General features: G+C 49.7%; 2 protein-coding genes across 6 annotated transcripts; one reads left to right on the top strand and one right to left on the bottom strand.

Annotated features, from left to right (window-relative positions):
- Window positions 1-2,420: 2,420 nt before the first annotated feature.
- On the top strand, window positions 2,421-38,107 carry TPPP (tubulin polymerization promoting protein). Its single transcript, XM_087443082.1, has 4 exons — window positions 2,421-2,491; window positions 23,370-23,690; window positions 32,515-32,668; window positions 32,975-38,107. Exons 2-4 carry the CDS (start codon window positions 23,374-23,376, stop codon window positions 33,167-33,169), a joined length of 666 nt encoding a protein of 221 aa, XP_087299208.1. The 5' UTR covers window positions 2,421-2,491; window positions 23,370-23,373; the 3' UTR covers window positions 33,170-38,107.
- Window positions 38,108-38,776: 669 nt separating this feature from the next.
- On the bottom strand, window positions 38,777-88,787 carry CEP72 (centrosomal protein 72). 5 transcript variants are annotated; one of them, XM_087443079.1, is made up of 13 exons: window positions 87,318-88,098; window positions 84,879-84,944; window positions 82,551-82,678; window positions 81,295-81,487; window positions 77,522-77,630; window positions 69,354-69,532; window positions 67,590-67,802; window positions 64,760-65,064; window positions 56,643-56,781; window positions 55,234-55,430; window positions 48,407-48,533; window positions 45,393-45,504; window positions 38,777-39,486 (listed from the first exon to the last, which is right to left on the bottom strand). In XM_087443079.1, the coding sequence occupies exons 1-13, from the start codon at window positions 87,427-87,429 to the stop codon at window positions 39,447-39,449; spliced, it is 1,920 nt and encodes a 639-aa protein (XP_087299205.1). In that variant the 5' UTR covers window positions 87,430-88,098; the 3' UTR covers window positions 38,777-39,446. The 5 variants fall into 5 exon arrangements, with proteins under 5 accessions (XP_087299205.1, XP_087299204.1, XP_004440088.1 ...); XM_087443078.1 differs by lacking the exon at window positions 38,777-39,486 and adding an exon at window positions 42,515-43,046 and having other exon boundaries at window positions 87,318-88,097; XM_004440031.3 differs by lacking the exons at window positions 38,777-39,486; window positions 84,879-84,944; window positions 87,318-88,098 and adding exons at window positions 42,515-43,046; window positions 88,685-88,787.
- Between the last annotated feature and the right edge of the window lie 26,870 nt (window positions 88,788-115,657).

Raw genomic sequence — 115,657 nt, 5'->3', positions numbered from 1 at the left:
GCTCCACCTTCGTGTCTTGAGGCAGGTGTGCTGGGGTTCACTAGGTGCCCGCGCCGGGCCCTCCACCTCCCCTAGCCACCCCATGCCTCCCCTCGTCTCCCCTCCACTGCCCTAGGCCTCCCCTCGCCTCTCCACACCTCCCCTCGCCTCCCCTCGCCTCCCCTATGCCTCCCCTCGCCTCCCCACGCCTCCCCTCGCCACCCCAGGCCTCCCCCCTACCTTCCCGGGCCTCCCCCCTACCTTCCCGGGCCTCCCTCCGCCTCCCCTCGCCTCCCCTTGTCTCCCCTCCACTGCCCTAGGCCTCCCCTCGCCTCCCCACGCCTCCTCGCCTCCCTCGCCTCCCCTATGCCTCCCCTCGCCTCCCCACGCCTCCCTGGCCACCCCAGGCCTCCCCCCCGCCTTCCCGGGCCTCCCCTCCGCCTCCCCTCGCCTCCCCACACCTCCCCACGCCTCCCCTCGCCTCCCCAGGCCTCGCCTCTGCTGCCCAATGACCAGGTTCCTTGGACATTCCTGCTTCTGCAGCAGGGTGCTCACCTCCTTCTACAATTTCACTGTTGGCAAAATCACCGCGTTGATGTCAGGTTTTGAAAGATGGCCTAAACGGTCACCTTTTGACTAATACAATGACGGGAACATGACAGTGAGTAACATTTTTCACGATCTCATTTGCACTGTTGGTAACAACTTCCGGGCACCCACAGCAGCGCTTGGGGCCGTGTGGGACACAGAAGGCGCAGCCCAGCTCCTGCCTAACAAAACAGGCCCGTGAGTGACCAAAGCGGGCCTCAGGATGACCCCAAGAGCCTCCCTATTCTTCCCACTCCAAGTTCCTGGGCCTGCCTGGTCTCTGGAGTGTGGAACTTCTCAGGGGAATGAAAATGAGACAGAAGCCCGTCTTCCGCCAGTTTTAAGCGGAAGCAGAAACCAGAGGGCTGAGACCCAGGACCCCTGTGGGGATGGGGTGCCATCAGGCTGCCTGTCCCTGGCTCCCACGCGTCAGAACCCACGTCCTCTCACTTGTGAGCTGGCGGTCTGGTGGACGGCCAGCACCCATCGCCCCTTCTCTGGTGCAGCACGCCAACTTCCTCTGCTGCCTTTGCGGGGCTCCCTGACCTGGCTGGGATCTGAGGTGACGCCCGACGCTGCGCTTCCGCACACGGACTCCTGCTGGCACTTCTGATCCAGATGAGATGCTGAGAGCAGGACAGAGCCTGGAAGTATGTTTACCGGGGTGGGGGTGGGGCAGCTGTAGCCTGGAGGGTCAGGACAGAGCCTGGGGGGATGGGGGCGGGTCTGTGGCCAGGAGGGTGAGGACAGAGATGGGGGGATGTTCTGCAGCTCCAAGGGGAAGACAGAGCCTGGGGGGTGGTCCTTGGCCAGCTCCAAGGGAACCACAGCAATGAAGCTGGAAGTGACCTAAAGGCCACCGTCCCTCCTGGAGGCTGGGCCTCTCAACAGCCTGAGGAGGCCTCCTCCACGGAGGGGTCCTGGAGGGTGCAGCGGCAGACCCCTGCGCCCCAAGTCCCAGCACTCAGCACGTAGTACTTCCCGGTCACCCTGACCCCAGAACCTCCTGCTGAGCAACCTGCTGATGGCGGGGACCCACCCTGCCTCCGATCACAACCCTCCCCACCGCAGAGCCGGCCTGGTGGGGACGGACAGCAGGTGTCCCCGAGAAGAGAGAAAGAAGAGAAGGAGAAACTGGAGAGGCTCTCAGGACTTAGGCTTCTCACATAGGTGACCAGGGGAGGCCGCGCCATCCGCAGGAAGAACCAAGTCCTCCAGCCGGAGTGGGGCCGGGCGGGGGCGCAGCCACTGCTTGTCCCCCGGGAAGGAGGCCCAGCTGAGCATGGTGCCTGGTGCCGGCCCGGACCCGCCTCCCCGCCTCGGCTGACCTCGGGACCCAGGCGCCCGCCGCGCGCTCCCGTGCCCCCCAGACTCTCGGGGCGCTGCCCCCCCTCCGTGGGGCCCGAGCCGCCTGCCACCCCGGTCCCCTCGTTGGCCCGAGAGTCTCTGGGGGGCTTCCCCGGCCGCCCCACCCGCGGGCCCATCTTCGCCCGTTCTTCCCCCGCCGCCGCCGCCCACGCCGCCACCCGCGCCCACCCGCGCCCCGCGGCCACCGCGCCGGCCTTGCGGGGACTGGAGAGCCAGGTGCGGCCGCACAGGCGCCGCCCCCGGGGTTCCCACGCCCCTGCGCGCGGAGCCCGCGGCCGCAGGGCCTGCGCAGAGCCGGCCTTGTAAGGCAGAGGCGGCGCTCCGACCGGCCTCCGTGCGCCCCGCGCGCTCCCGAGAGGGAGAGGCCGGGGCGGGGCCGCCAGCGAGCGCGCGGGGCGGGCCGACGGGGGCCGGGGCGGGGTCGGGGGTGGGGCCGGGCGTCCGGAGGGTGGGGCCGGGCCGGGCCGGGGGCGGCGGCGGGAGCGCACCGCTGGGCACCGGGTCGCGCGCGGCGGAGTCGCGGAGGCGCCACCGCTGCAGTCGCTGCATCTTCGAGGTAAGCGGCCGCAGGGCTGGTCCGGGCGCCGCGCGGAGGGCACCCCCGGGGAGCAGGGCCCCCAGCCCCCGCCTGCCTGCCACCTGCGCCCGAGGCCGGGGACGCGCGACCCCGCTCCCGGCGCCCGCCAGCCGCTGCCTGGACCAGCCCCCGCGCGTCCGTGCGCCCCGCGCCCCGGGGCTGCCAGGCGGTCGGCGCTGCGCTCGCGGCCCGGCCGGCTGGGTCGGGGCGCGGGTCTGGGGACGCGGGGCCCGGGCGAGGGGGAGGCGATGCAAAGGAGCGTTTTATAATTGGGCCCCAGACGAGGCGCTGTGGCCTTTCTTCGCGTCGGTGCTTAACGCGCCAGAGGGCGACCCGTGCAGCCCGTTCCCTCCGGGCGCTGCACCCCGGCCCTCTCCACGTCCAGCTACATAAACACTGTCTACCGACGCCCGGGCCTGGGGTGGCGGCCGCCAGCGACACGGTGGGAAATGAGGGTTTAGAGGGTTTGAAATGAAGCCGCTGTCCCACAGCACGAATTTCAGGAGAGCCACGGCCACAGAAAGGGCCGTTTCTGCATCCTGCAGAATGCGCGTGATCCTTCGATAGGGACTCGCCGCCCCCTCGGGGTCCCAAGCCCTCTAGGTCCGTCATAAACGTCACGTTGTCATCCCAGGTGAGAGTCAGGCCTCCGGTATGCAAATCCAGAAGCTTCCCTGGAGCGGTGTTATGTTTTCTTATCACATGTGAGCATATAACCCAGCGATCAAGATAAAGAGGTTGGCTGCCAATCTATTTTTTTCCCACACACCTCTGGGGAGCAGTACCCGCCTTTGAAGGAGGACCCAGAGAAACGCTTTATTCTGCGGTTTCAGTTATGTAAACGAAGCCTTGAAATGGGGTGGGAAGGAAGTCCATTCGCCTGCCTTCCCAGTGGCTGCTGTTTTGACAGGCGTCTGTGTGCTCTGAAGATGAGACACCGTTCAGGATAAGCTGACTGTGCTGTCATCCATCTGCGTATTTATTGGTTAATTCGCCTGACGGGTATTAGACACTTGCATGGTCCCTGGGGGACGCTGATACAAGGACTCCCACAGCCTGCCTCCCGGGACTCCCCATGGCTGACCTCTCAGGGAGGGCAAGCTGGGGGTGGGGTGCTCCCCAGAGCCCGGCCAGCCCCTGGCCCCTGACCTGAACTGTGCTTGCACTGGGACCACATCCGGGGATAGAGTGATGCGGCTGGGGAGAGCTGGGAACAGGCAGGAAATGGGGGGTGAGGGGGACGGTGAGAGACAGCTTGCCAGATGCCTTGAACTGGATTCCAAGACTCCGTCTCCGGTACCAGCCCCTGTTCCCATCACAGGGTCTGCATCACAGGGCTCCGGGGTGGGGGGTGGGGGAGGGCGTGCTGGTGAATTTCCTGGGAGCATCTGCAAAATGCATGCCATGTGAGGGTATGTACGTTTTCCTGGGGAAAGGGTCTATGGCTTTCAAGATTTCCAAAGGGATCTATGAGTCAGAAAGGTGCCATCATTTAAATGCTACATTAAAAAATTCCTCTCCGTCCTGATGGATGACAAAGCGATGGAGACTAGAGGAAGCTGTTTTGGCGTGTTCTTATCTCCCTGGCGCTGTCTCGCTGACCTTCCTGAATCCTTTGAAGTTGCGATAAATAACTTTACTATATACAATGCTCCTTGTGGGAAATGTGCAAATCATGGGAGAATTTCATGAAGAAAATTAAAATCACTCATCACTGATTGAGGTTTAAGAGAAATCTGTGAGCAGCCAAACTGTCCTCAGGGGCAGCGTCCACGTGGTTTTCCCTCCCGGTGGGCAGCGGGGCCATTCCCTGCAGAAGAGGCTGAGAATTAAAAGCTTCCTCAGGGAATGGCAGTGCCGACTGCGAGCCAGACCTATTTATAGCCAGTGATGTTGCTGGTGAGGCGGGAGCAGCATGTACAAGAGATGCCATCTGGGGATCTTGGGGCTGAGGCAAGGGACCCTACTGCACCTTGAAGTATCAGGTCTTTCTCGGGCCGTGGGGTCAGTGCCCTGAGCCCAGCCTGGCGCCATCAGGAAACCACTCTGGAACTAGGGTGCTGGGCATGGGGCCAAGTCCACCTGAGCCCACAAACCCTGCACCAGACAGACACTGGATTGGGCAGAAGAATCGACACACACTCAACTCCTACTGCTTAAACAACAGGTGTTTACTAGAAAGGACAGAGTGAGCTGCCTGGGTGGGGCCCAGCCGCATCTGGGGCTGACGAGATCTCCAGCTCCCCATGTGGGCTCTCTCCACTGTTCAGCCCCTCCCAGGGAGAATAGCTTTCTCTTTGAATGGGGAGGAAGCCACGATGTCACATCCCACGGCATCACCCATCCACGGCATCCCTAACCCACAGCATCCCCGACCCACGGCATCCCTAACCCACAGCATCCCCGACCCACAGCATCCCCGACCATCCCTGACCCACAGCATCCCTGACCCACAGCATCCCTGACCCACAGCATCCCTGACCCACAACATCCCTGACCCACAGCATCCCCGACCCACAGCATCCCCGACCATTCCTGACCCACAGCATCCCTGATCCACAGCATCCCCGACCCACAGCATCCCCGACCATCCCTGACCCACAGCATCACTGAGCCACAACATCCCTGACCCACAGCATCCCCGACCATCCCTGACCCACAGCATCTCGGACCATCCCTGACCCACAGCATCCCTGACCCACGGCATCACTGAGCCACAACATCCCTGACCCACAGCATCCCTGACCCACGGCATCCCTGAGCCACAGCATCCCCGACCCACAGCATCCCCGACCCACAGCATCCCCGACCATTCCTGACCCACAGCATCCCTGATCCCCACATCCCCCACCCACAGCATCCCAGTTCAGCAGCACCGCTTCAGAGAGGGAAACTCCTCCATAGTGTCTGCACGTCAGTTCCTGGGAATGGCTTTGACTGGCCCTGCTGGGGTCACGGGGGGATGCAGGTGCTGTGATCAGCAGCCTCCACGAATCGCATATGGGGGAAGGGCAGCTCCCACAGGAATGTGGCTCCAAATCTCGTCTCCTGATGTGGGAATGAAGGCTGTTTCCAGGTCCCGTGGTTGCCCTTTAACTGTGCAGTGGCACGCAACGACAGCTCAATTGTGAGTTGTCGTTTAATGTCTAAACCTCCAGATGCAGGACCTTCTTTGGCGAAGAAATGCAAGAAGCCTTTCACAGAGCACCAGGGAACGGCCATGTCTTGACTTAGCATCCCGCTCAGATGTCTCGTCACGCCCCCATGCGCTTGCTGGGAAGCCTGAGCGTCTCTCCCTGGCCAGGGGGAGTGTGAGCTCGTCCTCGGAAGAGCACGTTCACACTGGCTTTTTCTTTTTTTAATTAGATTTGTGAAAGGGAAGGATGGGTCCTTGCCTTTTTTCAAGCCCAAAAGTTAAAACACCTGCAGCCTTTTCTCACTCCTCCACCGTCCTCTCCTGCGGTGGCGCAGCTTCTCTCTGTGTCCCCAGGTTGTCCTGAGTCTCTGATTTTCTTGGCATGATAAGTGGGGCATCCCGAGTGGGCTCCACGTGACCCCTCCCCGGGCCTCATTTCCCGAGATCCCATCCTGTAACCCTGTCCCACCCGTTTGTTCAACAAATGTCTGTTGAGCAGCTGCCAGGTGCCAGGTGAGCCGGCATGGCCTCCAGCCTGGAAAGCTCTCACTCCAGCAGAAATGTCACAAAACAGCCGGTTCCTCCCAGTGACCTCGGTCAGGACTCACACCCCCCACTGTCTCGGCTTTGCTTGGGGAGGGGTCAGCCAGGCGGGCGAGTTGAGCTCCACTGGGGGTGGGATGTAGGTCTGGCCCCAGAGCCACGTCTACTCAGATGCCCCTCATGTCTGACTCCAGCGAGCTCCCAGTTCTGGTGGCGAGGTGCCTGTAGCAAGCATGTTCCACACCCTCCTTACCAGTCGAGGGGGCACACTGTGCGTGTCTCAGGGTCCTCACCACTGTCTGCTCGCTGACCCTCAGCCCCCGCTGGTCATCTAATGCTGTGCCACAGACCAGCCCAAAACCGGCGGGTCGAGACAGTGACAGCGTTGGCTTTGCTCACGAATCTGCCATCCAGCGCAGTGTGGCAGGGACAGCGGTCTCTGGTCCCCTGGCCTTGGCTGGGCAGGACCCTCTGAGGCTCCTCTTGTCCGTCACGTGTCTGAGTTGATGACTGGCCGGCTCCTCTGTCTCTGTGTGGGGTCTCTCCAGAATGCCCCTTCTGAACGGAAACACTTGCCTTTCAGTTCAGAGATCCCCCGTTACAGGTCCCAAGAGAGAACCAGGTGAGAGAAGTGTCACCTCTGTGCCGTGACCTCAGGGGTCAGCAGCTCCCTCCTGCTGCGTCCTGGGTGGAGGCAGTTACAGAAGTGCCCCAGCTTCACGGGGAGGAGGCACGTGGAGGGAGATAAGTCAGGGCAGTCATTGCCCAGAAGTACAGTGCGCCCCTTCTCTGGATGCTTCCCAGGACCCCACGTGGCAGACTCCGTGGTCTCCCGTGCCCTGGACCTTCCGCCTTTGGTGGTCGCTGGTGGCCTGCTTACCCCTGCATCTTGAGCCCTCGAGTCATGTCCTCTCCTCACGCCCCACCCCCGTGGTCAGGCGTCCCCCCGTCCCTCCTGTCCCCGCTCTTCCCTGGACCTTCTCTCTGTGGCCGACTGCTCTTGTTTCCTGCTGGCAGGGACCACTTCTTCGGGGAGATGGCCCCATCGGCTGCCCTCCACACTGCACCCTGGTCCTGGCTCACCGTCGCCAGCCAGGCTGCTCCATTTGGTACCCTCCTGCTCCAAGGCAGTGTTCTCCCTGGAGTGACATCAGCACCCTGAGTGTCAGGCTCTCCTCTGCTGGGGGCTTCCCCACCCCCGGCCTTGTCTCTTTGAGCCACCTTTGCTTTCTGCTTGAATTGCTGCACAGCCGTCTCTCTCCTCCCCACCCAGGACCCCCCATCCTGCCCTACACATGGCGATGGGTTCATCTTCTGGGAGTTTTCTCCAAGTGGTCCTACCCCTACTCCAGGCCCCAGGGCCTGACCAGCCCTCCTCACACGCGTCCCACCTCGGGCACCACAGTTTGGCCCGCTGAGTTCTCACAGGTGAGCGGTGGTGTGTGCTTCTCCTTCTTGGGGGTCCACGCATCCTCTGTGCACACCTGGTTCCCCTTCTCCATAGCCCACCACATGTGCCTGTTCCCTGTCCCTCGGCGCCTCTGCCATGTCCACTCCCCTTCTGTCTGTGACACTGGCACTCTCGGTGCACCTGCCTCTGTGCCCACGTGAGGAGCTGGCTGTGGACAGAGCCTGTGTGGGAGGATGGCGTTTCTGGAAGCTCACTTCAGCCTCATCTCCCACTGCCAGGCTTGTCCCATCCTGGCCTTCTCTGGACCACTCGGCCCCCAGATGTCCCTAGGCTGTTCCTTCTCGTCCCTTTAGACGTCAACACAGAGGTCACCTCCCCATGGGGCCGTGCCTGCCCACCCATCTCAGCCCAGATGTTCTGGCTGCGCTTCCCCCGTTCCTGGGGGAGGGATCTGCTTTCATTGTGGTCCTACCGCCCAAGCGAATTTCCCTGAACTGTGGTTTAGTGTGTCAGCCTCACATCTGTGAAGTCACAGCACACGTGTTCTGTTGTGCTGGCTCATTCCGGTCAGTGCTGTGTCTGAGCGGTCATCCATGCTGCCTTGAGTAGCCGGTCTGTCTGTCCATTCTGGAACCCAGCACCGTCTGTTTATCCACTGGGGGCATTGAGTTGGTGGGCGTTGGGGTCACTTCCTTTCTCTGGCTGTGGGGAACCACTGCCTTGTCTTCCCGTGATGCTCTTTGGGGACCTCGTGTAGCCTTTCTGTTGGGTGAAGGCAGAAGTGGCACCCTTGGTCCTCGGTGCTCCACATCTTCAGTCGTCGATGACGCCAGCCAGTTTTCCAAAGTGGTGGAAGCCGTGAGTCCCTCGGCATTCTCTGTGCTCCTCGGGCCTTGGGCGGCGCAGGCCTTCATTCGGTGGCGAGCCTTCTGGAGGGCGTGGAAGGGTCAGCCTCAGGGTTTTCTTTGCACGTCCGATTACGCATTCCCAGCACTCGGATGTGCTCTTCCCAAAGTGCCTGCTCAGGCCTCCTGCCCATTTTCTGGAGCCGTGTTTCTCTTCCCGGTTGATCTGCGGGTTCCCTGTAGACTCGAGCCGGGCCAGTATTTGTTACATGTCACTGGGGTCTCCCCCTACCCCGTGGCTTGCCTTTTCACTCCCTTAAGATTTTTTGATGAACAGTGGTTCTTAATTTTAATCTGGTGCCATTTAAGAGTCTTTTTCTTTAGGGATAGAAATTTTTGTGTCCTGTGTAAAGAATCTTTCTCTGTCCCAAGGACATCAGATACTCTCGTACATTATCTTCCCGAGGCTTAATTATTTTGTGTTTCCTTCTTCAATCTACCACGTACCTGAATTGACGGTGTTAAGAGTCAATTTTTTTTTCCGTGTGTCTGTTCAGTCGGCCCATCTCCATTTATTGAACACATCTTCCTCTTTTTTCTGCTGGGCCGCCTCTGTCGTGCATGCTGTGTCTATATGTGCTGGGTCTGTGTGGGGCTCTAGTCTTCCCGCTGGCTTATTTCTCTCCTCACGCCACACCATCTTCCTTCCGCGAGCTTTGCCTCAAGTCTCCGTATCCAGCGGAGCAAATCTTCTTTCCAGATCGCTTGGTTATTCTCGGCCCTTTGCCTCCTTTACATGTTTATTGTAGATTCGGCTTGTCTAGATACCCAGATATAAAAATTGTTGGAATTTTTATTGGGATTAAATGAACACTGTGGATGAATTTACGGATAATTGGTGTCTTTGCATATTTGGATTTCACTCCGTGTTTATAATATCATCACTTAGGCTTTTCCTTTCAGTAATGTGTCAGTTTTCTGTGTTGATGGTCTTACACATCTTTTGTTAGATTTATTCCTAGGTAATTGATATTTCTTCATGATATTTTAAATGTTATATTTCTAAATGCCTTGTATTGTCTCTTTTTGCTGCTACATGGAAATAAAATAGATTTTTGTATGCTGACCATGTACCCAGAAGCCTTGCTAAACTCACTTATTGATTCTGATAATTTTCCTGGGATTTCTTTGGATTTTGTATATACACAATCAGAGAAACTGCAAAGAAGGAGTGTTTCATTTCTTCCTTCCCAGTTTTTACGTCCTTGCTTCCTCTTGTCTTTCTGCACTGACACCATGACCAGAGGTGAGGCGTGCAGGCCGGTGTCCCCGTCTTATTCCAATTTGAAAAGAAAAGCTTTCCATATTTCAGGGTTGGAGATTTGTCTTTTTTGTGTAGAAACCCTTTATCAAATTAAGGCATTTCCTTCTTTTTCTAATTTGCTAAGAATTCTTATGCTGAATTCTGTCAAATGCTTCTCCTGCATTGATTAAGATGATAAGATGGTTTCTGTCCTCTAGTTTTTAGTGTGGTGAATTATATTGGTTAATTTTCATGTTAAACCAACCTTGCATTCCTGAGATAAACCCAACTTAATTGTAAAGTGTTGATCCTATTTATCTATTACTGGATTCATTTGTTAATATTTTGTTTAGAATTTTTTTTAGAATTGTTGCATCTGTCTTCAGTCCCGCAGCCCCAGCCTGCCCGGGTGGAGTGAACTCCCAGTTCTCTCTCAGGCTCAGGACGTGCCCTTGGCTGCTCTCCTTGTCGCTTTGGTCTCGGGTATCTCCAGAGCGTGAGGGGAGAGTGGAGAGTGGAGCTGCACTCCTAGGCTGCTCCAGCCTCATCCGCCTCGCCCTAGAACAGGGCTGTGCAGGCTCATCTCTGTGACCCAGCCACCCCAACAGTGGAGCGGCCCCCATCTGGAAGAGGCCACGTAGCATGTGCGTGCAGTTTGACCTTTCCCTGAATTAACAGATTTCCTGTCGAGGGTCTCGTGTGCTTCACCTGGTATATCTTTTTCTCTGCCCAGATACTTCCAACTTGAGGCCAGAATGCGTATCTTAGAGGACAGGTGTCCTATGGCAGTCCCCTACTTAGAGCCCGTCCTAGCTTAGGGTGACCTCCAGCGTCCTCCGGAATCCGGCCCCACGGGGCCCTCTGCCCTCTTGCCTCCGTGCCACCCAATGGCCTCGCTCCTCTGGGCCTTTTCATAGGCGGTTCTCTGGGAGGGATGCTTCTCCTTCTGGTCTTGCCTGCTGTGTGAGTGTCCTCACGCTGCTGTAACAAGGACACAAATTGGTGTCTTAACACACAGACATCCATCCTCTCCCAGTTCTGGGGCCAGAGTCTGAAATCAAGGTGTCAGCAGGGCCACGCCACCTCCAGGGGCTCCAGGGGAAGGTCCCTCCTGCCTCTCCCAGCTGCTGGGGGCTCTGGGTGCTCCTGGGCTGGTGGCCGCATCCCTCCAGTCTCTGCCTCTGTCGTCACATGGCCTTCTCCTGTGTCTATGTCTCTCCTCTTCTGTCTCTTACAAGGACACTTGTCATTGGATTCAGGGCCCACCTGGATAATCCAGGATGATCTCCCCTCAAGATTCTTGGCTTGATTACATCTGCAAAGACCCTTTTTCCAAACAAGGTCACATTCACAGGTCTGAGGGTTTAGATCTGGACGTTCCTTTTTCGGGGCCACCATTCGCCCCACTACTCTTGCCCCCCTGCATAGGGAGCCCACTTGACCCCCCAGTTGGCACCTGTGCTGAATGACTGAAGGAGGGATCAGCCACTAGGAGGTTCCACCTGTGTTGTCATCTAACCACTGGGCGTCTCCCTCGAGAGGGTGGACGTCAGACTCCGGCATGATGGATGTCCATCTGTTAGCGCAAGTTTCTCCATCTGTCTGAGCGACCAGATCATAAGACGTGGATACTGGATCTGTGTTCCCTGCATCTTCATCGTTGTCCGCTCTGTGGCCTGGGCTCACTGGGCACTCTGCTGGTGGAACGTCTTGTGAGATGTTTTAGAGAAAGTGGCCCAGATGGTGAGCAGCAGGGATTCGAGTTAATTCTGAGGACCTTCCGGGTCCCTGAGTGTGGCCGCGGCCTGTGAGCCGGCAGGCGGTGGCCGAGCCCCTTGCTCCTGTCAATGCTCCCACGTCCCCAACAGCGCTCCGCCATCCTTGGTTTGGTTCGGAGTCTCCTCTCGGGAAAGGGGTGCCATTCACCCTGGAGGGCCTCCCTCGGCCTCCACCTCACAGTGCTCATGTCCTAGATCCATGGGCAGACACACTCCCCTCGGCACTCCCGGCCGGTGGTGTTCTCGCATTTCATACGGAACCTGCTGAGGGAAACCGGGGTGGCAACCGAGGGGCCCCAACCAAGTCGGTCCCCTGAAATCCCTGGCTTCACAGTGACCCGTAGAGGTTCCTGCTATTGACAGCAATTCTTCCAAGGGGCAGGGAGGGTGACCCTCGGGTCCTCATGGGTGGGTGGCGGTTAAAGATGCCCCCACCCCACTGCAGCCCCTGCCTTCCTCAGTTTTCCTTACTGGAAAGGCTCCGGGCCCACGAAGCCATCTTCTGGAGACCGCAAAGCCTGTCCTGGGCCTGTTCCTGGCCTGGCCGCCTGGCACCCCTTCCTTGGCCCATCCCAGCCAGCTGGGCAACAGTTCCCCAGGTCCAGGGGAAGGGTGTCCCACAGTGAGCTCGCAGCAGGAGGTGGGGGGACGGGACGCCCTAGGACATGCGGAGAAGACGCATCGCCCTCTGCTCCTCCTTCCCTCACATCTGAGAGAAACTGAGTCTGACCTGCGGTCGGGAGCAGCGTGGGGTGGGATCCTCGTCCTCAGGCTGCTCCGTGGGGTGGCGATGGCCTGGGGCCCTCAGGGATGGCCTGGCCTCGGGGCCGGAGTTCCAATCCCTGGGACCTTTCTAGGCTGCGGCCTCAGGCTGTGGGACCAGGCCCTGAGTGGCGTGACAGCTGCCCCTCCCCGGGATTGTGAGAGGCGGCTGAGGTGACAGGTGCGCCACATGCGCGGGGAGACTCCAGAGACCGTGCTTCGAGGAGCAAAGGCCGCTTTGTCTGGCTCTGGAGGCTCTCGCCGCCTGGGACGGCCCTCAGCCGGGACGAGTGGTCATTCACATCGAGTGTCGGGGGCAGCCGCGGAGCGTGGGCCGTGTTATGATTAAAAATGTGAACAATTGCCAAAGGGCCGAGTTGTACTCAAATGGAGTCTGAGGTACAGAGCTGAAGACGCAGGGTCGGGGAGAGCACTGCCAGGCCCACCCAGTGGGGTCCAAGGCCTCATGATGGCCTTTGTTCCCTGGGGCTGTTTACACAGGGGGCTGTGTCCTCTCAGGGACAATGCCAAGGGCCAGACACTCCTGGACCCCCACGCTGGGCCTGAGCCTGGTAGGGCGGGTGAGGAGGGGGAGGGGAGCAGGGAGACGAGTCCATGCCCCTGGGTGCCAGGCTGCCGTGGTCCTTTGAATTTACTGTCCCACCCTGACCTTGCCTGAGCTACGAATGTCTTACGCACTGGAATGGCCTCGGCAAATGTCAAGGTGGGGTGGCGGGGGTCAGGGCCCCGGGACCAGTGACTGGGCGGCTGGGGGCAGTCGAGCTTGGGGTTCATTTGGGGGCTGTTGCCATTATTCCCCTGATGCCGTCGGCCTCCTGAGTCTGAGTCCTGGGACCAGGCCCTAGCAGAGCCCCGTGGACCATTCTAGAGGGGCCGTCCCAGGGCCCGCCTGCTGTGGGGGCCTCGAGGGGCTGCGAGGCGCATGGCTCCTCTCCCTCCTCTGTCGTCTCTCCCCTGCACACTTGGTGCACAGGCTCTGGGTTGCCTTTGAGAGTCTGCCGTCGTCTGGTAAGGGGACTCCTGCAGGCAGGGCTTCCACGCAGCGGGGCCTCCATACGGGTGTCCTCAGCTCCGCTCCCATCGCCAGAGGTGCTCCTTGGCCACCGGGTCAGCCCTGTGGCGTCAGGCACCCCGTCAAGGTCTGGGCAGCCGCCAGCTCTGTCAGATCTCAGGAGTGCACGCATTTCCAGGCCCCAGAGGTTTCTTGTGCAGAAGCAGGGTCTCAGGGCAGACACTGGGCCTCAGGCTCACATCAGTGGGCCCAGCTACGGCCCATGGGCTCTGGCTCCCAGCCCTAGTGGAGGGCGCTATTCCTGGAACCCACTTGGGTGTAAAGATTCAGAGGACACAGGCAGCACCACACCCACCCCTGAGAAGCCCTGCTGAGGCCTGCAGGTTGGGACGCGGGGTGGGGTGTGGGGTGAGGAGTGAGGACCAGGGATGCCTGAGCAGGAGCTCAGGAGAGCCGGAGCAACTCCCACCCCTAGGCTTGCGTCTCCCAGAAGCTTCCTTCTGATGCCCTCTCTCCCGGGAGCCCTTTCTCGCCTGCAGGGCCTGTGTGGAAGTCTGTCGCTTGCCCCGGAGGCACCTCGTGGAGCACAGCGGGCAGCCCGCCGTTTCCCAGTCCAGCTTGCACACGTCCCCCGGGACGCCAGGGAACCTGGGGCTTTGGTGCTTTGTCTTTAGAGGGGAAGGTTAAGGACGGGAGGCCAGCAGAGATCTTGCCTGTCATCAGCAGAGGCCCTGCCCAAGCGCCTGCGGTCGCAGCGCACGCGGAGGCCGGGCAGCCTCCAGGAGCTCAGGCTGGAGCAGCTCCCCACCCAGCCCCACAGCCTCTGAGTCACCACCGTTCTCCACCAGGGACTTCTCCAGCGGGGTTTCTGCGTCACCTCAGTCACCAGAAGGCTCAGGAGTTATGGCTGCAATGCCAGTCAGACCCCCAATCTGGTTATTTGGCAGAGAACATTGTGCCTCTCGGGTTCACAGTGGAGTCCAGGCGGCCGTGGCTGCAGAGCGTCCTCTGCAGAAAACCGGTTCCCCTCACTGGCACGCAGGCTTCCAAGGGTGGCGCGTTCCACCCCGTGATGCCTGTGAACCCAGGTTGCTTGGGTGTGGCGGGCAACAGGTGGTGCCCCCTGGAGGAGAAGGACTGAGTGTCGGGAGGTTTGGAGTCACCGGGTGGATGGAGCCAGAGGCCCGAGCAGCCGCCCCACCGCAGGTGTCTGCCTGGGACTGAGACCTGGGACTCCGGGGGTTTCTCGCTCGCGGGCCCCTCTCCTGAGGATCTGAGCAGGGCCCAGGGCAGGGGGTCGTGGCAGAGGAAGTTCCCGGGGCAGGAGAGGCTGGTGGGCCCAGCGTTCTCCAGAGGGGGGTTCCAGGGTGGCTGGTCTGTACTCTTGTGCTGGGCAGAGGTTCCCAGGGAGAGCGAGTCGGAGGTGGGGGTCACGCCGCCCCCAAGGAGGGCGATGGTGGGACTAGGTGCGGTGGGGGCCCCTGTGTGAGCCCTGGCTTCACCTGCCGCAGGTGCCAGCTCCCAGACACGTGAGCCCTGCTGGCCGCCACCCTGCTCCACTCTGCACGCCATCCCGGGCCCCCCACCCCAGTGTTAGCGCAGCTTGTCCACGGGACCCCCTCCAGCACAGCTCAGCCATCCCGGTGCACCTGGCGCCCACCCGGGGAGGGTGTGCTGCGGGCAGTGGCACCACAGGATTCGGGTGAGGTCAGAGGGAGGACATGAGGGGCCTTGGAGGCTGGGGGACAGATGTGGGTCCACTGGCCTGGTCAGGTTTCAGGACGCGCCTGCAGGTGGGGGTGTAGTTTGGGGGTAGGAGGAGGGAGCTGGTGTGGCATGTGAACAAGGTGCTGAGGCCACATTCCGAGTGGGCCTGGAGGAGCCCGAGAGTGGAGGTGCATTCACACCTGCAAAAGCAGGTGCACACCCATCTTTACATTCAGGGCTCACCCATGTCCTGCCCCAGGAAGGGGGACCAGGAGAGCACAGGGCTGCTGTTGCCGCTGCCTTTAAAACAACACCAGCCCTGCTCACAGACATAGCTGGCTCTGCTCACAGACACACCTGCCTTGCTCACAGACACACCTGGCTCTGCTCACAGACACACCTGCCCTGCTCACAGACACACCTAGCTCTGCTCACAGACACACCTGCCTTGCTCACAGACACACCTGGCTCTGCTCACAGACACACCAGCCCTGCTCACAGACACACCTGGCTCTGCTCACACACGTGCCCTGCTCACAGATACACCTGGCTCTGCTCACAGACACACCTGCCCTGCTCACAGACACACCTGGATCTTCTTACAGGCACACATGGCTCTGCTCACAGATATACCTGGCTCTGCTCACAGACACACCTGCCCTGCTCACAGACGCACCTGACTCTGCTCACAGACACACCTGTCCTGCTCACAGACATACCTGGCTCTGTTCACAGAAACACCTGCCTTGCTCACAGACACACCTGGCTCTGCTCACAGACACACCGGCCCTGCTCACAGACACACCTGGCTCTGCTCACAGACACACCGGCCCTGCTCACAGACACACCTGGCTCTGCTCACACACGTGCCCTGCTCACAGATACACCGGCCCTGCTCACAGACACACCTGGCTCTGCTCACACACGTGCCCTGCTCACAGATACACCTGGCTCTGCTCACAGACACACCTGCCCTGCTCACAGACACACCTGGATCTTCTTACAGGCACACATGGCTCTGCTCACAGATACACCTGGCTCTGCTCACAGACACACCTGGCTCTGCTCACAGACACACCTGCCCTGCTCACAGATGCACCTGACTCTGCTCACAGGCACACCTGGCCCTGTTGCAGGCACACTGCTAACATGGATTTCCATTCCTCCTGGTCAGGGCCCTGTGTGCTGATGTAATGTGGCAGCTGTGACTGTGGCATGTCAGGATCTGTCCCATGTCATCCTCTCTGTAGGTTTTGCTTCAGGTAGTCAAGTCTTGAGGAAGTTGCCAGGGAGAGTCCTTCTGACGTGGGGCCCATTCACTCTGGAAATACGGGCGTCGTCATGGCCCCTCTTTGGAGCCCATGAGAGAATGATGGTCCAGGGACACCAGCACCACCTGGTGTCTGAGAGCCAGCCCCACCTCACCGTGGACACTCACAGGGCAGATGTCCCAGGTGTTCATGGTGTCCCCCAGCAGGGCTTCTGTTTCCCGGCACTGCCCACGAGCACTGAGCCCTGCCCTGCATCTCCTCCCACTCTGGTCTGTAATTCCACCTTCCACCTGCCCCGGCTCTGCAAGCCCAATGTGAATACTGTATATCTTCCCTCCTTCTGACCGTGAGGGGTCAGCACGTGCCACCTCAGGCAGGACCCGGCCACGGGCGATGGCACCTGCTCCAGCTCACTCCACTTCGCAGCCTCCCCTGGCTCTGGTTCCACACCTTCTGAGCCCAAAACAGCTGAGGTGCTGGGCGATGGGTCGGAGAGGAGGGGGCCTGTGGTGGGCTGTTGTGTCCGAGGTGGCCCAGGAATGGGGATGGGCGCATCACTCATCCCTCCTGCCTGAGGACCCCTAAGGCCAGCAGGAGAGGGGGTCCCAAGGGAGCCCAGCTCTGGGCTGGAAGGCAGGTCCTGCCTCCTCTGTCTGCCGCAGGCCTGCTGCTGGGATTACCCAGTGCATTTCACAGGTACGTCCCTCGCACGCCAAGGACCCCACCACTCTGTGCATTCCTGCTCCTCCCGCTCTCCGCCCCCCCCCCCAAACTTACACACATCCCAAAGAGTCTGGGGTCTTTCCAGGGAAGCAAATGAGTGAGGGTCAGGAGAGAGACTGGGTTTTCTGGGGAACGGGGTTCCTGGGCCTTGGGAATTCCTGGACCCTAAAATACATCTGAACTTGAGTCTTCTGGGGCTTTCCAGAACTGTTGAAAATCCTCACCTTGCAGGAGTGGAGACAGCCTGCTGGCGAGGTACACCTGATTGTACCTGATTGGCCTCTACTCCCACCGTACATTAACCTATGTTCGGTAGAGGGGTCTTAGCCAAGGAAGAGTCGGCTCTCTTGGGAATGCTGGGCACACCTGAGGTGCAGGGCACACGCCTGGGGTGCAGGGACACCCTGGGGTGCAGGGCCCACACCTGGGGTTCAGGGCCGACACCTGGGGTGCAGGGACACCTTGGAGTGCAGGGCCCACACCTGGGGTGCAGGGCCCACATCTGGGGTTCAGGGACACCCTGAGGTGCAGGGCCCACACCTGGGGTACAGGGACACCCTGAGGTGCCGGGCGCACACCTAGGGTGCAGGGCCCACACCTGGGGTGCAGGGCCCACACTTGGGGTGCACGGACACCCTGAGGTACAGGGCCACCCTGGGGTGCAGGACCACCCTGAGGCGCTGGGACGCCCTGGGGTGCAGGGCCTACACCTGAGATGCAAGGACACCCTGAGGTACAGCGACACCCTGAGGTGCAGGGCCCACACCTGGGGTGCAGGGCCTACACCTGAGGTGCAAGGACACCATGAGGTACAGGGACACCCTGGGGTGCAGGGCCTACACCTGAGATGCAAGGACACCCTGAGGTACAGCGACACCCTGAGGTGCAGGGCCCACACCTGGGGTGCAGGGCCTACACCTGAGGTGCAAGGACACCATGAGGTACAGGGACACCCTGGGGTGCAGGGACCACACCTGGGGTGCATGGCACACACTTGGGGTGCACGGACACCCTGAGGTACAGGGCCACTCTGGGGTGCAGGGCCACCCTGAGGCGCAGGGACACCCTGGGGTGCAGGGCCCACACCTGGGGTGCAGGGCCCACAGCTGGGAGGTCCTGCTGTTAACCCTGCATGCTGCGGGTTGGCATACTGTCTTCCTGGCGCCGTCTTCTACTAAGCGAGTTTGTTTTCTTACTGGTGGAGAAGAGGGCAGTACCGGTGGGAAGGGCATGAAGGTCCGCCCCGCGCAGGGTTCAGACTCAGCGCAGCCCGAGACAAGCGGGGGCAGAAAAGCAGAGGGGAGCCACAGCCTCCACGGGGGAGAGAAGCCGGGCAGGTGGGGGCCCCGTGCAGGCTATCACTGCTGGTACGGAAGGGGTGCTCTGGACACCTCCATATCCCAGCACATCGCTGGAGCCCTCGGCCCCACGTTAAATGTGTCATTACCCATCATTTTGGAAGTAGCGCATGGGTTTAATGAGGCAATTCAAACAACAGGGAGCACGAGGAGCAGGCGACCCTGCGCCTCAGCCCCTGGCCTGCAGAGGGTTTTGTCCTCTCTTCCCGACAGCTCCAGCCTGTGTGGTCTTCCCGCCCTTTTGCTGTCTCCCAGAGCGGGGTGTGTACTTCTGCTGCTCCACGTCCTGCTTCTCCACAGAACAGATGATGGTCTTGGGGATCTTTCCACGGTGGCACACCTGGCTGGCAGCAGGGTCTAATTCCTTCTGTGATTTTTGTTAAAATAATTTTTAAAAATGTTTTATTAAGACAATACATCTTCATAGAAAATCCCAGAAGAGAGAGTGTGGGTATCCCCTGTGGACTGGGGATGCGGACCCTCCTCCCAGCCCGGCCTGGGTCTGTGGCTGTGTCTCCTCTGTGACAAGGCCCAGAGACAGGGCACAGTCTCAGGGGCAGCCACCCTCCCGTCGCAGTCTTTACCCCACACCCAGAAAGATGTCAAGGACAGAGCCACACTGCGCTGAGGGCCGGGTCCCAGAAGGAAACGCTGAATGCCGCAGCCGCCCTGCCCTGCTGCTTGGTGGGAAAGTTGCCAGGACTGTGGCCCCAGGGTTGAGTTGAAGGCGACTCTGCTTTTCCACACTTGAGGATCTCCTGTGTCGTCCCCAGCACTGCGGGCTCCGTGGTCAACTCCTGTGTCCCGCCCTTTCCTCCCAGCTGCGGATCCCTGCAGGAACACTGGCGGGGAGTGGGGCAGAGCCACAGCTACTGCCAGAACCATCCTCGTCCCCTCAGCCTGGGGCAGTGGTGGGTGCACAGAAGTCCCCGGGGAAGCGTTTTTGCTCAGAACAGTTAAAGCCGGGGCCGCTCTCCCTGGGACCAAGACGGCGACCCGAAGCCGGCTTGACCCATGTCCTTTCTGCTCCTTCCCATGCGGACCTTCACAGCACCCTCTCCACCTGCTTGCCCTCTTGGTGGGGTTTTGGGGCTGGGAGGAACCTGAACTGCCCTGTGGGCTTCAGGGCAGCGTTGGTGTCCGACGTGAGGGCCGAAACGTCCCCTGGCCCAGTCACCCGCACGCGGCCCGTCCTGTTGCCTGGGTCTCTGCTTCCTCTTCCGTCCAGTCCACCTCCTTCCCTGCCTTCGTCTCTCCTCGGGGTGTTTCCTGTCACCTGATGTTACAGCATTTTCTTGTTTATTTTCTGTGTCCAGCTAGAAGGTCAGCCTCAGAGGGCAGAACCCTTTTATCTCATTCAGTCCTTCTCGCTTTTTGACTTACGTGGAGGCAGATCTCCAAGCTTGTTAAAACCGTGTCGAGCACGAAGGGTGCTGACGGCTTCTGCTGTGCATGGGGTGGTTGTTGCCCCCTGCAATCCCTTGTCTCCTTCATCCTCAGTGGGTCCCTGCTGAGGTTCCCAGATGAGCTGCTCTGCATGCTGAGTCAATGTGTCCCTGTTCTCCAGTGTCCAGAACACTCCATGGGGATTCTTTTCATCCATGGCATCTGGGGGGCACGGCCCGCCACACGCAGGCAGGCTTGCTGGGGGCTCCCTGAGCGCTGGCTCGGCTCAGACCCCGAGCAGCCCTCCCCAACGCAGGCCAGGCCCACCCAGGCCTAACTGTAAAATAGTGCTTGTAGGAAATCTGCAATATACAGAAAAGCATGAGAGGACATTACACGTAATCCCAGCACCAGCGACGGCTGACCCTGGCCGTCACTTTGGCGCCGTCTCTTCTCACAACATGACGTTCCTGCACCGAGAACGTGTGGGAGTTTCAAGTCGTGAGAGGTTTCTTGCTCTTTGACCAAGTTGAATATACGTGTTCCCACAAGTGGTTTGCACGTTCTTACTAAACCGACTAACGCTTCTAGCAATTTCTTAGCAGCTTTCCCTTCTTGGGCTTCAAAGGCTGAGAGACTCCGGGGTAACCACTCGGCCAGGCCCATAAGCGGCTCCTATTTCAGACAAAGACACGGTGTCAGCGATAACACTGGAGCAATTCCTCCCGACACCCGACCCGCCCACCTCGCCTTTGCCATCGATCCTCTGTGATGATCCTTCGAGAGAGAGTGCCGCCCACACCGGGCTCCCTGCACAGGCGAGGGGTGGGCGCCCGAGGGTGGTGCCTTCGGGAATGCAGGAAGCCTGGAAGTTCTGATCTGACTTTTTCCCTCTCAGGCATCTCGTTCACTCCCTCCCACCCCTTGAGCGGTGCTCCCTGGTTGCGTGTCCTAGATTTTTCTCACCAGCGATTGTACTTCTTGCTCCATCCTAGGGAAGAGAGGGCCAACAGGTGGGGGACCATGGTCCTTGAGAACATTCAGGCCAGTGGTTGAGCTTCACTTGACTCTCTCACTCTTGGGGGAGCCTGTATGGTCTCGAGGTCACCTGTAGGGTGTCGAGTTCACCTGTATTGTCTTGAATTCACCTGTAGGGTCTTGAGTTCACCTGTACAGTTCTTGAGTTCACCTGTAGGGTCTCGAGTTCACGTGTAGGGTCTTAAGTTCATCTGTACGGTCTTGAATTCACCTGTACAGTCTCAAGTTCAGCTCTAGGCACCTGTACGGTCTCAAGTTCATCTGTGGGGTCTTGAGTTCATCTGTACAATCTTGAGTTCACCTGTATAGTCTCAAGTTCACCTATATGGTCTCGAGTTCACCTGTAGGATCTCGAGTTCACCTGTAGGGTCTCAAGTTCATCTGTAGGGTCTTGAGTTCACCTGTACGATCTTGAGTTCACCTGTACGGTCTTGAGTTCACCTGTATGGTCTTAAGTTCACCTGTATGGTCTCGAGTTCACCTGTACTGTCTCAAGTTCATCTGTAGGGTCTTGAGTTCACCTGTGAGGTCTTGAGTTCACCTGTATGGTCTCGAGTTCATCTGTAGGGTCTTGAGTTCATCTGTACGATCTTGAGTTCACCTGTATGGTCTCCAGTTCACCTGTATGGTCTTGAGTTCCCCTGTAGCATCTCGAGTTCATCTATAGGGTCTCAAGTTCATCTGTAGGGTCTTGAGTTCACCTGTATGGTCTCGAGTTCCCCTGTAGGATCTCGAGTTCATCTATAGGGTCTCAAGTTCATCTGTAGAGTCTTGAGTTCATCTGTACGATCTTGAGTTCACCTGTACGGTCTTGAGTTCACCTGTATGGTTCTTGAGTTCACCTGTAGGGTCTCGAGTACATCTGTACGGTCTTGAGTTCATCTGTACGGTCTCAAGTTCACCTCTATGGTCTTGTTCACCTGTAGGATCTCAAGTTCACCTGTATGGTCTTGAGATCATCTGTACGGTCTCGAGTTCACCTGTATGGTCTCGGGTTCACCTGTAGGGTCTCGGGTTCACCTGCAGGGTCTGGAGTTCACCTGTAGGGTCTTGAGTTCACCTGTATGGTCTTGAGTTCACCTGTAGGGTCTCGAGTTCACCTGTATGGTCTTGAGTTCACCTGTAGGGTCTTGAGTTCACCTGTGCAGTTCTTCAGTTCATCTGTACAGTCTCGAGTTCACCTCTATGGTCTTGAGTTCACCTGTAGGGTCTCGATTTCACCTGTATTGCCTTGAGTTCACCTGTACAGTTCTTGAACTCACCTGTATGGTCTCGAGTTCACCTGTATTGTCTTGAATTCACCTGTATGGTCTTGAGTTCACCTGTACAGTTCTTGAGTTCACCTGTAGGGTCTCGAGTTCACCTGTAGGGTCTCTCATTCAGCTGGGCCACACTCAGGATCCTCCATGGTGCCAGCTTGCCATCTTCCTCTGGTCATAACTGGTGTTGAGGACTCGGGTTTGAGGGAGATTCTCAGTGACATGCAGAGTCGTGGACCAGCTTGCTGTTAATGGCGCTGACCATCCACCTGGATTTTGTGTTTGAGCTCTCATCTTGAGTCCTTCTCCTCTCACTGAATCCTGGTGTTGGTTCTTGGTGAGGCATAGACGAGCCCCCGGCCCACTGCTCCTCTGGGAAGCTGCTCCGAGGGACCCACTGCGGATCTTCGCCTGGGGTTGGGCATTTCTGGTCCTGCCTTGGCCACCAGCCGTGATGCGGGGAGAGGCGTCGGTGCTTAGCCCCGTGCTCCCAAAGCCTGCCGGAGGCAGCACGGGCCCCTGTCTTCTCAGCCCCATGGGGCCCAGGCCTGGTTTTGAGGATCGGGCGCCTCATGAAGGCAGAGACTCATTGACAGGTTCGAGCAGGCTTTGCTGAGCTCCCGACATGAAGCCCCCACCAGCCAGCGGCCTCCCCTCTCCACACGTTGTACCCCCTGCCTGGGCCTGGGGTGCAGCTGCGCTCAGCCCTCAGGGCTCCTGGGCAGACCCTCGCACACGTCCCCGGCGTCTCGCTCTCCCACCTGCACTAGGTCAGCAGGCTTAGCCCTGAGGGGGGGGCAGTGGCGTGAGCGATTCTGGATCCCCCTCCCCAAGGACGGCATCACCACAGACGCCGGAGGGGTGTCGTTCTGGGGAGTCCCAGAGCAGGTATGGTCCAGGGTGGAGGCTGTAGTGGGGGAGTGGTGGGGAAGGGGACTCCGAGCACCCCAGGTGGCTAGGCTGGGTGCTCCCCCTGCGGGCCTGCCATTGCTGAGGGCTTCGACTGTTTGGGGAGGTGTCTTGGACCCACCGACTCCATGGCCCGCAGGGTGCTGGCTGGGGCCAGTGCCATGTCCAGCAGCAGATGAGTGCTCACCATCCTGCAGTCACCACCTGGGCAGCGGCTCTGCTCCCTCATGCCCAGGGCTCGGCTCCTAGGGGTCCAAGGGGCCCTGCTGCATCCTGGGTGCCTGCAGTGAGATATGCAGCCAGCCTCCTGTCCCGTGAGCGGGCCAGTGGAAGGGCCTTGGGCAGCAGCCCTGATAAAGCAGGACGACCTCTTTCTTCTCTCCTTCCTCCTCCAGAAACATGGCCGACAGCAAGGCCAAGCCCGCCAAGGCTGCCAACAAGACACCCCCCAAGTCCCCAGGGGACCCCGCTAAGGACAAGGCAGCCAAGAGGCTGTCACTGGAGTCGGAAGGTGCCAACGAGGGGGCGGCCGCCGCGGCACCAGAGCTCAGCGCCCTGGAGGAGGCCTTCCGGCGGTTTGCCGTGCACGGGGACACCAGGGCCTCGGGGAAGGAGATGCACGGCAAGAACTGGTCAAAACTGTGCAAGGACTGCCAGGTGATTGACGGGAAGAGTGTGACCGTCACCGACGTGGACATCGTCTTCAGCAAAATCAAGTAAGTGCCACCTGGGGCTCGCTCACAGCAGAGCTGGCCGCCCTGAGGTCTGCGGTTGGCCAGGCCTTGTGTTCCAGATCCTCTGGTGGGTTTTGTGTTTCAGCAGCCGTGAGGAAGTGTGATAATAACGCTTGCAGAGACAGACGCCTGTGTCAGGGCAGGCTGGGGAGTCCTGGTCTGGGACACTGGCCCCTGGCCGACAGGAGCCTGGAGGGGCCAGCGGCCTGGGGGGCAGAACTGGCCCACGCAGGCTGGCTCCGAGGGGCTGAGTGCGAGGCAGGCAGTGGTGGCCCAGCCGGGAAGCCTGTCCCCGACCCTCTTCGGCCAGCCCCTCCTGAGCGGCTCCTCCAGCTTTTGGGAAGTGTTCCCATGTGAGGAGAATGCCTGCATCTCCACCCATGGACTCAGTGAGCTGTGTGCCTCATCTATGCGCGTGTGCACATGTGTGTGTGTGTGTACAAGCGCTCATGCACACGTCCTTTCTCCTGTTGTCGGGAAGCACGTCCAGGCATCATTTTGCAACCCCCACCCCCTGCCTCCCACTCCACCAGGCGTCTCTGAAGCATGAGGGTGCAGCTCAGATGCCCCAGCGCTCCCTGTGAGCAGCCTGGCTCCTCTGTCCATCAGACTCTGGCCCAGTGGCAGTGGACAGTTTCCTCTCTTTGCATCCCCAGAGGCTATGACTTCATGTCACCACTTTGCTCCGTGGAAATAGTGTCGGGGTGTCTCCGTCGTGGTGAGGTCTCCCCTACTCCCTGGGCTGACTGTTGCTGCCTGTCCCGACAGTGACCCGAGGCCAAAGGCGTCATTGTCTCCACCAGAGCCAGGAGGTTGCCTGGGGCGGCCTGGCTGGGGTGGGTGGAGGCAGCCTCCAAGAGCCAGCCGTCAGGACCAGTAACAGGGCACAGGAGACAGGCATCTGCCAGGTGGAGAGGACTTGGCCTTTCTGCTCGCATGGGAAGAGGTGGGACCCATCAGAATTTACTACAGTTGGACCAGAGCCCCAATTACACCACAGCTGCAGGATCTGGGTTCCTGGTGGGCTCTTCATTCCGCCTGAGCCCATCCCTTCTCAAGGCCCAGAGTTAGAGGAGGAGAAGATCGGGTGCAGGTGAGAAGATGGGGTGCAGGTGGAGGGAAGGTGGGGTGCAGGTGAGGAGGGAAGGTGGGTTGCAGGTGAAGAGAAAAGGTGGGGTGCAGGTGAGGAGGGAAGGTGGGGTGCAGGTGAGGAGGGAAGGTGGGGTGCAGGTGAAGAGAGGAGGTGGGATGCAGGTGAAGAGAGAAGGTGGGGTGCAGGTGAAGAGAGAAGGTGGGGTGCAGGTGAAGAGAGAAGGTGGGATGCAGGTAAAGAGAGAAGGTGGGGTACAGGTGAGAGAAGGTGGGGTGCAGATGAGAAGGTGGGTGCAGGAGAGAATGTGGGGTGCAGGTGAAGAGAGAAGGTGGGGTGCAGGTGAAGAGAGAAGGTGGGGTGCAGGTGAAGAGAGAAGGTGGGGTGCAGATGAGGAGAGAACGTGGGGTGCAGGTGAAGAGAGAATGTGGGGTGCAGATGAGGAGAGAACGTGGGGTGCAGGTGAAGAGAGAAGGTGGGGTGCAGGTGGTAAGGTGAGTGCAGGAGAGAAGATGGAGTGCAGATGAAGAGAGAAGGTGGGGTGCAGGTGAGGAGGGAAGGAGGGCAGCAAGTAAGGAGAAGGTAGGGTGCCGGTGAGACAGAGGGACAGGCCCAGGAGCAAAAGAACCCCAAGAGCTGTGTTGGTTGGCAAAGGTTCCAGAAAGGCTGGGAGGGAGGTGGGAAGAAGTGGTGTGTCCGGGGGCAGGTCACCCCACCAGGGAGTGCCACAGGTCCCCACACCCTCGGTGCTGGCCCAGACGTGCTGGGTGTTGGGAACAGGCGATGGGCAGGTCGTCTTTCTCTCACTCTTAATTCCTTCTGCAGAAAGTTGCCTTCAAGCTACTGCATGGGGGCATGTGCACATGTATGCACAAATAAGCTCACAGCCCCCACATGTGTGCACAGCCATGCATTCACATACACATGCGTGCACACGCACACGAGCTCACAATGCACACATGCAGGCACACACGGGTAGAACTCAGGCTCTCTACACTCTTGCTGGTGGGGAGGTAGCAGGTGTGGTCTTGTCTCATTTGGAGGATGGGCGCTCTGGACAGGCCCCGTGTACAGAAGGCATGGGCACCTGCTGTCTGGGTGGAGGGAAACAAGTCCTTCCTGCCCACCTTCCCATCACACGAGCAAGTGAGCACTAGGAAGGGAGCCCCATCTGGTCCCAGTCCCTGTCCAGGAAGGCAGGAAGTCAGCTGCTTGGACACTTAGGGGCTGAGGCTTGGCCTCCAGCTCCTGGACATGGTGGGCTACACATTGTGGAGCCCAGGGCTGCTTGGGGACTCCTGGCATCTCTGCCTCAGCTCACTGTGGGGGGACGTGGCCTGGGGAAGCAGGCAGCTGTGGCCCCAGTCCAGCAAGGGGCCATGGTCACAACACAGTCAAGACCAGCCTGAGGCAGCCACAGGGGCCCAGGCTAGTTAGCACCGTGGCCCCTAGAAGGGAGCAGGCTCAAGGCCCCGTGCCTGGCTGGGCTTGCTGGTCACCTTGCGGGTACGGTGGGGAGGACTCACACCCTTGACTCTGGGAAGGGAGAGGTGGTCGGTGCCCCAGGCGGGGTTGTGGGGTCCTGCAGATCAGTCTGGGGATGGGCAGGGGGACCACCGGAGGCCCTGCAGGGCAGGTTGAGGAGGCCATTCAGAATGATTTTATTTGGCATTGTGAGGAGCATGGTGCTGTTTGGGGACATGCACGTCCTGGTTTATGGGGTCTCTGGGCCACGGCTGCTCCACGTGGCAGCCACGGCAGAAGCACCTCACCTCGTGGGAGCCGTGGACGAGGAACGGCAGAGTCGCTGACCCAGAGGACCGACCGGTGGAGAAGCCCACTATTTCTGTTTGCGGGCGGTTGCCATGGCTCTGCGGGCGGTGACGCCAGCCCGGGTATCTGCAGCCTCTGTTTGGATCCTGTCGCCATGGCAGCGCTTGTTTGTTTTGATGTTACTATGTGTTAAATTTTAAACAAATTACTTGCAGCTCTGTCCCAGGTCTGGAGTGAAGACTATTGTTACCTAGACAGACTCCTGCACCCTCCCCGCACCACAGACCCGACATGCTCAGCCTGAAGTGTTAATTCATCAAGGCTTCGTCTGCACAGCAGGAGTGCCACCCTGACAGCCCTGTTTGGGGGCCGTGGACAGTGACGTCCCCTTCCATTCTGCCCGTGTGCGCCTGCGTGTGCCTGCATGTGTCAGGCACTGGGGTCCCCACTGCACAGGTGGAGAGGCCCAGCCTGCAGGGCAGAGGAAGGCGCCATGTTGGCTGCAGCCTCTCCTGGGCATGCACACGCCTGTTTTCTGGAGGCTATGTGTTTGCAGAGTAAACAAGTTTCCTGTGACACCTGTGCAGGGAGATGGCTCAGCACCGGTGCTGGGCGTCTGGGTCACAGGTTAGGAGGAAGCAGGCCTGTGGGGCTCCCTGGGGTCTGTCAGTCACCGGCCTGAAAAGCTGCTGTTCTTGCCAAACACGCCGTGGCCACGGCCCAGAGATGGTGGGAATTGTGTGAAGCAGGGAGCAAAGAGTCGGCAGACAGACTCCCAGGCTCTGGAATAACAGACCTGAGCCATCGGAGTGTGCCACGGAAACTCAGCACAGAAACATGGACCTAGAGCCCAGACACCATCCAGCGCCCATGCAAGCCCAGGAGCAGGCCCGAGCTCGCAGGAGAGAGCCCCCATGAAAGCATAACTGTGGGGTGGGGGCGCACAGGCCCCTGCGGGAGGGGCTGATGGAGTGGGCAGAGCTCTGCGTTGATGTGACTTCCCAGAAAGGCTGGCCGGCGACACAGTGACCCTGATGGGGCCGGGAGCCCTGGTGGCAGGGTCTTCTCAGTGCCCCAGTGTGCCCCCCACCCCCGGCTCTGCTCCTGGGTCTCACGGCTGACACAGCCAAGCTCCTGGTGCCCGCAGCATGGCTCAGGCCCCAGTGGAAGGGTTACCCATGCTCCCCACACTGGGCCTCTCCTGTCCCGGCCCCTCCCTCCGGCCTGGTGGGTGAGGGCGGGGCATTCGGGATCCGTGGACCCAGACCCCAGCACGTGCTTTCAGCTGTGGCGTTGGGGTCTCCTGTGGGGTCAAGGTGGCGGCAGTGGAGAAGCCCTTCTCTGCCCTCTTGTGGCCACCTGCGGCAGTGCAGGCTGTCCCATGGCTTCTGCCCTGGCCTCCGTGGTGGGCTGGTGGGCCTCCTGGTGCGGCTGAGGGTGAAGGCCTGGCAGGGCAGGAATTGGGCTCGCACGCCGGCTCCTCATCGAGTTGATGTGGGCGCTGGATGCCAGTGCATGCAGGTCTTTTAAGAGGATGACCTTTCCAAAACACCCAGAAATGGTTTCAGTGACGTCAGGTGTGTCCATCCCCTCACCGAGGCCACGACAGTGATTACGGGTGGACGGGGGTGCCCCTGAGTCTCTAGGGCCCCCGCCCTTCTCAGGGTAGGAATCCAGCCTATGGCGCCCCTGTCCCCACGTGCACACCACTGTGCAGAGGCAAACACGAAGTTAGAAGGAATGTAACGATCGAGGAACAAAAGCTGGGGTCACAGCTGCCCCTTCAGGCAGGTTGGGGCCCGTCGACAGCCCAAGCCTAGGATCTGAGCAGCCGGTTCCAGGTTCTCAGCTTCATCATCGTCCGTGGGGCCAAGTCTGCACTCTGGGTTCTCAGCCTGCTGGGGCCCAGGTGGGCAAGGGCGGTCAGCTGAAGGAGAGAGCTCTGGGCAGGAGTAAGGGGCCAGTGTTTGCCAGGAGAGCCTGACCACACAGCCAGGCCCTCCCCGAGCACAGCAAGAAACCAGAGCCCTTGGTCCCATTCTGGGCTGCTCCCAGGTCTGGGACCAGACATGCAGCCAGCTCCTGTGTTGCGTCCCCGTTGAAGCTCCCCTGGAGGCCCTGTACCCACCAGGCAGGGCTCTCCCAGAAGCCCCCAAGCCCTCGCTGACCCAGGGGCTGATGGGAGTATCCCAGAGGGATGTTCTCTGACCCTTGTCAGTCCTTAGGTGGCCCCTCGACACCCTACTTCTTGCCCACACTGGGCAAGACAGGTCACGTGGGGTCCCAGCCTCTGCTGGTCGGGGGGGTCGGGGAGAGCCAGCAGCTTTCTCTGACCCCCCGAGTGGCAAGCTAACTGTGATGATCCAGCATGGTGGCCGCCCCTCTCAGAGAGGTGCCCCTGAGACTGCCACCATTCACTCTGATTCACAAAGGGGCCAGTGAGGAGGTGGGGGCCCCGTGCTCCGTCCTGGGACTCGTCAGCCCAAAGCCCGGGAGCCTTTGTGGTGTTGGCCCTGGAAGCACAGATGTCTGTCCTCAGAGAGCTGCGTTGGCCCTGCGTCCGGCTCCTGGACGCCCCTGGCCAGCCCACGGTGTCCCCGGATGACCTTTGGAATTGCACAGGCCCAGCCCTCTGCCTGCCCTAGAAGCCCAGGGGATGCAGGGCCTGGGAAGCAAAGTGAAACCCCAGCTCACAGGGCCTTGTGTGTAACCAGTGACCCCATTACTGCTGGGCCAGTTTTCCAGCAGAACAACAGCCTTCTGAGCAGGGTGCCTGCTGGCCCTGGCGTGGAGCTGGGAGAAGAGGGGTTTCAGTGTGGGGACACTCTCCTGTTCTGTGGAGTCAAGAACAGGCTCGCTCTGTGTCCAGGGAGCAGCGTAATGAGATCAAGTGTCTCCAGGGAAGAGACCAGCATTGTCATTCTAGAACTCGCCAGGGGCTGCTCTCAGCAGTAGGGCGCCGGGTCCCCTGGGGAGAGCTCCCCGCCAGCCCAGACTGGGCTCTGAGACCCCTGCCAGTGGTCACAGTGGGGACACTAGGGGACATGCAGCCCAGCCAGGTGGAGCAGGCAAGTTGGGGCCCTGGGCCTGTGCGTCCACCCAGATCTGAATCTAGCTTCTGAGGAGAGCCCCCATTGGCCGTACCCCCACCCCCAGCCTGAGTGACTCACACTGGTGGCGCCTGGTGCCACGGCACCCAGAGAGGGCTGCGTGTTCCAGTGGCCAGTCACTGGGCTGGCCGTCAGGCCTGGCGTCCGCACGCCAGCCCAGGCAGGCGGGGTGTGGATGGGAGACAGGAGCGCCTTTGACAGCCCAGGACAAACAAACAGGGCCCCAGGGGCCGTAGAGGCCCACAGGCCAAGAGGAAGATCAGAGGCCTTGTTTACCCGGCCCAGGCACCACGAGCTGCAGGGCATGGCGGGGTTCTCCGCACATGGCCAATGCCCGAACCAGGCCACCCGGATGGCCCAGCCTCAGGATCCAACTGACTCACCCAGCCCAGCACCAAGGGCCTCAGAGAGGTTGTGGGTGTCGAGGCTGAGAGCTTCAAGGGGCAGCATCCGCCGACCCACACAGTAGATCTGATGAAGCCCTGCGGACACCAAGTCATGGGGCGTGTGGTCGTTGTCGGGATAGACACCCCTCAGGACAGATGGTCTGAATGTGCTGGGGCGGCCGTGCTCAGCTGTCCAGCCCCACAGGGGCTCTGGCTCCCCAGTTCTTCCTCCCTGAGTTGTGAGGTCCTGACATGGGGTCGCCGGTCAACATGTCCCGTGTCTGCAGACCCACATGTCAAGTGCCCTCAGAGCCCCGCATGTGCTGTGGACATGCCCAGGCGTGTTTATCCGTTCACCACTGAGGGACACCGGGGCTGTTTCTGGGTTTTGGTGACGAGGAGAACGGTGGTGACAAACATTCACATACAGGTTTACATGTGAGCTCAAGTTCTCACTTCTCTTGAGCAAGAGCCCAGGAGCGGGACCTCGGGGCTGTGCTGTGGGCGTGACCTTTATGAGAAACTGCTGAACTGCCTTCCAAAGTGGACGCCACGTTGCATCCACCAGCTGCCCCACATCCTCCCAGCCCTCAGTGCTGTCATTTCATTTACCGTAATCTCTTCAGTGACCCGGTGGGTGTGCGCTGGGACCTCATTGGGGTTTTAATCTGCATTTCCTGGATGGCTGATGATTCGAGCATCTCTTCTCATGCTTGTTTGCATCCACAGATCTTCTTTGATGAAGTGTCTAGTTCAAATATTTTGCCCAATTTTTTACATTGAAGTTTTTCTTATTGTTGAGTTTTAAGAGTTCTTTTTCTATTTCTGATAGAAGTCTGTTATCAGATATGTGTTTTGCAAGTATTTTCTCCCCGTCTGTGGCTTGCCTTTTAGTTCTCTTAACAGTGTCTTTTGAAGAGCACGGTTTTTACAATTTTGGTGAAGTCTAATTCATCCTTTTTATTTTCTTTTAAGGACTGTTTTTCAGTGTAGTTTCTAAGAAATCTTTGCTTAACTCAAGGTCACAAAGATTTTCTCTTAGGTATTCTTACAGAATTTTTATAGTTTTTGGTGTTATAATAAATTTGGGACTATGATCCATTTTGAGTTAATTTTTGCATATGGTGCAAGGTACAAAGGTCTTCTTTGCATACAGGTCACCAGCTGTGCCAGCTCTATTTGTTCAAAGGATGATCCTTTCTCTACTGAATTGCCTTTGCAGCGTTGTCGGAAATCCTTCTGTGTGGCCTGCTTGCGGCTCTGTGGCCTGTCCATCTGTGGGGCCGCCCCTGCATCTTGTCCCTATGGCTTTGTAGTAAGTCTTGAAGTTGGGTGGTATCAGAGCTCCTACTGTGTTCCTGTTTTTCAAAATTGTCTGCCGTTCTAGATTTTCTGCTCGGGGACTTCTGCGGGACACCCGGCGGGTGCTGTCGGGTTGGTTGTCTCTTGAGTCGCTGAAGCTCAGGATTCTGCAGCAGGAATGACCGTGACGAGGCAGCCTTTCTGCAGCTGTTCCAATAGGGTGTCCCTGTGGAGTGTGGGAGCCTCCTCCACACCATTTTTTATTTTAAAACACTGAAAACTCACTGAATAGATTTGTTGGGGAAGATCCAGTCAAAGGGCAAAAAAGTTCTTTAGTTAAAATTATAAAGGATGAAGAGCCAGTTTAGAACCTTCTCTACCGTGGGGGAATTCTGCGTTTGGGTGAGGAAGTGCTGCACTGCGGCTCACTGCTGCACCCCTGGCCAGGCCCAGGCAGGACCTGCCCCAGCCCACCTTGCACTGCTCATGTGGGCCAGCCCAGGTCAGGCCCAGGTGGGTTTCAGGCAGGGGCAGCAGGGGGTCCCAGGGAGGGGTGGGGCACCTTTCCAAGAGCCTGTGGGTCCTAGGTTGTGGACCTCATGTGCAGGACCTGGGCCCACTTTGCCAGGCATTCTGGGGAGGCGCCCCCCCGAGTCCTGTCCCTGTGTGCTAATCGTGACCCCAACCCCCCCACGACCTGACACAGACCGTGGCCTCCTCCGTGTGGTTTGAGTTGGACAAGCTTCTTGCCCTAACTTTCCCTCTGAAAGTCCTTCCAGTGGAGGCCACACACATGCCCCGTTTTAGAACCAGACAACGGCTTTGTTTTAATGTCCAGTTGTTCATAAAGGATGTGCTTCCTTTAAGCTTTTTTCCAAGACAATTTATATTTGCTGCCGTTGCCGATGGCAACCGACTGTTGGGTGTACACAGTGCAGACCAGGGCGGGGGAGGGGCATGGTCTGTATTTTAATGTTAGACTCACTTTTGGCTGTGGGAGAGAGGTGGGGTGGGTGTCGCAGGACGGGGTTGGGGTCCCCAATGTCATCAAGTCCCCAGGTCCCGGCCCAGCGATTGCTCTCAGCAGTCCTTCACCATGGAGGTGAGTGGCCCCAGCCTGTGCCCTGAGTTCTCTCTCCCTGCAGAGGGAAGTCCTGCCGGACCATCACGTTTGAGCAGTTCAAGGAGGCGCTGGAGGAGCTCTCCAAGAAGAGGTTCAGAGACAAGAGTAGCGAGGAGGCCATCCGAGAGGTGCACAGGCTCATCGAGGGCAAGGCCCCCATCATCTCAGGGGTGACGGTGAGCATGGCAGCGGGCAGGTCCCTTGGGAGGCACAGCCGGGGGGCGGGGTAGGGGAAGGATGGCGGCATCAAGACTAGGCAGAAGCATTAACCCCCGGGCGTGGGCTGACCCAGGCCACCTCCCCAGCCAGGTGCCAGCAGGCGGAGTCCAGGACTATTAGCGCCCGCCATCCCCCAGGCCCTGCCACGTTGGTTGGAGTCTCCCCCTTCCCAGCTCACCTGGACACCCCTTCTTTCTCCTGCCGGACTGGCAGTTAACCCCTTCACCCCCACCCTCCCTGCATGCCCTGCTCTCCTCCTGCAGAAAGCCATCTCGTCGCCCACCGTGTCGCGGCTCACGGACACAACCAAGTTCACCGGCTCCCACAAGGAGCGCTTCGACCCGTCGGGCAGGGGCAAGGGCAGGGCAGGCCGTGTGGACCTCGTGGACGAGTCGGGCTACGTTCCGGGCTACAAGCACGCAGGCACCTACGACCAGAAGGTGCAGGGAGGCAAGTAGCCGGTCCCCACGCGGGGCCTTCCTGCTGTCACCGAGACCCCGCATCCTCGCACATCCTTACATTCCTGTGCTCACTTGGGCTGAACTCAGACGCTGGGCTGGGGCGGCTGTGGGGTGATGCCCGGGCTCCGGCGTGCTTCTCTCCAACCCCAGGTTTGACCCCTGACCTCACTGACCTTTTCTAACACACCTGCCTCGTCCAGTGCTGGGAAGTTGACAAATGACTGTTTCCAGTGTCTCCCAGGACCAGACTATACCTGCCACCTGGTTTGCAGGCGAAAGGGGAGTTTTAAAGGAGCTGGTGGGCCTTGGGGATGAGAGCAACAGACCCTGTGAGAGGTGGCGCTGACCTCCTGACCCGCAGACCCTCCCAGGATCCGTGAGGGCAGCATGCGCTAATGCACTAACAAGCAGCACCAATAAAACAGAGTGAACCCCAAAAGGACGCAGCGGTGTCTACAAGGGCACCGTGCAGGTGTGCAGATGGGACACGTGGGGACACGCTTGCACACTCATGCTCATGCGCGCACACGCTTACACACGTGCAGCCACGCACGCACACACACTCATACTTGCTCACATATGTTCATACACACATATGCGCACACACACACACGCCTACAGACCAGGTCTGTGCTAAGGGCAGTCGTGTAACCGAAGGCTGATGTGCAAAGGAAGGTGAGCCAGTGAAAGAAGGTTCCTCAGTCGACCAAAGGAAAGTGATCTGAAGTGTGAAGTTAGAAGTGTTTATAATGGAAACTAAAGACATTTCATTTTGCTTTTCTAAGAAGAAATAAGAAATGGTGACAGTACCGTAGGCATGTGCATGTATGTGAGTATGAGTGTGTGTGCACGCATGTGTGACTGCGCACGAGCACGTGTAAGGGAAGATTCCGAATCTCCTGTTTCTGCTGTCCAGAGTCTCCAGGTCAGGAAGACCCTGCTCGCTTTGAGGCCCTCCCAGGTGGGGGGCAGGCAGAGCCCACGCAGCCCCTTTGCCAGCACGGGACTGGGCGTCTTCTGCCCGGGGCCCCTCTGGACTCGGGGCCTCGAGGCTGCAGGTCAAGGCGGCTGCTCCCTCTTTGCTCACAGCGCAGCACAAACCTCCCCGGCTTCGGCCTCTCGGGAGCCTTTTGTCAGCGGCTTCCCCTCACCTCTCCAGACCCTCAGGAGTGCAGGAAACCTCACAAAGCCAAGCCAGAGGAGGCCCTGCAGGCCTGCAGCCTTTGCAGGGGTTTGGTTTCTCTGCCAGGCCAAAAGCAGGGCAGGGTGGTGGGGGCCTCCTGCTGTCACAGCGGCCCAGCTTCGAGGCATGCCGTCCCTTTGCAGAAATGCAGCCACAGCCTGGCATGTTGACCTGCTGGGCCGTGTGGTCTCAGAGTCAGTCCTGTGAAAAACCCATGGCCACCTCAAGGAAATGCTTCCTGAAGCCTGTCTGCCCTGGCCACTGTCTGTTGTGTGTCCAGGGCAGCGGGCTGTTTGGGGGGCACCCGCTTCCTGGACACTCAGCCTGGCCCGTAGCACAGCCAGCCAAGATAAAGACTGCCACTGCCGTGGCATGCACAGCCCCGCCTCCCTGAGCCCGGAGGGCTCACTGGTCATTGCTGGAGCCAGGGCAGCCCCCCCCCCCAACCCATGCAGAGAGGGGCTGTGGGCCAGCGATCCCAGCCGACCTGGCCCCTTGCACATGGGCCTCCCCTCACCCCTGCAGGGAGGCCTCAACTCATGGATGGCGGTGGCCTCCGCAGGCAGCTTCATTCTGAGGTTCTGGGACTTCAGTGTGTGGCATTAAAACCGAGGAAATGATGGATGGCAGGCTTCGAGAGTCACTTTTAGGACCTAATCTCACTATTGTCTCAGAAGTTTCTAACTTGGGATCCTAAGCTGCCTGGCCTGGCTTCCACTCCACAGCAGGGAAACCGAGGACTGAGGGCTGGAGATAGGCAGGCAGGACGCCGGACCCCCGCCCTGTGCGCCTCTCTCCTCCCCCAGGCTGGACCTTCGTGTGACACCCGGAGGCCAGAGTAATACGTGGGAACGGGTCTGAAGACAACTCTGAACCTGCAGTGTTTCTTGACCAGAAGCTGATCATAAACCAGAAAGCCCTGTGATCCAATGCCAGCAAGTTTTTCATTCGTGGTCACAGAACAGGGTTCCTCCTCAGGGCCCCGAGCCATCTGCTCTGCCCCAGACCCTGAGAGGACCCACTGTGGAGGAACACCCAACACTGGAGGCCTCAGGTCTCCTGGTCTGAGGCTGCTTTGCTCCTTCTCCTGCCTGTGAACAGCCCAGTCCCCACTGTTACAGCTGAGTCACATAGCACAGACACTGGAATCCACCAGGACCTCAGCCATGAGAGTGTGCACTCTCAGCAAGGGCAGAGGAACAGGGTCCCCATGCTGCAGCCCGTAGAGGGACGGATGTCACCTGGGCCCGCCATGGTTGGAGAGGACGCAGGCCATTCTCAGCCATTCCTCGCCTGCAAGACACTCGAGAGAGAGGTGTCCTGTCCCAGAGCGTCGTCTTCAGGCCAGAGTGGCCTCCACAGGAGGGTTCCGACTCCAGTCAAGGGCTGGCCTGCCCGGGAGCACACTGGGGAAATGGGGACTGAGCAGAAGAAACAGCACCAGTGCCTGTCCTCAGACACCCTGCCACGCGCCTGTGGTGAGCACCCTTCTCACATGGCGCCTCCCCAGAACTGGAGACCCCATCTTCCCGTGAGGCAGACCTGGCCTGTGGAGGCTCATGGAGATGAGCTCCTTGATAAACTATCAATTCCCTCCTGATGAAAATTTCAAAGTGCATTCATTGTAAGAGCACTTGCTCTTTGGGTTTGTGAATGAAAATCAAGTGCACACAGCTGCTCCCCCTTGGTGGTCCTCCCCTCCCCAGCCCAGCACCTGCAGGCTCCTGGAGGGATGACCCCATGTCCTGGGCCCAGCCTCCCCCACGCGCTGGGGCCAGGGCGTCGGGGTCCCAGGGGCGTCCCCTCCCCGTCCTCGGTCAGTCTCAAGGCTTCCTCAGGCACACATGAGGGCCAGAACGGACTCCTTCCCCAAAGTGGGGGCTTTGAAAAAACCCCCTCCCCTCTCATCTCTTTCCGGGAAGCGGGAGGAGGTGCTAACATTCAGTCATGAGGACTTAGTGGTCACCATTCTGTCAGCTTAAAATCATCTGGGGAATTCATCATTGTATCTGTGTGTAGCCTTTGACCAACACAGAACACTTGTTTGGACTCCAACTTCACTGCACAAAACAGACACACACGTGCACGCTCCTCCAGCGGGTCCTGGGTGTTGTGAATATACAGGCAGGTGTGTGTCCTCGTTGTGTGTTTTATACAATGCCAATTCGCTTCTGCTCACCATGGTTAAAGAGAAAGTCAGTGTCTATCTGTGATAGAAGAGACTGCACAGCATGGACCCAAGGAGACAGGACACGTCTGTCAGGGGAGGACAGCGCTGATGGTGTCTGAGCGTCAGGAAAGAACAGGAGAGGATTTGAGAACACTGATCATACCAGAACACTTAATTTATTTCTATTTAATGCTATAGGATAAGCAACTAGGCAGTGGTCAGTAACCCAGAGCTAACTTTACCAAAATTGACGTTCAAATTATATAAGTTTAAAATATTATAGCAAAAGATATATATTTATACTGGAGTATTTTTACACCTTTAATATCCTCAGTCTTAAGTTTTGAGGCAGATGAAAATAGTAGCAGAAGCCGATCAGTTGGGAAAAGGCATGTGGAGGCGCTTCATGGGCATCATTTCTTGTCTGTGCAGCTCCGTCCCATGTCCCAGCGGCTGAGAGCTCAGGGCAGGCCATGGGTGTCCCCGGGGCAGAGGCCCACACCCTGGGCCTGCTACAGCCGCCTGTTTTTGTGAATAAAGTTTTAATGGCACACAGCCACGCCCATGTGCTTACGCACCGTCTTTGGTGCTTTTGTGCTACATTGGCGGTGGGGAGGAACTGAGACACAAAGGCCACGGGCCTGTGAAACCTAAAATATTCTCATCTGGCCCTTTAACGGGAAAGTGTGCTGGCCCTGCCCTTGAGGCCCAGCGCAGCTCATCCCCTCCTGCGGGTATTCACTCACACACACACACACACACACACACACACACCACCCACCCACAGGCTGGCCACGCCCCGCCCTGCAGCACTGTGAAGTTATCAATAGGCTACAATGTCCTCAAAACACTGACCCTGAATAGCTTCCCTCCACTGATTTACTACTGAACACTTCGTGAAATCCGGTGGTTCAGGGGCGTGGGCATATGGAGAGCATGGCCTAGGGGGGTAGCCCCAGGCAGTGCTGGGAAGTAGTCACCCTGTGCTTTGAGATGCTTTAGTTAACTCTCTCTTACTTTAGACTCTTGAAAAACCAAATCAAGCCAAACAACAAAAGAAACCCGCACAACTTAAAAGAAACTTGAAAGGGATCACATACTACTAGTTTGTACTAAGTTCTTTTCAGGAAAGGGAAATAAATTTATATATATATGCAATATATTTTTACACTGTTTATTAATGTTAGGGAGTACTGAGTATATCACTTTATCAGTGTGATGGGTAAAGCAATGTTGATGTCATGGGTGTTCTGACTCAGAAGGGCACTTCTGCTGATGTCCACACCGCACTCACCGGGAACATCTGTGGGGTCAGGGCGGCCTGCTCTCCCTCCCGCAGAGCGCGAGGCGCGGTGTCACCTCTCAGACTCGCTGTCAAGGCCTGGCTTGCAAACCTTTAGGGAAAGAGCTCATGTGTGTCTGCATATCGCTCCTCATGTGTTCGCTGTTGTTAACACTGTGTGTCCAATTGGTAAAGTGATAAATAAAGGTGTTAAATCGTGGATCTCGGTATCCTCAAAGTGCGCTATCTGCACCAGCAGTCGCCCACGGGCGCTAACACTGCACACAGGACAGACCCTGGGAGGGGCAGCAGGGCAGAGTTAGAGCCACAGCTCACGGGGCTGAGAGCCTCAGGTCACCTCCTCACTTAGATGGGACAACTACTGACCCAGCCCCGTGAGGCGCAGGGTTTGAGACCTGGTCAAGTTCTTAGTTCTGGTGCCGCCCTTGGGTGGGGTCTAGATCAGGGGGACTGGGCATAAACTGCAGTACAGACAATCAGAGCAGCCCCAAAGACAGAAATGACATCATCAAATAAATGCCAATCTGAAATCCTACCCCAGGGAAATCGTTTCCAGAAATAAAGATAAAATAAAGGCATTTTTCAGACTATAATGGGAATTTCCACCATTATTAAAAGAAATTCTAAATGTAGAAGCAAAGTGATCACAGATGGAATGTCTGTGATGTGAAGAAGTAAAGTGGAACAAAGAATAAACAGTAAATAGCTTACAAACAGTGACTATGTAATACTTTCTGTGGGATTGAAAACATTTCATTAAAATACTTGAAAACCATCACATGTGAGCCAGAAAGTGCACAGGGATTTATGTGCTTATGGCTCTTGCATGATATCAGAGGAGGGAAGAAGTACTGATTAAATAAACCAACATGTTGTAATAATACATCAGAGACAGAGTACACAGCTTCCAAACTAGCAGAGGTGCAAATGTTGAATGATAAAAAGTAGTCTAAAAACAGCAACAGTAGAGAAGGAAAAAAATCATAGAAGAAATAGAACAAACAGCACAAAATGAGATGGCAGATTTAAGCCAAAATATATCAATCACATTAAATGATAAAGCAAGAGAAAGAAACACAGAACAGGAAAATTGATAAGATAACATTTCTAAGCCAAACCTATCAGTAATTTCAGCATGGCTAAAAACAGAACAGAAATTGAAATGAAGAAAAGGAAACGAAGACCAAGGTTAGTTCTCTGGAAGGGCAATCAACTTGACAGACTTCTGGTGAAATTAATGAAAGAGAAACTTCCAACAACCCATAAGAAGAATGACCAGGGGATGAGAGCCACTCCAGGAAGCAGACACTGAGGCAGAGTCAGCTGTGTTACTAGTGAGTAACACCTGTGAAGGACAGGGGACAACGAAGAGCAGGGAGGCCTCCAGACCACGATGCGACCTGACAAAGTCTCAGCGACGGCCTGTTAGAGGAATTCCTGGCAGGAGGGCCAGGCCCCGGGGCCCTGCCTGCTCGGTCACTGTCCAAGGCTGCCTGGATGAGTGTCCTTGACTCGAAAGCTGAGGCAGAGCCTGATGCCACGAGCAGCTGGTGGTCGTCTCTTACCTGCATCCCCTCCCTTGAACAGCAAGGTCTTGCTTGAAGAGACTCAACTGCCCCTACATCTCTGCCACAGGGACACAACCTCGAATGCTAAACCTATTAAAATGCCATTAAAAGATTGAGTGTTATGCCAAAAAAATTGAAAATTAGGCAATATGAACAAATTCCTAGAGATATATAACTTATGAAACTAACTCCAGAAGAAATGGAAAGCCTGCAGATCCTGTGATTTCGGTAGCTACCAACTACAGTGGGAAACCCCTGAGACACAGTGACTGGACACAACGCAACTTATTTCTCACTCACACAAAGTCCAGCTGGGGTGGAGGAGGCATCTCTTCCAACACAGCAAGGCTTCCAGAGGCTGTGACGGGGCTGGCAAGGTCAGAGGGAAGGGAAGCCACCAGAGCGGCCCACCAGCTCTTCTCTGCCCTGACCCTGCAACGGCACCCCTCAGCTCCACTCTCAGACTGTTGCTCAGAATTAGTCACATGACCCCAAACCAACTGTAGGGAGGCTGGTGAATGCAGAGGGGCATTTGGGTGGTCTGTAAGAACAGGCTCTGCCACAGCCTGTAACCATTAATTAAACTGAATCAATAGTCAAAAGTCTCCCCACAAAGAAAATTCCAGGCCCAAGTGACTTCATCAGCAAGTTCCACCAAACACTTGGAAAAACTAATTACAATTTTATATAAATCTTCCTAGAGAATAGAGAAGAAATGCAAAACCAAACTCTTAAGAGGAAAGCGTAATGACGCAAATCCTGACAAGAGCAGCATTATACAAGCAGATCCCAGCCCATAACACCCATGAAGAAAGAGCTAATTATTCTTATTAGAGCATACAATCCCACAGTGCTGGGTCAGATGCTATCCTGAGACTTTATTTGTAATAACTCAATTAATCTTCACCACAACACTATGAGGCAAGGCACTGTTATTACCCCGTTTTACAAATGAGGAAATGGAGGCCCAGAGAATTTAAATAATTGCCCCAAGTTAGACATTAAGTGGTGTACCTGGAATATAAAATCCTAAACAAAATATTAACAAACCAAATACAACAATATGTATGTAAAGGAAAATCCACCCTTACTAAGTTGTGCTTACCCCAGAAATTTAAGGTTGTTTTTACATTAGCAAATTATTGCAATTAACCACATTAACAGAATAAAGGAGAAAAGTCATATGCTCATCCCAATAGTTACAGAAAAAGTGTTTGATAAAATTTATCCATTCATGATGAAAAATTCTTGGTAAATTAACAATTGAGGAGCTTCTTTAACATGAGAAAGGCCATGTACAAAAAACCCCTCACAAATTTTGTTGTGAAATGATGAAAGTCCCCTCTTATTTAAAATCCAGAATAAGACAAAGATGCCCCCCCCCCACCCCCACCACTTATAATCAACACTGTACTAGAGGTGTGAGCCAGCATGGAAAAGCAAAACGCAAAACAAAATGAAAAACATAAAGCTAAAACCCAGAGTGAAGGAATGGAAAAGAAAACAAGAAAACCCATTACTCACAGGGAACATGACTGCGTGGAGAGGCTAAAATCACTATAGGTAAATTATTAAAGTTAATAATAGTTTAACAAGATTGCAGGATACAAAATTAATATATAAAAATCAATTGGGTTTCCATATAACAGCAACAAATAATTAGAAAAATGAAATCCAAACACATTTTTTAATATATCTTTTAGAAATGGCATCACAAAATAAGAAAAACCTCGGAATAAATATAAGATGCGTAAAACTTCTATGGAAAAAATTATAAAACTATAATAATGTACATTAAAGGAGATCTAATAAATGGAGATATTATATTCATGGTCTGTAAGACCCAATATTACCTATATGTCAATCCTTCCCAAATTGACCAATGCAATCTCAAACAAAATCCCAATTTAACCAGCTAATTCTAAAATTTATGAAATGCAAAGGGTCAAAAATAGCCAAAACCTCCTGAACGTGAGATGGGAGGTCTTGCCCTACAGAGGGTGGTTCAGCACAGAGATGGGGAGCGAGCCCAGTGGGAAGAACAGAGACGCAAAGACAGACACACAAATCACTGATGACAGAGGAATCTTGTCAACAAACAATGCTGGGTAACTGGTCTTACAGACGAAACTGATGACATTGGATCCTTAACCATTGCAACATGCACAAAAGTCAGTTCCAGGTAGAATATTTATCTGAAACCCAAAACAGACAAAACTGTAAAATCTTTTGGAAGTTAACATAGCAGAGTATCTTCAGGACCACAGAGAAAGATTTTTAAAAATTAGGATCTAAAATTCTTTAATCAGAATGAAGAATGATAAATTGGACCATATTAAAGTTTAAAATTTCTCTTCATCAAAGCACACTATTAAGAAGTGAAAAGACAGGAAAAAGCCATTTGCAAATGTGATCCACAAAGTACTACTATCTAGAATTATAAATAACTCCTACAAAGAAATATGAGACAGACTATCCAATAGAAAAATAGCGAAAAGAATAGGCACTTTACGAAAAGGCAATCCAGATGGCCATAACTGTGAAACGGTGCTCAGCCCCCCTGACAACTGGGGAGAGGCCAATACAAACCGCAGGAGGTATGTTACACACTCTCTAGAAAGAAGACATGAAACACAGTGACAGTAAGTGCTGAAAACAGGGACCAACAGACATCCCCACAGACTAACAGGAGTGTGAGTCGTCAGCCACTTGGGAACAGTTTGAGATCTACTATAGTAAAGCTATGAAGAATATAGTTAAGGAGTTAAATGAAACATGAACATAATGGGAAATAAAACCTTAATCAAAAAGAACCAAATGGAATTTTAGAACTAAAAATATATATAATTTCTGAAACTAAAATTCACTATACAGGCTTAACGGCAGATTACGCACGCAGACGGACAGATCAGTCAACTTTGTGGCGGAACCAATCAGATGGAAACCCTGAGAGAACAGGGTGAAGAAAAGGACCTGCGTTAGTGACCTCTGGGACAATGTCAGGTGCTGTACCACGAGTGTACCTGGATCCCCAGGAGGGGAGAGAGAAAGACTGGGTCAAATAGGAAATTTGAAGACATGGTAGCCAAAACTCTTCCAAATTTATAATGAGCCACTCTTTAGAACAATGTATTCGTTTATTAAATAAGAATTGCTTGTTACACAGAAAGTTTTCTTTAATCAGCAGGAAAAATACTGCATTTCCTTTATCTCCAGATAATTGATGAAAAATTAATGATTTGTTTGTCTCAAAATATGTCAATGTGTTTTGTCTCAAAACATGTGAAGGGCTTGGATTAATCCTGTCTTTTTAGGATGTTTTAGAAAACCGAGCTATAGGCCCCGAATACATCTCAAAACTGACAAGATATTACAAACAGAACAGACAACTCTCACCAACAAATACACCGGGTAAAGAAATACAAATGTGAGCCACACAGCTCAAAAGCATAGGTTTAAGAGAAGTAAGGCTTCTTGGCAGGCGTCCAGAGGACTAGCAGCCGCCCAGGCCGGCGCTGCCATGCGGAAACAGGGCCATGGTCTTCTTGAGCTCCTTGTAGCTCCAGTGCAGCTGCTCCACCTCTGCCTTGTGCTGCGCCCGCACCTGGCGAAGCTCCTGCAGGAGGTGCTCGTTGGTGCTGACCAGGGAACTGGAGGGCACAGGGAAGCAGCGCCTCAGCTCTTCCCGCATCCCAGCTCTGCCACTGTCTCCTACAGCAGCATCCTCCCTCTCCTGGCCAAGCCTGCCCATTGGCACAAAGCCAGCCCTGACTCCCCACAGAGGCCAGGCTCTGGCCCGCACACCAGTCTCTGCAGCAAATCCCCTCCTGCTTCCCACTGGCTACTGCCCATCTGCCCCTCGCCTCCAGAGTGGGTGGGCTGAGTGTGACTCAACCCCTTGGCCTGTCATGCCGCCCTGCAGGCACTGCTCAGCACCCAAGGACTGGATGGATGAACTGGACAAGTGAATGAACAGTTCCCTCAATACTCCAGCCATGCATGGTTTTTTGAGAAAACCATCATAATAATCTTGATCCCTAGCAAAACAATGTTCTAATTCTAGAAAAGATCCCAAGACTGAAGTATTTCTAATTCCTGGTCAAATATAAAGGAACCTCTTAGTAATTCTCACATAGTAACAGTATACTATAATTCAAAGTCCTGATTTTCTAATGTTGTTAACTATCTTTAATTTAGAAAGTGGTATTGTATTTTGCCAACTTTGTCATCTCCAAATTGCCCTGCTCACCCAGTCAGCAATGACTCATGGCCACTTGTGGCATCACAAGAAATAGACGAAATCAGGGCTGTTCTCTCCACAAAGATGGGTCACCCCACTGACAAATGTCCTGTGTGGGTGCCAGCCCCATTTGCTTGGACCACTGAAAGAGCCACTGGCCAGGCGAGGCTCAGAGTGGACAAAGTCAGTGTGAACCCCACCCCACTGCATCTGGAGGCTCTGCACCCCTGCCTTGTCCATATTAAGCCCATGGTGCCAACACATGTGATGACCTGCCAGAGATGGGGCCCCATCAGGTTCTGGGGAGTGCCTCGCTTGCTACTTCCCTACAGCCGTGACTGTCCCATTTTCCTTCCTTCTGCTCTCCACCATCCAGTCTCAGCTCACTCTCATCTCTCAGGAGCCCCTTCCCCTCTGTAACTTGTGCCTGTGATGGGCCCATGGGGTCTGTGGCCTTTAATTCCTGAAAGGTCATAGCCTGGCACCACCTGTGACCAGAGTGCACCCAAACCCAAGGGTGCAGAGGAGAAGGGAAGGGTGAGGGACAGGGACAAGAGGAGGTGAGAGTGCTGGCCACAGGCCTGGCTTCCCCGCTGAGGCCATAGGAACTGGGGCTCACACAACGGCACAAAGTCCAGACGAACCTGTCCTCACCTCACCCAGCAGCCCACCTCCTCCCCAAGGCTGACTTCCTCTCTGTGCCAGCCTCCACCCACTTTCCAGCACACAATTCTTTGAATAAAAACTGAGGTTCTGCCCGACCATTCTCTACACTCCTACTTTCCATCTCACACCCACCACACAGCCAGGGAGTAAAGGTGGAATCTCTATGTTTCTATGTGAACAGACATGAACCATGCTGAGGAGGAAAGAACAGGCCACAAGAACCACAGCCCTCGGGGACTAGCAAGCCACATCATCTCTCACCATCCCTCACATGCCCTTCACCCCTCATCTCCTCTGGTCACACCTCACAGTCTCACCTCGCAGTTCACACCTCACAGCCGTACCTCACAGTCACACCTCTCGGTTCACACCTCACAGCCATACCTCACAGTCTCACCTCTTGGTTCACACCTCACAGTCTCACCTCTCAGTTCACATCTCACAGCCATATCTCACAGTCTCACCTCCTGGTGCACACCTCACAGGTGTACCTCACAGTCTCACCTCTCGGTTCACACCTCACAGCCATACCTCACAGTCACACCTCACAGCCATACCTCACAGTCTCACCTCTCAGTTCACACCTCACAGCCATATCTCACAGTCTCACCTCGTGGTGCACACCTCACAGGTGTACCTCACAGTCTCACCTCTCGGTTCACACCTCACAGCCGTACCTCACAGTCACACCTCTCAGGTCACACCTCACAGCCATACCTCACAGTCTCACCTCTTGGTTCACACCTCACAGTCTCACCTCTCAGTTCACACCTCACAGCCATATCTCACAGTCTCACCTCGCAGTGCACACCTCACAGGTGTACCTCACGGTCTCACCTCTCAGTTCACACCTCACAGCCGTACCTCACAGTCACACCTCTCAGGTCACACCTCACAGAACGCGCCAACAGGAAAATACTTGCTTTTCATTAAGACAGGGAAGCTAATGGAAGTCCTAAGTCAATGTGACGACACATGTGGGTCCAGAAGGGTGACGGCTGGGACACCCCAGCTGCTCCTCTGTGCCCTCCCTGTGCCTCGATCCTCCCCACAGCCCCTCCCACCACCATGCCTCCTGGGAGAGCCGTACCTGTGGCTCTCCTGCAGCATCTGGGTGAGCTCCTGGATCTTGTCATAGTGCTCTAGATGCTGCTTTAGTTCCACAATCTCACCAGAGAGCCTCTTCACACTTGTTTGAAGTCCTGAAAGAGAAAAGAAGTAGCATTAGTGAAATTCAATAATACATTTTGAAAACTAAAATAACTCTCAAGTTTAAACTGGATCTGAGACATAAGAAAAAGAATATAGCTTGGGAAAGGTCAGTTTCTGCAAGCAACTCAAAGACAGGTGAACAAAGAAGGTCCCACTCTATACACCCAACTCGCTTCTGCTCCAGGGCCCACGTCTGGCTCCCTTCCCTGGGGTTGAAGCCTCAGGAATCTGCCCTCCAGACACCCCTGAGGAACCACACCCCTGCATGGAGGGCAGAGAATGTTGACAGAGGAGGCCTGGCACCAGCTGGAGGCTCCCTCTACTGGACCTGCCTCCTGGCAGGGAAGGGCCTTCAGGGCTTCTCTTCCAACAAGCAGTGAGCTCTGCCCCTGAGGGGAGGGGCTGCAGCTCTGGGGAGAAGCCATAAGAAGCCTGTGGTGGCCACATGTCTCTGATGTGCCCTCTGGTCCTATGTCCATCAGTGACAGAGCATGTGTTTGGATTCCATCTACATGACTCCTGTCTCTCTCTGGGTTTCCAACTCGAGAGGGGAAGAAATATATTATTGACTGGCTCCCAAATCCAAAACTGGGATCCAGATAAATCCACATGTAGACACACCACTGCAAAACCACACAACACCAGAGACAATGAGAAGCCAGGGTGGGAAGGTAATGGGCAAAGGGGTGACAATGACACTGACAGCAGGCCCTTCTCACAACAGCAATGGAGGAGCGCCCTCAAAGCGCTAAGATGGGAAAACACTGCTCAGAATCTACGTCCACCTAAAATTCCCTGGAGGGCGTGAGTGAAAGGAATTCTGGGGAGAGGGCAGTGGCGGCGTGGTTTCAGGATCTCCCAGAATCCCCACCTTAGTCAAACACCAAGAGTAACTAGATGACAAAACCAGAACCCCACAGACAACATTACAGCACCTGGTGATAAGGTAGCCTCAAGGCCCCAAACCTAAGACAGCCGCAAGCCCTACATGGTGTCCACACCTGTGAGGGTGAAGCAGCAGTCAGCAGTGGGGCAGCTGACAGACCTGAGGATGGGAGAGCCCCCAAGTGTCCCCATTTTCACAGGAAACCCCAGAGGGCCAACTACATAACCACGGCTGAAACAAGGGAGGATTAGCCTCCTCTAATGAGGTGAGACTGGGGACTCTGCAGTCTGAAGGGGCTAGAGCAACCCCATGACCCTTCGAGGCTCACCTACCCAAACCCTTCAAAACTGCAGAGAAATGGCTGGTGAGGGGTTCAGGTCAAGCAGGACAAGACAGCAGAGAGAAGCGGGGGAGGGAACAGGGCCTGAAACCCCCAGAGGAAGCCACCACATTTATCAGTTAAGTTAGAAAAGCCGCCTGACCTGCTGCTAAAAATTCAGAACGAATTTCATGTGAAAACGAACAACAGAAAAGTAGTGAGGTCACATGCCACACAGAGTTACTGTAAGAGCACAACAGCATCCCTTCGGACAACAAAAACCCCGTCCCAGAACAGACCACAACCATCACCGAGTATTTCAAAAGGAGCTAAAGACAAAAAGGAAATGATACAAGAAATGAAAGAACCATGTAAGTCAGAATCCAGAACGTCAGAGAGGAGGGGGCTGAACTCAGGCAAGATTCGCAAGAAAAACTTGATGAGAAATGAAGGCTAAGCTAGAAGGAACCCAAGAGCAAGTAAACGTGACAATGACGTCTCAAAGAAACAGAGGGTGAAAAGGGGAAAGTTTTTAAATGAAAACAAAAAAAGAAGACTATAGGGCCCACTCGGTGGCATAGTGGTTAAGTTCGCACCCTCTGCTTCAACCGCCTGGGGTTCACGGGTTCGGATCCCAGGCACAGACCTATGCATCGCTCATCAAGCCATGCTGTGGAGGCATCCCACATACAAAATATAGGAAGACTGGCACTGATGTTAGCTCAGGGCCAGTCTTCCTCAAGCAAAAAGAGGAAGGTTGGCAACAGACGTTAGCTCAGGGTCAATCTTCCTCACCAAAAAAGAAAAAAGAAGACTATAAAGAACTCTTACCACTCAATAAAATAGACCAATAAGCACAATGGGCAAAGATCTGAGGAGATGCTTCACAAAGACAAACCAGGACGACTTGTCCATGGCTGCGTTCACATGAAAAAGGCCACAACGAGTACTTGGGACAGAGGCCATAAGGCCTTGAAATATTTACTATCTGGCCCTTTAAGAAAAAGTTTTTGGACCCCTGAGAAGCGTAGGAAAAGATGCTCAACCTGTTCGTCCTCCGCGAAATTCAAACCTTCAAGAGCCCCCATGTCACCCCCAGAGAAGGTGGTAGCATGGAACACAGACACCCCAACACCTCCTCATGCAAAATCCCAGTATCTGAACTTGAAATACCAAGGGTACTTCTGCAACAATGGCAAAACAAAATCAAAGACAGTGAAGAGAGGGAATGAACGTTACCTGGGTCTGGAAGGAGCAGTGACCAAAGAGGATACCAGGCCTCCTTGGCAGAGACAGGCTGAGCAGAGGTGTGATCAGAGTCTGCACCCTCAGAGGCAGACAGGCTAGTTCCCCACAGTCCAGGCGCCAGGACCACAGACAATACCTGAGGTTTCTATGGAGTCAAAGAAATCCAAGCAGGGAGGGTGGACCTGTCTGGAGCTCATGTAGGAGGCTGCCTCTTCCCTCCGTCTCAGCTCTCCTTCCACACACACCACCCGCCGGGCTTGCTCCAGGCAAACAGGAGTATCAACCATGAGCCAAGATGACTCTCACAACAACCAGGAAGTGGGGGCTCCGACCCTCAGTTTATAGTACTTGCTGGTTCTGAATTCTGTGAATAATTTAAAACAAAAGTCTATATATGAATGTTCAGCAAGTAATAGTACCAAATAAACTATAAACTCACCAGTGACCTGCAAATTTAACGTAGCTGAAGCATCTGCATTTTTTACTTCTTTCTTCATGCTGAACAAGAGAGACTTTAAGCTACTGTTCTCCTCCAAAGATTTGTCTAAATGTTGCCGCAGGTCATCCTAAGGACACAGAATATAATTAAAATAGGAAAGTCAAATTCAGTAAAATGTATGTAGAAAATTAAATGAAACCTTCTGAAATCACCAGATATTAGTCTCCTTTTACATATCATAATTGCTGAATCATAATGTGAAAAGCAGTAATCACATTTCACAGCGCATCACCCTGCCAGCAGGCCACCCCATGCTGAGCAGCACAGTGACCCTCAGAGGGGACAGGGAAAGCTGTGGCCCAGCTGACAAGGGAGCACCTACCTTCCACGTCCCCTGCTGAGGGGCATGCTTCAGCAGGAGCCCTGATGCTGAGGGGAGATGTGGTGGCTATTCAAGCCCTGCCTCCGCCAGGAAGGCCCCGTGGTTGCCATAGCCTGGTGCCTTCTCCCTTCCTGAGGAGCAGGAACAAGGGCCAGGCAGCATGCTAGCACCAAGCAGCCCCTCCAGACTCGCTTCCCAGGCAAGAGCACAGGCAGATCCCAGGCCTTCCTGGTCGCTGCAGGAACCCTCCCTGTTCTTGCTCCTCCATCTGTAAGCGCACGGGAATCACACCGGCCACCTGGCATCCCAGGCAGAAGCAGTGGCATAGGCTCCTTACCTATCCTCGAAGAACAGAGGAAACACCCAGCACGCTGATGGGACAGTAAAGTGGAGGGAAGGGAGACCGAGGCCACGATCAGAGCCCACAACACACGCAGCCTCTGCCTGAGGCTCTTCGAGCGCCTCCCACAGGCCACCCCATGCCTAGGACTCTGGTGGCACATGGGCCATCAAAGTGGCCTGCTGCCAGGAGCAGGGACCCCATAGATCCACAGGGTCTCACCCATCAGCCAAGGAACCTGACAGGTACATACCCAGCAGTGGGGCCAAGGACTTCCACCAGGAGAAAGAGTGTCTCTGTCTCAAGCCAACAGGAGCCCTAGTTTTCAGAACACTGTTATGCTCATTCTCCACTCCAGCATCACCCCAGCTCGCCGACCCCTCTGGGTGCACATGTGCACTGGGCTGTACGAAACCTCTGCGTGGCCAGTGATGTCTGATGGTTTTTCTCCCAAGGACATGGTGAGTTGCAAAAGGGCAGGGGCAGGGCCCCAAGTCTTGATGAACGTCTCAGCCGAGGCAGGTGGAGGTAAAGTAGACTGACCACACTCAGACACAGCACAACACTTCTGCTCAGAGCCACACCAGAAAGCCTTGGGGACAGGGCCACCACCTTCAGTTTCCTGGGCATCAGTGTCTCACTCACACCATTGCCCGTGCCACACAACACAGTCTACACACACACGGCCAAGCAATCAGTCTCACTCACACAACCACATAGGCCATACAACACAATGTACACACACACAACTGTGGAATCACATGTCTTTGCAACGGGGAATAAACCAGGCTTGGCGATGGACCCTTCAGGACTAAGTGACTTTCCACGAAAAGCAGCACCTGCCATCCACGCATCCAAGCTCCTAGCTCTCTCCGGTGGGCTGATCCACTGCAGGCCTCCTGACCATGCTCCACTGACCACCCCTCCCTCCCCTGGGCCCGGGTCATCTAGGGGTAGATCTGAGAAGGCACCAAGCAGGGCTCTGGGGCTGCCAGATGGTTGCAGATTGCTCACCCAGACAGGGCCTCTCAGCTGCCCGTCCTGTGGCCCAAGGCCACCCTGTGGGACAGGGTCAGTCAGACTGTCCACAGAGGCGAAGGAGCGGGCACCCACCACAGCCACACTTCTATGCACATCTATGCTAGACTGCATCGGTACAGAGTTGACATCTGGGGCCCGTCTGTCTCGACTCAACTGGTCCCAAACGCAGCAGTGTAAGGGGAAGGGGTGCTACCTACTCATCTGCACCAAACCCCAAAAGCCGCGGTCCTGCTTCCATGTTAACAGGCTGTGCCATGTCCCACAGGGTTGACACTGTCTCACAGAAACAACATTCTGCATGGTGACTACAGTCCAGGCTTGGTGGGGGCTCCATGCCCTTTCTGGATGTAGAAGCTATTTGTATGTGCAGATATCCACAGTGTTTAAATACCAGAGGTTGCTAATACCATTTCACTATTTTTCATTTTTTCTCTAAAAATGAAGCTTTGTATGGGATCTCTGAAACAGCAGGTTCTTATACAATAAAGACAGTAAGTATCAGACATTTCAGATACTTGTTTCCCAGCAATCCTCTGGCTACTTTCACTCCCATTTTACAAATGAGATGACTGATGCAGAGAGGGTGTGGCAGGCGGCTGCTGAGATGGCTCAAGGGTGTTCCCTGACTCGTGTGGTACCCTCCCCTCTCATGGGCTGGACCCAGTGACTGGCTCCTAACCAACATAATTCGCAGAAGTGACAACACGTCACTCTCAAGAGTGGGTTACAAAAGACAGCCTTCCATCTGGGTGCTTCTCTGGCTCTCTCATCAGCAGCAGCCATGTTGTAAGGACTCCCAGTGGCCTGTGCAGAGGCCCATGTGGCATGGAGCTGAGGCCTGTAGGTGAGCCTGGAAGAGGATCCCTACCCTTCAGAGGAGACTGCAGCCCTGATCAATAGCTTGATGACAACCTCACAAGACCCCGAGTCAGACGCACCCAGCTCAGCTATGCTGGGATTCTGACCTGCAGAAGCCAAAGATAATAAAGGTTTGTTGTTTAAAGGTGCTACGTTTTAGGGCAATTTGTTATGTAGCAATAAATCACTAACACAGAGGGGTTAAGTAACTTGCTCAAACAACCCACAGCCACAGCCACCCTCTCAACCACATGACATACTGACTTTTTAAAAGGAGAGCACCCTAAAGAGATTCCATACAATAAAATCCAAACATAATGATTAATGAGCTTAAAATTTCAATGTGCCAAATGCACAATGGTCTTTTTTTTTAAGTAAAAATTGTATATATTTAAGGTGTACATTTGATGATTTGACATACACATACACAATGAAATTACTACAGACAATTAACATATCTTCTCACATACTTACCATTTTTTTGAGAGTACCTAAAATCTATTCTCCTAGCAAATTTCCTGATTCAATACAGTATTATTAACTGAAGTCATCACGCTGCACATTGGATCTCTAGACTTATTCATCCTATACGACTGCAGCTTTGTCCCCATCAACCAACATCTCCCATTTCCCCACCGCCCCCAACCCTGTAACCACTGATCTACTTTGTTTCTATGTACTCGACTTTTTTAGATTCCACATTTAACTGAGATCATGTGGTTTTTTTCTTTCTGACTTATTTCACTTAGCATAATGCCCTTGAGGTTCATCCACGTTGTTGCAAATGACACGATTTCCTTCTTTTATGGCTGAATAATATTCCATTGTATACATACCACATGTTCTTTATCCATTCACCTGTCACTGGACACTGAGGCTGTTTCCACGTCTTGGCTGCCTCAATGCTGCAGTGAGCATGGACTGCAGATATCCCTCCACGGTACTGATTTCACTTCCTATGGAGGTGTACCCAGAAGGGGAACTGCTGGATCATGATAGTTCTATTTTTAATTTTTTGAGGAACTTCCACACTGTTTTCTGTAGCGGCTGCACCAGTTTACATCTCTACCAACAATGCACAAGGGTTCCCTTTTCTCCACATCTTCGCCAACACTTCTTATTTCTTGTCTTTTTAATAATAGCCATCCTAACAGGTGTGAGGTGATATTTTTGTGTGACTTTGATTTACATTTCCCTGATGACTAGTGATGTTGAGCATCTTTTCATGTACCTGCTGGCCATCTGTATGTCTTCTTTGGAAAAATGTCTATTCAGACTCTCTGCCCATTTTTTAATTGGGTTGGTTTTTTTGCTATTGAGTTGTATGAGCTCTTTATATATTCTAGATATTAACCCCTTATCAGATGCATGATTTCCAAATATTTTCTCTCATTCCATAGGTTGCCTTTTCATTTTGTTGATAGCTTCCTTTGCTGTGCAGAAGCTTTTTAGTTTGATGTCACCCTACTCGTCTATTTTCACTTCTGTTGCCTTTGCTTTTGGTGTCAAATCCAAAAAATCATTGCCAAGGTCAGGTCAAGGAGCTTTTTCTCTATGTTTTCTTCAAGGAATTTTAAGTTTCAAGACTTTAGCTGTTTAAATCTTTACTCCGTGTTAGGTTGATTTTGTGTATGGTGTATGATAAGGGTCCAGTTCTCCCCAACACCATTTACTGAAGAGACCAGGTCCTCTCCTCATTGTGGATTCTTGGCGGCCTTGTTGGAAATTAGCTGACCATAGATGCTTGGGTTTATTTCTGGGCTCTCTATTCCGCCCCACTGATCTACAGTCTGTTTTTATGCAGTACCACACTGTTTTGATTATTATAGCTTTGTAATATAGTTTGAAATCAGGACATGTGATGCTTAAAACTTTGCTTTTCTTTCTCAAGATTGCTTTGGCTATTCAGGGTCTTGTGGAACTAGAAAAAGAAGAATACAAGTTATAAGAAAAATGATCACACAAATTTTAGAATTGTTTTTTCTATTTCTGTGAAGAATGCCATTGGAACATGTATAGGGATTGCATTGACTCTGTAGACGACTTTGGGCTGTATGGACATTTTAACAACATTAATCTTCCAATCCATGAACATGGGATGTCCTCCCATTCATTTGTGTCTTCTTCAGTTTCTTTCATCAATGTTTTACAGTTTTCAGTGTTAAGATCTTTAACATCCTTGGTTAGATTTATTCCTAACTATTTTATTCTTTTTGATGCTATCATAAATGGGATTGTTTCCATGGTTCCCTTTCTGGATAAATCACTGGTGTAAAGAAACACAACTGATTTTTATTATGTTGATTTTGTACCCTGCAACTTCTGAATTAGAACTAGAACTGAATTTATTAGTTCTACCAGTTTTTTTGTGGAGTCTTGAGGGTTTTCTACAGACATGATGATGTCATCTGCAAACAGAGATACTGTTCTTCTTCCTGTCTGATTTCGATTTCTTGTCTGCTTCCTCTGGCTAGAACTTCCAGACTTCCAACTATGTTGAACAGAAGTTGAGAGAGTGGACATCCTCATTTTGTACTGGATCTCAGAGGAAAAGCTTTCGTTTTCCCCATTGATCACATTAGCTGTGGGCTTTTCATAAACGGCCTTTATTGCATTGAGGAAATTTTCTTTTATATCTATTTTGTTTAGAGTTTTTTAGCAAGAATGGACGTTGAGCTTTTCAAATGCTTTTTCTGAATCTATTGAGATGATCGTGTGGTTTTTATCTTTCAATCTGTTAATGTGGTATATTAATTTGCATATGTTAAACCAACTTTGCATTCCAGGGAAAAATCCCACTTGGTCATGGGATAATCTTTTTGATATGTTGTTGAATTTGGTTTGCTAGCATTTTATTGAGGATTTTTCTATGTTTATGAGGGATACTGGCCTGTGGTTTTCTTCTCTTGTGGTATCTTTGTCAGGCTTTGGTATCAGAGTGATGCTGGCTTCATAAACTAAGTTTGAGAGTATTCCCTCTACTCTTGGGTTCCCTCTATTTTTGGAAGAGTTTAAGAAGAAGTGATATTAATTCTTCTTTGATTGTCTGGTAGAATTCAGCTGTGAAGCCATCTGGTCCTAGGCTTTCTTTGTTGAGATGTTTTGATTACTGCTCAGTCTCCTTATTTGTTACTGGTCTGTTCAGGCGTTATTTCTTCTTGGTACAGTCTTGGTAGGTTGTATGTTTCTAGGAATTTATCCATTTCTTCTCGGTTACCCAATGTATTTGCATATAATCACTCATAATAGTCCCTTATGATTCTTTTTATTTCTGAGGCATCCATTGCAATGTCCTCTCTATCATTTCTGATTTCGAGTCTTCTCTTTTTTTCTTAGGTAGTCTAGCTAAGGGTTTGCTGATTTTGTATATTTTTTCAAAAACTCAACTCAGTTTTGTTGATTTTTTCCACTGTTTTTTTAGTCTCCATTTGATTTATTGATTGATCTTTATTATTTCCTTCCTTCTGCTAACTTTGGGTTTAGTTTGTTCTTTTTCTAGTTCCTTGAGGTGTAAAGTTTGGTTGTTTATTTGAGATCTTTCATCTTTTTTTAACGTAGGCGTTTATGTGTGATAGTCTTATGGCGAGGTTACAAAGAATGAGGGCAGCCCTGTCCAGCCAGGAGTCTTGGGCTCCACTGCCAGATCCAAGCTGTGCTGGCTCTGGTTGCCCTTGGGTGCCACCTGGTGGCAGAAGTTCCCTCAAGTCCAATAGGACATCTCAGGGCCTGTGGCTGGCTGGTGCATCAGTGATCCTAGGATCACTCAGCTAACCACAACCTCTCTCGCCAGTAGTCTGGGAAGCCTTGCCCAGGGAACACTGGGGCCACAAAAATTCCACCTCAAGCCCGGCTTCATCCTCTCTCTGTCTCTCCCACTCAGCCTCTCTCAGAAGAGAAGGCAGCCATCCAGGAGAGGCAGAGCTAGGACAAGCGGCAACACTGCCATCTGCAAATCACTGTTGCCATGGGGGAGCGACACAGTCAGGCAGTGCCCCTGGGGGGCAGGTGGAGTCCCCGGGGATGGGGAAAGCCTGGTGGAGGAGGGGGATTGTGGTCCTGGAAAGGCAGGAAGGAGTCCCACTGCTGTGGCCAAACAGCAGCTAAGGGGAAGTGTGGAGTCGAGAGGCTCCCCTGGTTCTGTGAAGTTGAAATGACATTTTCACCCTATCTGTGAACAAACAGAAATAACACAAGGGGCCGGCTCACCATCTCCTTCCGCGTGCTGCTGAGTTCTGACACCGCCTCACTCATCTTCATGCTATATTGCTGCTGTTGCTCAGCAAGGTGCTTTTGTAAAGATTTATTTTCAAGAGTCAGGTAACTGATTTCTTCATTCACAATTGTTGAATTGTCCTGAGTTGCTGTAAATTCTTGAGCAGATGACAAAATATGTCTTGCCTGAGCTAGGAGTAAAAATCAAATACTATTATACTATTTATGTTGAAAGGATAAAGTATAAACAAAATATGTTCAATCCATTTTGAATAATACAGACTACATGCCTCAAAAACACTGACCACTGAAGTGACCTCACTCAGGTTTCTTTACATCAGTCATGGATGGGAGGTGGAGAGGAGCAGAAAAATAGTTTTATTCTAGAGCAAAGGTGCCCCTTAAGAGAAGGCCACGACTAGGATGGTGTGGCTGCATGTCCTAGCAGACCATCATGTGCTCGTCAACAGCACTGCCTGCTCCTGCTCCTGGCCGGGGGCCTGCAGTGCAGTCTGGCAGCTCCACAACTGGGGACAGCAGCTGGTCTCACAGACCAGTCCCACTACTAGCCCTAACAAGAGGGTGTAGGTCCACGGGGTCAGGATCCCAGGGCTCCAGCTTCTTGGGGCATCCTGACTCCAGAGGAGAAGCTGAAGGGCCACAACACTGAGCAGAGTGCTCAGGAGCCTCTGGGCAGGGCTAAGATGGCAGCTCCAGGCAGGGGCCAGGGTCTGCCAGAAAGGAGAGAGCTGGCAAGTCCCGCTCCCCTGGGACTCTAAAGGCTGCACCCCAGCCTGCGGGAAAAAGAGAAGGCAGCCCCCTGGGAACGCAGCATCTCCTTGCCTCACACCCAACTCTGGATGAAAGGGTCCCCAGTGCGCTCCTGCACCCAGGCAGCAGGCAGAAGAAAACCCAAGTCCTCTCTGGGGAGGGGCCATCCTCCTGGGCCTCACATCATTTCTACCAAAAGCTCAGCAAATCCAAGGCCCTGCACATGATCAAACATTCAGAAGATTCAGAGGAGACAGCAGCAGCTTTTTAATCTCTCCAAATCCCCATATAAAAACAGGGCAAACTGAAGCACACACTCAAGAAAGCACTTCCAACAAAACCAGGTGACAAGGTTCGCTCCACGAACCCCCAGCACTAGCAAGAGGGAAACCAACAGCCACAGGCCCACATGGTGCCTGTGTCTCACACCTCACAAGGGCCCCCGGGCTGCAAAGACTATCAGGATGCTCCCTGCAGCACAGCAAGGACAGTGACAGGTGATGAGGGGGGTCCAACAGCATACAGGGCCCAGCACCCAACAGGAGGACAAGCACCTGCAGGCAGAATGCACCCTGGAGGGCGGGGCCACGCATGGATCTGTGCCGACCGGTGACTGGCCCTTCCTGACTCACCTATGAACACCTCGTTGCCATGCAGGGACTTGCAGCCACTCCAGTACCTGTCCACCAGGTCGAGGAGCGCTTCCAGGAGCACCACCTCCAGGGCGGCCTTCTTCCCAGGCAGCGCAGCGGTGTGGGATTTGGGAGACACCTATGATAGACACAAAATCATGACATTGGTTTTCATGCCTGAAACCAGTGGGTTACTATGTAAACACAAGGCTTCTGACCCCGGCACACTCGTGTACCCACCACACATCATGCTGACGCCCTCGTCCCATGGAGACTTGGCACGAGGGGGCCCTTCACACTTCACAAGTTAAAGGGGTAATAGGTATAGGGTTATGAGTGCATTTTCTCATGTAAATGATGGTTTCACATTAATATGATAAGCATATTTGCCTCATCGTGTTACGATTAATACACAGAGGGAATACAGGGCAGTAGTAATAATAATGTCAATTCCTATTAGGATAATGGTAGTGTCAGATCATGAGAATGATGACATTACTACGAACAGTTCTCTGATTAGGTTAATCATTGTGGGGGTAAGGCTAGATGGGTGAGACTCACTAACAGTCATCAAGCTGCTATCAGTGGGAGGAGTGTTCATAATCTGAAAGGTAGAAGCATAGTTCGGCCATGAATTCATTCGTGCTTTAAATTTGCTAGACAGAATAACATTGAAGAGGTGAGGCCGTGTGCAATTATTGGGGTTTTGGCTCCTCTACACCTTCATGGTGTTCAAATAAGAATCGCTACAGTTACTAGGGCTGTGTGGCTGACAGAGGAGCACAGAAGGACTGATTTTAAGTCTGTTTGATGTAAACAAATGGATCTGGTTATAATCATTCCTCATAAAGACGACATGAGGAATGGATATGCCACAGCATTTGTTTAGGGATTTATATTGTTGTAATTTGTAGTATTCCGTACCACCTAGTTTTAGTAGAACAGCTGCAAGTGCTATGGAGCCGGCAATGGGGCTTCTATGTGTGCTTTTGGTAATCAGAGGCAAAGGCCACAGAGAGGTGTTTTTACTATGAGTGCTATCATGCATGCCAATCATAGGGAAAAGTTGGATCAGGAGTTGGGTGTTATTTAGATTCAGTATTGGATTATTAGGAAACTTAATGAACCTACAAGGTTTTGGATGAAGGTCAGTGCAACAAGAAGTGGAAGTGATCCTACTAATGTATAGAATAGGAAATAGAGTCATGCATTTAGTCGTTCTGTTTGATTTCCTCAGCAAGTAATAATAATTAGCGTTGGGACTAACGTTGCTTCAAATAGAATGCAGAAGAGAATTAGTTCTGAGGCAGTGAAAGTTATAAATACAAATGTTTATAATATAATTAGTACTGTACTATATAATTATTTCCAGATTAAAGGTTCTTTGGATAGGTGACAGTGACTAGCCATAAGTATTAGTGGAAGAAGTCATGTTGTTCATGCCAGTAGGAGTGCTGATAGGGAACTGGAGAAGAATATCAGTGAAGAACTAAGGCTGTTCTCATTAAGTTGATTTAGAAGAGATAGGCTAACAAGGCTAATAGACTATAAGTTGTGGTAGTAATTCAGATTATGTTATTTTTTGTGTGTGTGTGTGAGGAAGATCAGCCCTGAGCTAACATCTATTGCCAATCCTCCTCCTTTTTTTCTTCCCCCAAAGCCCCAGTAGATAGTTGTATGTCATAGTTGCACATCCTTCTAGTTGCTGCATGTGGGACGCGGCCTCAGCATGGCCGGAGAAGCGGTACGTCGGTGCACGCCCGGGATCCGAACCCGGGCCGCCAGTAGCGGAGCGCACGCACTTAACCGCTAAGCCACGGGGCCGGCCCAGATTATGTTATTTTTTGATAGTCACGTTAATGGTATTAATATAATAGTTGGAATAATAATTTTTAGAACTAGAGAAGGTTAAAGTTTTGTACATAATCAGTATCGTAAGTACTGGATACTATAACTAGTAATGATAGTCCTCGTGCAGCTTCGCAGGCTGCAAATAACAATAAAATAATAGGTATCACGTTGGCTAATGTAAAATGGGTATTTAGGATTATTATGGTTGCTATAATAAATACTGATAATATACCTTCTAAGCATAGTAATGAGGATATTAAATGGGATCAATATATTAGTAATCCTATAAGAGATACTATAAATGCTAAGAAGATGTTAATATGGACTAGGGACATTTGATAATTATTTAATAAATCATAATTCAATGAGTCAAAATCATGTTTTAATTTAAATTACCATATTCAGCTCATTCTAGTCCTTTTTGAGTTCATTTGTAAGCTAAGCTAATGGCTAGTAATGAAATTAGAACTAGCGCTACAGTAAGTATAGTTTTTAGATTATTTGTTTGGGATGCTCATGGTAGGGGTCGGAGGAGAGCAATTTCTAGATCAAATAATAGAAATATGATGGCTACAAGGAAAATTTTATGAAGAAGGGCAGTTGTGCTGATCCTATAGGATCAAATCCACATTAGCAAGGGCTAGATTTTTCTGTGTGGATATTTAGTTGGGGTAATCAGAATGCGATAAATGCAAGTAATAAGGCTAATAGTGTATTGATAAATAATGTCAGTATAAGGTTTATTATTCTTTTTTGCGTTATACCAAAACTGACTGGAAGTCAATTGTACTATTTAAGACTAAAGAACAAGATCCTCAACAATAAACAGAGACATATAGGAACAATCATACTACATCCACAAAATGTCAGTATCAGGCAGCATCTTCCAATCCAAAATGACGGCTAGATGTGAAATGAAATTTTAGTTGATGCAGAAAGCAGACGATAAGGAAAGCAGAGTTGATAATTACGTGTAGTCTGTGGAGGCCTGTAGCTATGAAGAACATTCATAAGTGACATCTGAAATTGTAAGTGACATTGCAGAGTACTCTGAGGCTTCTAAGAGAGTAAAGTAAACCCCTCGTGAGACTGTAATAAATAGGGCTTGAAGTAGACGCTTGCAATTTCCTTCTATTAAGCTGTGATGTGCTCAGGTGACGGAGACTCCGGATGCTAAGAGTACCGAGGTCTTGAGAAGAGGTGCTTCTAAGGGATGCAGCGGGTGAGAGCCTATGGGTGGTCAGCAGCCGCCCCATTTGGGTGTTGGAACTAAGCTTGAACGTAAACGACTCAAAAGCTTGAACACTTTCTTAATTGGTGGCTGCTTTTAAGCCAACTAGCTGGAAAGGAAAAACTTCTGAAATAATAGAAAGAATTACACTGTATCGGAGTCCTTTCTGGACGACTGGTGTGTGGTGGCCTTGAAAGGTACTGCTCCACTGAAATCCCGTCATCATTGATATATGGCTAACACGTTAGTTAATAAGCCTGAGAACACTAAGAATGTTGAGTTAAAATGGAATCGTATTACTAATCCAGATGTTATGAGGAGAACTAAAGAGCTCCTGTAAGTGGTCAAGGACTGGGATTTATAATGTGATGTGCACGGGTCTGGTGGGTCATGAGGTATTATCACACATAAACAGAGGCTCACCAAAAGAGTCAATGCATGGGCTTGCATTGGGGCCCCTGCAAATTCAAGAACAGTAAGCAAGAATAATAAAAGTAATGAAAGCTATAGTGGGACTAATATTTATCAGGGCTAGGGTTGCTCCTCCATTTAGGTGAATTAGGAGGCATCCAGCAGTAATGTTAGCTGTTCATCGTATAAACTAGTAGTTTCAATAATTAATAGTACAGGAACAAGAAAAACAGGTGTTCCTTGAGGTAAAAAATGAGCTAAGGATGCTTTTGTTTTATGTCGGAACCCTGTGATCACTGTTTCTGCTCCTGGGGGAATAGCGATTCCTAAAATGATTGATAGTTGTGTAGTGGGTACGAATGAGTGTGGTACAAGGCCCAGCAGGATGCTGAGCCCATAAACAGGACGAGTGATGTAAGTATTAGGATTCAAGGTAGTGCTATATGACTGTGAATAAATACCATTCATTTTGATGTAAGCTGAATTAATCATTGTTGAATAGAAATTAGACAGTTATTAATTAGTCAGTTGGATGTAAGGAATATAATGCTTGGAAATATAATGATCAGAATAAGAGGTAACTCTATTGTTGGGGTAGTGAAAGAGGCAAATAAATTTTTGTTCATTTTGATTCTCAAGGGGTAATATGTTAATGATTTGTTTTTAGTTCTGGGTTTGAGGAATAAAGTTTTGCAATTTTTAGTTGAAATACAATAAATGAAGTTATAATTACTGATATAATAGTAATAAATTATATTGATGTGTCTAGCTGTGGCATATCATTTAAGAAGAGATTTCAGTCTTTAACTTAAAAGGTTAATACTGTACAGCTTCTTAATGATTCTATAGTATGGATACAGATCATTTTTCAAAACATTTTAGCAGGACTAACTCAAGAAAAATAGGTATAAAGCTCTGATTTGATCTGCAAATTTCTGAACGCTGTCCGTAGTATAAGCCTGGTCGTGTAGATATGAGGGTTGCTTGGTTTAGGGGGTCTCAGGATAGCATCTGCTTTCAGGCCTAGACCTGTAACGGCTCATGAATGTAGGACATCCTCAGATGAAATTAACATTCGGATTGTTCTTTCTCTAGGTAAAACCACTCGGTTAGCAACTTCTAGAAATTGTAGTTCTCCTGGTTTTAAATCTGATGTGGGAACTACATAGGAGTCAAAATTTAAATCTTCATAACCTGTAACTTCATAGCTTCAGTATCATTGGTGGCCTATAGTTTTAACAGGTAGGGAAAGATGATTAATTTTGTCTACTATACAGAAAATTCATAATGATGGTAGAGCAATTAGAATTACACTAATAGCTGGTAAAACGATTCAAATTGTTTCTACTGTGCATCTATAGTACTTGTATGGCTTAATTTAGTTGTTAACATTAATGAAATAATGTATAATACTAAAGAGCTAATTAGGAAAACAATTATTAGCGTGCAGTCGTGAAAGTGAAGAAGTTCTATAACGGGATGTTGCATCTTGAAAGCCTAGCTGAAATGGATATGCCAGAGACCTGAAGGGATTTAACCTATAATTTAACTTTGACAAAGTTATGTAACTTCTACTAATATCTCATTTATTGAGAAAGACATAATGATTATGGTTTTGGTTTGAAATCAGTTAGAAGAGGTTCGATTCCTTCGTTTTTTTTTTGTTTTTTTTTTTTTTTTGTGAGGAGGACCAGCCCTGAGCTAACATCCAATGCCAATCCTCCTCTTTTTTGCTGAGGAAGACTGGCCCTGGGCTAACATCCATGCCCATCTTCCTCTACTTTATATGGGACGCCACCACAGCATGGCTTAACAAGCGGTGCGTCGGTGCGCACCCGGGATCCGAACCGGCGAACCCCGGGCCGCCGCAGCGGAACGTGCGCACTTAACCGCTTGCGCCACCGGGCTGGCCCCTTTCCTTTTTTATTTTGATTATGTAAGGAGGTTCTTGAAATGTATGATTATAGTGGGGGACATCCATGCAGTCACTCAAGGCTGGTAGTAGTTAATTCTACTATTGATATTTCTCGTTTGGATGTGAACGCTTCTCAAATTATGACAATTATTAACTTGTAAGTGAAATAAATGACCTGATAAATGAAATGGTGTTTCACGTTGTATATGCATCTGGAGAGTCAGATAGCGTTGTGGTATCCTGAGAGGCCAAATCTGCACGGGGGTGGCCCATGGGATTCACCTCCCAGCCCCCTGGACGAGTGACCCTGGGCAGGTTATGAGACCTCAGTGCCCTGAGTGTCCACATCTGTGGGGTGGGGATGACATGCCACACCAGGAGGAACGGCTAAAGGAGGACTTGAGGAACCTAAACCATAAGGTGTTACATGAAACCCACATCACAGTTTAAGGGCTAAGGCTGTGGGAACTCCAGCTCCTACAGTGACGGCTTGCTCTGGGCCCTCCTGAACCAGTCCACAGTTACTCCTAGAGGGTGGGGACCCTCAGAGCTAGTCTCAGCCTGAACAGTTACTGGTGCCCAGAAGGCCCAGAATGTAATGAAGTCACACACTAGACCAGATGGAGGTCAGGCGGGGATGGTGCAGGCAGGAGAGGCTGCCAGGCAGAATCGTCAAAGCTGCACCCAGTACCTGACCACACCAGTGCCCCAGGGGCCTCGACACACAGTCAGCCGTCATTGGTACTCACATGAAGGCTCTCTCTTTTCCTCCCTTTAGAAATTATTTTACCTATTTTAAAGAATTACGGAAGAAAGGGAGATGGTTCCTACTCTCCTGCCCACTTTCTAAATGTCTAGGGAACACTTACCAGGAGTTGGGGATTTGGGGAGAAGGGAATAAAGGCTGCATCTAACTGTCCCCAGACAGTGACCACAGTGGGGACACAGACCTGGTGCCAGGTCCCCAGGAAGCAGTTCCAGGCAGTAGACCTGTGAGAGCCCCGCCCTTCACAGCCCAGTGCTCCTTACTGCTCCTTAACACAGAAGGCTTTTCCACTAAAGAACTTCTGGAACAGCAGTGAGACCCTGAGGTGTGTGACAAGGCACGTAAAGCCACCTCAGCTGGGACGGCCTCACCTCCCACCACCACCACCCACCCCATGAGAGTCCCATGAGCACCAGGGAGCACAGGGTGGTGGATGCACCCTTGTGCCCCTGAGGAGCAAGCCCAGCGAGGGAGCACTGCTCTTCCCAAGGTCACACTAGGGCTGGGGTAGCCCACATCCTGTGACCAGTCAGCATGGTAACACTAAGGCCTGGCTGCTTGCCCCAAAACTGAGGCTGAGAGCATCCCAGTGGGCGTCTGGCACAAACACCTCCATCACAAGATGTGTCTGGACACTCAACCTCAGGTACAAGTGCAGAGCCGAGGTCCCCAGAGCTGGACCCCACTCCCCACTGCGGTCCCTCAGGCTTCTGTCTTCCACCTGAGGAGCACAAGGTAGCGCCTTCTCCGAGCGCACAATCACCATGAGGTCACGGCACCGAGCCGAGAAGAAGGGGCGCTCCAGGCAGCACCCCCTCCTACAAAGTCCCAACCCCACAGTGAGTGTGCAAGTTCGCCAGGCAAGGCTCTGCACCTGACAACGTCCAGCCTTGACGAAGGAGGCCTGGCTTCCAGGGGACAGGAAAGGCTCAAATACATTCCCAACTCAAGCAAATCCCCATTTTCCTTCCTTCTCTCAATCCAGACAGTGAGAGACTGAGTATACAGAGGGACAGAATATACAATGGCCGGACCACCTATAAAAGCAGAACTCTGACCCACGACCTGCAGCCACCAGCCCGGGAAGCCAGCTCACGATCGACAATAACCAGCCAGAAGCCCAAACCATAACCCCTATAACAATCAGCCCCAAACAGCCAGGAGTTGACCAATAACTGACCACTTCCCTCATTTTTTTCCACTTCCAACTCAGGGCCAACCACAGAAAGCCACAATGCTCCCCTAACCAACCACACGGGACGCCCCCTTCCAGTGAGCCGCCCCGGCCTGGCCTCCCCAGGCCTGCAGGCCCACCAGGGCACCTGTGCCCCGCTCTGTCCGCCGTGACGCTCTTCCCTCCTCAGCCTGCCTGCGGGTCTCTGCCGCACACAGCACCACAGCCAGCTCTGCGGGCACAGCCTCTGCCCGTCGCACTGGGGAGTCTTCACTTATTCCCACAACTTGGAGTACGTCTCCAAGTCTCCAACTGGGCCAGTGAGAAAGCAATGGCGGCGGCGTCCATGTGGCTAAGGGTCACTCTGAGGGTGGGGAAACTCGCACTCCCTAACCAGGACAAGTCTTTGGAGAACTGTGGACTGCACATCCAGGAACCCCTCACAACAGGGCCACTGGCGGCTCCAGCTAGCCAAGACGACGGATTCCCACTCTGGAGACAAAGGCCCTTGTCAATAAGCATGACGAAACCACCTTTCCCCTCTGCAACTACATACACCTCCCCCTCAAGGCGTCAGCAGCGGAGGAAGGGGCACAAAGCACGGAAGCACACCCCTAACAAAAGAGAGAGATGACAGGCACCAAGGAAAAATACATTTAAAAGCCATACTTACCATGGGATCACAGTCAACGTTGAAAATAAGAGTGGCATTCCAAAAGACAGCAGTCCCTTGCCCTAACATCTGGTGGCACCCAGCTCCCCCACTCACCTCTCGGGCGCCGCTCACGCTGCGGGGCCTCTGCTCTTCCAGCTCCGATGCCCCCAGGTGAGAAAAGGCCCTCTCGCTCCCGCCCTCGGAGCCGTCCTGCCTGCTCAGACTCTCCTCGGGACTTGAGGGCCCGCTGGCCCTCTCCAGGCAGGTTAGACACACCTGGTCTGCAGGCGCCTGGAATCTCCCACCAGCCGTTCTTTGCTTCCTGTACTTTTCGGGAGCAGTTAAAGGATTTAACACCTTTTGTGCTGACAAGCTTGACTTCTGAGAAGAGGAGGCTGAGTCCTCAATGCCTGTGGAGTCTGTAACAGAGGGGCGAACAGAGCCCTCCTCAGACCAAGTTCTCGGGGCTCAGCGACCAGCACTGTAATTTAAAAGGGTGTGTGCATGCACGTGCACACTCAAATATGGAAAATCCATCAAAAAGTGACAACACTGAAGTAATAACTTTAACAGTGAATCAACCAATTACAATTACTATGTTTTCTCGCCAAAATTATGTATCACAAAGATGAGTTAAATGAGTAAAAACTTAAAATTTGGAAATTACAGAAAATGTAACAATTTGTTCCTACATGAGAGTGTGTTAACATGGGTACCTGAAACCTTCCCTCCCCTCAGCTGCTGAGCCACTTCCCCAGGGTGGGCTTCCAGCAAGCACCACCCACTGCCAGGAGGTGAGGGTTCTGCAAAGGCAGGCACTCTCTGGGTCTCCAGGGCCCAGCCCACCCTGTTCTCCTGTTGAAGCTCCTCAGTGCTGGGCCCTGGGACCCTCCTCTGTCCGGACTCTGCACGCCAGCCTAGGGCCCCCTGCCCCACGCTCAGATCCACCTCACAAGATCGCCCTCCAGCCCAGGCTCCTCCTCTGGGCTATAGCTGCTGGGCTCTCACACCAAATCCATGTCCCCACGCCCTCAGGCTCACCTCAAGCAGAGCCCAGCCCAGGACGTCCCCAGCTGACCCGGGCCTCAAGTTCTTGTGACCTGAGTGGATGACACCAAAGTCGTCTGGCTGCCTGGATCAGAGATCACTTGGACACACCCCTCCTTCAGCTCCATATCCATCACCAAACTTCACCAAGTCCACTCGACCACCACCAGCAGGGCCAGGCCACCTCCACCCCTTGCTGGGACTGGTCTGCCATCTCCACTCAGATAGGCCCTCCCACTGCTCTCAACAACCCAAACACACCTCAGTCACTCCATGCCCCTGGGACAGACAGCTCGTTGCAGCTCACGCACTGCCACGCCACCTCACCTTCACTTGCCACCTGCACTCTTCTTCCTTCTCCCCACTCTGGCCCCACAGCCTCTGCATGAACCCACCCACCAAAGCACACGGCTGAGTCTGGCCACCAGGAACCAGAAGAATAAGCTATACTGGGGGTCACCCCACAAAAGTAAAGCGTGAATGCTTTAAAACCCCCAAGAATGCAAAGGACAGAAAGATTGAGAAACCGTTCCAGGTCCCAGGAGTCTGATGAGACATGACAATTAGATAACGCCGTGGGTACCTGGACGGGATCCTGGACCAGAAAGAAAAGGACGTCATTGGAACATTTGGGGAAATATGAACAGGGTCTGTGGCAAAGTTCACTTCTTATTCTAGTGAATTAAATGTTAATTATTCAGCAGAGTGCCCTTGCTTTTAGGAAACCACACTGGAAGGAGTGACAGGACATCCTGCTCCAAGAAGGTTCTGAAAAAGACCAATGACAGAGAGTGTGTGTATGTATGCATACGGACATACGTACACACACACGAACATCCGTATGTACATGCACACACGTACATCTACCTGTAGGGACACGTACATACATGCACACACATGTGCTTACCTACACATGTGTACATTCCTATGTAGCGATATATGTACATTCATACACACGTGTGCATACATATATGGAGACACACAAAGACACACACACAGAGCGGGGAGGGAGGGTGGGGAAAGGGGCACACCAGAGCAAATATGGTAAATGTGAACTTCGGGGGAGTCTGGATGAAGCAGATAGGAAACTTGGTTTTTCTGTTATGGCAGCTTTTCCGTGTTCACTCTGAAAAGTCATTGGGACCACACATCAATGAAGAGGTCTAAACCTCAAGTACATGTGTGTCTGTGAACAGAGGTGAAGTGATGAATTCTGACCATCGATGGAAATGGGGATCCCGTGCACTTCACACACCATAGCACCACTGTGAGGTCTCAGGATACGGGGTAAATAAGCAACTGGTGTGGGAGACGATGAAAAGCAGAGGGGACGTAACAGGGTGATACCGGCCTCAACGCCACAACCTGCTCTGCAGCGGCCACAGACAACCTGGTCAGGTCACCACCACAACCCATCCCGCCTCCAAAGCCCCCAGGAACTCACCTGAACAAGCCTCAGCAAAGTGCTAGGTTCACTCATATTGGGAGATTTTCTGACACTCTTGCCACATACATGCATACAACACTCTCAATTAACTTATTATTTAATTTTCCTCATCTTTAATTTTTAAAATGTAGCTACTGTCATAACTTGGGCCCAGGTTACGTACTTAGAAGACAATGTGTGTGTGAGTGAGAGAGAGGGAGAAAAAGAGAGTGTGTGAGTGTGTGTGTGTGTGTGTGTATAGAAAAGCACCAAAGTACCTACAGACTAGGAATCTAAAATATTGGATGTACTATACATTTCAGTGAACAAAATTCTCTCCTGAGACATTTTAGAGAGTCCCACAAACAAATAAATATAAGAAAGAGAACAGGAGAAACTGCATAGTATCAGCAAACACAGTGAAAAACATTGACCTGCTTAAGAGGGAGTTACGGGAGGTTGTGAGATTACCTGGCTGTGGGGTGAAATGTGTGTGCTGCCCGAAGGAGCGGTGGGCCTCAGGCTCATCTCCGCACTGCAGCGGAAGCTCTCCACAGCACTGGTTCTGAAGCCTCTTTTCTGGACAACACCCTCTGGGGTTGCTTTTCCTCTTCTCATGGCCCTTCTTTATGGAGTCCCCACACTGGTGCTGTACTGACTGAGGACTCAACAGATGTCTGGATTCTATTTTATTAAAAAAATTTTAAACATTTTAGTTCATTAAAAATTACATTTTAAGCTTCTGAGATTAAATAAGAAAAAGATGACTGAGTGGGTTAATAACGCAACAGCCAACCCTGTAGTGAATCTGTAGCCCTCACTGCAAAGAGCGCTACAGGTGGGAGGACCGACACTGCCCGACTTGAAGACTCACTGTGCAGCTGAGGAATCAGGACAGTGCGGGACTGACAAAGACAGACACGACAAGAAAACAGAATCCAGAATCAGACTCAGGTCAGTCAACTGATTTAACAAATGTGCCAAGGCTATTAAATGAGAAAAAAGAGTCTTTTCAACAAATGGCATTAGCACAACTGGATACACGTAGGGGGCGACAGACACCCTGACCTATTACCTCACACGTTACACTCACAAATTCACTCGAAAGAGTGGATCACTGACCTCAACACTGAAACCACAGGACATCTCCATGTCTATAGGAGAAAATCTTCACAAGCATGGGGCAGACAAAATTTTCTTTACAGGGCACAAAAAAGCACAAACCATTAAAGAAAAAATTTGATAAAATGGACCTCATTGAAATTAAAACTTCTGCTCTTTGAAGCGCTGTGAAGAAAACAAAAGGCAAGCCATAGAATGGGAGAAAATTTGCAATACTGTTATCTGAGAAAGGGCTGGTATTCAAAAACCATAAAGAACTCCCATGACTCAATACCAAGAAGAAAAAAAGGAGAGGGGTACAGACTTGAATAGAAACACCACAGAAGAAGAAAGACAAATGGCCCATAAGCACATGAAGCGATTTTCATCAAGAGCCTTCAGGAAAATGCAAATGCATGATGCAAAACCATAATGAAATACTACTACATACACAGGAGAAGAGACAGAATTTAAGAGTGACAATCCCATGAGGTGGCAAGGACATCCAAAGGGCAGATGTCCTCATGCCAGCAGTGAATCCTGGGATTTGAGCCCAAACTTACGCCTCAACCTGTTGTTGTCTTCATGAAAAGCTCTCAGAAACTCATAACGGAAGAAGAAATGAAGCTAAAGCTTATACACAAGTCCTAGTGGAAAACAGACTCCCTAGCAAAGTATGTGAAGAAGTTCATGCACTGGAAAGACTTCATGACATCCTTGCTGGGTGTAAAGTTCTCAGCGTGGCAGCCTGAGCTCTAAGTGCTTCCTAAAGCTAACTGAACAGCCCCTTGTGGCTGACACGAACGTCGGTCCCACGAGCCACAGGACACACCACCTCCTGTCTGCTTTGACGTTTTACAAAACTATTCCCTGTAATTGTAATTGATCTGAGGAAGAATACAATTTAAACAACCACACAGTATGACTACACTCAACTTAAATACATTGCCTTTTTCTTTTATAATTCTATGATCCAAATTACTGATATTTACAAGTACACAAAGACTTCATGAAGATTCTAGATTTAAAGGTATGTTTTCTAAAAAAGGCAACTGTGCATCTTTAAGCCAGTGATGACTGACATCCAGAACAAGCTGGACCTCCCACAGCCCTCACGGTGGAGTGGCAACATACCTTGGGAATTAGGCAAGTCAGCCTCTCGCTCCTTCTGGCTGGAACTTGTGCTCCCAGGAGGGTTGCTCAAGTCCCACTCGCACTCGGCAATGAGGTTCAAGACCGCCTCATCATCCGCGTCCATGACCAAGCACTTCTTGGCCGAGGAGTCAGTACATTTGGCTCTGGAGTGGCACGGTCTGCAAAGAAAAGCAAACTCATTTCTGTCGCTCAAACCAGTGGCACGCTCCAGCTCACACAGAACCTGTGAAGGGAGATGACTGCACTGCCAGCATGGCCACAAGGTCTCTGAGGAGGAGGAGTTGGTGCAACCGCAGAACAATGGCTCTTGGTGCCTCTAATAAAGTGAAGTCAAAGTAGGACTCACCCAGGACAAATGGTGATAGAAAGGAAGGTCACAGAATGTCACCACACCAGCATGTACAGAACCCCACCAGGATCTGTTCAAGAATGAAAGTTCCAGAAAGTTCCTCTGTTCTACAGTCTTCTAAAGCGCTCTTTTCCTAGCGTATCCACAATGTGATACATGTGATCAAAAAAAGATGTGGTGTTCCAAATTTCTACTTTTACATTAAGTGAAAAAATGTTTCCACACTGACTGAAATGTGAGGTGCTTTAGAATATGACATCCCTCCCAGTGATGACCCTCCACATGAGGGTGACCCTCCACTCAAAGGGAACCTTATTTCCAACAAAGGCAGCTTAAAAACACCACTCTTCAAAATAATACTCAATCCACATACTATGAATATTGACTTTATGACACCTGATCATACTTGAAGAGGTTTATTTTCTGCCACTGAAAGTGTTCCAGATCCCTGCAGGAAGGGGACCTGGGTTCTCTTTCCAGGTCTGCCCACAGAAACCTTACATCCGATCCATTTCAGCCCCTTTGGGTCTCCATTGTCACCGATGGATAATAAGGAGGTTGCACCAGATCTATAAGGATCTCTTAGGTCCCTTGAACTCTAAACTCAATGATAATTCAGTCTTGAGATTATCATGGACAGGTAAACTCCAAAACATTGCTAAAAGATATTAGAGAAGACATAAATAAATGGAAACATATTCCACATTCATAGACTGGAAGACTTAACACTGTTAAAAATGTCAGTACTGCCCAAAATGATCTACAGAATCAGTGCAATCCCTATCAAAATCCCAATGATGTTTTTTGCAGAAATAGAAAAACCCACCCTAAAATTAATCAGGAATTTCAAGAGACTCCAAACAGCCAAAACAATCCTGAAAAAGAAAATCAAGCATTAGAACTAGAATCAGATATGGCAGAAATGCTAGAATGATCAGAACAGGCTTTAAAACAACTATGATTAATATGCTAAGGGCTGTAGTGTAAAAAGTAGGCAACATGCAACAATAGATGGGAAATATAAGCAGAGATGGGAATTCTAAGACAGAATCAAAAAGAAATGCTAGCAGTCAAAAACACTGTAACAGAAAGGAAGAATGAATGCCTTTGATGGGCTCATTAATAGACAGGCCGTGGCTGAGGAAAGAATCTCTGAGCTTGAGGATATCTCAATAGAAACCAACAAAACTGAAAAGCAAAGAGGAAAAAAGCATGAAAAAAAAAGAAAAGCAGAACAGAATACCCAAGAATCACGGGACAACTACAAAAGGTGTAACATATGTAATGAGAATACTAGGACAAGAAAGAGAGAAAGGAACAGAAAAAATATTTGAAGAAGTAAAGATTGAAAATGTCCTCAAATTAACAGCAGACACTAAACCACAGATCCAGTAAGCTTAGAGAACACTGGCAGGACAAATGCCCACAGAAAATTACACGAAGGAATATCATCTTCAAACTGGAGAAAATCAAAGACACAGAAAAAAATTTTGAAATAAGCCAGAGAAAAACACACTTTACCTAATGAGGAACAAATATAAGAATTGTTTCAGAAACCATGCAAGCAAAAAGAGAATGGAGTGAAATATTTAAAGTGTTGAGAGAAAAAACTACCAACCTAAAATTTGATATCCTGAAAATTATCCTTCAAAAGTGAAGGAGGGGGCCGGCCCGGGGATGTAGTGGTTAAGTGCCTGTGCTCCGCTTTGGCGGCCCAGGCATCGCAGGTTCAGATCCCGAGCGTGGACCTATGCACGGCTCATCACTCATGTTGTGGTAGCATCCCATATACAAAACAGAGGAAGACAGGCACAGATGTTAGCTCAAAGCTAATCTTCCTCAGCAAAAAGAGGAAGATTGGCAGTGGATGTTAGCTCAGAGCCGATCTTCCTCACACACACACACACACACACACACACACACGCAAAAAAAAAGTGAAGGAGAAATAAAGACTTTCTTAGATAAACAAAAATTGAGAGAATTTGTCGCCAGTAGACCTGCCTTGTAAGGAATGTTAAAAGAAGTTCTTCAGAGAGAAAGAAAATGATACAAGCCAGAACCTTGGGTCTACATAGAGAAAGGAAGAGCACTGGAGAAGGAATAGAGAAGGTAAAACAAAAACTTTTGTTTTTCTTCTTCATAATTGATCTAACAGATAACAGTTTGTTTAAAATAACAATAGAAACAATATATTCAATTATGTATGCTCATGTTTTTTACATGCATGATTATAGCCTAGGTATAAATGAAATAAATGACAGCAATGATATAAGGGGCAGGAAGGAGGAATTAGGAATATTTTGTTATTATAAGTACTTGCACTATCTGTGAAGCAGTATAGTGGTATTTGAAAGTGGACTTGGATTAGTTGTAAATGTACACTGCGCACTCTAAAGCAATCACTAAAAAAAGTAAAAATATAACTATATGCTAAGAAAGGAGAGAAAATGGAGTCATATAAAATGCTCATTTAAAACCACAAAAGGGGGCCGGCCCCGTGGCTTAGCGGTTAAGTGCACGCGTTCTGCTACTGGCAGCCGGGATTCAGATCCCGGGCGCACACCGATGCACCACTTGTCTGGCCATGCTGAGGCTGCGTCCCATATACAGCAACTAGAAGGATGTGCAACTATGACATACAACCATCTACTGGGGCTTTGGGGAGAAAAAGGGAAAAAAAAAGGAGGAGGACTGGCAATAGGTGTTAGCTCAGAGCCAGTCTTCCTCAGCAAAAAGAGGATTGGCGTGGATGTTAGCTCAGGGCTGATCTTCCTCACAAAAAAATAAAAAGAAAAAAAAAAGAGAGAGGAAAAAAAAATAAAACCACAAAAGGAAGAAAAAGAGCAGAAGACAAGAACAGGAACAAGGAACAAGGGCAATGAGTAGAAAACAGTAACAAATATTGTAGATATTAATTAATCCAACCATATCAATAATCACTTTAAATATCAATGGTCTAAATACATCAATTAAAACACATAGATTGGGCCGGCCCTGTGGCTTAGCGGTTAAGTGCGTGCGAACCGCTGCTGATGGCGCGGGTTCGGATCCCGGGCGCGCACCGACGCACCGCTTCTCCGGCCATGCTGAGGCTGCAACCCACATACAGCAACTAGAAGGATGTGTAACTATGACATACAACTATCTACTGGGGCTTTGGGGGGAAAATAAATAAATAAATAAAATTATAAAAAAAAAAAAAAAAAAACACATAGATTGTCTGTCAGAGTGGATCAAAAAACAAGACCAAAATATATGGTGTCTACAAGAAACCCACATACAAAGACACATGGATTAAAAGTAAAGAGATAGAGATAAATATACCAGGCTGACACTAATCAAAAGAACACTGGAGTAGTTATACTAATTTCAGACAGAGCTGATTCCAAAGCAAGGAAGGTTATCAGGGTTAAAGAGAGGCATTACATAATGACAAGGGGGTCAATTCTCCAAGAAGACATTACAATTCTTAACGTATATGCACCTAACAACATTGCATCAAAATACGTGAGGCAAAAACTGATAGAGCTACAGGAGAAACAGATGAATCCACTATTACAGTTGGAGATTTCAATACCCCTCTAATAGAAATAGACAGATCCAGCAGGCAGAAAATCAGTAAGGGCATGTTGAGTTGAACTCAACAACACCATCAATCAATTGAATGTAGTGACATGTATACACTACTTTATCCAACAACAGCAGATTATACATCCTTCTCAAGCTCACATGGAACACTCACCAAGATAGGGCACATTCTGAGCCATAAAACACATCCTTACAAATTTAAAAAAAGAGAAATTACACAATGTCTGCTCTGAGACCACAATGGAATTAAACTAGTAATCAATAACAGAAGGATAACTGGAAAATCCCAAAATATCTGGGATAACATACATATTTCCAAATAACACACGCATCAAAGAAGAAATTTTAAGGGAAATTAAAAAACATTTTGAACTAAATGAAAAAGAAAATATATTTTATCAAAATTTGTGGGATGCAGTGGAAGCAATGCTTAAGAGGGAAATTTATAGCATTGAATGCATATATTAGAAAAACAGTAAGATCTAAAATCAATAATCCACCTAAGGAAACTAGAAAAAGAAGAGCAAATTAAATTCAAAGCAAGCAGAAGAAAAGAAATAATAAAAATTAGAGCAGAAATTAATGAAACTGAAAACATGAAATCAATAGAGAAAAACCAACAAATTCAAAAGCTAGTGCATTACAAAGATAAATAAAATCGAAAAACCTCTATGCCAGGTTAAGAAAAAAAGAGACATAAATTACTAACATCAGAAATGAAAGAGGGGGCACAACTACAGATCCCACGGACATTAAAAGGATAACAAAGGAATACTATGAACAACTCTATGCCCACAAATTTGATAATCTAGATGAAATGGACCAGTTCTTAGAGAGACACAATCTACCAAAACTCACACAAGGAGAATTGGACAATCTGACTAGATATATTTATTAAAGAGACTGAATCAATAATTAATAGCCTTCCAAAACACCAGGTCCAGATGGCTTCGCTGGTGAATTCTACCAAACATTTAAAGAAGAAACTATACTAATTCTCTAATCTCTTCCAAAAGACAGAAACAGAGGGAATACTTTCATTCTATGAGGTTACCTTAACACCACAACCAGCAAAGACAATATAAGAAAACAGACCAATATCTCTCATGAACATAGATGCAAAAATCCTCAACAAAATATTAGCAAATTGAATCCAACAACATATAAAGAGAATTAAACACCACGACCAAGTGGGATTTATTCCAACGGTATGCAAGGCTGACGTCTGAAAATCAATTAATGTAATCCACCCCATCAACAGGCTAAAGAAAAGAAAAATCACACAATCCTATTAATAGATGCAGAAAAAGCATTTGACAAAATTCAACATCCACTCATGATAAAAATGGTCAGTAAACCAGGAATAGAGAGGGACTTCCTAACCTGATAACACCTACAAAACACTACAGCTAACATCACACTTGGTGGTCAGAAACCTGAAGCTTTCCTGCTAAGATCAGGAACAAGGCAAAGACGTCCCCTCTCACCACTGCTTTTCAACATCATACTGGAAGTCCCAGCAAATGCAATAAGACAAGAAAAAGAAATAAAAGGTATACAGATTGGCAAGGAAGAAATAAAACTGTCTTTGTTCACAGATGACTAGACCGTCTATGTAGAAAATCCCAAAGAATCAACCAAAAAAAGAAGAAAACCTCCTGGAATTAATAAGTGATTATAGCAAGGTTATAAAATGCAAGGTGTTACGGGTCACACTGTGTTCCCCAAAAAGAGATGCTAAAGTCCCAACACCTGGTACCTCAGAATGTGAACTTATTTGGAAACAGGTTCTTTACAGAGGTAATCAAGTCAATATGAGGACATTAGGGTGGGCCCTAATCTGACTGGTCTCCTTATGAAAAGGGGAAATTGGAGACAGAAATAAACATGCACAAAGGGGAGACTCTGTGGAAGGACACAGAGAGAAGACAGCCATGTGAAGAAAGAGGATTAGAGGGAGGAATCTACAAGGTAAGGAACACCAAAGATTGCCAGCAAACTACCAGAAGCTAGGAGAGTCACAGAATGGATTCTCCCTCACAGCCTCCAGAAGGAATCAACCCTGCCAACACCTTGATTTCAGACTTCCAACCTTAAGAACTGTGAGACAATAAATTTCTGTGATTTTAAGCTGCCCAGTTTGTGGTACTTTGCTACATCAGCCCTAGGAAACTAATACACAAGGTTATTATACAAAAGTCAAATGCTTCCTTATATACCAGCAATGAATAATTTGAAATTAAAAAACACAATAACATTTACATTAACATCAGAAAAATGACATACTAAGGTATAAATCTAACAAGATATGTACAAGATCTATATGAGGAAAACTACAAACCTCTGATAAATGAAATCCCAAAGAACAACTAAATGAATGGGGAGATATTCCATGTTCATAGATAAGAAGATTCAACAGCGTCAAGATGTCAGTTCTTCCCAACACCATCTGTAGATTCAGTGCAATCCCAATCAAAATCCCAGTAAGGTATTTTGTGGATACTAACTGTTTCTAAAGTTCACGTGGGAGAGACAAAAGACCTAACACTGGCAACTCAATATTGAAGGACAAAACAAAGTCAGGGAACTGACACCATCCGACTCAAACTCATAGGAAGGAAGGTGCTAAGAAGCTCTGTGGGGTCTCTTTTATAAGAGCACCAATGCCATTCATGAGGGCTCCACCTTCAAGACCTTATCACCTCCCAAAGTCCCTATCTCCTAACACCATCACATCACTGGTTAGAATTCCAACATATGAATTTGGGGGGGCAAAAAACCTTTCAGAACATTGCACAGGGTACCAGGTGCAGCTGTCTACATGGCATTTAGTGTGGTTTTAAATGGAGAAGTAAGGGGAGGGGTGCTCCAGGGGAGGCATCTGAGGGAACAGGAGATCCCAAGGATTTAGAACTGATCTTGAAACATTAGAACAGAAGTTGGCAAAGTATGGCCTACAGGTCACATCTGGCCCACTGCCTTTTTTTTTTTTTTTTTTTTGCTGAGGAAGATTGGCCCTGGGCTACCATCCATGCCCACCTTCCTCTACTTTATATGTGGGACGCCCACCACAGCATGGCTTGATAAGCAGTGCGGAAGTCCGTGCCTGGGATCCAAAACTGAGAACCCCAGGCTGCCAAAGTGGAGCACGCAAACTTAACCACTACGCCACCGGGCCAGCCCCCACTGCCTATTTTTGTGAATAAAGTTTTACTGGAACACAGGCATGCATTTAGATATGGCCTGTGGCTATACAGACAGAGTTCAGAAGTTGAACAGAGATCGTATGGTCTACAGAGCTAAAAACATTCACTCTCCAGCCCTTTACACAAAAAAGTTGGCCAATTCCTACATTAGAGGACTTTATAGATGAGCTAAGGCATATAATGCAAGAAAAAGAAAACTATTAAATGCTTCAGACTTTTATACAAGAAAGAGTACATAACTGTAGCACATTACAAGCAATGTAAACACAGTTTTATTGACTTCTGCCCTTTATAATCAAGCCATGCAAAAAGCATGAAGACTCTTTATGGTTTCAGAACACATTTAAATACTACCAACCCCAACAACCGAAACTTAAAACTTAAAGAGGCAGATGGCAGGAGCTGGGAGGTGGCATAGATGTAGGGCACAGGCAGGCACTTGCTCCCACAGCACAACCAGAGCAGAGCCGGGAGCACTGGCCACAGGGCACCGAGGAGACCACAGGAAGGAGCACATTCCATGAACTGTCACCACGGGGATGGGGGAAGAAGGGGCTATGGCAGCAGTCAGGTCACACCCAGAAACGGCAATGTGGTTGTATTGTTTGGAGATGAGAAAGTAACTCAATCAGAACCTGGAGGCAGAAACAATTACAGAGGTGAAGAGTGGCTGCCTCCGAGGAACCGGCCAAGGAGTGGGGAGAAGGGATTGTTGCTTCTCATCACAAGGCCTTTGTGCTATTTGATTTTACATTACTCTAATAAATATCTTAAATATTAAAAAATAACTTATAGAAAATGTGGACAACAGGAAGAGAGACACCATCCAATCGTCTCCTTGAGCCCCAGCTGGTATCAGTGTTTCTCCTTCTCTCTTCTGCGTTTCTGCCCTTTAGGTGGCCATCAGCACACACAAAGTAGTTTACATGTTTTAGTCGAATGTTCTATCAATAGGCAAGTCTGAACAACCTCTCTCAACATTCAGATACCACTTCTGTTCATACCTTCCAATGCTGAAAACAGCTGGGAAGCTCTGCTGTGAGTTGAACGACTCCTCTGAAGCAAAATGCAGCCAGGAAGCTTTCTGCTCGCTCGATCTCACGGGGCGATCATCTAGGGAGAAAACGCCACAGAGGAACTAGCAGGACCCCAACAACCAATCCCTTGCGTGCACCTTCCAGTATCCCTGGAGCACATCACCTTCCCCTCGGAAGCAAAGGCGCCCCTGTCTCCCGTCCTGCTGCACACTACACATGACCAGGACCGCCACTGCTTGTCCTAGGAGCTTCCAGCCCCTTGGGGCTGATCCTGCCACACCATCCCCCCTATAAGCACTGGGCAGACCCCGTAAAGGAATGCTGGGCTCTGGTGGCTCCACTTGGTTCCCAGAGATGCTGAGCAATAATTCTGAGAGGGCCAGCCTGCTTGTACAAAGCTCACTCCTCTGACACCACTATGGAGGCAGGCTGCTGCCGCAGGAAAAGAAATACACGTCTGAGTTCACACACAAGCACGACCTTTTCATCTCCCTTCTTTTAATGCACATTCTGGGTGCTGGATGAGGTTCTCAAACCACACGGAGCACACCTGAGAAGTCTCCATGGATGAGAATCCTGAACACACTAAAGAGAGAGGACACCCTAGCCAGGTGTTTATGCCTAGGGTTTGCATCCTCAGATCCCTAGGACTGGGAAACAAGAGAAGTTTCAACTGTCCCCACATGTGTGCCCTGGGCCTCAGAAGGCCTCTACTCAACAACCCCTGCCACTTCCCTCAGTAAATACCTGAACATAAGATGATTCCCAAACGCTCAAAGTCAGTGCTTTGGAACTTGCCATGCATTTTACCATATAAATAATGTCACAAATGGTGGTCAAGTTCTGAAGCTGCCTCCCAAAGAGTATTTAACCTATGGCACACCCCGACAAGTACATACAGTCATGCATCACTTAACAACGGGAATGCGTTCTGAGAAATGCCTCATTAGGGTATGTCGTCGTTGTGCGAACATCACAGCGTGTACTTACACAGACCTAGATGGTACAGCCTACTACACACCTAGGCTATGTAGTACTAATCTTATGGGACCACCCTACATCGTATATGTGGTCCATTCTTGACAGAAACATCATTATATGGCGCATGACTATAATTATATATAATAAGAAATAAGTAAAAGAAGGATAGCAACTATAACCACTTTCAAAGCAAAAAAATAAAGGAGTTGTGAATATCATACAGATACAGAAGTGCTTCTGTGAGCTGCAGCTCCTCCCCACTCTGCTCCTGGGGACACCCCCCAGGAGCTCCTCCTCGAGACACAACTGCCTTTGTAATCCTGCCCCTATTGTCTCCTCAGTGACCCCTTGTCATCTTACACCTGTCTGGGATCTTCTGGCCTCTGTTCTTCCCTTTCCCCAAACATGGCACCTGCTCTCACGGCGTGGACACTCCTTTGTGCTAACACCACACAACTCTACTCATTGAGCTGTAACTTCACTTTTGAATCAGTTCCAAATCCCTACTCTAAAAATATTTCTCTGGACTGTTCCACTACAAATTCAAACTCAATATGGCTAAAATCAAATGCAAACTCACATTCCCCCAAAACTATACCTTTTCCTGACTTTGCAACATTCTCCCAGACCACACAACCCCTAGACACATATGGGGTGTTTCCTCTGCTCCCCGACCCTGCTTCTACCCACAGCCCTCCCCCCATGTCACCCCTAGATGCCCCCTCGCTGTTCTCTTCCTCCACATTCCTCCAGGGCCTTTCAGCTATTCACTGGGAACCAACGACTGAGTTCTGATCTGATGGGCACCCTGCTAGGTAGAGTGGGCCTTCTAAGAGTTCCACGATTCCTGCAATGACCTTGACTTTCTTTTTTTTTTTTTCCTAATTTTTAAAAAATTTATTTATTTTTTTTGTGTGTGTGAGGAAGATCAGCCCTGAGCTAATATCCATGCCAATCCTCCTGTTTTGTTTTTTCTTTCTTTTTTTTTTTTTTGCTGAGGAATACTGGCCCTGAGCTAACATCCAGCCAATCTTCCTCCACTTTATATGGGACGCCACCACAGCATGGCCTGACAAGTGGTACGTCGGTGCGCACCTGGGATCCAAACCCAGGCCGCTAGTAGCAGAGCGCGTGCACTTAACCGCTACGCCAAGGGGCAGGCCTGACCTCGACTTTCAATTATGCTCCTTTTTCACAACTGAAAATATCTTTCACATGTGGAAAGACTCTCATATCCCTTCTCTATACAAACACTATAAGATTCTGAATCTAAAACTTTTATGACAAAGGGAAAGTAATGATTTAAGACTGATGGTTGCAAAAATTTCCCATAAGGACTGTAATCCTTCTGAAAAAGAGCCAAATTCACTGTTTATAAGTTATGTAAACAGTCAAATAAGTTACAACACAAGCACTTATTCCTCCCAAATAAAATTTAAAATTAAACATCAAAATTCTAAGTAGGTTTGAAACTAAAGTGTGCTTTTGGAGGCCAGTCATTAATACCCAGAGCCCACCCCTGCCCCCAGCAGGTGTGGCCCACCAGAGCAGCCAGACTGCCCAGAACCCACCACCCACCAGTGTTGGGGGAACCAGGAGGTAAGCCAACACACATGTGCGGCTGAGATGTTCATGCGAGAAACTGCTGGCAGCTGAGGCAGAACATGAGGTTTTCACCGATACTGAGAGGACAGTAGCCATGCTCTGCCCACAGCCCAGCATTTACCACATGGACACTGCTGGACCATGTCTTCTCCGACAAGTGCTGCCATGATCTGGGTCTCATTTTGGTTTCCTTAGGTCAGTACCCAGGGGATGGAGATGCCCCAGATTGCCCCCTAGCCTTGCCAAACTGTGAATGGGCCCTCAGGATTGAGGACACGCAGGGATCAGCAGGGACACAGACAGACCACTGTTCTTCAATCAGACATTCCCACACCACCGCTCCTCGGCACTTATCACCCCCCTTCACACAGCAGGACAGAGGGTATGAGACCCCAGGCCCGCTCCTTCCCCACGGTCTCCACTGCCAGCCTGCCCTCAGGCTCACACTCCAGCTCTCTCCCCTGGAAGTGCAACATGGGGGCATACCAGCGATGCCACTGGCCACACTGCTCATGGCAAACACAGCTCCTGGTAGTTGGGGAAGTGGGTGGGAAGGTGCCACTGTGGCTTTCCCAAGTGTGACCCTCCCAACTAGCATGCCCAGTGGGCAGCCTTGAAGCTCTGCCTGCAAGCCTGTCACAGAGATCCGTTTCTTTTAGGGACATGGGCTACTAAGCCAAGCTGGTGGCTGCACCCACCAACAGAACCTAACCCTCTCTCATCTCTGTCACCTGGGAGAGGGTGTGGCATGACGAACTTCTTGTCCTGTATCCTTCCAGGTGGATGTGAAATCAGGTAGACTCCAGTTGTCTACCTGAGCCTGAGATGATGCCCGGGGGGCCATGCAAGGAAATAGGGCACCAGAAGTTCAGTAACGTGCCCAAGTCAAACAGTGAGAAAGCAGAGAGCCTGAATGTGACCGAGCAGCCTGGCCCATGCCTGTGCTCCCAGCCTCCCTGGCAGTTATCTGTCCCTGCCACCTTCCCAAGCAGCTCTCCTACAAGACCCATCCCACGAGACACAGGGACTCACACCATCAGAGCAGAAAATCAACTTCCCTTTTCAGAAAGATCGACAGCATGATTGCTCTGGGAGCAAGAAACACCTATCATGGCTCCACTGAGCAAGGGTGTGAGCACGGCCAAGGCACCTACCCAGCTGCCTGAGCTTCGGGAGCATGTGCACAACAAAAAGGCGGTAATCAGACTCATTCTTCACCACAGGGTTCAGCCGGAAGTCCACGTCCGAGAGTTCAGTCAAGGAGTGAAGTCGAAACACTTCTGCTAACGAGGAAATGCAATTGTAGTAGAGATTGAGACTCTCCAGTGCAGTCAGGTACTGAATGCCCTGTTCACAGGACAAAATGCTGAATTAGTTCACGCTTTCAAAAATAAACACATAGTAAAATGGGGCATCAATACGAACTGATCACCCAAATTAACAAACGCACTTGTAACGAATACATACCGTTACCAGGACAAGCATGACGATAAGTTGTGTTCTATCAATGAGGTTCTCTGTCTTCACACATGATGAAGACAGATGCAGAGAAGTTTGAAATGCCACATGTGCAACAGTTGCAACAGTACTGAGGACAGCCGATAGCTATTGAGTTCTCAGCATGTGCCAAGCTAAGTAACTTACACAATTTCATTCAATCCACATACACCCTATAGGGTAAGAACTATTATTGCTGCCATTTTACAGATTAGAAAATAGAGTCTTAAGAAGGTTGAGCGATGAGCCAGCCCCAAGTATAGCCTGGACTGAAACTCGCAAGTGACTCTGAGCAGGCCCCTAATCCCCATGTCAGGGGTGCTGAGAGTATCATGTTCCAGGGCACTGATGTCCTGCCTTTCTTTCAGGGCAAGAACCCCCTCTCTGTATCAAGCCACAAGCAGTGTTTACACAATTTTCCCACTGCCATCACTTGGCTGATGTCTCACTCACTCACCAAGACCAAGCGCCTGCCATGTCAAGCACGCTGCAGCAAGCCCCACATTCGAGGTGCTGCCATTCAAGGGCCCGAGGCCACCAAGAGTCAGGCTATAAACAGAGGTGAAGTGCAGACAGCGGAAGAGGGATAACACAGCTGATAAAGGGATGGAGAGTGACAGGCACGCACACATCAGTCTTTTTGGCCTTGTTTTATTTCCTTTGAAGATACAACCATCTTCATCAGACAACTTTTGGTTGTCAAAATAGTTTAAAGATGCAACATGATGGGTAAGAAATCTAGCTCATAGTAAACACAAGGAAAACAACACAACATTTAGAATCATTTTTCATATACTGTTTACAAGTATTATAAGCATAGTTATAAAACAGATTGTATTTTTTACAATAAATGTATTTTCCACTGCCGTTGATAGCAATAAATTTTATTTTAAGAAACAAACCTAAAACTTACCTCTAGACTAACCAGGGAGTTGCGCGAGAGATCTAAAGATTTTAGACCTGTTAAATTCATCAAAGAATTTCCTAGGTGAGTAATCTTTTCTTGGTAAGTCCCAGGAATAGATAATGACTGAAGTTCAGCTAAAAATAGAAAATTATGAGATTTTAACCTTAGTTTTTAATTGAAAATAAATTATTATAATAAAAGTGAGATATAGTAACCTCATAATCTGAAAAAGTCACAAAAATAATGCAACTCACTCAAAGTCTGAATATCAATATTAAAGAACAAGAATTGCATTTAAACTTTTAGCTTATGTTTACCTTCGAAATGTCTCCAAGCCCACCCCCTGCTCCCCACTCCTACGGCTTCCCCTCTGAAACCCTCTCTCACCAGGAATACCCTCTAACTGGGCACCCACTTCCACTCTTGGCTGCTCAACTCCATCACCTGAGTAGCCCCCGTGCCGCGATCACAATCTGAAACCCACAAGTTAGCTAACCTGACCACTCCATGCCCGGTACACATGAGGGCAGACTGCACGCTCTGTGCACCATATGCCTCTACATGGCACACCCAGTAAGCATCCATTAAATAAATGTCACTACAAAAATAACTTTCTGTGATCCAAAAGACAGTTGGGGCCTGGATACACCAATACTTTCCCAGGAAAATTTATGTTTTAAAATACGTCTTGATTAAATTTAAAATTGGGCTTCCAGTTCCAGACACGACAAGGTAGACACATTTCACCCTATTCCTCCCCACTTGTGATACCTAAAAACCCTAGAAACAATACAGGAAATAAGCACCAGATGACTGTGAAGGGTAGGGAACAGAAGGGCCAATGGTCTAGGGACCTCAAGAAAACAGTCAAGCAGTGAGTGCTCTGGGTTGGTTTTGGGGTTTTTTATTTGTCTCCTATACATACCAACCAGAGGGCCAAAGAAACTGGCAACTCAGAAACTCATGGACACTGAGCAAAATATAAGGGTAAGCCTGATGTCCACGGTCAAAGGACAGACTCCTGACAACATTAGCCCCACTCCAACCCAACACCAAGAAAAAATCACACTTTGTACACCTGCCTTGTGCAGTGGCCAGCACCAGGACCATGTAAGTGGACCCTGTCCTGGCCTGGCTGTTACGAGGTGCTGCCCTTCCCCTCCTGGCACACAGGGGTCTGCAGAGGCTGTGTGTGTGACAGGAGCCTGGCTACCACCTCAGCAACAAAGCAGTACCCACTGAGTGCCAGTAATGAGTAATGAGATTTAAATACGAAGCAGTCTTATAATACCCCAAATGTCCACAATAAAAAATGACCAACAAGTAGGAAAATTTCATTTGAATGAGAAAAAACAATCAATAGACACCAACACTGGGATGACAAAAGTCAGAATTAGCTAACGAGAATTTTAAAGCAACAGTTATAAAAAAAATTTCAATGAGCAATTATGACACTCCTGAAACAAATGAAAAAATAGGAAGTCTTGGCAAAGAAACAGAAGATAAAGAAACAAACAGAAACTTAAGAAACGAAAAACACGATAACTGAAACGAACAAAAAAAATTGTCAGGAACAGCTCAATAACCGCTTGGAGATGACAGAGGAAAAAATCCAAAAAAGAACAAATGTAAAGAGAGATTGATCAAAATTGTCCTATCTGACCAACAGAGAGAAAACAGACAAAAAAAAAAAATGAACAGTGCCTCAGTGGCCTGTGGAAGAAGAAAAGGAGATCTAACATTCAAGTCATTGGGATCCCAATGGAGTTCCAATTATAGTTCCAAGAAGAGAGATAACATGGCTAAAAATAAAAAATTTTAAAAACTAAAGAAACGATGGCTGAAAACTTCCCAAATCTGGCAAAAGATATAAATTTGGCAAAAGATATTCAAGAAGACGAGAAATCTCTAAACGGAATAAAGGCAAAAAATGCCATGCCCAGGGGGCCGGCCTGGTGGCACAAGTGGTTAAGTGCACACGCTCTGCTGTGGCGGCCCAGGGTTCGCTGGTTCGGATCCCTGGTTCAGATACCAGGCACACACCGACGCACCGCTTGTTGAGCCATGCTGTGGCGGCGTCCCATATAAAGTGGAGGAAGATGGACACACATGTTAGCCCATGGCCAGTCTTCCTCAGCAAAAAAAAAAAAAAAAAGAGGAGGATTGGCATCAGATGTTAGCTCAGGGCTGCTCTTCCTCACAAAAAAAATAAATAAATAAATAAATGCCATGCCCAGACACACAAGAATCAAACCACTGAAAACTAGAGACAACAAAAGAATCTCGAAAGTAACCAGAGAGAAAAGGCATTACCCCCAGGGGAAAAACACTCACATGGCAGGGGATTACTCTTAGGAAACCACTGAGGCCTGAAGGAAGTGGTGTCACATTCTTCAAGTGCTGTAAGAAAAGAATTTTCAACCCAGAAATCTATATCCACCAAAAACAACCTTCAGGACTGAAAGCAAAATAAAGATACAGATCTTCTTCAACTCATGATGGGGTTACATCCCAATAAACCCATCTTAAGTTGAAAATATCGTAAATTGAAAATGCATTTAATACACCTAACCTACTGAACATCATCGCTTAGCCTAGCCTACTTTAAGCATGCTCAGAAGAATTACATTAGCCTATAGTTGGGCAAAATCTTCTAACATAAAGCCTATTTTACAAAACAGTGTTGAATATCTCGTAATTTATTGAATACTCTAAGAAAGGGAAAAACAAATAGTTGTTTAGGTACAAAACAGTTGTAAGTGTATCAGCTGTTTACCCTCGTGATGGCACGGCTGATTGGGAGCTGCAGCTCACTGTTGCTACCCAGCATCACAAGAGAGTATCCCACTGCACATCGCTAGCCCAGGAAAAGATCACAATTCAAAATTCAAAGTACAATTTCTAGTGAATGCTTATTGCTTTCACACTTTCATAAATTGAAAAATCATAAGTTAAACCATTGTAAGTCAGGGACCATCTGTATTCTCAAATGAAGAAACACTAAGAGAATATGTCACCTGCAACACCTGCCCTAAGACAATTGCTAAAAACAACTTTTCAAACATGAAAAATAAAAGAAGGAAACCTGGAACATCAGGAATGAATAAAGAATAATGGAACAGGTAAACGTGTGTAAATGTTTCCTCTTCAGTTATTTAAAATGTCAGATGACTGTAAAAATCATATCACTAATGTAGTCCTCAAGGAATGTAAATATTTAAGACAACTAAATTATGAAGGGAGGGAGGATAATGAAACCTATGTTTCACCTGAAGTGGGGTAAAAGGTCCACATAAGTAGACTGTGTTAAATTACACAAATATACTTTAATTTGTAGAGCAACCACTAAAAAAGCCATACAGACATATGCTCAAAAACATAATAAATCAAAATGAAACACTAAAAAATACTCGAGTAAACCACAGGAGGACAAGAAAAAGAAAAAAAGGAGAAATAAAGGGAACAAAATAATAAAACAAATAATAAAATGGCATACATCTACCATATCAATAATTACATTAAATGTAAAGGGAAAGACTGGCAGAGTTGATAAAAGCAGTGAACAACTATACGCTGTCTACAAGAAACTCATGTCAAACATAATGATATAGGTAGATTAAAAAATTAAATAGTAAATAGATGGGAAAAGATATGCTCTGCAAACACCAATCAAAAGAAAGCTGGAGTGGCTTCACTAATATCAGATAAAGTAGATGTCTCAAAAAAGACAATTATTAGGGACAAAAAGGAAAACTTTTTTTTTTTTTTTTTTACTTATGCTACAAAGGTCACTCCAACAAGAAGACATAAAAATCCTAATTATGTATGCACCAAACAGCACACCTTCAAAACACATGAAGTGAAAAAAGAAACAAACAAATCCACAATTATAGTTAGGGGTTTCAATACCCCTCTCTCAGTAACTAACAGAATCACTAGACAGAAAATCAGGAGGGTACAGAAGAATTGAACATCGGCAGCAGCCAATAGGATCTAACTGACATTTACATAACTCCAATCAACAATAGCGTGCACATTCTTTTCAAGTGCACTTGGAATAGTCACCAATATAGACCAGATCTTGAGCCATACAAAAACCTCAACAAATTTTAAAAAACTAAAATCATACAAATTATGTTCTCTGACCATAATGGAGTCACCTTAGAATCAATAAAAGAAAGAGACAAAAACAAAAAACAAGGAAAATCTCCAAACACATGAAAATGAAAAAACACACTCCTACTAAACAATCCATAGGTAAAAGAGGACGTCTCAACGGAAATTAAAAAATACAGTGAACTGAATGAAAATACAACAAAACTTGTGGATGCAGCTAAAGTTGAGCTTACAGGGAAATTCATAGCACTCAATGTTCATATTAGAAAATTAAAAAGTCTCAAATCAATAATCTAAACTTTCACCTCAAGAATCTAGAAAAAGAAGAGTAAAATAAATGCAAAGCAAGCCAAAAGAAGGAAATAATAAAGAACGGAATCAATGAAATATGAAACCAGAATAACAATGGAGAAAAACCTATCAAACCAAAATTGGCCCATTGAAAAGACTAATAAAATTCATAAACCTCCAGCAAGACCAATAAAGAGAGAGAAGACAGAAATGACCAACAGCAGGAATGGAAGAAGGATCTCACTACAGACCCCAGAGACATTCATAGGCTAATAAGGGAGTACTACAAACAACTCTATACACGGAAAGCCAACAACTTGGACGAAATGAATCAATTTCCCAAGACCCCAGACAACCACAACTCACCCAAGAGGAAGCTGATGATATGAATAGTTCCATAACAACTAGAGAAACTGAATTTGTAATTTAAAAGCTTCAAATATAGAGGCCAGCCAGGTGGCGTAGTGGTTAAGTTCATGCACTCTGCTTCAGCACCAGGGGTTCACAGGTTCGGATCCCGGGCACAGACCTATGCACCACTTACCAAGCCATGCTGTGGCTGTGTCCTATATATAAAAAAATAGACAGAGATGGGCACAGCTGTTAGCTCAGGGCCAATCTTCTTCAGGAAAAAGAGGAGGCTTGGCAACAGATGTTAACTCAGGGCTAATCTTCCTCAGGAAAAAAAAAAACTTCAAATATAGAAATTTCCAGGCCCCTATGGTTTCACTGGAAAATTCCATCAAAACATAATTCGCAGTAATCCTACACCTCTTGTAGAAAACAAAAAGGAGGCAACACTTCCCAACTCATTTCATGAGCTGAGCATTACCCCAATGCCAAAACCACACAAAAAACAAGACAAAAAGAAAACCAGTGACCAATATCGCTCATGATCATAGACACAAAAATCCTCAGCACAGGATGAGCAAATAAAGTCCAGGAATACACGCAGGGAATCACACAACCAGCAGCAAGGGCACTACTCCAGGAACAGGCCGGTTCAGCTTGTACAAAAACCCAATCTAATCCGCCTCACAAACGGGAAAACAACACCCACATGACCTCATCAGTGACCACAAAGACGCGTCTGCAGAAACCGCTCAGCAAACCAGGACTGCAGGGGCCTCCCGGCTGCAGAAGCATCTACAGGCCCAGGTGGACCCTACCTGGCATCCATGGGGCCCCCCCTCCTCCCTTCACCTCACCTCCTCCCCCTCCCCCCTGCCCCACCCCTCCTCCTGCACCCTCTCCCCTCCCCACCACATCCTCTCCCCTCACTCTCCCCCACCCCCATCTCCCTCGCCTCACCCTCTCCCCTCTCCCTGCCCTGCCCCACCTCCCCTCTCTTCACCTCACCCCCAACCCCTCCCTGTGCCTCACCCCCACATCTCCGTCCCCTCCCCTCCCCCGCCTCAACTCCTTCCCTCCCCTCTCCCTGCCTCACCCCTCCCCACCACACCCCCTCCTCACCCCTCCTCCTGCACCCTCTCCCCACCTCCCCGCCTCCCCCTCAACCTCACCCCTCCCCTCCCCCATCTCCCCCCACCCCTACCTCACCCCTCTTCCTCCCCCACGGCTCACGCCCGCCCCGTCAGACCCCGCCTCCGGCGCCCCATCCTGGCTGCGACCCTTCGCGCCGCGCGCAGTCCGTGTGCCGGCGCCTCTGCCGACGCCACGGGGGAAGCTCGGGCCCTCAGCCAGCGCAGCCCGCCGCCGCCGCCGCCGCGCACCCAGGTCGCGGTGAGGCGCCAGGCCGCTCTTCTCCCGGATCTTCTCCTCACACAGCACCAGCCGCACGCCCACCCGCGCCATGCTTTCAAACGGCACGCACGGGCGCCCGCGCCTGCGCAGTGGGGCCCCGAGGGCCGCAGGGCGGGGCCAGGGGCGGGGCGGGGCCTAGAGGGCGGGGCCAAGGACCGCTGGGGCGGGGCCGAGGCCGCGGGGAGGAGGGGAGCTGGACCGGCGGGGCCACTGGCAGCAGGTTGCGGTGAGTCTGAGCCGCCCAAGGCCCCAGGCGGCGACCCCGGCCTCAGCTCCTGCCTGCTCTGCCCACACTGCCTGTGGGGCGCTGCTGCCTCCTGGGCACAATGCCCTCCCCGGGAAAGCCTGCGTGCCCGTGGGGGCCCCGCCCCGCCTGGACACCCACCCCACCTAGAAACCCTGCCCCACCTGGGGACCCACCCCACCTGGGGACAGGCCCCCGCCTGGAGACCTCCGCCCCACCTGGACACCCCGTCCCACCTGGAGACCCCACCTGCCCCAGCCTTGCCCGCGCTGTGGACGCCAGGTGGTTCCACCCCGGACCCCTGCACATGGGGTCGCAATGGTCTCACACCGCGGTCACTCGGCACAGCCAGTTCTCCTCTGTCCCTGTCCTCAACTTCCCCGCGACATCTGGGGTCCGACCTTGTGTCTTACCCTCTGACCAGGAGATTCGTGGCCTGTCAGTCCCTCTGGGCCCTTTATGGAGCATCCTGAGCAGCATCTGAGATCTGCAGGGTTTGGGGAAGTCCTCATTCCAGATCTAAATCTGCCCCACCCAGCAGGAACCCTGGGGGTACTCCCTCCCTCCTCCGACTCCTGGTGTCTGGGGTCCGCTGCTACCCCCCACCCAAGATTTGACCAGCTTGTTGGTAACGTCCTCCCTGGTATGTCATAGCCTAGGTGGTGGTAGCACGGGGGCGAGCGTACCAGGTGTAGACAGGGGATGTAGGGCAGGGGCTGTAAGACAGCAGGTTTACACAGGGGGTATAGGGGAGGTATAGACAGCAGGTGTAGACAGGGGATGTAGGGCAGATGTAGACGGGGTGTAGGGCAGGGGGTGTAGGGGAGGGATTGGGAGTCTACACAGGGTGGTGGGGTGCAGGGTGGAGCATGCAGGGTACCCAAATCTCTCCTGAGCATTGCTGAGCTTCAAGCCTGAGGCACCAGGCCTCACTGGGCCCCTGTGCCAAGTCGTTTATTGAGGCTGGTGCACACTCAGTAATACTTTAAGATTGCCGTGTAACTGACACAAACTTCCAGTCCAGTACTGCCCGGCGTTCCCCTTCCTGGAGACCGTGGAGGGGTACGGGCACATCCCAGGCAGACGTGTGGTCACCACACTTGGTGTCTGCCAGTGATAACCTTGTGCAGCCGGGAGACTTGGAGGCAGAGAACAAATATCCTGGCTTCTCAGAAGCAAACAACCGCAAACAAAGGCTTCTGTCGGCCACTTCTGAGAAAAGGAGCTTGTCAGGGCACATCCCACACTCCAAACACCAGCTGCTTCCTCCTGCCCAGCGGGGTCGCTCAAGGTCAGGCAGCCCAGTCTGGAGGCCACTGGAAAGCGGACCTCCATGCATGTCCTGTGGGACAGCTCCACACAGGGTCGGTGTTTCTATTGTAACGGAAGTGCCAATAAAAGCTTCAAAAATCATGGTTTCTGCTTACTAAAGTATTGCACATCCATTGTAGAAAAGATGCAAAATACAGAAGAACTAAGATTATGTATTCTACCACACAGACATAGCCAATGTTAGCATTTTCACACATGTCCTTCAAGTATGTTTTCTAAGCCTGTATATATTTTACAATAATGAGATTACGCTAGGCATTCTCATATGTATAAATACACTTTTTTTACTTTTTATGAACATTTTCTTATGTTACCAAATATTCTTCAACATCATCTGTTAAACATCATTTTTAATGATCACATTAGGTCACGAACTAAACCCAGATTTGTTTAACCCATCTTCTGTTGCTGCACCTTCCTTCTGTTTCCACTTTTTTGTAGTACTAAGTCTGGTTGGGTTTTGTTCTGAAGTTCCTTTGGAGTGAGGCGGGAGTGTCTGAGCCTGGAGCTGGGACCAGGAAACCCAGAGCAGGAAGGATTGACGTGAAGTGGAGGCAGGGTGTGGGGGCCCTGAGCGGGGCTGCAGCAGGGGACGCTCTGGGGAGATAGCAGGAACTGCATGTGCGTCCTCTCCCGAGTCCAGTCACATCTGACTGCGTTGGGTTGGGCTTCGCTGAATCGGGTATTGGACAAGCGTGTGAGAGGGATTGATGAGACTCACAGAAGGGACCTAGCCGTCCAACCTCAGCACTCCACCCAAGGGATATCCCCAGGAGTGCTGCCTTTCCAAGGCTGTGGAGGCCTCTGTCCAGCTCCTCACACACTTCCAGCCTCCCAGGGAGGTTAAGACCTGGAGAGGCGCTATGGGGCCAGCAAGAGGAGGAGGGGGCTTCATTGGAGAAGCTTTGGGGGAGCCCGGGCCACCGTGTGCCGGACTCGGGAGTGGAGAGGCCCCCTGTGCATGGAGCAGCCCTCCACAGAGTTCTAGAACATTCCACGGAGGCTTCCAGGCTCCTCAGCCTCGATCCTCAAACCTGTGGGAGTCAAACCACAGGGTCAATCCATCCCTAGAGGTGAGGCCAGGGGAGACAGGAAGACCAGAGGACCGGCCCACGTTCTGGGCGCTGGCGGCCTGGGATGTCTCTGGACTTTTTCTAAACTATGACTGTCCTTGGCCAGGAAGGGGTGGGGGTGGGAGGAGACCTGCAATATGCTCAGAAGGAAAACGGGCGGTTTCCCAAATGCACACTCACTCTCACATTTACACACACATTCGCACAACACTCACACACACTCACACTCACATGCTCACTCTCTCACCCCAACACAAACCTCCAACGCCAGCGCACAGCCAGAGCTCCAGCTCCATGGCCTTTCCTGGCCAGTCACGGGAGCCCACCCTTGTTCACTCGGGAGGCACCTCTGAGCGGCCAAGTGCTCGGTGGCTCAGCCCCTACACTGGACACAGTGGATGCTGTATGAGCTGGTCAAGGACAGCTGCTGGCTTTGCTGTGGTTACACTTCCTTCTTGTGCTTGTCCACTCATAAATGTCGAACAAAAGTGCCCTTTCCCCAGCCGTGTTTGTCAGAACATCAACATCAATACAGTGGTCCCCTCTTATCCACAGTTTCACTTTCCACAGTTTAAGTTACCTGTGGCAACCTCTGTCAAAAATAATAAATGGAAAATTCTAGAAATAAACAATTCATAAGTTTTAAATTGCATGCCCTTCTGAGTATCGTGATGAAAACTCGCACTGTCCGGTTCCATTCCACCCAGGACGTGAATCATCCCTTTGTGCAGCAGGTCCACGCTGTATACACTACCCACTGTGAGTCACTTAGGAGCCTTCTACGTTATCAGATCGACTGTCGAGGCATTGCAGTGCTTGTGTTCAAGGAACCCTTATTTTCCTTAATAACGGCCCCAAAGCACAAGAGTAGTGATGCTGGCAACATGAATCTGCCAAAGAGAAGCCACCAAGTGTTCCTGTAAGTGAAAAGATGAAAGTTCGCAACTTAATAAGGAAAGAAAAGCCCAGCCCTGTGGAGTAGTGGTTAAGTGCGCGCGCTCCGCTGCTGGCAGCCTGGGTCCAGATCCCAGGCGCGCACCGATGCACCGCTTGTCAGGCCATGCTGTGGCGGCGTCCCATATAAAGTGGAGGAAGATAGGCACAGATGTTAGCCCAGGGCCAGTCTTCCTCAGCAAAAAGAGGAGGATTGGCATGGATGTTAGCTCAGGGCTGATCTTCCTCACAACAACAAAAAAAGGGGGCGGGGCCTGCCCGATGGTTTAGCGGTTAAGTGCGCACGCTCCGCTGCTGAGTCCCAGGGTTCGATCCTGGGCAAGCACCGACGCACTGCTTGTCAAGCCATGCTGTGGCGGCATCCCATGTAAAGTGGAGGAAGATGGGCGCGGATGTTAGCCCAGGGCCAGTCTTCCTCAGCAAAAAGAAGAGGATTGGCAGATGTTAGCTCAGGGCTGATCTTCCTCACAAAAAAATAAAATAAAATAAGGAAAGAAAAAAAAGTATGCTGAGGTTGCTAAGATCTATGGTAACTTTTATTACAGTATATTGTTATAATTATTCTATTTCATTATTAGTTATTGTTGTTAGTGTCTTACTGTGCCTAATTTACAAATTAAAATTTATCATAGATATGTATGTATAGGAAAAAACACAGTCCATAGAGGGTTCTGTGCTATCTGCGGTTTCAGGCATCCACTAGGGGTCTTGGAACAGATCTCCCTCAGATAAGGGGGGACTACTGTATTTGTAAATTGTCAATACATCATTTTGCCAACTAACCTCTTTCCAAAGTGTGAGATTAGTTGGAGTGTGAGGCCCTGTCTGCCTCTCTTTAAGATGAACACCATCGAGGGTAGGTTTGGGGGCTCATGTTAACATCTTAACATCATCACTAATCTTAACACAGAGCACAGGGTCGTGCTTTCTCTGCTTTGTCCAGAATAACAGGGCATGCCTCATGCAGCTCAGTCAGTGATGTGGATGAGGAAGTGGGAGATCTTAAGGCAAGCTAGTGGGACAGGCTGTGGGGTGGCTGGGCCCTGTGGCTGGAGAAAGTTTGAGCTGTGTCTTTGCTTTGGGTTGAAGCAGGTCCATCGGTGTCTCGGTAAGCACTCACTGCACGTGACTCTGCTCCTTATTCTGGGAAGGTGAGATTTCAGAATGAGTGGGACAAGGCCTCCACTTGCAGGACCCACAGCTCTAGCGGCTTCCCTAGGCGACAGGGGCCTGGTCTCTGCAGGCAGGAGTCCCCTTCCCCTGGTGATGGAAGGCACACGCTCAGCCTGGAGACATGCCCTCATGGGTGATCACCACAATGGATGTCTCCAAACTCTGAGCCAAGACAGGACCACAGCATCAATGTGGAGAAGGGAACCGGGCAGGAAGCAGCCGCGGGCCTACCTGTGGAGTATGGCGGGCAGGGGGGTTGTTTCACCTGTGAGTGTTTGCAGACATTTTTATCTGGTTGAAGTATCAGTTAAGATGCAAGTAAAACCCAGCTGGAATGGGCTTGTCATGAGGACACACAACCAGAATCCCCAAGGCAGGGTGGGCTCTGCCTTGCTGATCAGCAGCCAAACTTCTGTCTTGTTTTCAGCCACTCAGTCTAGGGCAATTTGTTACAGCAGCCACGGGAAGCTAACACACGTACCAAATTCAACACCACATCAAAACACAAAAAGACCTGAGCAGTGGTCTTGATCAGTCCTCTTCTGCACAGAAAGCTGGTGTTCACTGATGTTAAGTGTCTTACCAAAGCTCCCAAGGCCATCAGTTGTTTTTATTTGCAGAGGACCGCTGCTCACAGAGCTCTTGTCCAGGGTGCCTGTCCGTGTGGTGACAGCGAGCCTGCGCGTGAGTCGCCAAGAAGACAGTTCCACAGGGTCCTGCGTCCCCTCACATCTCAGGGACCGGTCCCTCCCCAGGTCCAGCGGCATTCTGCTTGCCACCCACACCCCCGGGGGAACGTCCAGGACACTGGGCAGCAGGATGCACTGCAGGATGGGGTGCAGTCTTCCTAAGAGGAGGGCCGCATCCGCATTGCTGAGAAGCAGGCCCTGCCGGGTGCAGGTTCAGCCTCCTAGAGCCACGGCAGGCAGGCACGTTGCAGCTCTTGTCTCAGTCAACAGCCACGAGGATCCCACGGGAGAGGGGCATCATTCTCTCATGCCCATTTTACAGCTGAGTGAACCAAGGCTCAAAGGAGCCTCACAACTTGCCAGGATCCACACCCAGTTCTGCCCCCAGACCTCAGCTCTTCACCACTAATGGAGACCACCTCCCGAAGAGACACAAGCCTGCAGTGCACAGAGCAACCCCTGGACCCCAAAACAGAGGGAGAGGGTCACATCATCACCAGCCTGCAGCAACTGGCCCACAGTGTACACTCTCTTGTGGTGTATTCTACTGCTGGACACGTTACTCCAAGGGGCGTCCACCTTCCAACACCCGGGTAAAAGACCAGGTTGTCTCCTGTGGGTTATGTGCTATTTTCCATACTTATTTAACCTCCAGTAACAATTTTAAGAACTCAATCCCTGTAAATGATTTTTTTCAAAGGCACCTTTTCAGTCTCAAGGAGCAGGAAGCAATATCCTTTTAAAAACCAATTAGCCACACATTTTTGCTCATTAAATAAATATTTTTACTTTGGACCCAATTGATTTTCCAGATACGCGGACAATGGCACTGACTCACTGTTTGCAGCTCTGCATCCCCTCTCCTCCCTGACCTTTGAAGTCCCCGTGAGGCGGTGACACCTGGGACACAGGCGGGGCCCAGCCCTATCCCACAGGTACTCACTGAATTCCCGCCAACTTCACGGATGGCTAGAATTTAATCTGCTCACATATCCCTCTCCTTGGGACCCCAAGGAGGGATGCACAGCATGACATGCCCTGCAGAGAAAAATGCCAAAAGGATGAAAATGAGTGGGAGAGAGCGCCAGGAACGGTCTGCGTGGAGTGCCTCGCATGACCGCTCTGCTCTTGCCAGCTCCCTCCCAGCAACTCTCCACACAGCTTCCAGCGTCTGCATCAGCCCCTTTGTTGAGCCCCTGACTCCCTGGTTTCCTGCTCTCTCTTTCTCTGTTTCACAGCTGCCTGTAGGATGGGATGCAGGCGAGTGAGACCAGGACTTGGCACTTGTTCACTCTGTAGAAGGGGGCTTCGCTCCTTCATTCGACAAATGTTTGTTGAGTGCCTGCTTACTCCAGGTCCTGTTCTAGGTGCTGGGCTTGGAGGGGACCCTGGTTTCCAGTGAGGGGAGCAGGAACGCAGGCGTCAGTAAACGCTACAGTGCACTGGCTGGCGAAAAGCACTACGGGAACAAGAGTGGAACAGGCGGGACACAGCACCTGGCAGGGAGGCGGTGTCGAGCAAAGACCTGACAGAGCTGAGGGTCAGCTGTCCACTCTAGGCTCTGGGGAAAGCCTTCCGGGCAGAGGAGAGAGCCGGGTGAGGTCCTGACGCAGGAGCTGCGGGGCCAGGTGGGTGGTGACCGTGGCAGCCGTGTAGGTGGGGATGGTGCCTGCATTCTCCTCCGCACCAATGCCGCCTGCCCTAACCCACACCAGCCACTCTGGCAGCCAAGATGCCAAATCAGTGTTTGTCTTGACCCTCTCCACCAGTCATTTCTTCTCTCTTGGAGTTGTTTTTCTGCTGATCTCCATTCAGTCCTCTTCCCCACATAATGTTTTGTGCATTTGGTCTTTCTCCATTTTTGTGTGGATCCATAGCATACCAAACCAAACAGCAGGTTTTAAACAAAAATGTGTTTCATTTAGTTTTTTAAAGTAAACGTCATACCAGTTATTTAAATAGTCAAATGGTTAGTTTAATACCCTTGAATAGAAACAGCTGTAGGTATTGCAAGAATAAATAAAGATTTGGAGTAGAAGTCCAAGGAAGCAGAACAAACAATTGAAATATGTAAACAGTTATCTTTCAATTTTTAGTAGTTCTCAATTTTGTTGTTTACACATTCATAAGTTGATTTAATATTTTTGGTGAATATTAATTGGATTCATTTAAGTGGTTCATTTTCTAACTCTTGAAGTGAACTTAGAACTGGTTTATGGGATGATTTCTAACCCACACTAAAGGCTGTGTGTCACTAAGTTCAGGAGGCACATCAAAAAGATATACTTGAGGGCCAGCCCCAGTGGCCTCGTGGTTAAGTTTGGCACAATCCGCTTCAGCAGCCCAGGTTCGGTTCCTGGGCACAGACCTACACCACCCGTCTGTCAGTAGCCATCCTATGATGGGGTCTCAAATACAGAATAGAGGAAGATTGGCAGTGGGTGTTAGCTCGGGGAATCTTCCTTGGCAAAAAAAAAAGATAGATAGACTCGAAAATAGATGAAAACCATAACTTAATATTTCAAAAGGAGCTAAAAAGAAACAAAATAATAGAAGCTACGAAAGAGCAACATAATTTAGAATTAGGACAACTTAGAAGTGAAGTGATTGGAGAAAGTGAATATTTGAAAACACAAATGACTGAACTCAGGAAAGAAATTAAAATATTTTAAAAATTTAAAGGAAAGAGAACTAGTAGGAAAACAACTATGAAAAATCACAATGGCTATTGCCTTAAGAAAAATAAAAAAGTGAAGCAAATTTCTGAAACTGAAAAATGAAGGAAGAGGAGGAAAGAGTTCAGGGGGGAGCAGTACAGAGGACCCACATACGCACACGTCCCCCAGGAAGAACTTGAGGCATGACAGAACAAAGTATATTCAAGAAAACTTTCCTGGAAGAAGGAAAATCACTTGAAAATATATGTCGAGAGAGTTCATCAAGTACTGGAAAAACATCCCAGAGTGATCGGCATTGAGGCATTTATTAACACAACTAGTGAACTTTACAGAAAAAGAGAAATTATTTGGTCACCAAGACAAAAAGACCAAGTCATTGATGAAGGAAAGGAAATCACAGTGTCACCTTTTTGTCAGAAGATAATGGATGACATATTTATGATAATCAAGGAAAGAGAATATAGGCTAGGGACTCATATCCAGCCAGACTGACCTCAAATTTTTCACGGGAGGCTGCAGACAGACCCTGTGAGCTCTCAGAACTTGGGGAGTGTTGTTCTCAGGAGCCTGTCCGAGGATCCACTACCGCCATGCTCAGCGAACAGCTCCCTAAGGGCCAGATGGAAAATATTTTAGGCTCTGTGGGCCAAGAGGCAAATGGAGGACATAATGTAGGGACTTACATAACCATTTAAAATGTAAAAACCATTCTTACTTGGGGACTCCTAAAAACAGGCATTGAGCTCGATTTTGCCCATGAGTCAGTTTGCTGACCTCTGTACTGGAGAACGAGCCTCAGACAACCAAAGTGACTAGGGAGCGTCAACATCAGGCTTGTGAGATCGAGATTAAGATCTAGAATTTGGAATCTGGTTTTGGATTCAAGATTCTAAACACAGAACTTGGAATTCAGAATCTGAACCCAGAACCTAAACTGATAACTTAGAAACAGGATCCAGAATAAGGACTTGAAAGTGTAGGCTGAGCAGTTAGTTGCCAATATTGACAATAAATCTTAAACTTCTTAAATTAATCTACATGCACATCATAAAATTCACTTTTTCCTTATAACAGCCACCATGATCAGGACACAAAACAGTCCCATCACCCCAAAAACTTCCTTCAGGCTTCCCTTTTGTGGTCACATCCCTCCTCCACCCCAAACTCCTGGAAAACACTCATCTGTTTCTCCATCTCGCAGTTCTGTCTTTTGCAGAATGTCATATAAATTTAACCTTTGAGACTTGCCTCTTTCATTCAGCTGGATGTCTTTGGATCCATCCAAGTTGTTATGTGTGCCAAGTTTGTTCCCCCTTGTCACTGAGGAGTCCCCATTGTGTGGATGGACATGCTGTGTCTGTCCGTCCTCTGCTGCAAGAGACCAAGGTGTTTCCAGTTTGGGTGGTTAGGCCTAAAGCTGCTATCAATAGCCATGTGCAGATTTTTCTGTGAAATAAGTTTTCCTTTCTCTAGGTTAAAGTCTAGGGATGGGATTGCTGGATCACATGGTAAGTGAATGTTTGCCCTTAAGAGAAACCGCCACACCGTTCCGTGTGGCCGTGCCGTTGGCATTCCCAGCAGCAACGGAGAAAATCTCGGAGCTCTGTGTTCTCACCGGCAATGGACACGGTCAAACGTTTTCTTCTTTTTGTCTCTTTTGCACTCCTCTAACAGACGCAGAGCACTGTCCCATTGTGGTTTTAATTTGCATTTCCCTCATGATTAACAATGTTGAACATCTTTTTAGGTGCTTATCTGCCATCTAAAATTCTTTGGTGAAGTATCTGTTCAAATCTTCTGCCTTTATCGGGTTGTTTGTTTAAGAGTTCTTTATATATTCTAGATACAAGTTCTTTGTCAGACATGTGGCTCACAAATATTTTCTTTCTGCACCTTGTCTTTTCATTCTCTTAACGGTATGTTTTGCAAAGCCAAAGGTTTTGATTTTCATGAAGTCCAATTTACCCATTTTTTCTTTTATGGTTTGCACTTTTGGTGTTACATCTAAGAACTCATTTTCTAATCCAAAATCGAAAACATTTTCTCCTGTGTTTTCTTCTAGAAGTTTTATAGTTTTACATTTGCATTTAGATTTATGATCTATTTTGAGTTAACTTTTATAGATCAATGTAGATATGTATATCAGTGTTCATTTTTCTGCATATAGACGTCCAATTGTTTCAACACCATTTGTTGAAAAGACAATCCTTTCTCCATTGAATTGCCTTTGCATTCATTATAAAAATCAATTGACCATATTTGAGAGGGTCTATTTCTGGACGCTCTCTTTTTCCCCACTGGTTTATGTGCTATCTTCTTGCTAACACCACACTGCCTTTATCACTGCACCTTCACAGTGAGTCCTACAGTCAGGTGATATGGGTCCTCCAAACTTGCTGTTCTCTTTCAAAACCGATTTGGCTAATCCAGTTCTTTGCCTTTCCATATAAATTCTAGAACATGCTTCTCTTTAGCTAGGAAAAAAACCTTGCTGGGGGGCTGGCCCAGTGGCGCAGCGGTTAAGTTTGTGCGTTCTGCTTCGGTGGCCCAGGGTTCACCAGTTCGGACCCTGGGCGCGGACCCAGTCACTGCTCATCAAGCCATGCTGTGTCAGCGTCCCATATAGTAGAGCTCCCACTCTACAACTATGATATACAACTGTGTACTGGGGCTTCGGGGAGTGAAAAGGGAAAAAAAAAAGAAAAGAGGAAGATTGGCAACAGATGTTAGCACAAGGCCACTCTTCCTCAAAAAAAAAAAAAAAAAACCTTGCTGGGATTTTTATTGAAATTGCATTAAACCTATAGATCAATTTGGGGAGAACTGATGTTTTTACCATGTTGAATCTTCCAGTCAAGGAATGCATTATGTCTTTCCATTTATTTAAGCCTTCTTTGATTTCTATCATCAGTATCTTGTAATTTTCAGCATACGGATCCTGTTTACGTTCTGTTAAGTGGATATGTGTTTCATTTTCTTTGGAGCAATCGTGAATGGTGCTGAGTTATAAATTTGTAAAATTTAAAAGTTGTAAAAAACACGTCCATTGTTAGTGTATGAAAATGTGATTGATCCTTATGTGTTGATCTCGTATTCTGTGACCTTGCCAACTTGTTTATTAGCTCTTCGTGTTTTGTTTTGTTTGTAAATTTCTTGGGATTTTCTACATAAACAATTATGACATCTGCAAATAGAGATGGTTTTATTCCTTCCTTTCCAGTCTGTGAGTCTTTATGTCTTCATCTTGTTTTATTGCACTAGCTAGGGCTTCCAGTGTGATGCTGAAGGGCAGGCGAGGACAGGCATCGTTTCCTTAATCCTGATCTTAGGGAGAAAGTAATCAGCTTTTTGCTGTTAAGTATGATGTTAGCTGTAGATTTTTTAATAGATGCCCCTTATTAGGTTAAGGAACTCCCTTCTATTCCCAGGTTGCTGAGAGTTTTTGTCACGAAGGAATCTTGAATTTTGTCATTTTTTTCCTGCATCATTTGAAAGGATCATGTGGTTTTTCTTCTTTTGTCTGTTGACATGATGGACTAATTAAATTTCAAGTGTTTAACCAGTCCTACCTCCCCCTTGTCACAGTGTGTTATTGCTTTTACATGTTGTGTAGTTTGACTTGCTATTATGTAGTTGAGTATTTTTGCACCTGGGCTTACGAGGGGTATTTCCGTGTAGTTTTATTTCTTGTGCTGTCACTTACCAGGCTTTGCTCTCAGGGGAAAGCCTCCTCTTCTATCTTCTGGAAGAGACTATAGAATTGGTAGTGTTTCTTCTTTATTCATAAAATTCACTAATGAAACAGGCTGTATCTGGAATTTTTATCTGCAGGTTTTTTACTATGAATTCAATTACTTCAGTACAAATAGGAATATTCAGGTTATCTATTTCTTCTCAGGTGAGTTTTGGTAGTTTGTGGCTTTCAAATAATTGGTTCATTTCATCTAACTTGTCAAGTGTATGTACACAGAGCAGTTTATAATGTTCCCTCACTGTCCTTTTGATGTCTGTGATGTCAATAATGATACCGCCTCTTTCATTGTCATTTATATCTTCTCTCTCTCTGATCAATCTGGTTAAACATTTATCAATTTTATTGAACTTTTCCAAGAACCAGCTTTTAGTTTCATTGATTTTTTTCTTTATCATCTTTCTGTTTTTAATGTCATTGATTTCTCTTATCTTTGTATTTCTTTCCTTCTGCTTGCTTTTAGTTTAATTTGCTCTTCATTTTCTAATTTCTTAAGGTGGAAGCTTAGATTGTTGATTTCTAGTTTTCTTCTGTTTTAAATATAACCATTTCTTTGCTCTTTCTAATTAAAGCCTTCTAATATAAGCAGTCAATTCTATAAATTTCCCTCTAAACACAGTTTGGTTTTGCTTTATTGTATCTTTATTTTGTTCAATTCAAATAATTTCCAATTTTGCTGAGACATCTTCCTTGACACACGGATTTTCTAGAAATGTGCTATGTAATTTCCACATATTTGAGGAATTTTCCAGATATTTTTCTGTTATTGATTTTCAGTTTAATTTCATTGTGGATTTTTTTTCATTTTAAATTTATTAAAGTGTGTTTTATGACCCAAGATACAGTCTATCTTGGTGAATGTTCCATTAGTGCTTAAAAAGAATGTGTATTTTGATGTCATTTAGGGCAGTATTCTGTAAACGTCCAGTTTAGTTTGTGGTGCTGGTCACTTCTTCTATAACCTTGCTAATTTTCTCTCAACTTTTGTATCAATTACTGAGAAAGAAGTTGTTAAGGACTGATTTGTGCCTCCCCAAAATTCATATGTTGAAGCCCTAGTGCCCAATGTGACTGTATTTGGAGATGGGGCCTCTAAGGAGGTGACTGAGGTTAAATGAGGTCATAAGGATGGGGCCCTGATCCAATAGGACTGGAGTTTTTGTAAGAAGAGGAAAACACCAGAGATCAGTACCTCTCTGTCTCTCTGTCTCTCTCTCTCCACTCACACACAGACTAAAGGCCATGTGAGGACACAGCAAGAAGATGGCTGTCTACACGCCAAGGAGAGAACTCTCACAGAAATCAGCCCTGCTGGCACCTTGACCTTGGACATCCAGCCTCTGATAGAGAGAGACAATGAACCTCTGTTGTTGAAGCTGCCCGTCTGTCGTGTTCTGTCACAGCAGCCGAGCTAACAAAGACTTGGACATCTCCGACCACAACTGTGGAGTGTCTATTTCCCCTTTCAGTTCTACCAGTTTTTCTTCCTAGATTTTGAAGCTCTGTTGTTAGGTGCATTTAGGATTGTGATGTCTTCTTAGGGAATTGATTATTTTATCATTATGTAATATTTCTCTTTATTTCTAGTAATTTTCTAACTCTAAAGTCTACTTTGTCATTTCAGTTTTTTCAGTTGGTGTCTGCTGGGTGTATATTGTTCTATCCTCTTATTTTTAATCAGCCTATATGCTTTATTTACAGTGGGTTTTGTGGACAGCACATACATAGGTCTTGTTGCTTTTGTCCAGTCTGACAACTCCTATCTTTTAATTGGTATGTTTGGATCATTTGCCTTTCTTTTAATTACTGATGTGTTTGAATTCAGATCTGCCATTTTACTGTGTGTTCTCTATTTGTCTCCTCTACTTCCTCCCTTTTTCCCCCTCTCCTGCCTTCCTTTGGATTATTGAAATATTCTCTATTGTTTCATTTTGACTTACCTATTGACTTTTTTTTTACTATATCTCTTTGCATAGTTTCTTAGTTGTTACTCTAGGGATTACAATACACACATTAACTTATCACTCTACTTTTCAATCTACTTAGAATTACTATTTTACCACCACGAGAGAGACCCCGAGACAAACCACCCAGCTAAACCACTCCGAGATTCTTCACCCACAGAGACCATGGGTAACACGGGCTTGTTGTTTCTGGCTGCTCAGCTTTAGGGTAATTTGTTATGCGGCAATAGGTAACTACTACTGTTCTCCATGAGAGGGTTTGGGTGGAGCTCAGGCGGTGGCTGAGTTGTGCAGATGGCTGCCCTGGTCCTCTCTCTCTCTTGCATACGAGTGATGACAGGAGTTGTCTTTCTTCAGAGCCATATTTATGACTTAGCAAAGCAATGACATGGCTGCAAAACAAGGATATAGATCAGAGTGTCCTCAGGAGGAGCTGTGAGAGCACTGGCTCAAAGTGCAGTTAGAAAGCAGCACCCTGCTCAGCCCGAGTCTTCTGAAAACACCTTCCTGGAGGCTCAGGACCAGGTGATGTGGAGTTACACCCTCTCTTCCTGGAGGTGGAAACCTTCTGAGCTGGGGACCACGAGGAGAACCCCCAACATGTTGACGGTGGGGAGTGAGGCGGGCGCCAAACACAGCGCTTTCCCTCTGCCTTCTGCTCTGGAAGGACTGCGGTCCACCGGTGACTCTGCTGGTGACACAGGCCAGCTCAGCCCAGAATCTCCTCTGGCCACCCCATAACGTTTCTTGTCACATCTCACTCCTTTATTTCAGGGTTATGGACTGAAAACATCATCATTACTTTTAAATCCAATATCCACAAACATTTCACAGCACTTCTAAAGTAGATAGGTCACAGAGCAGTGGTCATGTTCTCCTCTCTTTGTCCACAAAACTGATAGAGATGACAATGGGGATCCTTCAAAACAGAAGGGAAGGGATGGGGAGGTTCTGTGGTCAGTGGGGTCTGGGAAGCTGGGCACTAGGGCTCCTTCTGGAAAGAAGCACAGCACACATCCAAGAAGGCCTGAGCAAAGAAACTCACTCAGCTTTGCTCAGTCCACACCTAGCTGATGCCAAACTTCTCTCCCCAAAATGCCTGGGACCACTAATTCCAGAGAAAAAAGTTGAGAATAATTTCTAGAGGAATGGTTGCTATAGAAAGGATTCCATGCCCGTTTTTTTCCTGATATCTAGTTAATCAGGTTGGAGAAAGAAGCTTGAATGTTTCCCTTGGTGGGAAAAAATAGAGACAGAGATAGATGGAAAGACCCCCAGGGGAAGAAGAGCGTCCGGGCTTCGGGCTGACGAGGGGTCATCCTAACTCTGTCTTTTCCTGTCTTCTTTTCCTCTTGGAGACCAGGGGACATCGAGGCCCGCTGGAACCTCGGGTTATCTCGGGTCGGTTTCAACTCCCAGTTACCGTCCAGGGCAAGTTGCAGGGACCAAGGCTTCGGGGTTGGTGTGGACCAAGCTGGGCAGATCAGGCGGTGCCAGCAAGAGGACGGCATCTGGTTGCGGCCCCATGGCCCTTGGCCATCCTGGGTGGCATGCCGCAGCTGGGCTGCCTTCCTCTCAGGGGCCTGTCTCGTGTGGCCTCTGTACCTCATCGAGCTTCATGGGGAGTAAACAAGGTAACACAGGGAGCTCTGAGACAGTGCCTAACACAGAGTACCAATATGTTAGCTGTCATGTGTGTTTCTTTAAATTTTCTCCAATTGATATCTTCTTTTCAAGAACAATAATTAAGCACACACACTACAATTGAGATCACACGGAGAAGGCTGGCACCGCCCGTACAGTATGGTGAGCACGTTCATGAGAGCCCTGTGTTTCCTCTCCAGCCACGTCCAGTCCATGCCTGTGGGATAACGTCCACTTCGAGAGGGTGAACCCAAGCAGGGCATGCCCTTGGTTCCTTGGAAGTTATACCTTCCCTGTGTACCTGTTCACTGTGTAGCTGAGTGCTCACGACACCCTCAGGCGGTCACCAGACACAGAGTGCCAACACACCTGAGGGTTGTCTCCAGAGGCAAGTTAGGAATAAAAAGGAAAAGTATCAGAGCAGGTTGTCCCGGTGGGACCAGAACTGCAGGCAGGACAGGAGTGTCCGCACATGCAGATGTGTGTTTGCACAAGCACGTGTGTGTGCGAGTGTCTGTGTGCAATTGTGCTTTGAAAATATAAAATATCCAATATAAAGTGCCAAATGCCACGTGTTTTGTCCCAATGCCACCCACTGCACTGAGAGCCTGCTGGAAGCACTGGCCCTCCCAACAGTTGTTATTTCTTGGAGCAAACACGTCCCCTACATCATGTGGAGCAATTCTACTTTTCATTATGGCCGGAAGCCCTCAGCAGTGTATTCGGGAGCCCTGGACAGATGAGGATGCCCTACATATGTGCACACGCCGGTGGGTTTCAGTGGGTGCGCCACCTCAATGATCTGGCAGATGAAGGAAAGACCATCCTTGTTACCTCTTTATTTTCACCCACACGGTACTCTGACATCTCGCAAAATACAGCACAGTATCTGTAGCAAGCTTTCTGTCTGATTATGTCTGAAGGCACGTTGGAGTTACTGCTTCTATAAAAAGGTACTAATTTTAAAATGTTGACAAAAACGATGATTACCATTAGGAGGCATTAGAAGGCGGTGGGAAAGACCTAACACCAGTGTGGGAACTGGCTGCACCCACAGCTGGACCCTGGGCAAGTTACCCGAACATATGATGCTCACATAAGGTTGAATCCACTCTCTACAGACCCGGGATTAGATAGATCATTACTGGTCTGTTAGCAGGAAGATAATGCTTCCTTGTCTTTCACAGGATTGGCCATGAGCTGCCTGTTGTGGGTTCAAGAAACACAGGCAGACACAGGCTGGAGGTCTGACCCTCAGCTCCTCTCAGCTCATGCTCCTCTTGAGAAAAGCCTGCAAAGCCCGCCCCAGGTTTCTACTGCCTTGTCTGGGTGATGTCCAAGCACCCTTTGTGGACCCGGTCTCTACAGGAACAGGGTCCCTGCCCCACAGGCAGGAGAGTGGCCTCTGAATGCTGACCTGTCCACCGTGCAGAGGATGGCCCAGCATGGCCCCTCGCCTTACTGCCCTTTGCCCCCATGACCTATCCACTTCACCTGGCTCTCACCTCCCTGGCCCCCCGGAGCTGCAGGGTGAGGGGTGAGGTCTGGGCTCTGCATGGGCGGCCACCCTGGCACTGCCCTGGAGGTGCTCGCAGGCCCTTTCTGGCTCTCCTGCCATCCACCCCACCCTCAGTCCCAGGACCTCCCTCCCCAGGTCGAGGATCACCTTGGCCGGACACAGCCAGGAGATCCAGGGCAGGTCGGCTGTGACCCTGTCCCCAGGGCCGGGCACGGAGGATGCTCAGCCATCACTTGACAATATGTGTCTCCATGAGGTGGCCGGGGAAGCCCTGCGGGGCTCACCACACAGACTCACGTAAACCAAGGCCTTTGGCTGAAAGACGCTGCCACGCGTGTTCCACCACCTCAGTCAGCAGAGAAATGTAAGATTGAAAAAATAAATCGGAGATAAATTTAAGGTAAAGGGAAAAAAAGTGATAAAACCCAGGAGATAAGACTGCAGGTGACGAGCTGGCTGGGGGCTGAGCCCCTGCATCCCTGGTGGCAGGCTCTCTGGGGGTGCGTGGTCCTGGGGAGGGTGCTTAGAAAGTGCGGAAGGAGGGCCGGAACCCACGACACTGTCTTCTTGGGGTGTTTTCACTCCTCTGCCCCCTGGGTGGCAGTTAACAATATTGTCACCATCAGATTGAATCCAATAGTTGAGACAATGTCACTTCCTGGAGGGCATCCCTTCCGAAAACAACTTGGAGAAGGCAAGCGATAAAAACTGACAAGCGATCCCATCAGGGCCTTCCCCGAGGCCACCCCAGGCGTGGACAGAAGGGGTGACCCTTCTGCCTGGGGTCTCGCCCTTGTGCATTGGAAGGGGCAGTGTGCCCGGACACTGCAACACTTTTTAAAATAAGTTTTAATTATTAAAGAATTTTAACATACACAAACGTGGAGAGAAAAGTTTGCAGAAACCTGTCTCCTTAACTTAACAGTTTAGCCATTCCTCAAATTTGCTTCATCCGTTTCTTTGATTGAAAAGTTCAGGTCAACGGACAGAGGCCATGGCGTTTTTACCCCTCGGACCTGCAACAGCATTTCCAAAGAATTGGCCAGTTTCCTACATAACCCAATACCACGGTCACACTTACCAAATCCATGCGATTCCCTCAGGTCATCCCACACCCAGTCCACATTCACATTTGCCCATTGTCCGAAGCACCTTTTCGCGTGCCAGTTCCTCCACCATCCCATTGAGGTGTGCATTGCATTGGCATGGCATTGTGAGGATGTGGGTTCAGTTAGTTTTACTCAGAGAAGCTCAGAGAAAATGCAGGGAGGCCGTGATCTCCCCATCCAGAAACCCTGTCACTTCTGGAAAATGCATAGCATGAGGAGACTCAAACCAGAGAAGTGACGTGGACCCCTCCCTCCCCCCGGCCACCTGGCCCCTGCGTAAGGCCAGCAGGTCTGTCACCCTCCCTCCAGGACGCACAAGTGCGAGACTCACACGCACATCTCTGCTCGCTTGCTTTTCTCTTCTGTTCACACCGGACTACACTTGCTGTCTGCAGCTTGCTTTCCCCACAAATTGAAATGGCCAAGAGTTCTGTCCTGGCACCCCATCCATTGCTTCGACAACAGGGTCGAAGTAAATTCAACCAGCAACTTGAAATTTTACTTTAACAACAAACATGTCCTTCCAAGAGGAAACACACAACAGTATTAATTTACACAGTGACTTTGAGTTGTAAATCTGCTAAAAAATTACAATTATAAATGGTGCACATATTTGACTTTCCACAAATCCTGTCCGTTTATCCATCCACCCAACTTCTTCACCGTAGTTTCCAAATGCCTGGAGGTTTTCCGCCTCCCACCCCCGCTCAGGCGGCTCGAGGCCCGAGGCAGCTTCCGTAGCAGGAATGCCAGTGCGAGGATCCTTGGAGCCCACTGCGAGAAGGGCACTGCTTTATTTATTCTCTTCCTGCTTTTTAATTCTGTAGCAAACAAGAGCATAATACCCGTGTGAAGGTTCAGGAATTGAAAATATTAAGTATCAGCAGAAATTGAAGAATTAAAAGCAAAGAAGGGAATGCCTTATTCTTGGTGTCATGTGAATGCACTAATAGGGCAGAGCAAACGTAAAGAAATCTTTAAAACGCACGTAATGAGACTGGATGAAATTCAAAACAAGGCAGAGCTTATCAGAAGAGGAAACTCTGCCTCCAGTTTAAGGATCACAATAAAAGGATGCAATGTTTGCTCAGGCTCTCAAGTAACTCCTGTGTTTGCTCTAATGTCTACCTGCGAAATCCCTGCCTGGCCCCTTAGCCACTCTTCAGGTCCAAAGTGAAGAGTCCAAGGGCAGGACTGACTCTGAGGTCAGCGGGTCAGATGTCCTCGCTGCAGCCTCTGGACAGAGGACGGGCCTTGCCGGAGCTCAGGGGAGGCTGGGGCCAGGCCGCGTAGTCAGAAAGAGGGCTGCATGTGCCCAGGACCCCACCCCAGCACTGAGCCGAGCATGGCCCTGACCCCCAGGTACCCCCACTTTGGGGGCTGGACTGTCTCAGACACTGCCACAGATCACATCCCAGACCCCAGGTTTTTAGACGAGGGCACGGGCCGGATCAACCGGTCTTTCTCAACCCCGAGAATTCAGAGAGAAATCCCCCAAATATTTGTCTACAGATAATATCTAAGGCCTCCTTAAATCCATTGAGGAACAAGATGGAGATAAAAATACAACAGTGGGCAACACTAGCCCATGTGAGGTGAGAGCGGGACATCGGCCTTGTCCAGCCCAACCTCCATCCAGCTGTGTACCTCTGGTGGGGTCACATCTGTTCTCCAGTTTCCTTACTTAAGAATGAGGACAACAGCGTTCCTGCGTCCCAGCTGAGCTCTGAGGAGGCAGACAGAGGGGGCATGCCTGCTGTCACTACAGAAGGGCCAGTTTTTATTTAAGGTGCCCCTACTCCACCCCCCACCCCGGATCAGTCTCAGACCTGCTGGGATGACGGCTGGGACTGTGCTGAGCCCACGGCTGAACTTGGGTAGAACTGACATCTCAACCATAATGAATGTTCCAATCCCTGAAGGGTATTTCTGCACTTACTTAGGTCTGATTTCATTTCTCTCCGCTGTGTTTTATAGATATCCTGTGTATCTTTCGCTAAATTTCTTCCTGAGTATTTTATAGTTTTGATGCTATTGTAAACTGAATAATTTAAAATTTTTGTTTTCAAATTATCTGTTGCTAGCATATAGATATATAATTGATTGTGGTATATGGATCTTATATTCTGAGTCACAGCTAAATTCACTTATTAGTTCTAGTAGTTGTCTTGAAGACTCTTTGAAATTTTCCATGTTAATAGTTGCTTCATCAGTGAACAGAGATAGAGGTCGTTTTCCTTTTTCCTGACCAATCTTCATTACTTCTGTTTCTTTCTTGCTTTATCGCACTAAGACGGCTGGTAAAATGTGGACTAGAAATGGACAGAGCTGGCTTCCTGCTGGTGTTCCTGGTCTCAGAGGATGAGCTGTCAATGTTGTGCCACCGAGTATGAGGTTCCTTGTGGGGTTTACGCCGATGCGTTCAGTCGCTGAGAGCTTTATCTTGCATGAATTTTGAATTTCGTCAGTGCTTTCTGCTCCTATTGTGATGTTTATATGGTTTTCTCCTTCATTTTGTCAATGTGGTGAATTCTATTGATTTGATTTTCAAATACCAACCTAATGTGTCATTCCTGGAAAATTTCTACTTTGTCTTGACCTTTTTTATACATTGCTGAATTCAATTTGCTAGTATTTTCTTTACATTTTTTTGCATCTCTTTTCATGAAGATGTTCATCTGTAATTCTCATATCTTATAATGCCTTTACCAAGTTTGGACAACAGAGTTAAGCTGGCCTCATAAACAAGTTGGGAAGGGTTCTCTTCTCCTTAGTTTTGGGAATAGTTTATGAAATATTGGCATAATAACTTCATTAACTATTTCGTAGAATTTGTTTTTGAATTTATCTAGCCCCAGAGTTTTCTCTGTGGGAAGGTTTTTGATAACAAATTCAATTTCTTTAATAACTATAGTGCTGTTGATAATACTGTTCAGTTCATTAAAGTTGTCACCCAAGGGGAAAAAATATAGGGCTATTTAAATTTTCTATTTTACCTTATGTCAATTTTGGTAAATTGTCTTTTTAAAAGAATTTGTTTACTACATAAATTGTCAAATTGTTCATAATGTTCTGATATTATCCTATTAAGCTCTATAGAATTTGTAGATAGCCTCTTTTATATTCCTGATATTGGTAATTAATGATTATTTTTCATTTGATCAGCCTTGCTAGGGTTTTTATTATTTTATTAATCTTTTTAAAAAATAACTTTTGTCTTTATTGACTTTATAATTCATTATTTTCTCATCTTTATCATTTTCTCCTTTCTACTTATTTTGGATTTAATTTGCTCATCTTTTTTTTAACTTCTTAAGGTGAAATCAGATGATTTCTTTGAAAAATTTCTTTTTGGTAATGTGAACATTTAGGGCTAAATTTTCCCTTTAAGCTCATCTTTAGCTCATCTTACAGATTTGTTATGTTATATACTCATTATCACTCAGTTTGAAATATTTTCTAATTTCCCTTGTGATTTTTTTCACCCATGGATTATTTTAAAGTGTGTTCCCTAAATTGCAAATATTTGTATATAATTACTATTGGTTTTTAATTTAACTCCATTGTGATCAGATGTGATTTCCATTTCTCTGCTGAGATTCCCTGCTTATTCACTATGACTGTATTTTCCTTGAATTCCATGAATATATTAAAGTCTTTGTCTTCTAATTTCACTATTTTTCATTATCTTGAGGTAGGTTTCTATTGACTTTTTCTTGTAGCAATAGGTCACATTTTCCTGTTTCTTTGCATGTCTGGTAACTTTTTATTGTAAACTATTGTATACAGGTCATTGTTGTCAGTACACTGTGGCAAGTCTGGATTACATTATCTTCATCAGAAGAGTGTTCGCTTTTGTTCTAGCAGGTTGCTTACCTGGCTGATCTCCAACACCAACCCTGTCTTCCCTCTAGAGGATGGCGGTGCCACCTCTGCTCAGTCCCTTCAGCTGCTAGCTGTTGCTTTCTTCTGGGATCCCTGGCATCTTCTCCATGATTGCAGTTCTGGAGTCAGATGAGGATTTGGACGGAACTTACACACAGAGTTGATGGTCTCATGGCCCATGGCTCCCTCCTTTAGGGATTGTGTCCTGCATTTTCCAGCGTCTGACTCTTGAAGCCAGTGACACTGCAGCTTTCTTCTGGGATCCCTGGCATCTTCTCCATGATTGCAGTTCTGGAGTCAGATGAGGATTTGGACGGAACTTACACACAGAGTTGATGGTCTCATGGCCCATGGCTCCCTCCTTTAGGGATTGTGTCCTACATTTTCCAGCACCTGACTCTTGAAGCCAGTGACACTGCAGCTTTCTTCTGGGATCCCTGGCATCTTCTCCATGATTGCAGTTCTGGAGTCAGATGAGGATTTGGACGGAACTTACACACAGAGTTGATGGTCTCATGGCCCATGGCTCCCTCCTTTAGGGATTGTGTCCTGCATTTTCCAGCACCTGACTCTTGAAGCCAGTGACACTGCAGCTTTCTTCTGGGATCCCTGGCATCATCTCCATGATTGCAGTTCTGGAGGCAGATGAGGATTTGGACGGAACTTACACACAGAGTTGATGGTCTCATGGCCCATGGCTCCCTCCTTTAGGGATTGTGTCCTGCATTTTCCAGCACTGACTCTTGAAGCCAGTGACACTGCAGCTTTCTTCTGGGATCCTTGGCATCGTCTCCATGATTGCAGTTCTGGAGGCAGATAAGGATTTGGATGGAACTTACACACAGAGTTGATGGTCTCATGGCCCATGGCTCCCTCCTTTAGGGATTGTGTCCTGCATTTTCTAGCACTGACTCTTGAAGCCAGTGACACCGCAGCTTTCTGCTTGGGCTACAGCAGCCCCCACAGCGACGGGCTGTGTTCTCAGCCGGGAAGCTGCATGCATGTGAGTCTCACCTAGTGCCGTCCCATCCTTTCACAAGTGTCTGCATTTAAGTTTCTGCCTCCTGTAGTGGCTCTCCAACACCTTCGACTAGTGTTTTATGTTTTTTCCAGAATGTGTAACTATTATTTTTGGAAGGGTACTCTGATATAAGCTACTGTGCCATTCACAAAGCAAAACTCCCTGTATAGTTTTTATACACCCCCCAATTTTTATTTTAAAACAATTGATACCTATTTACATTTACTAATAGGATTTACCAATTTCTTTTTTTTGCTTCTTTCATTCCTCTCCATCCTTTTTGATGAAGGATATACTTAGTGGTTATTTCAGGGAGAGTCTGTGAGTCACACACTCTCCCTTCAGTCTTCCTATGTCCAAAAGTGCCTTATTGTATCCTCATTTTGGAGTGATAATGCGATTGATGGCTTAGTAGTGACAGCCACTTGCCCTTCACAGGATGAAGCTGTTGTTCCATTGTTCCCCGGCATTCATTGCTGGGGTGAGAAGTCTGCTGTCAGTAACTGCCATCCTCTGTGGGTGTGGTAGACACATCTTAGGCATGCCCACGCATTCTCTCAGCCTCACCTGCCTACTGGAGCATCTGAGATGCATCCATATCACTCTTTCTGGAAAGAGTTACTCAAATACATACTCCTGTCTGTCAAGAAAGTTATACTTTCTAAGTCACTGGTAGAAAAATAAATCAGAAAACAGATTGCAGTGTTTTAGGACATGACGCAATTAGGGATGACATTCCAGCTTATGTTAGATCTATTTTGGAGTTTATTCAGTGCAATGAGATGAAAGTGTCAGGACACTGAGAGAGAGAGAGCAAAGCCTCGTTGTCCCTTTATTCCTCATAAAAGACAATGCTGAGCAATGTTCACGAGTTCCTGCTCATCCTCCTGCCCTCCACGTAAAGTAAGATTTTTAATGAGCTGCACAGTTCCGGCCCTGAGTGGGGAGGCTTGCTAGGAGTTGATGGGCAGGCTCAGAGGAGTGTTCCCACAGCCTGGAGCCAAGATTTGTGGGAACAACTGAGTGTCCGTCCCAGAAGGGAGAGGTGTTCTGGCCACTCTCAGCATATTCCCTTAGGAACTTAGTGACATCTAGTCCTAGCTCTCTTTCTTTGTTTGGGACACTCAACAGCTGGCTTCTTCTTGTTTCCCTTTGAAATATAAGTGGTGAAGGGTGATACTTAAGGAACCTTACAGCAAAGGAGAGAGGTGCCTCTCTGGACCCATGAGGCTGAGTCTCACAGATCTCCCAATTCTGGCCCCGGCTGGGCCCCAGCCTCAGACCATGCAAACCCAGCAGACTCCAGGGTTTAGTCTCTTTTCCAATGCCATATGCAAAGGAATAAGGTCAGTTAGGGGCATGCCTTACCTGTTCATAAGACCCAAAACACCAGATCCAAAATACAGTCAGCTTAATATTTCTGGTCACCATTTTCCAACAGAATTGGGGAAGCTGTTCATTTTTTTTTAATAATTTTTATTTATTTAATTTTTCCCCCAAAGCCCCTGTAGATAGTTGTATGTCATAGCTGCACATCCTTCTAGTTGCTGTATGTGGGACGCAGCCTCAGCATGGCCGGAGAAGTGGTGCTTCAGTGCGCACCTGGGATCCGAACCTGGGCCACCAGCAGCGGAGCAGGCGTACTTAACCGTCAAGCCACAGGGCCGGCCCCAAGAAGCTGCTCATTTTGAATGAGGAAATAAAGGCGATTTAAGAGTGAGTTAGTAATAAAACCCTTCTAGAATGAAGAAAACATTATGGCAAGAGGAAATATTTCTTTGAAAGTGGTTGAGAGAGGATTCTGGGAAGACAGTGGGGCAGGAAGCACCTGTGATGTGAGAATTCATCTCCCACCTGGACAACAGTGCACTAGTGCAATCCGTCTGAGTAACTATTTTAGGACTCTGGAGTCAACTGAAGGCTTGCAACCTCCAGGGGAAGTCTTGGGCAGTAAATTGTGGTAGGCAATATAGGAAGCAAAAATTGACAGAATTGGAAAAATAGACAGTTCTCTAATAGTTAGAGATTTCAATGTGCCACTCACAATAACGGATAAAACAACCAGACAGAGGGTAAGTAAGGAAGTGGAGGACCTGAACACCACAATGTGTTAGATCTAATCAGAACACTCCACCCAACAGCAACAGAACACGTTGTCTTCTCAAGTGTATGTGGGACATTTTCTGGGATAGACTGTATGTTAGGCCACAAATTAAGTCTCAATAGATAGAAAAAAATAGATATCACACAAAGTACCTTCTCCCACCACAACGCAGTTAGAAAATGGTAACAGAAGGAAAATTGGAAAAATTTCAAAATCGTGGAAATTAAACAACACACTTCTAAACAACGAATGGATCAAAGAAGAACACACAAAGGAAATTAGAAAAAATTTAGAGATGAATGAAAACAAGAACATAATGTATCGAAACTTATGGGACGCAGCAAAAGCAGTGCTAAGGGGGAAATTTATAGCTATACACTTACATTAAAAAACAAGAAAGATCTCAAATCAACAACCTAACTTTACAATGTAAGGACCTAGGAAAGAAGAACAAACTAAACCCAAAGCTAGCAGAAGGAAGGAAATAAAGACTAGAGCAAGGTAAGTGAAATAGAGAGTAGAAAAACAATAGACAAAATCAATGAAACCGAAAGTTGGTTCTTCAAAAAGATGAACAAAATTGACAAACTTTTAGCTAGATGGATTAAGAAAAAAAGAGAGAAGATTCAGATTACTAATCAGAAATGAGAGTAAGGACCTTATAACCAATTCTGCGGAAATAAAGGATTATAAGAGAGTGCTATGAACAATTGTACACCAACAAATTGGATAACTTGGATGAAGTGGACAAATTCCTAGAAACACAAAACCTACCAAGACTAAATCATGAAGAAATAGGAAATCTGAATAGACATATAACTAGTAGAGAGATTGAATTAGTAATCAAAAATCTCCCAACAAAGAAAAGCCCTGGACCTGATGGCTTCACTGGTGAATTCTACCAAACACTTAAGATCTAAGACTAATCTTTCTCAAATGTTTCCAAAAAATTGAAGAGGAGGGGACACTTCCTAACTCATCTGTGAAGCCGGCATTGCCCTGCTAGATCAAGACGCTAGAAGATAAAAACACTACAGACCAATGTCCCTTATGAACGTTGATGTAAAAATCCTCAACAAAATACCTGCAAACCAAATTCAGCAGCATATTAAAAGGATTATACACCATGACCAGTGTCCATCCATGGACGAGTGGATGAGCAAATGTGTTCTATACCCTATAATGTAAGTGCCTGACAATTAGCTTTTTGGATTGTACTTAAGTGTCTGACATTAAGCTTTTGTTTGCTGAGGCATCTGTTTCAAAGTCATCCACCTCGGATAAACACGTAGCCAGCTACCTGACTAGGTAAGGAGCCAGGCCACCCACCCATGAAGCTCCCCGTTCAGAAAGCCCTGGGTGACCCAGACAACTGACCACTTGAGTGACCCTGCTTGTCCCTTCCCAAACTTTAATTCTCACCTTTATGGTTTAAATTCACCAATAGGGGCCAGCCAGGTGGCACAGTGGTTAAGTGCGCACACTCTGCTTCAGCGACCTGGGGTTTGCAGGTTCGGATCCTGGGCCCGTACCCACACACCGCTTGTCAAGCCATGCTGTGGCATGGCATATAAAGTAGAGGAAGATGGGCACGGATGCTAGTGCAGGGCCAATCTTCCTCAAGAAAAAAGGGGAGGATTGGCATCAGATGTTAGCTCAGGGCTAGTCCTCCTCAGAAAAATAATAATAAATAAATTAATTAATTAATTAAATAAATAAATAAGGGGCCGGCCCCATGGTGCAAACGGTTAAGTGCACGCTCCGCTGCAGCGGCCCGGGGTTCACTGGTTCGGATCCCAGGC

The sequence above is a fragment of the Ceratotherium simum genome, chromosome 18, assembly GCF_057802395.1.
Source record: "Ceratotherium simum simum isolate JZ-2026a chromosome 18, ASM5780239v1, whole genome shotgun sequence".
Classification (NCBI taxonomy): domain Eukaryota; kingdom Metazoa; phylum Chordata; class Mammalia; order Perissodactyla; family Rhinocerotidae; genus Ceratotherium; species Ceratotherium simum.
The sequence above is the reverse complement of the archived record's forward strand: the minus strand, read 5'-3'. Positions and strand labels throughout refer to the sequence as shown.

What these genes read in the sequence shown, in the direction of transcription:
- TPPP (XM_087443082.1), top strand. Translation starts at nt 23,374, where the DNA reads ATGGCCGACAGCAAGGCCAAGCCCGCCAAGGCTGCCAACAAGACACCC. An exon ending in ATCGTCTTCAGCAAAATCAA is followed by an intron (nt 23,691 to 32,514) that starts GTAAGTGCCACC and finishes CTCTCCCTGCAG; the next exon opens with AGGGAAGTCCTGCCGGACCA. An exon ending in CCATCATCTCAGGGGTGACG is followed by an intron (nt 32,669 to 32,974) that starts GTGAGCATGGCA and finishes CTCCTCCTGCAG; the next exon opens with AAAGCCATCTCGTCGCCCAC.
- CEP72 (XM_087443078.1), bottom strand. Translation starts at nt 87,429, where the DNA reads ATGAACTTAACCACTACGCCACCTGGCTGGCCTCTATATTTGAAGCTT. An exon ending in ACTCCCTGGTTAGTCTAGAG is followed by an intron (nt 81,488 to 82,550) that starts GTAAGTTTTAGG and finishes TCCTGTGAACAG; the next exon opens with GGCATTCAGTACCTGACTGC. An exon ending in CCCGAAGCTCAGGCAGCTGG is followed by an intron (nt 77,631 to 81,294) that starts GTAGGTGCCTTG and finishes TTTTCTCCCTAG; the next exon opens with ATGATCGCCCCGTGAGATCG.